Here is a 112,427-nt window from a genome sequence, read left to right as displayed (position 1 = left end):
ACAAGCATGAGCATTTTACACATTCCAGTCTGTACTGAATGGTCAGCTGCTGTCATGACAACCGAGGCTCACAAGACCAGCTCTGTCCAAACCTCTAGATGGACTGGATGAGATTCTTGGGAAGCCTGGAGTCGGTCTGCCTTCTGAGAGGGGCTAAAACAAAGGTAGACTGAAGGGAGGCTCTGTATTGGCAGACAAAGGTCAAGCTTGATTGAGCTGGTGGTGTGGAGACTAAATTATGATGCGAATCAAAGTGCAAAGTTGACCAATGCTGATGAAATTGAAGAGTTGTTCAATCCACTTGTAAAGTAAGCCCTTAACAAAAAAAACCAAAGGTGTGATGTGCATGTTAAAATTAATGCATGGCTAAAATGAACTCTTTGAGGGAGGGGTGTATGCATTTTTCCAGAACCATAGAGCCATTTTATAGTAATCAAATAATTGTTGCCTTCAGTCCAACAAATGCTGCATATATAAAAAATTAAATACTAGGGGCTCTACAAAACTTAGTGGCTTTCCTTTGGTTGTTTTGCAAAAAAATGTATTTACATATATTGGGATTTTTGGAGCTTTCACCTGATCAGATCTGCCTATTTTGAGTTCCTTTCAGAATGAGGATCTTTTGTGACTTTAAATCCAAATAAACTTGGGGTTTGGCCCAAGTTTTACACTCTCGCTTCATACGCCTGAAAATGGCACAAACAGACGCATTACTGTTCAACAGTCCATCTTTGACCCTGAGTCAGACCCAGAAGTGGAGCCTCCCGCGCAATTCAAGAACACAGCCAGCGATTTCTGAATATCAAGTCAACAATAAAACACTTGCTATTTCCAGATGCCATTGTACAGCTAGGGCTGGCCGTAACTATGTGCCAATACTATTGATGCCAAGGTGAATATATGATCAATACTTGCGTGATGAGATCAGTACGTCAGTTTGCAGTTTCTCCACATAATGTCTACTTGAATTTCATGCCAGCGAGTATGCAGGAAAACACTAAATATCAGAAGCTTACATTTTGAATTTGAGAGCAGGATTTTATACATTTGGTAAAGTTTGCACTGAACTTCTGCTTTCTTTCAAATACAGTTTAGTTCCCCCACAAGCACAGCTTCACCGCTTCACAAACATTGTGCAAATGGTGCATCTCTCAGCTCTCTCACTGAGCAATCTGTGATCAGAGGTGCAATTTTAGCATACCAACTAAACTGTCCATTCAGCCACCTGAAAAGATAGCTGAAAATATGCACTTTTGTAAAGAAGCACATACCTCAAACCTGACATATTGACATGCTGGATATAATGGCCTGTTTGTGTGAACTGTTAAAGGGGGAATTGTATTCCTATATAGGTCACCTGCAGATTACAATTACAGACTCAGTTATCCTAATAAATTAGCCAGATATTAGCAAATACCTGATGGAACCGCAAGTCTCTTGGGCTCATCATACAAACTACTCAGAACGTTTGTAAACGGCATAATGAGAAGCATTGTTGTGATGACATGCAGAAGGCGGAGTGTCGCTAAGAGCAAGAGCTTCTTAAAGACACGGGCCAGTCTCAAAGAGTCAAAATACAAAGTCAATTTTAAGTCATGTTTGATATGAAATTAATTTTTATAACTGAAGGTAGCACAGTGTCTGAGAAAATGTACCAGAAAATACATAATACTGCCCCTTTAATAATCAGGAGGTTTTTGAAATGTCTGCTTTTTTAGATACTGAAAAACATTATTGATAGAAGACGGCTTTTTGCTTTTTTTAAGCGCTAGGACTGTTAGAAGCGGAAGACATCCAAGTGGAAGTACAAAAACATGCAAAAAGTGAACTTTTTCAAAATAGGTCCCCATTAAAAAGTTTAGTCTTTTCTACAGTCGTCCTCCTGTATGTCATCACAACAATGCTCCTTCGTTTTTCTGCTTACAGTTTTTTCGGAGCATTGATCTGAGAAGTACTTTGCATGATGAGCTCAGCAGTTTCACAGTTGACTATTCATTGTGAGCTTGAACTATAATAACCACTATGGCTTACGAGAAGTCTCACGTCTGTTTTTCAAACACACCTCTGAAGTCTCTTATGCATCAGGCAGCAGTTGTCTCTCTCATGTCCACCTTGATTTAGCCCTAATTCATCAAAGGTAGGTTGCTGAATGAATGGCAGCCAAGAAAGCATGGCAGGAATCTTCTTTGATCTCATGCACTTTGCCGTGCATCAGCGAGCTCTTTGTTTTGCTGCTGTCTGTGGTGTGACATTTTTGAAGTACATTTTAAGTCTGATGAAATACATGAAGATCTGTTGTTTGAGAAGAAGACAGAAGAAATTCATGCTGCTGTATGTTGTTTTTTTTAAAACGGAGCTTTACAGTAATAGTTCTCAGGACGCTCACAGGACCCAGCTTATGGTGGCGTTCACTTTCAGAAGTTAAATATTAAAATCAACCTTTGGATTTCTGCATTCTTGTCTTGGCATATGCTGCTTAGCGTCAGCACCTCGTTTTTTAAGGACTTTGCCTGTTGGATGCTGACCATCCAAAGGTCTCCATCTCACTGTACAGACAAAAACACTAATTGTTGCACATTGCTGGAGGTATCCTATACCTCAGCTGAATCCATTTGATTAGACAGGCACTTTCTTGACCTTATGCACTTTGAATTGCCCTTCACAGAAATCTAACCTCTCTCCTTGAAGCAGCTAAATGTTTGATCATTTGTTGGTTTGATCTTTTTTTCTGTTTACGTTTATTTTTTTTGTCAAAGTAATTTATCAAAGTTTCCTAATACATGTTGGCAATATAGATGTGTGCAAACTTGTGTCGCTCTTATTGGAATTATTTTACCAATTTCACTCTTATTGGGCCACTGTGCCAAAACAATGGCATGATGCGCATTCACCCTGCTGCTCAACAACGCAAGGCAAGTGTTTGTGCAAAGCCCAAATCACACACAAATTGTTTCTGTTACAAGGAAATAAAAGAGCAAGGGTGAGGAACGTTGCATGAAAATGTAAAAATAAATTAAATAGTAGCATTTAAGTATCGCAAAAAGTGTAGAAATACAATCTAAATAAAATGCCAAAACATGATAAAGATTAACTAATAAAATAGACTTTGATCTTCATGACTTTCACTAATCACCATTTATGCAAATGCATTTCCCATCACACTACTATTGCAATTTGATCTCTGTATTTTCTTGTTGGTAAAATCATTTCAAATTATTTCCAACCCAGTGGAGATGGTTTTCCCTGTAGTTTATATCTATTGATGTTCAGCTGTTTTTATCTTCGCACAAAGAATATAGTTTTTGTTCAACATTAATGTTTCTCCCAGTTTTTGTCACTCGCAGACTTAAACTAACATTGAAGGGGTTAAACATTCAAATACGTCACAAATATCAGTTTTGTAAGAAAATAGATTTAAGCTTTATGGATAGCATGGATAGGTGAAAATTGGGGGTAAAATATGTTTATGCATAAAAGTTCTAAGGTAATGTTTAAAATAGCTTTTTACTGTCGAGGAAAGAGAGGCAGTGGAGTTTGTGGAAAATGTGCTAAAGCGATTCGCCACGAATGACGTTCACTGGAGGTTTCAATTGTGCACTTTCCAGGTTTGTCCACACGGTGGAGTCATTGGACCGCAGCAGCGTCTCTGCTTGGCGAAGGCTTTGGTCAGCCTGGAGACGGCAACAGGCTGACGCGATTGTTGCTCTCCTTCTGGTTTAATGTATAGTTTAGACAGCCTGGATGAGAATGACTGGCATTGTTATCTGTGGTTACATGATCTATTGATCGAATGTCGTAGTTTCTCAAATTAACAGCAAAATAAGCAGAACTTTGTTTTTGAGCCCTTTTTTGTCACCTTTAACCTGCTTTACTAAAACCAACAGAGAAGATAACTTGGCATGTAATCATGTTAAGTTACTACTGCTTTTTATTTATTTTTGGAGTTGTTCTCCCTTCTTTCGGTGAGATGGCGCCTGGGTGTGGTTAATGTTTTTGCAGAAGCTACCTGCGTGTGTTTGTTTCCCAAGGCTGACAGTCTTGTCATCATCTTTCGGTCTTTATTGCAGACATATAATAAAACAGCTGACAGTGTGCAGCCATAGTAACGCCACGCCGCTCGTTCCCCGAAGTGATGTGAATGGAAAGTGGAGAGCTGCTGCTGCTGCTCCTCCTCCTCCTCTCTCCAGGTTCAAGGTATAAAGGGAGTCTCCTCCTGCCGGTGTGATGGACGAGGAGGAGCCCAGATTCCAGCAGCCTCTGGCGCCTCCAGTATCTGCCAGACTGAGCGGATGCGCGGATGATGGGAGCGGCTGGGGGACCGAGATGAAGAGATTCACGCTTGGAGGCGGGGCTGCGCGCAAAAGCTCCAGCAACAACAACGAGCTGTGGCTCCTGCAGGACGAGGACTCCTTTAAGGAACCTCTGGGAACCGCTGACAGCGCCGACTCTGCTTTGTTATGCCCCGGGGAGGCTGCCGGTGGCCGGGGCGGCTCAGCGTCAGAGCACCACAGAGGGGACACAGTTTCGGAGGCAAGCGTGACAGGAGCGGGGCCCGTCGGAATGATATGCAACAAGAACGGAGACTGTAGAAGGGACCCGACGAGTTCAGGGAGCCTGTCTTCTCTCATCTCCAGACAAGAGAAGCAGGCGGATGGAGCCGTAGGGAGTGAGGACGGAAGGGGGCAGGCCGGGGGGATGGACGCCTCTGTCACTTCCGCGGGGTCTTTAATTCAGGGGCCCGTCGGGACTGAGGTCAAGACCAGCGCAGCGACGGAGAAGAAGGACTCTAGAGTTTCCTTCTCCAACGCCCCTACTAGTAAAGGTCAGATGCCGCCGGGCGTGGAGTCAAGAAACTCTGTCACTTTCACTAAAGCGGAGGACAGTTCTCAGATAGTTCCGGACGATGGGGACTCCAGGGGGAACCAGACGTACATGCAGCGGCAGTTCAGCTCCATGCTCCAGCCTGGAGTTAACAAATTCTCCCTGCGCATGTTCGGGAGCCAGAAGGCGGTGGAGAAGGAGCAGGAGCGCGTAAAGTCTGCGGGGAACTGGATTATCCACCCATACAGCGACTTCAGGTACGGGACGGTCTGCAAGGGGTTCACGAATAGTTCATCCTGTTAAAGTTTTATGTGAATGGAAGTAAAAAAATAAAAAAAATAAAAAAACAGGACACAAAAATAAATATTTATCATTAAGCATACTTAGTTCTTTTTATCTTTCTCATTTGAAAGGACACATATTGAGATTTATTGAGGCCGCTGGCCAATGTTTTTCATTGTCCATTTGATAAAACGCTGCGTTCACAGCAGTACTTTTTAATCATCTGGGCTCAGGCAAGCCGTGTCAGTTCTGCACAAGTTTCTTCGGAATGTGCGGAAAAAGTCGATTTCAGCACCATGGATAGTTCGAGCTATGGTCCATTTGCTTTACTAAACGCCCTTCTCTCATACAGGAATGTATCAATAAATTGGAGTAACACTAAAAAGTTCATTTATTTCAGTAATTCAGTCAGAAAACCCTGCACACAGCGATGTTCCAAGATATTATTTGTGTTTATTTAATTGTTAGAACGTAAGCATAGTTCTTGGCACTGATTAAGTGATTTTGTTTAATATAAAGAAGTTTTGTTATAGTCAGGTTATGAGCCACTGTCAGGGTGGAGAATGCAGACTTCTCATTTGTCCAGGAAACAGTCGTTGACAGCTTTAGCCATAAAAGCTACCACCTAATTAAGCTAATTGCTAACAGGTAGTTAGCTTAAATACTAAGCTATCTGTTGGCTTAGTAACAGGTAGTTACTATGTTGAAGACAACATAAGCAACTAAGGAAGACAACATTCCTATATTGTCTCCAACCTTGGAATGTTTCGTGAAATGAAACAGTGTGGCACCAGAAGGTGACAAGCAACTAGAGTAACAACAACCTTATTGGGTTTGTGAAGCAGCCCAGAAATTTTAGAACACTGTTTCCCTCCTGCTGGCATATTTGATGGAGATGCTGGTTTCATTTTCTAAGAGGACTACCAAGTATCAATACCCGATTGAATAACCATGCTACCACTGTGCTGCTGGGTTGAACACACCTGATATAAACCCAATTCAGAATCTATGGACTGCACATCAGAGCCAACAATGTAAAATGGCTGAAGGCTGTTATAAACGCATGGTTAACCATGCCATGCTGCACTGATACAGTAACACAAAAAGAACCACAGTGGAGTATTGAGTCGATAATTTAATGGACATATTCTTCAATGGGCCTGTGTTTCAGTATTTCAGTTCTTAGAGCATTTTAATGTTGCATAAAATTATAATTTTTTCACTAGCAATAAGCCACAACCATCAAAATTGATAGAAATACATGTGTAAAGGTTATCACTCTGCGTGTAAGGAAACTACACAATAAATAAGTTGCACCTTTTGAATAATCTAGTAAAATAAAACAAACTTTTCAATGATTTCTGAATCAAAAGTTGGTGGTGAAAATGCTGAAAATGAATCAAGTGAGAAAATGAAAGTAATCTCTACCAGCTTATATCTCTGTTGTAAATGTCAGCACTGTTTTCTAAGCATGTCCCCATCAAGGGTGATTTGCTTCATGCTGTCCCAGTAAAAGTTATGAATGCTGCTGAACGGTATCTTTGCAGGCGTGTGATATCAGCTGCTAATAGCAGCACTGTGTCCAGGCAGTTCAGATTTTACTGTGCCCTTAATTCTTTTTCACAGCCATGATAAACATTTGTAAACATCCTTGAAATAAAATTTATCTTCACAACACTGAAGCAATTAGAAATGGTGGGCTTGTAATTTGAATACCTTCCTTTAGAATATATAAAAAAGTCCACTTTATGAGTTTTTTTTGTTTGTCTGTTTCTGTTTTGTTTGACAAAATCACTGTCACTGCATATTTTATATTATTTATTTATCCATTATTTTACCAGGAAGTTCCATTAGATAAAGTCTTACCTGGCCAAGTGGCACACCGGTGTATATTATACAAAACTTTATCTGTAGCTGTAACTACATTAACACTGAATTAGATTTTTAAAGAAAAAGTCCCTGTTTTCCAATGAGTTCATGATGCAATGCCCTCTAACAGCATTCGTTGGGACTTTGATAAATAATCCTAAGATTATCCTTAGTTCTATCTGATGGAAGAACACTATGCCAGTTACAGTCCCAGAGTTTTTGGCAACTTCCAATTATTTATTGCAACGCCTTGACAGAAAAAGTTTTTTAATGCCATGCTTCTCTAAAAAGGCCTGCTGTGTTACATCTACCAGTTTTTATGGCCATTTTGAGTTCCCAAGATGCCACTTTTTTGCAGCAGTAATAATGAACTTTGAATGTTTCTTTCACTTCCCTTACCTTCCTGCTCACTATTCACTATTGTTTTTCTCCCAACTACCCTTATTTCTCACACCTGTTGTAATGGCAAAGTAACAAGATTTTTAAAAAAGTTGAGTTAATCATAATCAATATCACCAACTTAAATTTTCATATTAATTTTATTTTATCTCTTCCCTTTTTAAGGGATCTTAGAGAAACAGGCCTCTGTGTCTCATGCTGTAATAACTCAAGTGTCTTATTCGAGCAAAAATAAAAGACTCAAACATATTCTTCACTGCATATATTTTATTGGGAGGCCAAACAAAGACAGTTATTTCTAAATATTGATTTTATTTTCCACACAGAATAAATGTACTGAAATCAAAGAAACAGCTAACAGATTTTTAAGCTACTGCAATTAAAGACGGATATATTTGAAGGATTTTTACCACAAATCCTGGTAGCTGCTCTAGATGGCTTTAGTCAGAGCAAACACAGAAATACATATTTATAATGTTTCATGTTGAAAACTTCAGCATTGGGCCTGGCACGGATAAATCTTTGCTTGAATCATCTTCTGCTCAGGTTCTATTGGGACTTCACCATGCTGATGTTCATGGTCGGCAACCTGATCATCATCCCGGTTGGCATCACCTTCTTCAAAGACGAGACGACAACGCCCTGGATCATCTTCAACGTGGTCTCGGACACCTTCTTCCTCATGGACCTGGTGCTCAACTTCAGGACGGGCATCGTGTTCGAAGATAACACCGAGATCATCCTGGATCCCAAGAAGATCAAGAAGAAGTACCTGAAGAGCTGGTTTATCGTGGACTTTGTTTCCTCCATACCTGTGGATTATATCTTCCTCATTGTGGAGAAGGGCATCGACTCAGAGGTGTACAAAACGGCCCGGGCGTTGCGCATCGTTCGGTTCACGAAGATCCTCAGCCTGCTGCGCCTCCTCAGGCTGTCCAGACTCATCCGTTACATCCACCAGTGGGAGGAGGTACGCTAATATTTATGTTTTGTCCTTTAAGTAAAGGAAAAGGAAGATGGTTTGGTACTGATCACCAGTGGGTAAACAGTCACTGATGAAAGCATCGAGGTTTTGTTTCACTTTACTATCTAACTGCAACAGCATGCAGATTTCAGCTAGCAAAGTGCTTTATTTGTTTAAGTGTTATAATTAAAATTACAAAATAAGTTTAGTTTTTCAGTTGTAGGAGTAAACAACTTTGAAATTGAAACTTTTTTCCAAAAAAAACTGGGAATAAACAAACAAGTTCTGATTTCAGAAATATGCCAAAATCCTACAAATTTTCTCTTGTATTTCTTTGTTACAGTTTTTAGGATGCTTTTTAACAAATGAATAGTTCAACTAAACTACCCATAGGAACGAAAGGTTGTCACACCAAAATCCAAACAGAACGAGTGACTTGACTCCTACTTTTTTTATTCCCACGTGCCGCCTGTGCAGACAACGTCAGAATGTGCAGGATGTAGCAAAGTTTTCACGTAATCAGACATTTTTCAACCTCCATTCCTCCACCACTTGCGCTTTACAGCACAGGCGCTCGTCGCTCTTACATCAAAAGCTGCTAGAAATGTTCAGTTTAATCAACATAATCATAATAAAGAGGTATCGGCCTCTCCCAAAAGCGAATGCATTCTGACCGTGCTTTAATAATGAGAAATTGGATTTCTCTGTAGTAGCTCATGCAATTAAACAAGTGATTGTGTTATGCATATCTCGACCGTGCATCCGTTCATAATGGCTTTCCAACAGGTGGATAAATGAGGTTTTACAATGCAGTATCAGAATAAACCCGGTGGCTGGATTATAGATCACTGTAACCCAGTTTACTGATGCAGTTAATTAAAGCGTAGTGTGTGCTTGTCGGTAAGAAAGTGAAAAGGCAGTGTCATGGGAATGTGAACAAACATTTCAGTGAAATTAACTGCATTTTCTTTTCTCTTAACACAGATTTTATCTTTACAGTTTTATGAGACATGACAGACAAACAAGGCATGAAAAGGAGCTGAAAGACTAACTGAACGAGAAAAAAAACAAACAAGCAAGCAGCCTATATGCATCTAATAATGCCCAGAATTTTTAATTCCCCTGTATTAGCTTGATCTAAAACAGATTTCACCAACATGTTGGGTCTGAGTGGAAGTAATATTAATGCTTTGAAATGGCCCAAACAGAAACCCAAGTTCAATCTGATTGAGATTTGTGAAAAGAGCTAAAGATTAGCATGATGGTTAAAGACTAGTACAATGATTTATCACCAAGGAAACATGCAAAAAGCTGGTTACTGTTTGTAAGAAAGGGTTGGATTTTTCCATTTATATATATATATATATATACATATATATATATATATATATATATATATATATATATATATATATATATATATATATGTATATATATATATATATATACACTGCTCAAAAAAATAAAGGGAACACTTAAACAACACAATATAACTCCAAGTAAATCAAACTTCTGTGAAATCAAACTGTCCACTTAGGAAGCAACACTGATATATATATATATATATATATATATATATATATATATATATATATATATATATATATATATATATATATATATATATATATATATAATACTGAACTTCTTTACCTTTTACCAGAGCCCCATGTAATGCTGTAAAGAATAAGTGACTGACTAAGCAGTTTCTTTTGAAAGACACACACACATAGATATACAGTATATATATATATATATATATATATATATATATATATATATTTTGTGTGTGTGTGTGTGTGACTAGGACATGTCTATTAAATCCTATATTAAACAGGTTTCCAGGACTTTCATTTTTCATCTCAGGAATATTACTGAAATTAAAATTATTGTTATTTTAAGGGTAGGTTCTTAAAATAACAACCAAGAAGTCCAAAAAGTATTAGTGAACATCTTTCAGCTGACCCAAAACCTTGCAGCAAGAGTTCTGATGAAAAAAAAAAAAAGACAATAATATTTTTCCTACTTCTGCTTCTCTTCATTTATTCCTTGTTAAAACAAATTGCTTTAGTTTCTTTTCAGTTCTTTCATTTGTTCTTATTTATTAAACACTTAGCACATTACTATTTATTGTGAAACTTGTCTTTTAATAATCAGTTAAGCTGGATAAGTGGAGGACAAATAGAAATGAGTCGGGCCTATAATAAAAGTCCAAGCAGATTAACAGCATCTAACACAAGACCTACAAGATCCATTAACCTTTAGTTGCCCTGTCTATGCAAAACAACATTTGAGATGTTACTTTATTTTGATTTAACACTGGTTAACCTTTGGGTTTTTTACATTCAGCTTAAAATGGCCAAAAAAAGAAAAAGAAAAATGAATGAGATATTTGAAAAGTCACAGAAAATCTTAAAATAATGCAAGAAAGCAAAAATAAAAACAACTTATGGATGACTCATCCTTTTGCAGAGAAAATAAGCTTCATCAATGGACAGATGCATTATCATCCGTAATATGCCCCGTCCTGGCTGCACAAACTACAGTTACTGCCTGGTTTACCGGCCTCATGTGCTTTTATTAATTTGCGCACAAACAGATCAGTCTGACAAACCAAACATCTACCATCCTCTCGCTCTGAAGAAGCCGCTGCTCCTCTGATTACAGAGTGGTAATTTAAGTTCAGTGAGAGGCACAATTACCGATTCAAACACAGCAGCAAAAATAATGGCTCTGGCCTGAACTGCTTAGTTCAGCCAAGCTCTGCTCTGCTCAGCTCTGCTCAGCTCGATCCAGACTTGGACCCACCCCCAGTGTTCAGCTTACTTATCTGCAGGTGGGCTCTCTAGAAGATCACCTGGGCGTTGTAATGAGGACTCAAACAGTTTTTTTTTTTTTTACATGGTTAGAAATTTGAACCAGCACTAAGGAAGTCATGAGCATCAGTGAGAACATAGGGGGTAATTTCCTGGTGCAGGAACCACATGATGCTGCTGTTTTGCTTTCAGGATAATGAGAGTCTGAGTCTACAGCCAGCATTCACACAGTATGAAGGAATGGATTCTTTTTTATATACCTCCTTCCAGTTGTGGTCATGGAGAAGTGCTCTGATCCAGATTGTGGTGTGACAGTGACACATAGCCAGGCGCTGTTATGGTGTCAGGAGGAGTATTAGTCCTGGAGACTCATTAATCACGATGTGAATGGCGCCTAATCAAAGGATGAGCTCCACATCTTGTCCATCTTGCTTCTCCTTAACCAACCCAAGTCATCAAGTCAATGGACATTTTTCAAACACAGATGCTAAACAACAAAACAAAAGGTAGAAAAAGCACCGGCTTTGGTGGTGAATTATGCATTTTTATACGTACAACAGAAGAAGAACTTTGTTCATTGGAGATATTTGCAGAATCTAAAAGCGTTTCTGATTTAAATAATTTATTCTTCTGATCTGGTAAGAGAAGCCCGCATTACTTTGGAGCCAAACTTACAATGCACTTTACTTGGGCATGACTATGGCAACACAAAACATGTGGTTTTAGTGCAGGTTCCTGAGGGCCATTTATTCAAAAACCAGTGGATTTTATGTATATATTTGAGACCGTGAGTATAATTTCCAGCCTAAGTGGATAGGAGTAAATTCAAAATAAAATCCAACTTGTGCACTTATTTTTAGTAGTTACAGAGAATGTGTTTTGTGTAATTGTTGCTTCCTGGAAAAGAAAAATGACTCCAGTGCATCATTAGCAGCTAAGATCATGCCCAAGATAGGTCTGTGTCTGAACGTCACAGCATGCATATCGCGAATGGAGTATAATATGATTTTCAGTTTTAATGTTCCAGCGACCTCCCAGTTGCTGTCGGCAGGGTCTCTGATCCTGGAGGAATTACAGAATATCCCGACCTCGCTGCTCCCCAGCTGTAAAATTCCTGACAGTGCCTGACCCTTTACATCTCCAGACACTTTCGGCCTAGTTCATGTGTATCTTGCAAGAAATTAGCATGCTCTGGAATAAGAAGCCATCAGCTGGGCTCTCAGAGCTGGGGCTCTCAGCCACACATAAATATATAAACTTATAGAGCAGACATGCAGTGTCTGGCCTACTTCGCCTGCCTGTTGGACACTACTCCTGTCCCTTTTGGGGAAATACACTTTTACTTATGATTTAGTGAGGCCTCCAGTTGGCCCAGTTAAATAAGGATTTCACACCATGTAAAATATTACCCCCCGCCACACCTCCCCTCACACACAGACACACGCACACAGTGGCAACCCAACCTGGCTGACTGCCAAGGAGACTGCAGTGATTAGTGTTTACCAGGCTGAGACCAGACTCTTACCTTAAGCAGAGAAACAGCACCAGCAAATCACCCAGATGTTCATTTTATCAAAATTTCTTCTTTGAACGTTCACAACATTTCACCTGCGACTTGACTCTAAACCTGTTGTATTAGACCTTTGAATATACCGAAGCTACTGTCCCTATTCGCAGATGAGTGTGCCATGTTAAATGTGACATGTAGAAAAAAGTACTAGATACGCATTTGTTTGTTGAAAGCACATTCTTATAAGCCTAGATCTAATTCCCTGCACCAATCCTGGTTGATTTTTAGAAGATGTGAATGTCTGGTAATGTGTAAAATCAACTTAGAAATGATGCAACTGAATTGGAACATAATATTTTTATCTGGTTTCTGACAAATAATTGTTTGCTTTTATTTTGCTCTGTTATTACACATCTTTAAATGGATAGTCCTCCACTGATGAGGGATGGATGAGTGGATGGATGGAAGAAAATAAAAAAAGGGAGAAAGAGAGAAAGAAAGAATAAATACAGATATTTTGTCTTGTTTATTCAGACATGTAAAATACCTCAATCAAACTTTTCCAGACATTGTTGGTACTTTGTAAGAAACTCTACTGTTATTTATAATTGTACCTTTGGTTGACTAAATCTACAAACAAGACACAATTCATAGATTTTGCATCTTATTTTTGTGTCAGCAGCCCATATTAGTTGAACTCCGGTGGTCTAAGTCATCAGCTACAGATTTTTGCATGTGATTTGTTTGACATGAAGAGTATTCAAAACTTTTCTATGAGTCAAAGACAATTCATTATTGTACCTCACCTTATATTTCACTTGTTCCCCCCCTCAAAAAAAAACAACAACAAAAAAATCACCCTTAGGGCTTCACAATTAGCTGCTGTCTGAAAAGCTTTCCGGTTAATGAAGACCTAGTCTGTAGAGTAGATTGGTCAAATAAAAGCCACATCTTCCAAAACAAAGCTTGAAAATCTGTTGCCGATGAATGTGTTACACCATTCTGGATGGGCAGTGAAAGCAGATCTGACTGTGTTTGCCATTCGCCGAACTGTGACTGTGCTTGTTTAAACAATGATTGTTAATTCAAATCACACGTATAGCGCCGCTTTATCCTTCCCAACTCTCCGGTTGTGTAACCTCTCTTCCCATCTCTGCTCCTACTGACAGATCTTCCACATGACCTATGACCTGGCCAGTGCTGTGATGAGAATATTCAACCTGATCGGGATGATGCTGCTGCTGTGCCACTGGGACGGCTGTCTGCAGTTTCTCGTTCCCATGCTGCAGGACTTCCCGTCTGACTGCTGGGTGTCACTTAACAAGATGGTGGTGAGCAGAGCGCCCTGTTTCTATGGTGCTTCTTAATGAGCTCGTGCCGGAAATTGCAGACGACAAACGTTGGGCAACAAATCAGCGACAATCAAAACATGGAACACATTCTCCGCTGGAACAAAGTGGAGAGTTAAAGGCAGTCACATTAGGAAAATGAGCTTCACTCAAAGAGGAGCTTTCACACACACGTGTGTGCACACCTGCTCTCGCTAAAAACATGGAGAAAAGGAGATGCTGAAGAAGAGCTTTTCTTGAAGCTGTCTGTTTGGCCATGTGTCCACAAGGCTTTCCTTCAGAAGTATTACACAGAGATAGATAGATAAACCTTTTAGTTACTTGAAAAGCTATTAGCTAAAGCTGTAACTGATGAAAAACCTTATTAAAAACATTAATATGAGAGTTAGTGGCACTAATTAATCTCTTAAACAGGCAGTTTCTCAGTTAACATTTCTTGTCATCATAGTTAATTTCTGCAAAGCAGTCTGTTTTTGTCCGTCTCATCAAAAACTAAATAAGCTTCAGTTAACCAGTAGAACGTCACCATAGACTCCCCATATGTCCTGCTTCACCTTATAAGCCACTGGACACATAAAAACACACAAATTGCAAATGTTAACGCAAATGAAAACGAGAGTGCAAAGCCTCCGGAGTTGTTTCTGACTTCAACATTTGTGACTTAAACAGAACTCAATCAGATTTGTCATTCTGCCTTGGTAACAGATTGGAAGCTGATGGCTGACGTGGCTGGAGGCCAGCTTAACATCGGGACGTGTGAACCGTACACACCTGCATGGCGTGCCGATGGGTTTGTAGCATTAAGAGTTTATTATGGAACAAAAAAGCTACGAGGGCAGAAAATAGAAATCATTATATCTTTAGAGCTGAGAGAGTACGAACCTAATATTTCTTCTTGGTAAAATCCAGTGCACCTCCCTAATTAATAACTGGATTCAATTGTTTCATTATCACCATGAATACAGGCAATGCCAGCATTATGCTGTGGAAATGATTTGTTTTTTTCTACAAGGAACAGGGAATCAGTCAGAAGTGATGACTAGACACAGGGAAAACCTTGGAAAAACTTTAGTTAAGATAATATTAACGACAGAGTGCACATGCTGGAAATAAATTATCAAAAGAGAAATCTCAGGACTTTAATTGGCAATAGTTACTTTAAGCTTCATCTAGAGTAGAATAATGGCCCTTCTCTGTTCATTTCTGCAACTAGAATCGTCCTATAATTGAAGTGAATCAGACAGGATAATTCCTCCTCTGTAGCTTTTGTCAGATCCAGGCTCTTTTCACAGGTGCCTGACTCCGTTATCCCAATGTCCTACAGTATTTGCTAAGGCACAGTCTCCTTATTTTGGCACACAGATTCAACACAATCAGGTTGTTTAATCCTATGACATAAAAATCCTTATATGGATAGGTGTGTTGTCACAGTTTGTGTAAAAGAAAATGAGAGACTTCCTGTGATGTACCACATGTCTGCATCCTCGCTGACCTTGAAGAATATCATCATTGCATCTCTGTCGATCCATCTGTTTTTTTTTCTCCTCCGTGTGTGTGGCAAAACAGAGTACATCGCTTCCAACTCTGTACAATACCTTTGTCAGGTTATAGACTTTGGCTCTTGGTTTGTCTGGAAAACCAAATTTAGAATAGATTTCATGCCACTTTCTTCTTCCCTGTGTTGTCCTTTTACAAGCCTCGTGCTTTAGAATCTGACGATGTTGTCTCTGTTCATGTGGCTGTGTTCGTATTTGATTTCGATTGGTATTCAACTCCACTTTCAGTATTATGTTTTGCTGATGTGGCGGTTTCCCAGTATCAGAGAAGGGTCAGCTTCCACATGGCTCGGTGACATTTGCGTGCCAAATGTCACTAAATGGTGCAAACACTTTTATCTGCAACAGCGCCTATAGATCCTTACAAAAATACTTATAACCACTGAAACTTTTTTCCACATTTTATGACTTCAAACATCAAGGTTTTTATTGGGATTTTATGTAACAGACCAACAGAATTCAGTGTAGGAAAAATCGCCAACGGTTTTCTACTTCTTTTTCCTGTCTCCCTGTGGTCCTCATGGTTCAACTCAGGCCGATCGTCTGCCTGCCTCTGCTGGACATTTGCTGGACTTAAACCTGCGTCTCCTTTCTTAAGCTCTCTCCGCAGCGTCATGGTGGCTTGCTTGGCACGTCTTTTTTGCTACGTGCAACTTTGGAGCTTTCTGTAATGTGTGAACATCGGCCTCTTCACACTTTAAGAAGCAACTGTTGACTTGTAAACAGTATATGAACATGCAGGATTCAACAGCTCAGTCATCACAACAAAGCAGATCTCCATGGTCTGTTACATAAGTGACTCTGTATTATGTGCATGATGACAGGTGGGTTTTCCCCCCACCCCGAGTCAACATTACCTCAGGCTTATTGGCTGCTCAGTCAGTGACATTAGAATAAAGCTGCTGCCTCCCCCCTCCTCCTGTCTGTACGCTCCACTTAGAATTCAACTTATTTTACTGCATTGGAAGACGAGTTGTTGTAACAGCTAATTTGTTTATGCATTAATGTTTTATTCAGTCACCCAGAGAAGCACTTTAAAAACACTCTCAGGCTTTCAAAGTTGGTAAGAATATCCTCGTTTCATTCAGTTACTGAGGTGATCTGACGGCCTGGGAGGCCTGTCAGGGTTTGTGTGAACAAGTAGAAAGTGCAAGATCAGTTTGTGGAGGTCTTCCTGTGTGTTTGTGCAGATGACCACCGTAGTTATCTGGCCAGGATCCACCAGATAACAATGATACTATAGTTTAAGACAGACTTCTGAAATGCTGGATGCTTTCCCTGATGTAAGCTGCAGCAGTGCAACCCAGCGAGCCAAACTAAATAATTGGACCCTAAATGTGTTTAGATAAGTCATGAATTATATAAATGATAATTAATTAGGAGCTTATCTGCTGTTCTGTAAGGACTGATTGAGACTTGACTTTATTTATTTATTTATTTACTTATTTATTTATTTATTTATCACTAAGGACGCCACTCCAAGTTTGTTGTGCTCTAGAAACTACAATGCCTGTCTTTGCCTATAGAAAGTAAATTTTACGTTAAGGGTGTGACGTGTCCTTAAAGATATTCTGAATCTACAGAGAACACAGGAGAAGGCAATGATCTATTCAGCAGAACTGATGACTCAATGAAAGGTTTTTCCATCTGGTCAACATCCTGCATGCCACATGGTCAGGCGCTATAGCAGATTATGTTTGTCTGCAATGGTAAAAAATGATTATTCGTGGCTTTTTCGGATCAGATACTTTATTGTCCCACAGTGAAATTTGTCTATCAGTTTATCAACCTTTTCATCTCTGGAGAGACTTTCCATAGTTGAAAATGAAAGGTCTTCTTCATTCTTGGCACAACCAGATTTGAAAAGATGCTTTGAGCTTAAATCATATGATTGCAGCTTACTTCATCAAAAAAGAAAAAAAAATGGAGATGGTTGCACTTCAGCTAACTATTTTCCACTTCTGTGTTTGGTATTTAACCCTTTATAAGGCAGAAGTTATGGCCAATAGAACCTGAGAACACATATTAACCAGTTTACTTTATAGAAAAACCTCTCTTTGTGCAAGATTAAACCTTTGAAGCAGTTTTTTTTTTATATCTGGACTACAAATAGTCCTACTTGCATGGGTGGAACTACATTTTGCTTAAAGCTCACAAAATGACAGCTGTGATGTGCCCTGCTGGGTTATTTGCCAGACTTGAACCCTTTAGGGCTTAAACAGATGTGAAGCTGTAAAATGCAGCAAGCTAAGCAATATAAAAAAGTCTGTTTTTAAATGGGATCAAACCTCACCAAGCACAATAAATGTGAGCATGTATATCAGATCATTTCAGTTTAGGCTGTTACCATTTTGGTATCTATACAATAAGAATTTAATGTTTCACAACATTTAGAATCTTTTAGGTTGAATTTTTTGTTTGTTTGTATTACTGGTTACACGTATTACCACATTTCCAACAGAAAATACTTTTCTCACGGGTTTATTAGAGAACTTTAGTGAACAATCAGCATTACGAGGAACCAGGAACACAGCAGAAAGGTAGACAATGGTGAAGTTATAATCACGGTTAAGTTATAAAACAATATGCGTCTCACATAACACTGGATTTCAAGCCTCCTGCTCTAAATGCATCATTCAGATCGGGTATTTAAATGCGTGACCACATGGATCCTTGATTAGAAGAACTATTCTGCTGCTATATTGTTTACTGAATGTAGGCATGTTGTACCCTGGCAACATGTTGATACTGAAATCTGATTGGACAGCACACCAATAACCCACATGCCCGCCAATCGTTTCTAGAAAGTAATGACACAAGTTAGAACAGATGCATGCAATGGATTTCAGCTTTCATATTCACAAAATGAATAATGAAAATTATGTATACCATTCCTTCCACGTCACAATTAAGCACAACTTTGTGTTGGTTTACTTACAAAATATGCATATATATACAAAATGTATTCAAAGTCAAGGCTTATAAATACTTTTAAAATGCACTATATCACAATATCATTGTGTTTTTCTCATTAATTTAATGTTTAGGTTTGACACTGAAAGTGACACCAAGTTATTACTGTGATGCTTAAATCAAAGTCTTTTTTTTTGTTCTGTGCAACCTTGTTAATTTTCAACACACTCCAGCAGACAGCAAGCTATCTTAAGATGCTGTTCCCATTTAGTTTTGAATTATAAACTCAAACATGGACCCCGTGGCTCTAAATTATGAATCTAAACAAGCTATTTTTATGGATGTTTACATATTAAAATTCTAAATGTGTGTCCTTTGAAGTAAAACAAACTCCTCGTGTCGGTTTTAGACATTCAGAGTGAAAAGCTGCCCACCTTAACTCGGAGCAAGCACACAGTCGCCTACCGACATGAGCAGACAGATCCAGAGAGTCGAACAGCCGCCACCCAGACGCGAGCTGGCGTGCACGTACAGTCACTACCCGACTGCACCATGCATTATCCATGTCCCAAAGTCCCTTTGTGTTCCTCCCTAAATGTATTATGTACAATTAGCTATCATCTGTGCAGCTCAGTGAAGACCGATAGCAAATAAAATGGAACACAAGAACTAATTTCATTTGTTTTTTTCTGCCTCCTGGCTCCCCCCCCCAGCCTTCACACAAGGTAGTATCTCTGTAGAATTAGTTTATTGTGTTACTCTGAAGATTGTAATTTCCTACAGTAAGAGACAGCTGTGCAATCTGTCGGTTTTAATCAGCTGTTAACTCAAACTTAGACACTAAGGGACTCTTCAGCTGTTCTCTCTTGCTAGGAGAGTTTCTCCCGTATAGAGTTTTATAATCAAACTGCTACAGGTAAATGAAGACTTCAGTAAAATCTACATATGCATATTTGTCGTGATGCTGAGAATTAATAAGGTACTGCTTTCCAGAAGGCAAATCATTAGACATCAATTAAATTGTTCACAATTGCGACTATAGTGCTTGACAGTGAAAAATATTTCAAACGATCTGATCTTTGCTGTGTTTTCAACAAGGTAACCTTGGAAGGAAGGCCACATCGGAGTACATTTTTGTGTTCATGCGACGCTGTTCTACAAAACTGAGAAAGAAATCTTAAAATTTTCGAAATGCCTATTTGGCCGTAAAAAAACGTTTAATAGGAACGCAAAAAAACGACAAGAGGAATTAACATTTGAACTGTCAGCGGTACGTTTGTGGAAGTAGAAGCTTGGTGGAAATTAAAATTTTTCTGGAATCTTTTTCAACTGCTTTAATTTACAGAAGAAAAAGTAAAAAATCCCTGCTGGGGTGTAAAGATTTACAGTAGTAGTTCACCATCCTCCCCAATTAGCAGTACTGCTTCCAAAGATGTGCAAAAGTGTATTTATTATCACAGTAGCATAATCACACAGTGAAACATTTAATTGTAATCTTTCACTCTGCAATGGTGAGCTTTGTAGATATTTTTGCCTCCCTACTAAGCTCTATGCAAAAATAAACTCAGTTCCTCCTCTAGATGTTTTAAGCTTATAGGGTTGACTTTAGGCATACCAAATTTAGCCCTGCAGTTATTTTCAAGGAGGTATTTTCCCAGTGTTGAAGATCACTTACTTTGTTTACAGGTTCTCAGTCTTTCCCATTTTGAACAATAACTTAAAAAATTGGCCTTAGTGTCATGCCAGGGCTGCAGTAATTCAGGTTGTGAGGCCTTCTCATTTAGCAAGTATTTAATAAGCAATTTTTTTATTTTATTTTTTCAGAAAAGTGAAGTAGCTCATAATTGTAAATTGGAAGCAAATTTCATGGCTCTGAACTTTTCTTTCAACCAAAACTCTGAGAAGTTGTGCAATTTTATTCAGTTCCAGAGCCAATACCTTGTAGAACTCTACTCTTGACGTACAGTACAGACCAAAAATTTGGACACACAGATGTGTCCAAACCGTTGGTCTGTACTGTATGTCTCTACCAGCTTTGTATGCATTTTACAGCATTTCTTCTGCGTCTCGACTTTGTCTGGGCCAGGTGTAACAAATGAATAAACTTTGCTTTATATTATTCCACTGTAACTCTGGCTGTGTTTGCTCTGGAGCCTGATCCTCGGCCTCCAACTCTGACAAACTTTTATTTACTTTCAAAACAACAACAACACAAGAAAATCCCTACAAGTTGATGCTGCCTCCAACATGGGTCACTTTGGAGATGGTGTTTTAAAGTGTTGGATTTTATCCACATGTGGCATTCCTGCTACTTTGTGTTGGTTTGCCACTTTAAGTTTGTGGTTGACACAAGACACGGTATGAAAAAGCTCCAGGAGGCGGGACATTTTTTGCTAAAAGTTGCATCATTCTGCAACACTCTCTTTCATTTAGGTTGCGTGCCATGTTTGGTAAATTTAAATCAGATCCCAGTGGAACAAAAACATTCAATGAATTACTGTGCACTTATTTGTGACTGCACCTTACTCCTAAATTCAGTGCCGGACAGTAAAATCACAGTCAGAAACAGAGACAGACAGATTTAGCCGATTGAATCAGGAAGCACATTTCTGTGACTTCTCTATGTGTAAAAGGTTCCTAATCCTGACATTTATCCACCTGCAGTGTTGCAGCATGCTGATAGCAGTTTTACATCTTTTCCCAACCTGTGTTAGTCTAAGTGAGCCTCAGTCTGGTGCAGGATGCCTAAAATACGTCTGAAAATAGCAGCACTGTAAAACAAAATAAATGTACAGATAGAGCAACTAAAACTAATATGTTGTTTATTATGCTTTTAATTCTAACTTTCTATTTTCTAATAACAGGATGACTCAGCTTCAAGGCACAAAACATACCACTATGGGTTTTTTGTTGTTGTTGTTTTACAGAAATCTAAATTGTTTTTATTTTATTTCCTCACTTCATCTCAGATCGCTTTACTAAATGGTAATTTTCAACCATTTGCACTTCTGCAAACATATTTTCCTCCTCCCTCTTCAAAACCGAGCCCATTTGAATTTCAAATTCAATGCAAATTAGGCTGGAGAAACACAAATCAGATAAGAATCTATCCGATCAAATAGTGCCTTCAGGGCTTGTGAGTTTTTGAGGAAGCACCCTTCATGCACATAGGTAACCTTGAGGCGGTTTGCCCACAGCAGCTGTTTAAGGAGGGAAAGTGGGGTGCCGGTGAAGGGCCGTCTAATGAGTCCAACATGAGAGAATTAGGGCCAGCTGAGTGTTCGAGCACCAATCAAAAGAGAAACGGAGAAGGCAGTTCAGACTCCTCATTAACAACTCTCTCCTCATTAACAACTCTCTTTTTACGTCCTCTTTCTCGGCCGGGACGAGGCAATTCTGCTTAGTGACGATGATTAGACCCTCTACGAAACCTGAACCACTCAGCAGACACAGAGCTACAGACTTCGCTACAGGAATTTCTCACCCATAAAACATCTCATTTCCTAATACATCCTCTTTCACCACTTCAGTCACACTTGTACATGCTGCTGCTGCTGCTTCCTAGAGAATAAACGTATGACGCCTCACCAGATTGGCTCTCTTGACATAAAACCAAAAACCGCACCTACTTGCCTCTAACCAGCTTCTTCCGCTCTCCAACAGAACGACTCATGGAGCGAGCTCTACTCCTTCGCCCTCTTCAAGGCCATGAGTCACATGCTGTGCATTGGATACGGCAGGCAAGCCCCAGAGAGCATGTCGGACATCTGGCTGACCATGCTCAGTATGATCGTGGGAGCGACCTGCTACGCCATGTTTATTGGCCACGCAACCGCCCTCATCCAGTCTCTGGATTCATCAAGGCGGCAGTACCAGGAAAAGGTAGGGATGTTGTTGCAAATCAGTTAACTAACATCTCAAGCAACCCATGTGTTTGTGTTTAGGTTTACACTTAAGAGCAAAGATTCAGCACAGAGCCTCACTATTAGAAACTGAAAGAGATATTACTTAAAAAAAAAAAAAGCACCAGATCTGCCTAGGTTGCTTTGATATTGGTAATTAAAGCAGATGTAACTTTATTTCATCTTCAGGGTTTGTTGTCTAGTTTCCCATTTGTTTGTCAAATGAAGAAAGCAGGAAGCGAATTATATCACGAGTATTCTGGGTAAATATAGCCTAAAAAAGAGCAAGTATAAGGGTGCTCATGTTTTTTTTTTTTTTTTTTTTTTTTTACTAAAGACTAAAGAGAAATTCTACAACCAGTAAAATCTGACAACACTCCAATTTTTTTTACAGTTAGCAAAGAAGTTAGTTGCGCTCATGTCTTCTTCGGAGGGTTTCGTGTTGCTTCCTTCTGTAGTTCTCACCAGGAGCACTGAAGTAGGCAGGCTTTTCAAAGGGTTTGACACAGTGCAGCGTGATAGCAAATGTTGCAATTTTGGTCCCCAGTCGAACCGAGTCTGGAACTATCAAACGTGAAAATTCCCTTTGTGTATCATTGCATTATCTCTGCTTGTTGTTCTCTGACTGATCAGTAACACCTAAAACATACTTAATATCAGGGGCTGTTAATTTTTTCCCCTTCCGCATTTCATATATATGTACCATTTGTCGTCTCTAGCTGTCTTCGACATTGTATATCAACCAGGTGGGACATTTTGTTCCTGCTTGGACAATTTAAAGCGATTTCTCTGTTTTCTCATAGTTTCCTGTAAGAAATGTGACTAAATAACTCCAACAAGTAATGTCTTTTGGCTTGATCAGACATCATGATCTGTCTTATAAGAACAATCTGACCCAAACAGGGATTAGAATGAACAAAAATTGAAAAAGGGACTCGTATACCAAGAAATTAAGAATGTTATTCTCCAGCCATTTGCTGTTGGGATTGTTTTATCAAATTATTCATTCGCTCAAGGTGAAGATATTTCTCAAAACCGGCCAATGTCTGAGCTAATACTATGTTGTAATTAGTTTCTTTGTGAGAAATAAAAACAACTGTTTACTGCAGTCTGTGTGTAAAGGACTTAAGATGCAGATCAGGCTGTAACCCCCCAGTACTGCCCCCGTTTGCCTCTATGAAGACATTACTTTCTGTTCATTTGCCCAACAGTGTAAATAAAGTTGTGGCATTTGATATGAATAGAAAGAATAGTTTATCTGATACTTTGATGGAAACAGCATCTGCTCCATTAGTCCGATATTCATGGCTGTATCGTGCCGGACCAGCGCACATCTGGCCTCTTTGTACAGCAGAAGATCAAAGCTTGTGGAGTCTGCAGGCTGGAAAAGGGGGCCGTGCTTTTGCTTTATAACCCTGCTGTGTCAGGGGTGTCCTGTGACTTGTTAGCTCCCTCAGATCCTGGGTGATGTGGAGATCCTGCAGTCTGTCCCGTCTGCACGTCACTGTAGAGTCCCAAGCAAACACATCAGAACAACAGGTCCTTTACTCTGAACCCTAAAAAGCTCAATTATGTCTTTTCTCTCTGAATTGTAATCATGTTGTAGATTTATTCTCCTCATTTTGTTGTTCTCGATTGATGGTGCATCACGTTCAAGACAGTCTGTGGCGATCCCGTTTTGCTTTTTAAGGTTATGATATCACCCCGCATCCACAGTAACTTTTAAATGTAGTGCTGACTCTAGTGGCTGGACTGGTTTTTAAAATGAAACAGATTACCAATGTTTACATTATATAACATTTACAAGCATAATATAGGTGTGATCAGAAGGATGGCATGAAATTTACGCTCATCAACTCTTAAAATTAAGAATCATTTACATATCCAAGTATTTATATACACCTCCAGTTTTATCTGGTTAATTTGCTGAAGTATGCTGTGAAAAACTGGCGCTTTTTGTAGCGATGAATGAAGTTCTGTTACAATTCTGGACAAACGTTTGAAGTCTTGGCAAAAAATAAACGACACAGTTGATTTTAATTGGCTGTTTTCCTGGCGTGGATCCATCTTTTAAACACAACTCACCATATTTTAACAGGACTGAGATCAAGGATTTTCCAAAAGGTTAATTTTCAGTTTCAAAGGTATTTTTGATGTTTGTCTGACTGTGTCCAAGTTACAACTATCTACCTGCTGATTTGAAGTGAAGTCTAATACTGTGAATGTAGCCATCCACCGTCACCATTCCATCAACAGCACCTCCACCAAATAATCCCGCATTATGCCACTTCCCCCACCGTGCTTGACAGCTGATACAGTTTAGCCTCATCTTTAAAAACTTCTTCCCAAGTCTTGTTTTGAGATAATAAACCTCAAAATATCTCACTCTTTGTTTCCTCTGACCACTCCAGAAGTAACTTGTCTTTTTCCTTTCTTCTGTGGCAGGGATGGGGGTAGGGGGAGGGTTAATAAATTTAATGCAGTCTAACAGGACAAAAAATAATTTCAACTGGCTTTGGAATGAAAAATAGACAAACCTAGCACTTCTCCAACCCTCTTCCTACCTTAATCCTGTTGAAAATGTAAGGACTATGATTAAAAGATGAGTAAACATGGGAACCAACCTATTTAACAGATCCTTTTCATGTGTTAGAGAGGTGATGTGAAATGAATTTCAACTAATTCACCAAATTTTCCTCCATGTTTGTACATTTTTTTTTACTATTTTACCCTGAAGACATAATGGCTCAAATTAATAATAAAAACACCCCAAAATGAATAAGACAGCCATTCCCAGGATGAGTGTATGTAAACGTCTGAGCAGTACTCTAGAAGACGCAGGTCAAAGGCAAAGCACATTTATAAAAACTTAATTAACAATTATCACTAATTGTCTCCAATCCTCCTTTCGGTTTGAGTCAAAGACAAGCATTAAATTCCCACAGTTCAATTCACAGAAAAGCATGAAATAAAATCATTTTTAAAAAGATGCCACCTGCAAACCTGGAGGCAGTTTTTGGTTTGTTTACCACCAGCTTCTCAACTGTGACTTTCAGGAAAGAAATGCGAGCCACAAATTTATCATGACTTCTCAAAACAGTCTTAGTCTCTGCTTTTAACCTTACTATGCTTGCTTGCGCTATTTTTAAACCAACCTAACTTTCCCTTTCATCTTGCCCTTTATTTTTACATTTTCACTTTACCCACTTGTAATATAGTATTGTATATTTTACATATTTATTAGAACTAATTAGCTCTATAAACTTTGTGTGGTCAAGGGTTATTTTAAAAGTCCCTCACTATATTTTTCATATTCTCTTTGTACGTCACATACAGCATTTCTAAACGGCAGATTTGTTTTAGATTTAGAATCGCAGTACCTAAAACTGCTCTTGAAGAATGCTCACTGTTTCTTTAATTTCATAGCTTTTCTGTCACTATGCCAGTTAATCCATTTTTGAAACCTTTCCTTGGCTTCATTGTGTGAGCGAGGACAAAAAAAAAAACAATCTTACTGTACAATAGCAGTATAATTGCTTTCCAGTTGAACACTTTGACATTAGGGCTGTGAGCTTAATAGGAGGTCCTCCTGCTGTAGGCAAAGTTCTGTGTTTAATAAAGACTCGAGAGAAAATGGAAAGGAGGGGCGAAAGAGCTGCTGACTCCGAGCTGGTGTCTGTTTTCTGTCAGTTTCTCGAGGCTCTCCTCTGCCAGCGCTGCGGCGTACGCAGCCGTCGGTTCCTGTCGTCCATCCTGTTTCCTGTTCTCTTGTGGTGCGCCGCAGAAAAATAATGAACAGAGATGCAACACCCTGCAAGGATGAACCGGCACAAGTCATTCTCGAACCTATTGATTCCTGATGCCCCGCGGCTGTTTTCGTCCATCGTTAACCGACGAGGAACAGACTGCGGATCTGGATTGGAACTGGACTTTGTGGGGAAACAGATTATTTATATACAGTAGTGTAAATGCTAATGGCAGCGCGGACGTGTGTTGACTCAACACAAAGTAAACAGTCAGCGTTGTGAGCCATGTTAAGACAGAAATGTAATAACAGCTGTGATAGTTACCATCATCTCAGGCTCAGAGCCTCCGGATGAAAGAATGAGAGGATTTATGAGGTTTCCTGCAGAGCTGCTTTAGACAAACAAGCCCATAAGTTTCCTGTTTTTTCAGAGTCAGACGCCTGATTTACATGGTTAGTTTGTGATCAGAACAGAACAGAAAGAGGAACGGTGGCAGGGAGAGTATTACTAAGAAGGTCAAAGATTTTCAACCAATATTTATTTATTTTTTATTCTTTGACTACTTTCACAACTTTTTTTTATCAATAGCTGCCATATTGGATTCCTTGGGTTTCTCTCTGATGTGATGGAGACATTTCATTAGTTTTAAACTAAATGTCTTTATTTATTTTTTTCTTTTATGAAACTTAGCTTTAATGCTTATCTTCCTAACTTTTGTAACTGTTAAAATTATTAACAACTCATTTCAGTAACTTCCTCTGATTCCTTAATAGGTTTAGATTTTGGTCTGAATTAAAAGCTAATCTCTTAAGCTTATTACATAATTTAGAGCACTGGTTTTCTGTCAGTCTTTTCACTTTTTCCTTGGTATTGAGGTTTAAGTTTTGTGTTCTGTGCTGGGTTTAGGCATGAGCTAGTTTCCCTAACCATATAATCAACGTTTTCAATTATTTAGTTTTTGTTCAAATTTTGTCTAACAGAAAAGATAGCCCTAGTAAATAACCACTAAATATCAGGTCTAGTAGTACAGATGACTCTTAACTTTTCATAATTCATCTTATGGCCTTTGTTCACTGCCCTTCCTTCAGTGATGGTTTCCCAGCTGGTTTCCACCCATGAAGCACTAATTAGTTCATTTTGCTGCATATGATATGAACTAAAAGCACAGCTCCAGATGGTCAGGATCTTCCTTGAGTTCTGTAAACATGTTATTTTGTGAATTACATTTTTTGTCTCAGAGCTTTACCTTTTAACAATTTTCACAATAAATCCTTGGCTGGGAAAATTATTTATAAAAATTCTACTTAATAACAGGTTCTGTTGATTCTTTTCGGCTGTCTTATCTAAAGACCTTTTTGGATATGTAAATTGTCTGGTGTATTTTGTTGAGCTGACAATATGGCATTGATTGTTTTTTTTTTTTGACAAAGTAAAGATTTGTTTTTGTTCAGTAACAATTATGGGACATATACTGCAAGGGTTGTTATAAAGTTTGCAGGTAATAGTACTTATCTTTTATCACCTTGTATTTGTTTGTGTTAAAGTAACATTCTGAAGTAGTGCTACAGAAAGAATAGTGCTACAATTAGCACACCTTATTGTCCCTCTGTCGTCCCCTCCTTCTTGTACTGGAGACCAGTTTCCTCCCTGATAAATTTCTCCACAACCCTTGTTCCATCTCCAAGCCACCAGCCCTTTCCCGTTTCATCTGTCACTTTGCCCTTGCGCTGTTGGGCAGTACACCAGCTGCCAGGAACACCACACATGTACAGGGGGCATTAGCCGTTACATAACTGCACTCCTGCTTCCACTCCTCCATCACTCTCTCCCCTTCATAGTTGAGAGACGGGAGACTCGGTCCCCCGGGGCCTTCCTTGATTAAGATGAACACTGTTTCACTTTTCCTGGACGCATAAAATTGGAATTTAGAAATTGTATCTTTATTTTTTTCCAGAAGCCCGAAACCTCAAAGGGATCTGGGTTAGGTTTTATTGATTGCTGTGTTATCTCCCCTTTTGATCAAAGGTTCACTGATTTTAGCTTGCAGCTGAACTCTTCACTAAAAACTGCTCCAAAACAATTATTTGGAAGTCGTTCAAATGTTTACTTTCCACTGAGTTTAAGTGAAGGATGTTCTAAATAATCAGTAAAAGTAAAATTTTAAAAACTGAATCACATAACTTTAACAAAATTAGCATTTCTCATGACAGAAGCAGTGATCTTGAAAAATAAGTTCTACTTTAGTTCAGCAAAAAAAAAAAAAAGTTTTTACTATTTTTAGTGTTCACCAATCCCAAATTACACATAAGCAAAATGTATTATTGTCTTAAGAACCTTAAAATTAATTTGTGCAAAACTATTTTAATATAAGAAAAAAAAGTTTTAGAATTTTTTTTTTACACTACATGACTCTTTGGAGTGAAAAAACATCTCTACAATTGAAAAAATTTCAAAACATGTTTTTATTTATTTTTTACAGTATGTCCTTTGGAGAGGACATTGGGACTCTCTTGTGGCAAATATGAACACATTTTGAGGCCCAGGATGTCCTCTCTAATGACCAACAGGATTTAACACAGTGGCATGTATGGTTTCAGAGTTATGAACAAAAAACCTATGTCCTCCACAGAGGACAAAAATGTATTGCTGGGTCTCAGGAGGATATGTTAGAATTTTATTGGCGAAATCAAAAATAAAATCACTTTATATATGAAGGTTTTAAAACTGTGACTTACCTTGACACTAATAATCAGCATCAGCTTATTGTCTGACTCCTGTAACGCTTGGGTTGTGTTTAATTAAGGGAGGAGAGGAGGCGTCGGACTCATCAGGACGGTCAAAAACTCACAACCACACTGGTACTGGGAATTCCACAGTGTTGTCCTTTAATAAACACACTCTTCGCCAACCTTACAAAGCCCGGTTGCACAGCCGCTATATTTTCAAACATGAAAATGAGCAGAGTCCAAACGAACCGTAACGTTACTAAAAGTTAGGGAGCTAACACGTCCGTCTCAGTCCATGTGTCCATCTGTAGCACGTTTCTCCCACGCTCTCTACAGAGAAGCAGTGGCGCATACTTGTGACATCATTAATTATACTAGAGTATTAAAGAGACACAATTACGGCTGTTACACTCCCTCTAGAAAAACGTACTTTACGCAAATGTTTCTCCCTTGCAGCATTTATGACACCACACTCTGTATGAAATCTCCAAATCTTTCTGACAGTTGCACCTTTTTATCATGTATTTGATCATGTTTTCTTCCCAGAGTTATTTTCGTGGGAAAAACATTCCCAGGGGATCACACTTCCACCATCATGCTTCGGTAGGGTTAGTACTTTTCCAATCACATAAAGTTCACACATAAACCTCAACCCCATAAACTCTGTTACTAAATCATCTTAATATTGCCTTGAAAACGTAATATGAATAGGAATTTCCTGTCAAAACTGAAGAAGAGAAACTGGTGCATGCTTTCGTTTTCAATAGGTTGGATTAATGTAATTGTGTCTTCACTGGTCTCAGTAAAAAATAAATCAGGCAGTTGCAGCTCATCCAGGAAAGTGGATCCTCCCACTTTGTGTTTTGTGTAGATTTCTTTGAAAGAAACTCTGTTTTGTGTGAATTTATCAATACGGTTCATCCTAAATTATTCAATCAATTAGACAATTCAGTTAAAATTCCAGGAAATGTCCTCACAAACTAACACACAAACACGTTATATACAGTATATATATATATATATATATATATATATATATATATATATATATATCACTTCCTGAGCCATGATGCTCAGAAGCATGGACCGTTAATAAAATTCCCAATTCAATTTATACTTCTCCCCTCTGTGGCAGCTCACACTGACAGCCATGCATCATACTTACAATCCACCGACTCAGGGGTGTATGTCCCATAAAAAACCCTCTTTGCTGCATCTGCCTCCTGCTAAGCCCACAGGCTGAGAGGGTCTGATTTAATTTCCCAAATATATTAAATTGGTTGGTTTCATACAGCGACTGCGAAAAGCTTCAAGTTCACTTCATGTTCATTTTGGGCCACAAAGTTATATTTCATAAGACGTAAACTGCGTTGCTCACAATAATCTCCTGGATGATTTGAACTCTGCCATTTACTATATTTATAAAAATGCTTAAAATGTGAGGTCATATGAGTCTCAGCCTCATCCCCTTTGCTTTGAGTGACATGGCCACTAATCTGAGCCTCACGCTGAGAAACCCAGCGGATTGCCTCTACTCCACCAGCCACTGAGATGTCAGTCCAGTTTAATTGAGACTGTCACACTCTGAATCCTGTGACCGGAAACACTTAATAGAAGTCTTCCAGCTTATCCCCATTTTTAACTAAATGAGGTGGATGCTCTGCAAACTTGGCCGCATCATTATTGTTACTGACACACAGCAAGTAGGAAGGACTTTGTTGAATATCTGAAATTTTAAGGTCCATGTAAATTCAGCGTCCCCAAACATAGCAGACTGAACAAGGTGCAGCTAAACAAGATCCACCTCTCAGTGTAACAAAATGTCAGGCGTGCTTTCAAATGTGATACGGTTGAGTTTATCAAATGGACCAACAAAGCCAAATAAATGAAGCCCATTTGAAAATCATAAGAAACGGAAAATCTGCAAAGCTTTTAAAAGTTCATGGCAGACGCAGTTTCAGTTACATTTTCAGCATGTGGTTAATAAAGAATTAAAAAGTGTTTAAAATAAAAGGAAAATTATAAGATTTTTTTTAAGCGGTTCAAACACTTCATTAACTTTATTTTTTCATCTGCACTTTGAATGTGCAAGTTATTTTTGTGCACAACAACTAAAACTCAAATTATAATCAAATCTTGCTGTTAATGCATTAGTTGTGAGCCAGTGATAATTTAATGATGGTTATGAAAACTTCCTTCTGCCTTGACTACAGTTTTTGCCTGAAAATACTTCAAATGATATTAAGGATTCAAACCCATATTTAATTGGCTATGTTTTGGGTAATAAGAGCAATTAAAGTATTTAATTGCCCTTGCAAAAATAATTATATTATCTAAAGTTACATGGCTTTAGCTATATGTGGATAAAATGTAATATTATGAATCCCAAGGCTTCAGAGTTAAATATATGTGACCCAGAACTAGTTACTCAAGTCAAATTAGATTTTTTTTTTACTTTATATTTTATATGAAGTAAAAAAAAAGCCACTGAATGATCAACCAAATGTTGCACAAGTTGTGTAATAGAAATATTAACATATATTTCTACTACACAAGTTATTTCATATATTTCCGTTACACAAGACATCTTTTGTATGTCTCTTCTATCATACAAAAAGAGACAACAATTAGAGTAACAGACCAAAATTTGACCAAGTAAATCATACTTTATTCAAAATATTTGTTCTTTTTTTTCATTTTTAAATTGCAAAAAATAATCCATGGTAATTGAAGCTGGTCCTACAGAGAAAGAAAATCAATGTCTTTCTGAGTCGGTGCTATAATAAGGATATTGTGATTTGAACACAGGGATCAAGTCTCCATTTGATTCTCTAAATCATATGTCACCTTGCAGTGTGGATAAATTTAATTTTCTAGTCAGGGAAGGTTCAAGACTGAGTGCATGTGTCAATGATTGTTGCATTTAAGGGGAAAGGAGCCCACCACCACCTCATACACAAACACACACTCACACACCGAGACCACTGTAATTCTCCTCTGTTTTTATAATGTTATCTTTTCTAAAATAATTTTAAAAAACATAAGATTTTTTTAAATATCTTGTTATTGTGATTTTTGGCAAATCTGGTGGACTCACATTGCTTCACACACCAGACACAGAGAGAGAGATAAACTTTATGTAACATTTAAAACAACTCACACTTTAGGGTCACATGAATCTGTTGTACAGATTGTCACCTCATTTCAGCTAATAGTTTCTCTAATATTCTCAAACAGAGGTTCTGGCAAGAAGAATGTAAATCTTGACTTTTGCTTCTATGTGTGAGGCATTTTTATGAATATTCAGCTAGAGAGTTTTCTATAATGCACTGTAAAAAAAAAGTATCTACTTTATGGTAAAATACCAGCAGAATTTTACCATATAAATATGGATTTTACTGTATTTATACGGTAACATTTCTGCAACCACAGCTGCTGATATTTTACCTTAAATTAGAGTTGTTGTTTTTTTTCTTTACAGTGTAGCACAGCTGAACATGTTCCAGCCAGCTTCAGTTGTTGCTGTTGTATATCAGGCAGTCACATTTCATAAACACACATTTTTGTGATATGTGAACCACAATCATATTTCATGCTTTCTTGCATTTACTAGAAGGTGGAACACATAAAACCGCAAGGACAACACACACACACACTCCTGCTATAAATAAAGCATATCTTGGAGCCATTTGTATGCCAAGAACAAGCAGGAATGGCACAATTCTTCCCCCCAAATGACACCAAGCAGTTTTCCCCTGATGTAGGAAGCCTCAGAGTAGATTAAGCAGCAGGCCATTTCCAGAAAGTATTCAGGCTTGAAATGTGATATGGTCAGTTAGGAGAGCTAGACATTAAGGTACCGTTTGATGCGGATGAAAGTAACAGTGGTCAGTATGTGATCCATTGGGTTTAATTTGACCCTCCACTGAGATTTGTTCACTGCAGGGTCCTGGAGCCAGCTGCTGAGTTCAAGTGAAATTAATACTTTTGCATATATATATATATATATATATATGCAAAAGTATATGATGTATTTTTCAAGTCCAGCATAAATAAGACATATCTTTATTTTCATATGGACATCAATATGTCCATATTCAGGTACCGTTATTATTTAGGATAATAACTTTCTGTTCATCCATCCATCCAACCATGATTATTCTTGCAAAGTCTCAGGTTCTGGGTCCTATCTCCAGCAGCCATTGGGCGAGGGGCACCCTTGTGACACACATAGGAAAAGCAACCTTACCAATAACGATTAAATCATAGATTGTTTGCATGTATGAAAAGAAGGATTGTCATTATATTTTAATTTGCATTTGTTCTGTAAAAAAGAACTTTTGCATGTCACCGCCAACCAGAGAAATTGTGAGGTTGTCTGTGATTACCATGTACAGTCACAGCTCACAGCTGATTGCTCTAAACACAAGCTAGCAGAATAAATTCTCAGGGGCTTCACAGCGCTGTCGTGATTCCTTAACACTTTTATTATAGCTTCTCTCCATAACACAGCTGGGTCACGCGGCCCTCATGTGAGCAGGAAATTGTACTCATCAATAAGGGAAAAGTATCGTTTACAGTTTTTTTTTTTAAGGGGAGAGGAATCTATTTCATGATCTACTCAATTTTCGGTAAATGTCTGTGACATGCTTTTGGTAAAATGCCACAAACTGATCATACGGTGACAATGGTTCAGTCCATTGGAAATTCAGATTTCCCAGTTCTAAATCAGAAAATAAAACATAACATTAGGACATTTCTATCTTATGTTCAAAAAATTATGTCATTTCTGATGCTGACGTTGGTAAACGCAAAGCAAGAGCTGATGAGTGTAGATGTATAATGTTGTGTTTCAGCACAGGCTGCATGGTTTGAAGTTGAAGTTGCGTAGAGATAATTGCATGAAGGCTGATTAGCTAATTAACCAACTTGACCATGAACCCGCAAATCATAACAAGTTGATTTGGAAATCAAAACCTCAACAAAATTGCCAAGGTTTATTTACTTATTTATTTTTATGTATTTGTTTACTTCATTCATTTTCAGCTTAAAGTGATCATGTTAGCATAAACAAAAGTACTGTATTAAAATAAGTAGTTTGAAAAAAAAACAACTCCTTTTTATTTAGTTTAATTGATTGGTAGTCAACAGAACCCATGTTTATTCTTCCAAACAATGATAAGTAATCTTTAAGCAAATGAAGGTAATAAGTCCTCGTACTTATTGAGGCAAAATGGCCGTAATGCCAGATAAACCTCTCAAACTGTTAACAGTTGTGCCTCTAATTCCTGTTCACATTGATCCAACCATCTGTTTTTCCTCTTTTCAATCTCCCCCGACTCTCACCATCTTCTAGTACAAGCAAGTGGAGCAGTACATGTCCTTCCACAAACTGCCGGCTGACTTCCGACAGAAAATCCATGATTACTACGAGCACAGATACCAAGGGAAGATGTTCGACGAGGAGAGCATCCTGGAGGAGCTAAATGAGCCTCTGAGAGAAGTATGAGAATACTCCAATTCATCTCTATATCTACAATTATTACACACCTTCCTCCTTTCTGATTACTGGACTACTGGGATTGTTTTATTTGTAGCCTTCTGTCATATGTGAATGAATTTCCACAGTAACTAATCTTTAAATAAATACCTGTCAGTAACTTAATCATGTATTCGTATGATTAAGTTATCATACTGTATCATACTATCATCAGACATTTTTTAGATGTCTGTTCCCAGATATCCAAAAAAAATGTTTTTCAGCCACAAGACCAGAATAGCTCAAACAAACTTTAAATCTCTATAGATGAAAGATAATAAGCTGAATATTCATTGCTATTGTCTTAGAAGGTAATGAAACCAAAAGTGTTTGGATTTCAGCAGTTATTCGGCCGCAGTTTCCAGGCATTTAATTAAAACTAAATCAGGTTTACTTTTTTCACCAAAAGAGAAGTTTGTATAACTTGCTTCACACTGGCATAATGTTTGGCATTAAATATGTAAGGTTTACAGAAGGAGTTGGCAATATGCCCGACATCAACCCTAGTCAACCAGAAATGGCCCAATTATGCTTCCTGGTATAAACTTTGATAAATGTGGAACTAATACAGGTTGTTTTTATCTGTGAGACAATCTGTCATTCTTGTTTTTATTTTGTTTTTTGTTTTTTTCAAAACCCCATTCAAAGATCAAGTTGATCTGAGACAAAATAAAAATGCAGAACAGGATGTGATTTCTTTCATTTCAAAATAAAAGCTTGTAAGCAGCTTCTAGGTCTTTTAAGCCAGCTGGTAAGCAGTGCACAGCAACAGGTGGAGCACCATACAGCTATAGAAAGCTGCCCACTTCTCTGGCAACTGTATTAAAAAGACTAAGCTGGAGACTAAGACTAAGCCAAGATATATTTTTCTGTTTGTGTAAGTCTGCAAATATTCCTCTTTTTATGTATACAAAGGCATGCAGAAGGCATGTGTGACTTGAATTTTCATAAAAGGAATAGGATTTTTTTTCTGCTTAGCTGAAATGAATGTTGGAGACAGTTGAAATGTACCAGGTAGATCTAATTTGGATCAATTGTGGTTTAACGTATTAGAGAATTAATTGTTATTCAATAAAGGCACCGTTTAGGTTTTGCTGCACTTTTAGACATGCCTTGTGGTCTCAGTTTCTCCGTCTTCACCTTTTAGGAAATTGTCAACTTCAATTGCCGTAAGCTGGTGGCCTCCATGCCGCTGTTTGCCAACGCCGACCCAAACTTTGTGACAGCCATGCTGACCAAGCTGAGGTTTGAAGTCTTCCAGCCAGGAGACTACATCATCAGAGAAGGCACCATTGGCAAGAAGATGTACTTCATTCAGCACGGAGTGGTGAGCGTCCTGACCAAAGGAAGCATCGGCATGAAGCTCATGGACGGCTCCTACTTTGGCGGTACGTCACTTTATCGCATCGTTGTTGCTGTGACATGCTTTCTGAATTCTCTGCACCTAAAATTGATACTTCCATACTTTGTTATGAAACAAAACAATACCCTGTAATTTTGAAATGCTAGTACATTAGCCTTCTCCAGCTGATTTCTTACTAAGTAATTCTTCCCTAACTTTACCCAACATGCACATGCTTTAAACCGATGGTCACATGTACTTTTTTTTAACACACTGTAGTTAAACTCTGTGTGCTGAATTGTTAACATTGGATCCTTACTGCAGCAGATCAGAGTTCACTGATGTGAAAGATGCCCTTAGCACTGTTGCATTAACCCAAGTGCACAGCATGCTCTTGTGCACACACATCCAATTAATAACTAATTAGCTTAGAAGAACTGTGTCTATGGAGCCATGTGTAAAGTCTGATAAAAGGAGCTTAAGCTGTGCCTGTCAACAAAGAAGACGTCACATTTATCCGTGGATTGGAGGGACAGCAGGATCACCATGTACTATGTAGAGTTAAATCACTTTGTGGAAGTGTGCATAAATGGTGAATTTAATGCTACAATGTAACCTGTGTCCTCTATTACCAGTAGATACCAGTAGATTATGGGAAGTAGGTGGGAGAGTTAGTTAAGTCTAAATTCAGTCAAATCTCCAGATTTAGATTTAAGTAATTTTATAAGCTTACTAAGAAGTTTCTTATGACAAAATATTACTTAATTATATTGATGTTTTAGAGTTGCCGCCTTTTAATCCAAGTCTTTTGCTAAGTACTGAATTTTTTGCAGAAACACCTTAGCAAAATGACTGAAGCTCAACCAGATTGGATGTAGAGTGTCTGTACAGCTCCATCTTTAAATCTTAGCAGATTCTAGATTTGGACTTTGACTTGGGCGCAGTGCACAGTGGCGCAGTAGGTAGCACTGTTGCCTTGCAGCAAGAAGGTCCTGGGCTCAATTCCCGGCCCGGGGTCTTTCTGGCATGCATGTGTTCTCTCCGTGTCCGGCTTCCTCCCAAAAACATGACTGTCAGGTTAATTGGGCTCTCTAAATTCTCCCTAGGTGTGAGTGTGTATGCGTGGTTGTTTGTCCTGTTTGTTTCTGCGTTGCCCTGCGACAGACTGGTCACCTTGTCTTGGTCATCCTAACACTTCAATAAGATTGGATCAAGGAGGTTGCTCTGTTCTGGACAGAATGAGCCACAACAACAATACCTTCGTATTAACAACTCTTCAAACTCTACACATACTAAAAAGCAATAGAAAATGTGTGCAGGTGAAGTTGTATTATTTTGTACCACCCACCCCACCACCACCCTTTGTTTCTAATGCCTCCCTGTTCAACGGCCCATATGGGCCATATCAAAATCTGCAACCACTAATTGGACATCTCCTTATGCTACAAATAACTCCAGCTATAAATCCTTTACACTAAAAGGGCCCAAAATAGCTGCTGCAATTGTTCTGCAAAATATCAGAGCTACCCATTAACTCTGGATTCAAGTATCTTTAGTAGAACTTTTGCTTTCTTAGTTCCCAGTATGCAATATATTATGTTTACCTGTCATGACTACATAAAGATAATGCATTGTTGAGGGTTGGGGTTAGGCTTTAATGTACATATCATACATTTTGCTTTTCTATATATAAATAATAAAAAAAAAAAAATATATATATATATATAATATTGTTTTCTGAATGCTTTGGTCTACAAAACAAAAACAAAACAAAACCCATAGCCTCTTGTAAAGGAATAAAGGTAATGGGTCCAAGATGTGCTCATGAAAATTCATGTTCCTGCTAACGTCCACTATGAATTTCCAATATTTCTCTGCATTCATTGTCATCTTTAAGGATGGCACCATGAACTACAACTGGCCAGCTGGTGGTATGAACAATTTATTCAGCCCTCGTGGTTTCATTAGCGTTATTATCCTTTCAATGCACTGCCCACTGGCCACTAATGATGCTGGTAATATGCAAATGTGTGCGTTATGAGAAACCACAAAGATCCCAGGTGAGGGTTTATGAAATGATGTCTTGGTCAGTTTGCGAACAGTAACTCGCACAGAAAGTGGAGCGCCAAAACGTTCTCACTATTGTGTCCCTGAAATCTTCAAAAGGTTCTTATTAGCGCATGTCATGCAAAATATAGCAAATGGGGCAAATCAGCAACCTAACTGAAAATATGCTGAGATTTATCTGTAGCCATTGTGCTACAATATAACCTGGGTAACATCCAAAGTGATCTTTCTGCATCTTTATTGAGTAGAGTAAATTGTACACATTTATTCCCACTAAATATGGCTCAATTTATACACAGGCATATCACATGAGGAGTACATGTTTAGAACATTGTTACTCTGCATTTCGGAGGTGGTCTGTCTAGCTTAATCTTCAGACATTCAGTTTGGTTTGCTCCTGGCTGTTGACGTGACGGGGAACACTATGGTGAAATTGAAAAAGCTCTCTGAGGCCCTTGGGCACCAGATTTCAACAGCTTGTCGGTGTGGGATAGATTTTAAACAGCTCTCAAGAGAATATTTGGAAAAAACATTCCACCAATGGATGGCATTCAAATCAATTGCCAACACATCTGGATGTGGCCAAGTTCAGAGACAGGTAGATTGTCACAGGAAGCGTCTCATTAAAGTAATTTCAACCAAAGCGCTACCACACTAGCAAGTAAGGGGCAGGGTGTCCTACTTTTTCTCATTTGACAAACTTGTTGTATAAGTATATTTTGTTTCACATCAAAACACTGTTACATTTTGGTATTAAAGTGCAGATAAATCACTTTTGTTTCAAAAGATAAAAAAAGAAGATTAGGTACGTGACCATTTCTTAAAAATACAAAATATTTAAATAAGGTATCGTGTTGTTTTTTTTAAAATGATAGTAAATGAGAACAGACACTTGTGTAAACTCTATCACATATAAAAAGTGTATTTATTTGCATTATACATGTCATTTATGTGAAAATTCACTCTTATAAGACAATCTAAGATCAAACATTTTTGATTGCAATTTTAAATTAACGTTTTTTATCATTTTATCAATTGAATGAAATGAGCCATAATGATTATGTTTTTAATTACATGTGCTTTCTGTGGATAGAAAAATGTTAAACTATTTTGAATAGTTAGCTGAGCTTCCTGTACTGATTGATAACTAAGATAAATTTCAAATGTATGTATGAGTGCACTGAAATAATTTTTTTGTAAAGTGCCTCGTTGTTGTGGATTAGTACTATATAAACAAACTGAATTAAATTTAATTTTATACATTTTGCATAACAACCTGAGATTAAATGACTGTGAATTTACTAATTGTTGTCAGGTTGAATTGGGCTGATATTTTTTCCAAGGTTATCAGTTCAGATTTTTCTGGTAGCTCAAAAAGTTTGAGCTCCATGAAGCAAAGGACTGAACGCTTATAGCCAGCAAAAGTTCTCAAATTTTAATTTAACTTTGCTTTAACCAACCAAACTCATGAGCTAGCTGTGCATCTGACTGATTTTGAAGAAACTCATTTGCTCCCATCAGAGAAATGCGTCACCCTGTGTGCTATAATTTGTAAAGTTTGATCAGTTGGTCGGTCTGCAGAGAATTCATTTGATTTATTCAGCAATAAGTGAATCTAAAATGTAGTTTTTCTCAGCAGAAGATGGAGGAGTTACGCACAAATAAATAATATTAGATTATTGCTCAGTGTTTTGGCCTTACTAGGGTGACTGTGGCTCAGTGGGAAGAGTAGTGTTTGAGAGCTGTGGGTTTGATTCCAGCCTGCTCCTGAGTTCTGCCACATGTCAACGTGTCCCACTAGGCAAAGTACTTAACCTCAAGTTTCCTAATGACCTGTGTATTGGTTCATAAATATGCAGGCATGTTTGTAAGTGTGATTAATTTGGTAAAAAATGCTGGATCAGTTAGAGACATTTTTAAACTTGGCCGACATTTGTCAGTCAACCTCTCAGCGTCTCAGAGCGGAGGCCATGTTGGTATGAATTTGGTGCTGTTTTTCTCAGACATAGTTATTGTTAAATGTTTTACTAAAACACTTTACTGTAATATGAAACTTTCTCAAACTCCTCATCTGTTGAGAGACAACACACGTTTTCCAAAAGAACAAACAAACCTCTAAGAGACAGATTATTGTTAGAATAATCACCCGATTGCTTATGGTGAGTAGGGTTGTGTTTATAAAATGATGTCAAAATTCCTCAGGCACTCACAGTTTATTTTAGTGCAGAACCTTTATTTAGTTTCTTAATGGAGTATTCTTCTGATTTGTTATTCTCTCCCTTTTCCGCTGAGAGTCAGAGGAGGTCGACCTTTAAAGGCGAGGGAAAAGGAGGGCATGTGGTTGTCAAGACAACAGTCAGCCCCAGCCCTCAAAAAAAGTAGAGCTACGGGTAAAAAAGAAATACTGAAGGAAAGGAGGAGGAACAAGTGAAGTAATGAAGCTTAGCTGCACATCTCTAAATATAGTGCATCCTTAACACAGCTGTCAGTGCAGTGCAAACACACATTTTTGTTAGTTGGTCAAACTAATTATGCATAATTCCTGCAACGGAAAATCACTGCGATTTGGATCACATATTTATGCACTCCCTTCATTCTTCTTCAGCGGGGAAAAAAGGTTAGCATTTGTTTCAATGCGGCGCTTCACTTTTGGAGCCCTTCTCACTTCCTGACGGCCTAAAGTCTGTCAGTCTGCAATTTTCTGGTTTCTAGTCATGCCTTTATACTTCCTTTTTCTCCCCTCCAGAGATCTGTCTGCTGACCCGAGGCAGAAGGACAGCCAGTGTTCGAGCTGACACCTACTGCCGCTTGTACTCTCTCTCAGTGGACAATTTCAATGAAGTGCTGGAAGAGTATCCCATGATGAGGAGGGCCTTTGAGACAGTTGCCATCGACCGACTGGACAGGATAGGTAAGACCATCATGTTGTTGGACGAACAGAAGCAGTGGAAGACTTTAGCATTCATTTTGGTCAGCAGTAATTACAATACATAAGGTTGTTTAGTAAAGAAGTGTGAGTTCAAGGCTTTAAAACTATTTTTAAAAATATATGATTATGCACCTCATATTGACAATGCTAAAATGTATGTAATGAAAAAACAACTCTACAATAATCTAATGGGAAAATAAAAGTGAGTAGCAGTTTTTCTGTCTCTTCCTTTGACAAGAAATGCTTTACTTTGGAACCAATTTTAAAATGATACTAGGCTGATTTGGTGAGTTTACATTAATATTTAGATCTGAGTCCATGATACCAGCTATTTTTTGGTAGTTGTTAGATGAATTAAGTCTAGTTGTGTCTGAATGTGTCTGCTCAAACAAACCTTTGGTCAACAATTCTTTTACACAAATATAAAAAAAACAAGTAAGTTGATCTCATAAGATTGATTCATAAACTGCAGTGATGGGGAAAAAAAAGATATTTTTTATTTATGAGATGTCTGTTTCAAAAACACTGGTCTGTCTGACAACTGTGACAGCATTGCTGTCATGAAGTGTGGTGCGGGTTGGTGGTGAGGCAGACGCAGCGGACCCAGGTATGATGAATTTGCGGATTTAATGATGGAAACCAGTCAAAACAACGGACAGCAGGCACAGGGAAACACTGACGACACTGAAGCTAACATAGACGAAACATAGACGAGGACCCGACGAGGAACAAGGAACACAGGTGGAGTTAAATACACGGGAGGGTAATCACAGAGACGAGACACACCTGGGAACAATCAAGGGGAGGACAGGACAACGAAGAGACTTAAGGACACAAAAAACTCTAAATGAATACAGAAAACACAGATCCTGACAGTACCCCCCCCTCAAGGGCGGCTACCAGACGCCCAAAAAAAAAAAACACAACAAGGGTGGGCGGAGGGGCGCCGGATGGGGGGCCAGAGTCCAGAAAAAACAAAAACACAACAAGGGTGGGCGGAGGGGCGCTGGACGGGGGGCCAGAGTCCAGAAAAACAAAAAACAACCCACCATCGTGGGCGGAAACACAAGAAGGGCCAAGAGTCCAAAAACAAACAAAAAACTACCCACAGGGTGGGCGGAGGCGCGCCGGATGGGGGGCCAGAGTCCAGAAAAACAAAAAACAACCCACCATCGTGGGCGGAAACACAAGAAGGGCCAAGAGTCCAAAAACAAACAAAAAACTACCCACAGGGTGGGCGGAGGCAAAGGAGGCAGGAACCACGGAGGTGGTCCGGCGGTCGTCCGCGGCGGCGGGAACCACGGAGGCGGTCCGGCGGTCGTCCGCGGCGGCGGGAACCACGGAGGCGGTCCGGCGGCCGTCCGCGGCGCTGGAGGCGGGAACCACGGAGGCGGTCCGGCGGCCGTCCGCGGCGCTGGAGGCGGGAACCACGGAGGCGGTCCGGCGGCCGTCCGCGGCGCTGGAGGCGGGAACCACGGAGGCGGTCCGGCGGCCGTCCGCGGCGCTGGAGGCGGGAACCACGGAGGCGGTCCGGCGGCCGTCCGCGGCGCTGAAGGCGGGAACCACGGAGGCGGTCCGGCGGCCGTCCGCGGCGCTGGAGGCGGCGATGATGAGTCCCGGGGGCCGCCCACAGACGGCGACGACGAGCCCCCCGAGGCAGGGTCTCGGTCGGAGCACAGGGGGTCTCGGTCTCAGGTGGAACACTGGGGGTCTCGGTCTCGGGTGGAACACTGGGGGTCTCGGTCTCGGGTGGAACACTGGGGGTCTCGGTCAGAACGGATAGGGACTGGGTCTCGGTCGGAACACTGGGGGTCTCGGTCTCTGGAGGAACGCTGGGGGTCAGAGTCTCTGGAGGAACACTGGGGGTCTCTGGAGGAACGCAGAAGGTCAGGGTCTCTGGAGGAACGCAGAAGGTCAGGGTCTCAGGAGGAACGCAGGAGGTCAGGGTCTCAGGAGGAACGCAGGAGGTCAGGGTCTCAGGAGGAACGCAGGAGGTCAGGGTCTCAGGAGGAACGCAGAGGGTCTCGGGAGTCGGGGTCTCGGAGGGAACGTAGAGGGTCTCGGGAGTCGGGGTCTCGGAAGGAACGTAGAGGGTCTGGGTCTCGGTAGGAACACAGGGAGTCTCTGGAGGAACACAGGGAGTCTGAGTCGGAGCGCTGGGGGTCTGGGTCTCGGAAGGAACACTGGGAGTCTCGGAAGGAACACTGGGAGTCTCGGAAGGAACGCCGGCTGGAACGCCGGCTGATTCGGCCTCGGGTGCGCCGGCTGGAACGCCGGCTGATTCGGCCTCGGGTGCGCCGGCTGGAACGCCGGCTGATTCGGCCTCGGGTGCGCCGGCTGGAACGCCGGCTGACTCGGCCTCGGGTGCGCCGGAGCGAAGCCTTGGAACCGGCCGCGGAGGCGAGCCGCAGCGAAGCCTTGGAACCGGCCGCGGAGGCGAGCCGCAGCGAAGCCTTGGAACCGGCCGCGGAGGCGAGCCGCAGCGAAGCCTTGGAACCGGCCGCGGAGGCGAGCCGCAGCGAAGCCTTGGAACCGGCCGCGGGGGCGAGCCGCAGCGAAGCCTTGGAACCGGCCGCGGGGGCGAGCCGCAGCGAAGCCTTGGAACCGGCCGCGGGGGCGAGCCGCAGCGAAGCCTTGGAACCGGCCGCGGAGGCGAGCCGCAGCGAAGCCTTGGAACCGGCCGCGGAGGCGAGCCGCAGCGAAGCCTTGGAACCGGCCGCGGGGGCGAGCCGCAGCGAAGCCTTGGAACCGGCCGCGGGGGCGAGCCGCAGCGAAGCCTTGGAAACGGCTGCGGAGGTGAGCCGGAGCGAAGCCTGGGAAACGGCTGCGGGTCCGGAAAGCGACGAGGGGCCGGGTGCACCGGCGGCTCACGTCGTTGTCTCCGAGCGGGCAGCGGAGGTGGCGGCTCCGGAAAGCGACGAGGGGCCGGGTGCACCGGCGGCTCACGTCGCTGTCTCCGATATGGCAGCGGAGGTGACGGATCCGGAAGGCGACGAGGGGCCGGGTCCACCGGCGGCTCACGTCGCTGTCTCCGGGCTGACCGTGGAGGTGGCGGCTCCGGAAAGCGACGAGGGACCGGGTCTGCCGGCGGCTCACGTCGCTGTCTCCGAGCGGGCAGCGGAGGTGGCGGCTCCGGAAAGCGACGAGGGGCCGGCTCCACCGGCGGCTCAGGTCGCTGGCTTCCCGGACGGAGGTATCGACGGGGGCCGTATCCGGGGGGTGCCAACACCAGTCTTGTCCCCCGGAAAAGCTCCCGCTGCAGGTCGGCGAGGGCTTCCGCTAGCTCCCTCTCCTCCCTGCCGGATCTCCGCCTCCTTCCGCTCTGCTCTTTTGGAGGGAACCTCCTGAATGCAGCTGGGTCCATCATGAGCAGCCTCACCGTTCGGTCTGGTCGGGTCCTACTGTCATGAAGTGTGGTGCGGGTTGGTGGTGAGGCAGACGCAGCGGACCCAGGTATGATGAATTTGCGGATTTAATGATGGAAACCAGTCAAAACAACGGACAGCAGGCACAGGGAAACACTGACGACACTGAAGCTAACATAGACGAAACATAGACGAGGACCCGACGAGGAACAAGGAACACAGGTGGAGTTAAATACACGGGAGGGTAATCACAGAGACGAGACACACCTGGGAACAATCAAGGGGAGGACAGGACAACGAAGAGACTTAAGGACACAAAAAACTCTAAGTGAACACAGAAAACACAGATCCTGACAATTGCGGGAAGTGACACGTAAACATTCTTTGTTTATGTTGTCATGTCTCAATGCTTTCAGGGAATATTGCCCTCTAAAGTTAAAACACACACACGCCTACCCGCACACACACCCACACACACACACTCTGACACTCTGTTGTTATTTTTCTTCACAATGTGAACAACGTCTGCCCACGACCTTCTGGAGGTCAGCTGTGCTGCTGTTTGTCGCATGACCACATTTGACATGTGTACCAAAAGCTCCGCAGCCACCACCTGTCAGGTGTTGCCATAGCAGCCAAATTTTGTGCATGAGTACCCCATCAGTTTGACAGCTCACTTATTTGTGGAAAGACTGTTTCAAGGCATAACCAGCAGACAAACAGCTCTTCTAGGCTCCACACATGCATTTTGCGAGTTAATCAGTAGTCACACATGCTTTTCTTTTTTGTTTCATCAACAGTATCTTTAAATAAAGATAAATTAAGGGTTTGTCTAAAGGGGTGACTGTCTGATATATTGCTGATGCAATATGTGTCCTTCTATTTTAATGGTTACCAGAAACACTCACTCATAAGCTGCAGGCTGAGCCGAAGAAACTATTTTACAGTGGCGGAAAACTTGACGAGAAAGTGTTGTTGCGAAAGCAGTGGTTCAAAGATTGGGTTACACTGTAGGTTTCCATTAAATTCTAGAAATGAGGCAGCTTTGTCGAACCAACTCATTCAAAAGAGTCATAATCCTAGTTTTAATCAATTGTGGCATGAAAGAGTGCTTTATTTATAGAGCGCTTTTCACAGTCATACTCACAAAGCACTGTGTATCTAATTGTATTTCATCACTCCTCAGCAGAGGGCCTTTGCAGGCAAAGGACTACATTTTCTTTTTAATTTTAGTTTTCTAGGGTGTATGAACAGACATACTATCACAATAGCCTGGAGAAAAGCTGCTTTTTTATCACACCTTTGCACATCAACCTTGCATTTCAATGGCATATAGTGATACACAGCATTAACCAAGTAACACTTCAGCATAACCTCTTCATCTTTTACTATAGCTTACATAATTTGACCTCCAGCTATAAGGCAGGCTGCCAGAAACCTTTTAAAATATTAAGAAAATGTGGCATGAGTGCTGTTACTCGGATGCAACATATATATTTCACATATGATTTGCAGATTTTACTCAAGTTCAACAGAATTGTCACAGTGATGACCTAATGACGAGCTTACACAATTAAACAGGGATATCACCACATGCAGTAGCACCTATACATTTACATGACTGTATGGTGTAAGATTAAAAATGTATTGGTCTGACAGCAGGATTCGCACTGTAGCCAATTTTCTATAGGTGACAGTACACTATGTATGGATTCCTTTAGCTTTCGCTCCATATTTTAGAGAAGTCTGTAGCACTAAGGTTACATTTCATCACCTTCTTAAAGTAATGGCCTAAGAAAATTTTTTGCTAAAAGCTATTCTCTTGCCCAAGTTATCTTGAGGCAGTAAAAAAAGGGGGTGATTTGTTTTGCCAAAACGACTTTTAGCAAAAATTACATAGCCCATTATTTTAGGAAGATGACGATTTGTAAGCCATGAATTTTCAGTTTTCAGTCCATGCAATATGCCAGGCCGAAGAATTAAAATCATCATCTATCTTGCAGTGTTTTTTTCTCACAAAAAACATTTAGATCAGAGAAGAACAAAGCGTATTGACCTTGATGTTGTGCTAATATCTAACCTTTCTATTCAGTTTTCTAACACATTTTCTGCAAAGAGATCCAAGCTGACAGCCACCGACAACACATCATATGTGCTGCTGAAGCTCAACAACAAAACTCAATTCAAGTCTAGCTGATGTATGTTCTTATAGTAAATAAAATATGACAAATTTTAAATCATTGGGATGCAGCTAAGAAGGCTAACAAGTCAAAATGTACAAATCCCACCCTTTGTCCCAGCCATTCATCCCTCCCTCCTTCTTTCCACATTTTACAAGAAAGAAACGGATGAGGAAAAGATGGGTATGGGAATTGTTAGATGGATTAGTGTGGTGTCTGCAGTTATGCAAGTGCTGTGCAGTCCTGTTGTGGTGAAGAAAGAGCTAAGCCAAAAGGTGAAGCACTTAATTCACAGGCCAATCTACATCCCCTCCTTCATCTATGGTTACAAGTTCTGGGTAGTGACAGAAAGAGTGAGACCATGGATACAAGTGGCTTCCTCCGCATGGTGTCCAGGCTCTCCCTTAAAGACAGGGTGGGGAGCTTGGATATTTGAAGGGGACTTAGAGTAGAGACACCAAGAAGAGCCAGTAGAGGCGGCTCGAGTTTCTGGTCCCCTCCTGATGAGGGGCTCCAGCCACCTCCCACCAGGAGGACATCCTCAGGAAGACCTAGGGTACTATGTTTCTCGACTGACCTGGGAAGGCCTTGGGATTTTCCTGGAGGAGCTTCCCCAAATTACTTGGGACAGTGAAGTCTGGACTTTTCTGCTTAGGCTGCTGCCCCTCGGACCCAATCCTGGATTAAGTGAAACATAATAGATGGATGGATGGAAAATCTTCCTTTCATCTGAACCTGATTCTCCGTCTTAAGCAGCCAGCATGTTTAGTTTGAGTGCTTCGTCTCACCACCTTTCCTCAGTTCTAAAAGCATCATTTTCACTAAGCACCTGGCCTTCTTGTTAAGAAGAGAGTGAAAGCTCTTTTTTCATCTCCATCACACTTTGTACTTGTTAATTGACAGGAAACTCAGACACATTCATCTCTAACACACATCTCAGTAAATTGGCAGTGTCTTGGTTAGTTCCTATTATCCTTTTATCTTAATTGCCACAGCTGCGGCTTGACCCTGTCGGAACCTCTGCTCGAACTCACACCTGCTTTCACGAATTTAATTGGTAGAGCTTTGTAGGCAGCTCAGCAAGGAACTCATTCCACAATCACCTGCTTTCATTTTGATCAAAACCAAACTTAAATTTGACATTTATTGAGGCCCCAGTTGGGTTGTTGAAGGTTCATGACCGACTCTTGTGTGTTTAGTGGAAGCCTAAATTAGTGGTTCCCAAATGTGCCGTTCTGCTTCTGTTCCACAAATGACAGTAGAAAATACTAGTTACCCCCACTCTTTGTTGACTCTGTAATTAGTAAGTAAATGGTACAATTTCTATATAAGAAAGCATTAACAGCCTAGGTATTGGTTACTTTTATCTATTGTGGGATAATTTTAGTTAAAAATATAATCTACAGACAAGTTAACATTTACCAATAACAATTTTTTAAATGTAATTTAATGTAATTTCTGAAGAGGATCTTTAGATCCAATACTCATTCATTTGTGATCCCAAACTTTGCGTGCCTAGGTTGCTTCAAGATAAAAGACTTCTTGGTGTCTTTTGTTTTGAGTTTTCTCCACCCCCTCTATAAATACTTCATGCTTTGTTTATTTATTACTGTTTCAGAGGACATTTTTAACATCCCCCTGTTGGCAATGCTACTGTACCTATCTGTTACACAGCATCGCATGTCTTGAATTTTATAGTGATGCTATAAATATCTGCTACTGTTAGGCCATCTACTATAACAGTTGCCAAAGGTTGACTTAAGGAATGAAATCTGCTGTCCATCTGCCTCAAAATTCATGCCTTTGCACCCAACTGTATGACTAATTTTGTATCTGTTGCCCTGTGCATAATTATCTTGGTCCTTTAAATTTTCCTGTGCATCAGGCCACCTCAGGAATCTAGAAGCTGATCAACACCATGTCCAAAGGGGTTGGACTTAGTTTCTATTTCAGTAGGCTCCAGTTTGCATAGAAACATGAAACAGGCTTTAGATATGAAGATTTCAAGGTTAAATTCACATATCTTCCCATCCTGGCCCTATAAAAATACTTTTAGAATGGCAACTGCTTTGTATCATGGACTTTACTTTGGTGTTGCACCTTCATGACACTCCTACAATGTATTTCCATGCTACAATGATGTAGGCTAATGTTCTCTTCTGTTGCAACACAAAATAAATTTCAACTACACATAAATATTCTGTGTTCATGTCTTGCAGGCAAGAAGAACTCGATCCTGATGCACAAAGTTCAGCATGATCTCAACTCTGGTGTTTTCAACAACCATGAGAATGAGATGATTCAGGAGATAGTCAAATATGATCGGGAGATGGTTCAGCAAGTGGATGTACCACGGCCACGGGCAATGTCCTTGACCCCTCCGCTCCCCGGCGGGATCTTTTCTCCTCCTGGTTCCTCCACTCAGCCTCGAGACTCGGCAATCGCCACCCTGCAGCAAGCTGTGGCGATGAATTTTTGTAACCCCATGCAAGGAAACTCAGTGGGAGCAGGGCCCTTGCAGTCTCCTAGGATGGTGAGGAGATTCCAGGTGATGCAGAGTGTATCCAGCCCAGTCTCTGCTTCTCCACTCCAGTCACAACTCCTTGCCTCCGGTGCCTTTGCTCCAGTCTTGGCCAGTCCCCCTATTCAGAGTCCACTGGCTGCTGGAGGACGATCATTCCAGTACGGATCCAGTGCGCTGACTGGTCCGATATCAGGCTCCCAGCTATCTCTAGTTCAGCAGCACATATCCAGTCCTGCACACCGGCCCAACATGCATAAGAGCACCCATTCTTTGCACCTGGGCAGCCTGAGCCAAGATGTCAGGGCCCTGTCAGCATCTCAGCCCTCACTGCCTCATGAGGGGGTGCAACCAGCTGTCCCCAGTCCACCCCAGTCAATACAAGTTTCTTCCACTTCTATTGGACCCCCTCAGACGCCAATAGGCCCCTCAAGCATTCGGAGTGCAGTACCTCATAGGGTAGTACTCCCCCACCAAATGTCAGTGGGGGCCTTCCCTGTAGCATCTTTGCCTGGTTCTGCGCATGGTTTTGCAGCAGGGGTGGCAGTGGGTAGCATGGGAACAGGTCAGGGGGACACACTACCACCTAAAAAGGACTCAATAGCAAGCCTTCCAGAGACAGACCACATGAAGGTGAGATCTAGGCTATCCTCAAACTTGTGATCTTAATCAAACTGTTCTAGGGGGAGTGACTGAACGAGGAACACGATCACAGGAACACGTTCCTCTTTTTCCAAGTTTGACTATCTGAATGTATGAATGTTGAGCGAGCAGGCAGCATCCAAAATATATGAATCTAATGACATTTGATTCTACAACACTGAGATGTTTCTACTCACAGGTGTAGTTGCACAGATAAGTAAAAGTAAAGTAGCATATTTCACATCATAGCTAACAATATATTCTTCAGTGTCCTCCCATTCTTCTCATACAATGTAAGTCAGATGGTTTAAAACTGTTATTCAGGGAACTGCTTTAGATATCAGACGTTGGAACTTAATTTGTGATTATTTACTGTAACTTCGTAATGTGCCAGAGCTCCTTTTAAACTGTTAAACTTTTTTGCTTCATTGTCCCTTTCAAGATATCTTATCGACTTATTGGGAAGCAAAAATAACAAAAAAAAGAGACAGTTTTTGACTACCTTACGACAACGGTAAAAGCCATACTTCAGGTAAAATATTATGATTGGACTGCTGACAGTATTAAGAAAATTATAATTTTACCGGCATTTCTACTAGCAGAGAAACTGTAATACACAAAACCCCCAAGACTCTTAAAAGCATAGTTTGGTTTTCAGTAGATGGCTATCAGAGAAAATTTAGATTGAAGAAGTAACCATACACAGGAAGAACTGTTCCTTAGGCTCCATTCACACCAGATTGAGACTGACTTATGGCCTCCAGACCCTCTATGACTATTAGAAGGTTGCTGAGTCGGGTAAAATCTCAATTTCAGTAGGCAGTGGTAATCCTGCTGTGCATTTAGTACTCATCAATAATTCTCATCAAATATGATTTTTGTTTTCTTGCAAACCTACAGCCACAGGTGTCACATCTTCTCTAAGGAGTTTCTTATCAGTCTATAAAATTAGTGCGTAAATATTTGACACCATCAGTTTCAATCGTACTATGGTTTTCTGAATCCTTTGTACTGCTGGCATCCCGAGTAATAATGCTAACTGGGTGCAACGCTGTACATACTGGTAACTCTCTTTAATGTTATGGTGTGGGCTTAATCTGGAGTGATATGATGTCATCATATCAATTATAACATGGTATAATCGTTTTGATAAGGTAAAGACTACTCTTAAACTCTTCATGTAACCCCACTATGACAGAACCAAACTATTCAGTTAAGATCACGGGGGTGTCATAATCCATACTGAAATTACAGTGGTGGGATGAATGTGGGTTTTTTTCCCCAAATAATTGATTTGTGCTCTAGTTATCCCCATGTTTGTTCACTTTATGGTTCATAAATCTAACGAGGGTGAGTTTTCAACCCTACATCACTATGCACCTCTGTTTTGTTTTTAAAGAAACATTTAATGGTTCAACAACACCTTTTCAACCACATGGAAATTCCTACTAGTAGCCAAAAATGTAAATTATGCAAAGTTCAACAACTGGCTGATCTTTTTTTTTTTTAAATAAAAAAAATATATATGTTAAACTGTAACTTACTAGCCATGGTGAGAAAAGAATTATTGACAACAAAGAAACATGCTTATATCTGCTGGATGTATCCAAAACGTTAAACAAACAAAGTTTGCTTTGGGCCTCTGCACCGACTAATCAGACTCAAATGCATCCCAGGAAGCAGTTCTTATTGCCCAGACTTGAACTGTGATTCACTGCCATTTACAAACTAGAAACTTATTACAAGTTCAATTGTAAACTCAGGCCCCTATTATTGCAATGTAAATTCATTCTTTTCTAATACTGAGTTTTCACTTGCCTTTAGTGGCCGTTTAGGCGATGCATCTCTATGCCAAAGTCAATTCTGACAAATAATGAATCTCCTGTTACCGCCACAATTTAGATAAACAGCCAAGGACAGCGCCGATCCTTCGCAGGACGTATATTGCAGTGTGCCTCTGTCATTGATGCCTCGGTAAGAAATCATCGAATGCCACTGATTTGTGTCCAAAAGCATTAGGAAGAAGACCCTTTTCTCCTGGACCTGACATTCTATTCACCTCAGCTCACGATTGGCTGAATCATTACAGGGTAATGAGAGTGGAAAATGGAATCCCTCAGGCCTGTTTGGGTCCGTTATTATCATCCTTCAGCTGGATTTTATTATACTGTGCCAATGATGAGTTCCTCTCCTATGATCATTTTTGCATTTGCGTCCTGTTTAGTCTGTGTTCTTGCACAGTCATCCACCTTGGGAGTTTCAAATTGGACAAAAAAAGTAGACGGTTTTAAAGTTTTTTTTTTTAAGATCTATTGTGTTTTTTTGTCTTGTGATTAAATTATGCCCACAGGAACTCATTTGGGTACTCCAAAGTAATTAATACAGGCTTGTTATGAGAATTGTGCTTATTTTACACTGTGTCCAGGGGCCATGGTCCTGGGATAGAAGACGCAGTTAGTGACCAAATTAGTTTTGGACCCATAACCAAGACAAGAGCAATGGTGCAGGAAAAAAAAAAAAAAAACTAAAACAGGACTTACCATATAGCAATAGTAGTTCATGTATACATTCACTGAGCACCTTTTTGGGCACATCTGTTCATTTGCTTTCTTCCATAAATAAGTCAGGCAAAGACTTGGCAGCATTTCAATGCAATTAGAAATCTAGTTGGCTTCAATACGACTTGAGTTCAAACCAATAACTTGCAAAGGGGGAGATGGTTTAAATAACTTTGGATTTACCATAGATGTTGGTGCCAGATGGGCCAGAAACTGATGATCTACAGGGACTCACAACTATCTTTGGGATTTCCAGTGACTAGTCTAGTTGTGTAGAAGAAACTCAACCTTTAAGGTTGAAACTGGTGCGTATGTTTTCTTGGCACATTTTGGACAACTTAGTGCCAATTGAGCATTGTAGAACACCACAATCCCCCTGAGTAGTGTCACTAACCACCTCTTTCCCTTATGGTGGCAGTGTAGCCATCTTCTGTACCATGTCATAAAGCTCAATCTCAAACTCATTTTTTAGACACTGTTCACTGCGGTGAACACATTTGAGATGTAGTGGATTGAGATATTTTAACTAAATGTTCAGCCAACAAATCTGCAGCAACTTTTGATCTGTCATTCCAAAAGGTACCAAGACCTTGGAGAGATGTTCCTGACACCTGGTTGAATCTATGCTACTAAAGAATTAAGACAGATCTGAGGGCGAAAACAGGGCTGGAACTAGAACTAGCCTGGTGTACCTAATAAAGTGGCCAGTGAATGTAACTTCAGAGAACCATCACAGAGCTCCGGATATTGTACGTATTTTTTGACCAATAAAAACACAATAATTTTCATGAAACCCATCAGTTTAGAATTAAAGCAAAGCTACAAATGATGCAGCGTTTGTACACAAAACTCGCCTGACAGATCAGATATCAGAACATTAAATGAATCCAGTCAATTCCTATGAATGTGACATTTGTGACAACAAGCAATAATAAAGACTGAGTGGTAATCTTATGCAGATGATACTCAATTCTACTTTAGTCTGTGGAGATGTAACATTTTTAACCTTACACTGGTTTTTGAAACTTTACTGAACATTTTGTGTTCGCTGTTTCTTTTTGTAAGCAGATAACTCAGTTTAGACCACCATCCTTACTATGAATAACTTGACTAATATGGTTATTCCTATGTGTAAACATAGCTTGCATCATGTAAACGAGACTATTTATTTATGTAACCTGGTTCACTATTATTGTAGACCTATTAAAAAAGGACATGTTGAAATAATTATTGTTTTACTCTGACAGAAAGCATATTATGATCTGGACGAACTGACCAATCTTAAAAATTAAAGCAAAAGGAAATGAGTTGACATGACAAAAGATGTATGACTTTGTTTTCTATACTTGTTTGCATTCCCACCAGGAGTTTGTGTAAAAGTTGTTTATCTGTCTGGTTTTCGTACCTCAGTTCAGTTTAGAAACTTCTTTGGCACACTGACTCTCGGATTTCCCCCAAAATTTTGGAAATGTTTTGTTCAATATCTTTTTTCTCTTTTTGCAACTTTGCAAACATATTTAGTGTTATATAAATGTTAACAGAAACTCAGCTGTTCGACCCACAGGGCATCAGTACAGATAACATCTGTGTTATGCACACTTTCACACATGGCTGCAGTAGCATTTTGACATCTGCATTTGCAAAGCTGTGGACTTTGTTGCATGATTCTGAGTATTTCTACTTTTTTTAAAATCATAAATTCCAACTTTCACCTTTAAAATATTAATATAAACCTTTCCATCCATTTAGATTTTTTATGATCAGTGAACACTGAATTCCTCATATTGACCAATAACATCGGTCAAAAAAATACATAATGCAATTTTGTACTTATTCAAAATCAAACTTTATGTACCTATATCTCCTCTGTGACATCCCTGCTTTCTTTATGCATTTGCAGAGCAGAGTTGTAACTCTCCTCAAATGAAATTGCAACACCTCTCAGCAAAATATTGATCCACCTATTATAAATCCATAAATAAACCCAATCAATATTGCATTGCTACAAACAAACAAAAGCCTTGGTGAAATAAGTCATTAGCAGGGAATATTTTTGACTTTAACCCCAGCTTTTCTTTTTTCCATATTTTTTTTAAATTCTGTCAATCACAGAAATGTAAACAAATGAGTTACATTTTAATATTTTACTTTCCTTTTCAGTTATTACTTTTTGGCTATCATGTATTAAATAAAAGCACTGAAGCTTAAGTTGGCTTTCCTAATGGAAGCAAAATTTCCAGTGAGAGCATTTCATGGTGAATGCCTCTGCTTTTTGACAGTCATGATGTTATTGCTTTACTTTCACAGCCAGAATTTAATATCTGCTTCTTCAATCTTTGAGACCAGCACTTCATCGTGTTAGAATAGCATCTGTTATGGTGAAATACCGCCTTTATTACATTTTAAGTTTTAAATGTCATACAAAAAAGAATAATGATATGTTTGTCCATCCATTTAGGCCATTTTACATCATCTGTCTTGGCCCCATCCTGCTACTTGGAAATATCAATAATTTACGAGGAACCTATTCTGCCTTCCTGACAGCGACGGTTGTATCGACTACACTCTCTTCTGCCTCTCTGGTTACACATTAGTCTTAATATGCAACTTTGCATGAATCTATGTTTGGGCAGAGGTTTAGCAGAGTCATCTCAAAAACAATTAAATGCACGGGGACGTTGAAGGGATGTTCAATATTTTGGTGGATGGTATGCAGTTCAGAGTTTTTTAGTAGACAAATTCTCTCTGAATCATCTTCTTGTGGTAACACAGGTTTTGATATGATGCTAAAGTCGGTTGTTTGTTGGGCCAAGACAAAATGCACAGCATTGTCTTAAGATTTCCCCTCTTGGTCCGTGATCCGTAACAAAAAAAACAACAACTTTTCACTTGAATAATGCAATGAATAAGTTTAACAGCTGCAGCTACTTGTAACTTATCAGAATCAGCATTACAAGGTCTCGGCTTTGATTTGTTTAGTTGACAAAGTCGATAGTGTGAGAAAGGTAAAACCTGGTGTCGGTTTAAGTCACTGAAGCGTCGCTCTACCAGCTGTGCGTTGGATGGCTGTTAATCAAGGCATCACTACCTGTCAGTCAGAATAAAGGTCAGAGCAGCTCACACTGATGTGCACGCGCACACACCTGCCAACACTGCATCACCTGTCTCTGTTTCCCCCACTGCGTTGCCTCCTGCTTCCTCTCCCCTGCCGTCGGAGAGCTCTGGCCCAGTTCTCCCCCCCTCCAGGTCTGTCTGTACACTCCGCTCCCGCCTGCAAGTGCTGCTGAGTGCAGGGCTCTCTCGACACCACCGGGGCAGCAGATAGGCCGGGAGAGCCCAGGAGCCTGGCAGGAGAATCAAAGTCCTCTCGGTGAGAGTGAGTGGTGCAGCTATCGCAGAGTGGCTTCCATCTCTGGCATGTCTGGCAGATAGCGGCTAACACTTGCGTTCACTTTCTGATGGTGCTGCCGCTGGAATAAAGAGCTTCCCGAAAGCCCCACACACGCTGCTTTGTGCTGCGAGACAATACCTCTGCAGTGGAGGCAGGCAGCGCTGACTGAGTGACACAAGAGTGCTGGTAAAAAGTGTTTGGTCTCTTAAGGGTGAGTTATTGTCGCGCTTTCGAAAGTTTGTGTCGAGCGCGCGTGAGCCAGCAAGAGGCGTGGTGTTTAATAGTTGACGCGAACTTTGGTGCCGTTGTTCTGAAAATGAGCCTCCATAGAGGGATTATATGAAGTCTGGGTGAAAGGTGGGTCGCACAATCTTGGCTGAATTATAAAGATTCAGATTCGCACAATTAGGCGCCGTGACTGCGCGAGGCAAACGCGTTTGGCGCGCGCCCCCTTCGCGCCTGCCTCTATGCGTCAAACTATAAAACCTGATGAGGGGTTTTGTTCTGTTTTTGTTTCAGTCACACATATGCTACTATAGGACACAGACAACTTGGGTGAATATGAAATACTGTTTTCAAATGATCACTTCATATATTGAGGGGAAAGCCTGTCCCAACAAACCAGGCCTATTGTGGAAAAAAAGGTATAAATATTTTCTCCTAAATCTAAACTGCATGTGTATGGCATCGGTAAATGCCATCGAGCATTAATTTGAAATAACTACGAATGACTTTTAGATTACGGTTAAGCAATTTTGACCCAATTTTATTGCAGAATTGTTTTAATTCAGTCACATTGAAGGGCTTCCACGCCTGAACGGCCTTTTTAAGGTCATGCCACATGAGCTAAGCCACTTTAAAATCCTCACTTAGATTTTTTTGAGTTATTCAGAGGTGGACTTGCTGGTGTGGTTTTGAGCACAGTATCGCTGCAAAGCCCAAGTGTTCTTGAGAATAAGTCCATGAAGTGATTGCAAGTGAGTCACCGCCAGGATTTTCTCGCAAAGAGGAGAATTCGTCGTTCCATCGGGTCGTCTCGGTCCAGTAAAGCACGCCAGACCATCACACCATCTTTTCTGACAGTGTGTTTGACACCAAATGTGACCAGGATCACAGCTTCCAAAAGGGTTCTCTTTTGTCTTATCTGTCCACAGAATATTTTACCTAAGGTCTTGAGAGTCATAAAGATTTTTTTTTTTTTTTTTTTCAAAGATTGAGATGTAAGATGTTTCGAGTTTCTTTCGGCCAGCATTGATTTTTGCCTTGAAATTCACCCGTGGATACCCAGTCTCTTTCTAATTATTGAATCATGAACACGAACATTAACTGGAGTGAGGCCTGGATTGTTTTACATGTCCTTCCTGGATGAAATATCTCTTGGAGATATTTTGACAGGTTAGGAAGGTACAGCACTTCTCCATGTTTTCTCTATTTGTTGTTAACTCTCACCATGGTTCCCTGTATCCTCAAAGCTTTAGAAATGGCTTTGTTGCCATTTTCAGACTTCTAGATGCCAATGACTTAGTTTCTTATCTGTTCCTTTCTATGATCAAGGTATGATGTGTTGCTCTTGAGACCGTTTTAGTCTGCTTCATGTCAGAAAGTTCTATTTGATGGGTTTGTTGATTCTACTCAACCAAAAGGAAAAAGAAAACAAAGTAAAGGTGTTTTTCTAAGTTGTAACTTAGTTATTTCTCTCATCTAGTATTTCTTTTTGTGGTCATAGTTGGCAGTAGATTATCGCTGCATGCTTTGAGTGTGAGACAGGGAAACACCATCATCACGTTCTTACTTTATCACCAACGCAGACCCTCACACTCCTGACCAATTTAGAGTCCTCCACTTGACTCACATCCAGCTTCATGCCAGCAGAAAGTCAAGCAGTCAAGCATAGTAACTTCAAACAGCCTGGCAGCTCTTTTCCTATAGAAAGACAGGCTACAGGTAAAAAAAAAAACCAACAAAAAAAGCATCCACTATTTTAAAGAGTGTAAGGGCATCAGAAATAAGTTGTTACATGGTGTCTGAGTCAAACAGTGGTATGAAATAACCATTAAACCTTAATAAGCAATTAAAATAGCTGCCATTTTTTTCTTTTTAAAGTACAGAAAAAATAATCTGGTATCTTGGAGGTGAATCTCCTTAACTGGAGATATTTTGACAGACCAAAGTTCTGGCCAGAAAGTCCAGCATTTACAGTATAAATAGCAAAACAAGGCACATTTACTCTTAATAGGTTTGTTATGTGTATTGATAATAGTTAAACATGTCTAAATGTGGAATTAATTTGTCGCCAAATAAGAGTATTAAAATTAAAGGATGGAATTTGTGTTAAATTTTCAGAATAAAATTGCCACTACAATAAAACAAACGTAAAGTATGCATTGAATAAGTTATTCATGGAGCTGTTGTGTGCAAGCCTCATAATACTTTCAGTTGGTCATTCAAAGCCCTAAACTTTAAATCAGTTAATATAATTAAAACAAAAAGCTCACATTTCAGTCATAAAAATTGACATATATTTTTTAAAATACTGTTATTTGAGGAAAGATCATTAGGCTGCATTCTCCTGAAGTCTCATGACCCGTCAAGCTAAATCGTAGCTGCACTTTGCGCCAGAGATTCCCTCAGCCGATCAGCTGCAGGCTAAACCAAACACCATCGACTCCCAACAAAAACCAGATGTGCTGCTTTCACACCTGACCTCTTCTTTCGCACCAACCTGCTCCTGGTTCGGCTATTTCAAGTACTGCAGCAGGTTTTTCAGCTGATCGACAGTCACCAGTTAACTTTCCGTCACGTGTGAGCCACAATAAGACCCCAGCATCTCTGCGTCCGTCCAGGAGCGAGGTTGGAGTGTTGAGGTCGGGTCACGGTATGAAATGTGATGCATGTTGAGCGCGTGTGGTACAAGAGAGAGGTCAGACCTTGAAAGCTAGCTGAGAAAAGAGGCGTGCATAGCAGAAGGAGACCTTGGCTTACAATAGCATGAAAATAATTAATTTGTTCATGAAGGCAAAAAAGAAGGGAAGTAAAAAAACAACAAACTGAGGATACAAATTGATTGACTCTCCTTTTAAGATATCGAGGTAGCTGCGGTCTTTTTTGTGAGGTTATTGTTCATGTAATTAATATCTAAACTTTTCAGATTAATACTGTGACATGACATGTAAATCAATGCAGTACGTTGTAACAGTATTCCCCCATGTTGAACTTTTCCCCACTTCGTCACTCTACAACGCAATTGTAATTAACTGTTAGTGGTGGTGCTACCACCTTATTTGCCTAAAGTGATGATGATTGTTTTCTGCCACACAGCATTTTGCAACTCGTCGCAATCGATTTTAGTGGGGTTTAGTGAGGGCGGCTGAATCAAAATGAAAGGCACACTTTTCTAGATTTTTATTTATAAATAATTTGGAACCTATGTCACAGAAAGTCCTAATGAAATTGAAGCTTGTGGTCATAAGGTGGCAAAACGTAAAAGAAAGTTTAGAGGTTATGAAATGGACTTTGTGTTACATCTGACTGAATGAAAGACTAAATTCAATCTTATTGACTGAATTGTTGCTTTCAAAGCATATTAAGAATAGAGCTCTATTAAATAGCCTCTTTGAACCTGTAGGTCTGTTTTTAACTTAGGAAAAAAAAATCTTGCATCTCTTGTTACAATTGTCTGAGACTCCTTAAAAACAAAACAAATATCTGCATTCAAGTTTAGTGTGGAATTTAAATAAGGGGAGGACCGATTTATCGGCTCAGATTTTCTTCATTTTGAGAGGTTGGTGATCCAATCTAATCCACAGATCTCATCTACCTTGGCAGGTTAAATAAGATCTACCTTGGCAGACTTCCAAGGTAATCAACCACTCTCGTCTTTTGCTCTGCTGTGAGAGAGGTTTGACCGACAGACCAATCGGCATCGACGCTACTTCTAGTTCCAGTCTTACTTCTTCCAGACGAACCTAAAATAGTACGGTGCTTGAAGTTACTAAGACCTATCAAACACCAGCATCAGCCAAAAGAAAAGGCAGCTCAGGGCATCTATCACTGTTGACTCAATCCAGCAGGTGAGGTGACAGATAATTTGGACCAGAATAAAAAAAACAACTAATCAAAGTCAAATATCCCATGTGCATCATAAAATATGAAGAGCCTCTCCGTAAGCACGCCAGCATGCAAATATGACAAAAAAAAACAAACAAAAAAAACCTCCACAGCGTAATCAACACACTACAAGATCATTTCCATTTCATTACATTGTCACAGGAGCCGGCTTTCTTTGGCGGCGCGGCTGCCTTCGCCTTTGAACGCCGGCAGCACCTTTTGTCTGAAAGTGCTGTAACGTTTGCAGTAATAATCAGATAAGCACTCATGCTATTTTTACATCCAGATATGGTTCTGGCCCAGAGAAATAACATCTGAGTTGATTAGTGATGCCTTGAAAGCCTTTGTGGCACATCAAAAAGGGGAGGCCTTCATCTCTCACAGTGATATTTAAATATATCACTAAATATCTCTCATTCATCCTGCTTAAGGACAGTACAAACATCAGCCTTCTTTTGAGTCAAATAAATGACAGGAGATTTTAGAAAACACATTTATTTAAAAGCTCAGTTCTCCAAGGCAAGAACCAAGAACACGTTAACCTTAAAAAAAAGATCATCATTTTTTTCTGCTGGTTAGAGCTCACTGGTGGTCTTTACAGCATCTCGCACACATACAAACTCATAGACCACTAATCGGCTCCCAATGCAGTCAGTAAGAAAGTTTCTTGTCAGTGTGATTGAGCAACAGAAGTGTTTCTGACTTGCGGACGAAAAGACACAGCTCACATTCGATTCAAGTTTTGCAAATAAACACAAATACGTACCTAAATATACATCGGACAAACGAGGTATGTTTCTTTCGTTGCTCAATGTTCACTACCGATGCAGATCCCCTCATTTGTTTCACCTTGACGTGCATCCCGCCCACCTTCGCCAGCAGTCTGAAAGCCAGTTAATCAGATGAGTTCACTGGGTGTGTGTGTGTGTGTCTGTGATCGCCTCCAGTGGCAGTTTGTGGGCCAGGAAGGCAGGCAGGGCGCGGCTAGATCAATGTCCTCATGTCTGCGAGAGAGACACAGCCTGTTGAGACTCCCGGGCCAACAGCAGCCTCCCTGCTGCACTCTGTCAATTCCACTCATCTCTTTAAGCCTGCTTCGCCCTCGCGGGCCTCTCAGCTGAAGAAGTAAGTGGACTCTTTCACCCGCTGCAGATCAAAATCACCTGGAGAGACAAGACGCCGTGTCAAAGCAGGTTCGAGTCAGCGGGCAGATGTTGCAGACCATAAATTATGTACGCAGTGCCATATTCCTCCTACTAACAAATAATCGCTCAGGTTAAGACTAGAAACCTGACGGTATGAATAACGTCATGTTTTACTGTGACCTTGTCCTGTGACTCATTCGGACATGGAAAGTGTCTAAAAGCCAAGGAATGCATCAGTACTTTGTGTCTACAGAACCAATCAGAAATTGTGTTCAAAAGCGGTCTAAAATAAAAACAAAATATGTTCCAATTTTCTTGTTGAATCAGTAAAATTACCAAAGGTCAGACAACAAAAAACAAAGTATTGTTCTATCAAAGGGACTCCCACTGAGCTAATCACCTGAAGGAAGACTCTCAGATCACAGGCCTTATAACGCTTGATTTATCTTCAACATTCCTTATAATTTAACACACACCTGCCCAGACCATTCCATAAGGAATGGACTGAAAATCTGCAAAAGAATCCAAGGTCAAAGAAAAAACTTGATCAAGTTCACTTTAAGAACCTGCCAAGCTCTTTAGAACCAACGTATATAAAACTAACAGCTGGCTTAAAGAACTTTGCAAACAATGCATTTATGATGTTGTTGTTAAATATTGCAATTATACTAACCCATATTTCTGCACTGTTTCTTTTCCATCATCACAGTGTTTGTGAACTTCAGCCAATAAAATAAACATCAGTTGCAGGAATCAAAGGCGGTTAGAGTCCATTCAACTCGCCAAACAGATTATCAGACAGTAGAGTTTGAAATGCAAGGAACTAAAAATACAATTGGCAATTAAATACTGAATCCCTTCATTGTGTATGCTGCTATATACTGTGGAGTCTTTAGTAATCATATTAAATAGAATGAGCAACCATCAATCCATTATTTACACGACACAACATGACTGACACTGATTAGAGAAACAAAACATCTGTCAAAAAAGTTGTGGCTTTTTTGTCACATGCGAAACAACTTTAATTAAAACATTAGTTTCAGGTCTTGGTGAAAAGCTGAACTTTTCCTATGAACTCTGATAAAGCATCCAAATGCTAATTTTAGCTCCACATGAGCGCCTGTCCTGCTCTGTGTGCTTTGCCTGGTTTGCTCTCTGACAGCTGTGTTCACCACCGGGAGCTGCAGCGTGAATTATTGAGGAACGAACATTAAAAAGTGAAGACTGAAATGACTAAACGGAACAGTGACATGGGTGCTTTAAAGCATAAACTCACCTATGACCTGTGTGTGTTGCTGCAGCCATGGTACGCTGTACTGATATTCTATAAACCAGAAAACTGCTTCTGTTTAGTAACACGAGGCTGCATAATTTACCTTCCCAACAGGGAAATCCAAACAACGGTCGACCACACAAAGTGTTTTTGTAATTGCTTTCGATCTTATGTTGTGCCATCGTTGAGGACTCGCCATCGCCGTATAATTTCCGGCGATTAAATCAAACAACACTGTTGTGCTTAGACTGAGAGGAGAACGTTCAAAGCAAACTGAGCTAATTACGAAAAACATATTTGGTCATCAGCCTTCTGCTAATAGTATTCACAAAAAAACATTTTAAAAAAAAATTTCATCACATTACTACAACAAACGTTAATGTATCGTATTAGTTATTCGGGAGATATACTGATAAAAAGCAACGATTAAGCAAAAGACAAAGGGACCTCGACTCTAAATATTTTCCAAATAAAAATCTGAAAAGTGTTATGGTGGTGGCAGCATAATGCTGTGGGATGCATTCTTCAGGAGAGACAGTTAAGTTGGTTTGGTAGAAATTCAGGGGAAAATATGTCATTCTATACTTATACTCCACTTTGTGTTGGTGGATCACATAAAATCCAATAAAATCCACATTAGTCTGAGGTTGCAATGTGACAAAACATGAAGAAGTTGAAAGGATTTAATAGTTTTACAGGAACTGTCAATCCACCCACCAATCTGATCTTCTAGATTCCTCACAGAAACCAAGTTGCTCCCTCGTTCTAACAAATTCAGATGCCTAAATATGATAATAAATTTCAGTTTTCACTGACTCTGTTGTGGCAGAGACACACACAAACACAACCGCGCGATGAGGGAAACACCTGACCCGTCTCGGCAACATAAGCTGATTATGCAAGAGAGGGACACAATTAACAATAATCGATTTATACAACCCCGCTGTCAGTGCCAAGCAAACAGTGAAGGTACAGATGGAGACAGAGAGATGGGGGTTGTGTAACAGGAAAAGCCTGAATCCACCTCAATGACAGGAAGGTGCTGTCCTAGACAAAACCCAGCGGCATCAAAGGAGAAAAAAAAAATATGGATGCGTCTGCCATCAAACCAAATTTGGCTGTATTTGCTATAAAGAGGAAAACAAATCTCATTGAGAACAATGATAAGAAAAAACTGTTTAGAGAAATAGCCCCAGATTGAATTGCAGTTCAACTCACAAACATCTTCAGAGGAAAAATATGCAGCCATCTTTTTACCATACAAGTAAGAGGAAAAAAGTAAAAGATAGGATGCTGTTTATTTCGGATCCCCTTTAAAGACAACCTGATCCTTTGAGGAGCCAGTTGTTTCTCCGACACTGACCTGTCTGGGGCACTTTGGCCAGCAGCAACATCAACCTCCTGTACTCCTGGTACTTCTTGTTCTTGGCTTCCCTCCTGTCAGGAAAGAAGGAGAAGAAGAAGAAGAGAAAAAATGAGACTTGAAAACAAACAGACAAATGAGTTTGTGTATTAAAGGAAGTTTGAGGCCCATGTCAGATGTTATCAGTGCTGCTGTTTGATAGTGAGAAACTCCATGTCTGGGTGAAACATTTACAGCTGCCAGCAAAATACAAGCCGTATGCATTTTCTATTAAAAACAAAACATTGTTTCTCTAAAGTTAAACTGCTTACATACTGCTACAACCTTTAAGCGTACAAGTGCATCTGTAATTTGCAGTACCATCAAAAAGCAGATTTATTTAAATATTTACATTCAAAAAGTGAAACTCACAGACTCCAGCTGCAGCCCACACCTTTCCATTCACCAACAAATCTCTTAAATGGGCTTCGCTTCACAATCCTCTCAAGGCTGTAATCTCCCCTATTGATATTTCTTTTTTTTTTCTTGCAGCAGTTTTTCCTTCCACTCAACTATCCACTAATAAGCCAGCTTCTACAGGAATGACATTTCGTGGCTCATGCTCCTTGTGGAGGTTGTCAGTCTGTTATAGTAAACTATAAAAGAACATTTCTTTGTTAAAACATTTTCTAAGGTCTTATGTAACTTTCAAAAATCAGAAATTGTTTTGTTTTATTAGTTGTAAATCTTAAACATCAAAATGAACAGAAATGAAGACTAAAAAAATGCTAGTTCCACTTTCTAAACTGAATAACAAGAAAAAAAGATTTCTGGATTTTATCTGGATCCCCAAAACACTTTAATGTAATTTTATAAGGAGTGCTGGAAGGATTTTGTCTTCTGCTAAAGGTGTACCTAATGTAACAAAAAACCCACAAACGCATTCATTTGGTGTCTGAAAAACATCAATTTTATGTTGAAAAAGCTGCAGAAGCTTTGTGTCCTTTTCCTCTGATGTCTTTCAAACTCTGTCTGTGTAGTTTGGAAACAGTGGTACTGACAGAGTTTAAAAGAAGGTGAGATTTGTTGTTGCTGATGTGGAGAAGGGCCCGATTACCCCAAGGAGAGAAAACACAGACAGTCGATGACTGTAACCCGGCCTGAGGCCAGTAAGGCTGGCACAAAGAGTGGAAATCGTTTTGGATCCAATGTCACAGACGACTGGAGGGAAAAAATAAAACTCGCTCTCGCCACCTTACATGTTCTGTTTTGTTTGTGCATGTTTGCGGTTCGTGACAGCCAATCATGAAAGAATAAAAAGATCCATGGCATTGACGGTCTCTTGTGTGGGGACAATCCAAAAAAAGGAGGAAAAGGCATAAAAACCTGTAAATATATTTTGGTTTTCTGCCTGAATGTTATTTCTTTGTACCAATCCATGGCCACATTGATCCTCAGGAGACTCACATCTCCTAAGCTTATAAATCAAATGTGCAAACTTACTGGATTGTGGAGCAGTATTTGAGCAGCAGGAAGTTGGACAGCCCTTGCAGAATCGGCTGGCTGTGCAGGGCGACAAACTGCTCCCGGCAGATCTGACAGGAAGGAAAGGGAGAGTGGGGGAGCGAAGCGAGGAGATGTTAGCTTTATCTAAGGACTTCATCAGAAAGAAACACAAACCAGCTGAGCAGATAACAGGTGGGCAGAGGTGAGACAGAGCAGAGTGGAAGTGACAACAGAAAAAGTACTGCTCTGTCAACAAAAATAACACACTTTTACTCTGTGCTGTCTCCACTACCTATTGCTTAAATGTTTTTTTTCCCTTCAGTTTTTGTACTGCAGACACTACATGGTCATGCCTGGAACAAAAATACTGCATTTTCAACAGGGTACTGACGGATTCTATGTTTTGAAATTTAACACTTTCCCAGAGGAAAATTTCAAAAGTTTTAAATCTCGAGAGAAACAGAAACTGTGAGGACATAGAAGGATGTGTGTGAAAACACTGACAGCCTATGATTATCACCAGTTATAACAGCCATAACTGTTATGTGGTATGTGGTTATGTGAATGAATGTAACCTTTAGACCAGGGGTCTCAAACTCGCGGCCCGCGGGCCAACTGCGGCCCTCGGGACGATAGTTTGTGGCCCCCGCCTTAATATGAAAGTTTAATGTTAGTGCGGACCGCGAGTTTGATATAATTGGCACTTTTCAGTGTTGTGTGCAGAGCTGAACGAACTTACCAATCACGGTGGAGTATATTGCTCTCGGGGGCGGGACATCGGCCGGGCCTATTTGCATTTTCTATTTGTCATTATTTGCATGCGGTACATGCGCAATTTCCGCGGCCGCTCCCGCTTCACATGCTTCAGCATCCAGTCTAGACCCGGAAGTTGCTGATCAGTGTAACGTAAGTAAGGTTAGGCGCTGTAACGCTTGGGTTGTGTTTAAGGGAGGAGAGGAGGCGGCAGATTCGTCAGGACGGTCAAAAACTCACAAGCACACTGGTACTGGGAATTCCACCGTGTTGTCCTTTAATAAATACGCTCTTCACCAACCTTACAGAGCCCGGTTGAACGGCTTCTATATTATCAGACATGAAGATTGAGCAGCGTCCAAACAACCCGTAACATTACTAAAAAGTTAGGGAGCTAACATGTCCGTTTAGCACGTTTCTCCCACGCTCTCTACAGAGAAGCCGTGGCGCATACTTCTGACATCATTAGCAATACTAGAGTATCTTAAAGAGACACTACACAATTACGGCTGTTACAGCGCCTGACTACGGCCAAATATGGTAATAGGCAATCAGAAAGGTTCGGCTGAGGAGACAGTGTGTGTGAATGTGGCCCAGCCTCACCCAGACTCCACCTCCAGCGGCCCCCGGGTAAATTGAGTTTGAGACCCCTGCTTTAGACAATGCGGACAGGAAATAACGTCTGGAAATGCAATTAGTTTTCCTGTTCTTATTTTCCAGATTGATCCTTTTCCATATAAAGCACTTTTATTCATTTTACTAATAGTGGAGATTGAATGGTACCCATTTCTAGCAGTCATTGGGAGAGACAGGGTGCACCCTGGACAGGTTAACAAAGAAGCAGAGAAAAACAAAAGACAAACAACCACACAAACACACGCCCACACACCCCCACACACACACCCCCACACACATAATGACAATTTAGAGACACCCATTAACCTAAGAATCATGCGGGAGGAAGCCGGACAAGGAGGACATGCAGAAAGACCCAGGCTGGGATTTGAACCCAGGACCTTCTAGCTGCTAGGAAACAGTGCTACCACCAACCATGCAGACCTTTAATAATAACAGAATCTAAAATACATCTGAATTTGTTAAAATCACCTGGATCATGGATAAAACTATGGCCAGAACATCCAACACTGTCTGACGTGTGAAACTTTTGTTCCAAGTCACGCACTGTTCCAAGTTTATGAAATCAACATTTATACACAGAATAAGGATTTGAATGACATGTCTTCAGTTAAGAAATATTTAGCTCATCAAACATAGTTCATATTTATTAAAAGGAGTGAAACAGCCCGCTTCAAATACGATGCTATCTTAGATTAAAAAAATAAAATAAAATGCATTTAAAGAGACACATGACAATCTGTGCAGTAGAGAGGAGGAGGTATAAACATTCCCATTACTGTGGATGTCTATAGTTCACCCCCGAATAGCCCCCCAACCTGCAATTCCAATTTAATCCCTGTTTATAACCATGCTAACCCCAAAGAAAAACAGACATTTGAGAAACTCTCATCGTACCTGAATGATTCATAAGTCAGAATTTCTGCACTCAGGTCAGATTAATAAGCAAACAGCAATATGAGGGCAAGGAAAACATTTACGTCATTCCTCAAAGAATAAAAACACAGCGTGAGTCGTCTCCTAACCATGCAAAGCCGCCCGCCACCCAATTAAAATCCACAGCTGTGCCCACATCTCCGGAGCCATCAGGGAGGTCTCAGGGAAAAAAAAAAAAAAAAATTCTATGCATTATTCGCATGATTTATGCAGCAAAAGTCAATTTCCTCATGAATTCTGAATTTTTCCGATTGGTCGGTCTATCATGCAGTAAATCCCGCTCTTGATTAGATCCTGGGCAGGCTGCTCACAGCCCCAAAGTGAGTAAAAGAGGATGGAGAACAGACTGGTTATCATTTAAACAATTGCTTTAGATGATGAAGATATTTGGTGCCCGTTTGCTCTCCGGCTGTGTTCAATTACCTGTGTAACGAGGAAGGCATACGCCCCTCCAATCAAAAGATGGAGAACAAATGCAGTGAGAGGAGCCCGCTTCATTGCCTTTAACTCCTTGGAGATCAGGCAAAGACATAAAACCGCGACTTTGCTCTGAAGGCGTCGCCACAGAAAATTGGGGCTTTGTGATAATTTGATCCGTTTTATTCCGCACCGTGTCTCAGTCTGGATCTGCTTTCGACATGCAGAGACAGGAAGGTGTTTATTCAGCTCGACAGGCTCGGTTTGCTCCCTGCAGCCTGAAAATGTATGAGCTGGCGACAACTGGAAGTCTGTATCAGTGGCATCACTTAGCTGAAGTGTCTGCAATAGCAAAAGTGCCAGTTGCAAAAATGGCACAAATTGATTCGATTGCCTGCAACCTCAGTGTCTTGGTACTTTAAAAAAAAAAAAAAAAAAAAGCTCTCATCTTTCCTCTAACATCAAAGACAAAGCTCTGAGTGTTGAGTCATTTTTCGCCATCTTCAGCTTCAATAAAGCCCCCCCAAAACATCCACAAATATATCATCAACACTGACGAATCGAGATCGGACAGGAGCAGCTGTGAACGGATGATAAGGTTGAGGAAACAGGAGGCGACTGTAACGTAATACCTTGTTCATGGTGTCCACGGTGAGGGCGTGGGTCCAGAAACAGTCATGAACCGAGACGAATGTCAGACCGGCACTGAGAGAGGATGAGAGCAGAGGCAGTGAGGCGTTAGAAAACGTCTAAAAACCAGCCATAAATGTCAAGACAAAGCCAACATCAGTTGTGACTAGAAAGATCTCATCTCTCACAAATCTCTAACATTAACAAGGTCTGTTTTATGTGCAGCCACTGCTCCGACATCATGTTTACGCAAAAGTAAAAAGCTGCATATGTGAAAAATGAGTTTTGTGAGTAATGCCAGGACTAGATCTTTGTTTTTCCATGTTATGTTTTGAACAGTAATACCTGTAGCAGTGAAGTGAAGTCAGCATCATGTGTGTGGAATCCAGAGAGTGGATGAAGTTGGGCGGGAATGCATTCTTCTGTTTTACTGTGTCGGGCCTCCTGAAAAGCCACAGGAAACCAAGAGAACATGAAAAACTATTTTGTAGTTCAAATCCTGCAGTTCTTACGACGTCTAAGGATATCTGAGCTTACTATTCATAAACATTTGTCAGCAAATCTTTTTTTTTGTTGTTTTGTTTTAAGAGGTCATGCAAGGACAGCGCTCAGTCTTACCCCATAACATTTTACAAGGCTGAGGCATACAGGGAGAGCATTTCTCATTCTCAGTTCCAGTCTAGTTTGACAAACTCCACATGCTTACTTTTAATTTCTCTCTTCATATGTTTATATTTTCAAGCAGAACCAAAGTCAAACTCCTTGATTGTGCGCACAAAGTTGGCGAATGAAGCCGATTCTGGTGTTTACAATTATGATGACAGGACAGAAAAGGCTTTTTTTCAGGAATCACTCCTAAACAACAGCTCAGCATGTTGTTTAGGGGTGTAATGTTATTGTTTCCATGGTGACCACACTATTTGCTACACTTCTCACAGTCACACGAGCTTTTTTCGTCCCGCTCACGCTGGGCGGTGGAAAGATAAATGTACGTCCTTGTCCACACTAGCAGCCAGTGGGTGGAAATGATGATGTTCTATTCGTGGTCCATGCAAACAAAAAAGTCGTAGGCTGATGACAAAAATAAGAAGCAAAGCATAAAGACGAAAAATGATTTGGTTGCAATTATTTTATTGAGGATTTTGGTACAAATAATTGGGATTTTGTAAAAAGATTTTTTTCTTAACAGGATTTTCAAAAAGTAAATGTGATTCAATTAATGGCTGTGCGCTTTCAATGTGGAACTATATGATCGTATTAAAAGATGGATATTTTATGGATTTTTACACATCTTTAACAAGGGCACAAACTTTTTTTCCATATTAGTATTTTTTTTTTTTTTTTTAAAGGTTTTATTGGCTCTACTGGCCTTTATTTGATAGTTAATTGACAGGAAAGTGGGTAATGAGAGAAGGGGGAAGACATGCGGCAAAGGTCGCCAGGCCGGGAATCGAACCTGCGACGGCCGCGTCGAGGACTAAGGCCTCCTTATGTGGGTTGTGCTTAACCTCTGCGCCACCACAGCACATCCCCATATTAGTATTTCATCCACAGTTACAAAGACATTAGAAATTAAAAGGTGGATTTAAGAGTGTCTTGGGTTTGGTGATACATTAAAAGTCGGGACTCACTTCTATCACCAATAACGTATTGTGTCTTGGTATTTTGTTACCAACTTTGTATTTCGATTAGCTTCCTTAGTCAAAGAGCTAAACCCTTCTCTTCAAATCTAGCTCTCTAGCAATGGAGAACACATTTTCCTCCAAAATGTGTTTGTAATCCAAACCAACACCCTCTGCTACATCCCTTGTGTCTCAGCAAATACTGATTCAGTCTTTGTCTGTCTCTCTTTTTTACTATACCGTTTCTCCCCTTGACATTTTCTGATGGAGCCCTACTTGCTTCAGTGTGCAGCGTCTGCTACAGTGTATGGTGCTTGTTTCAGGTCAGACTGAATGTCTCTCTGGTTCCTCCGTTTGTTTTGTTTGAGTGTGCGTCAACCTTTGGAGACGTCTCTCACTGCTTTTATAGTAAGGACACCTTCACGGACAAATATTTACCGATATTCACTGTAAAATGTACCCTCTGTTATTTTGGAAAAAACTTTTCTAAAGACTTTATTGAAAAGTTTTGAAATCCTGACCTCCAAGAGATGAGTTCAGATCGTCTTGCAAATCTGAACTCATCTACTTCATTTGAGTAGATTCTAGAAATATAGCTCATGTGTGCTCACATTGTTTTGTTTTTTTAAATGTATTTATTTATTTTAAATAAAAAATTTTATATCGCTGCTTCTGGTGATGAAACCGGCAGCAAAAACAGCAACGTGTCAATCTTTTCCTTCCTGTATTCCCATTACCCGAGCCTGAGCCATTCAAATCCTCTGGGCTGCCACAGACCAGAACATTCCTCTAATGGAAATGCAAAGAGAGCAGAGAGAGCCAAAACCCAAAGCTGAAACACAAACACACAGGCAGGAACACACCACGGCAGTCTGTCACTCTCGTTTTTCGTCTGAGCAGGGTTTTTTTTTTTTTTTTTTCTTCTGGCCTGGAAATGTTAGCCTTCTGTCAGAGTGCTTTTAGTCCTGCTGTTCAGGGATCGAGTTGTGCGAAAAAACAAGACACCTGGATATTCATTTAAGAGCACGCTCTGCTGTGAAAACATGAGAAGCTTTGTCTGTTTTTCCTGATCCTTGGTTTGAGAGACACAATGCAAAGACACAAGCGTAATCATGGACGGTTAAGAGATTTTCACTGTTTGATTGTTTTCTCAGTCTCAGCGCATATTAACACAAATATGTAAAACAAAAATGCATCAAATGAGAAGCTAATTTTATTTCTGCTGGGGCTAAAATAATGTAAAACTTCATTATTCCATTTACAATAATGTGATGCCAAACTATACAGCATTTTAGCCTAAGCTAATTTGTGATCAGAGTCCTGAGTTGGGCTTATGAATACATACAAACAAACAACATAATGTAGAGGTTTAAACTTTAGACTTAAAGCCATGAATAATTCTCAAATGAAGCTTTTATCAAGATTTTAATCTTTATCTATTGCAGGCTTTTCTCTTCCAATCATGCTGCATTTACTCCACCAAAGATCTACCAGTAGAAATACCTAATAACACTTTGCTTTGCTGTTTACTGTAAAAAAAACAACACAATGCATTTACTTCAGGCAAAATCTACCGCATGTTGCTCCGTCAGTACTTAATCTAATGTTCTGCACACATTATTCATTACAAGAAGAAGAAAACCAATGAAAGGAGTCTTTATGTACGTCGGTTATGGAAAGTCTAATGAAATTGGCTCATGAAGCAAAGAATTTATGAGGCTAATATTTTCCAGAGAAATTACAACAGCAACACGCCGCTTTCATGAGCTGGAAAAGTCTCCTACATGACAGGACTGATGAATAAAAGATTACTTCTACCATCTACTATAATAACTGCCAACGAGTTGAACCAGCAGATTAATAACTTTTAGTTTAGCTGATTAAACACTCCTTATGACACAGACAATTTTCCATTTCAAAATATGTTTTGCTAACTTAATTTTCTTGGTATTTTCATCAATTTGTGGGACATCATGGGAATTTAAGTCCAGACATTCCACAAGTCGCATTCCCCCCCCCACACAAATCATGAAACAGCCCTGAAGGTTGCTCCTGATTCAGTGTTTGTGCTGTTATTTTGAACTCTTGACAAGCTAAAAATTGTTAAAATCTGGATCATCTTGATGATACCTTCATTTCACTAAATGGCCACAAAAAATGAAATTTCAATGCATTGTTTGGCATTTATAGGAAACCCAATTCAAGAGCCATGCTTGATCCAGGTTTAAACCCAGAAGTACAAGGAAAAACTGCAGCTGCACAAGAACAATCATGAGGCAAATATGAATAAAATTTAAAACTCACAGTTTTATTTCTAAATGTACGCAAGAAGTACATTCATAAAACTTTGTTTTCCAGACTTCAGACATGGAAATTGATAAAAAATCAATCCCCAGGAACCCTGCACACCATGCGGTCTTAACTCAGCAGCTAAATAGATGATTTGATACCCTGAGCTTTAGTAAGCTCTCATAATATTATGGTGGTTTGTAAAGACCAGAAGATACGTTTTTAATGCGAGACCAAAGCAAGTTGTAATGATGTTGTCAAGTTCCACTCAGACAGTGATGGTTTTGCTGACAGCAGATCTTCAATTTTAGTTAAAAAAGGCAGAGCTGTCTCCTTCCTCTCAACTCTTGACTCCCACCGCCCTCCTGCTCTCCCTCCACTCTGCCTGTTGTTTCATATTCACAAGGCAGGATCGGCAGAGTGGTGGATGTCAGAGTGAAGAGGACAGCTGTCAGTCTTTCTGGGCCATGTCTCCATTGCTCTGCCTCTGTCATTACTTCATTTACCATTCCTGTCTCTCAGTCTGTCTCTCTTTGTTGTGTTTTGCTCCTCTCACCTCTTATGACTCCAGCTTGTTTCAAACTTTCCCCTCAACACTTAAGACATTTAATGCTCATCAAAGAGGAAGTAGACTTCATTTAGAAGCTTCGTCTTTAAAACTTATCTGAATCAATGCGGTTTAATTCATATAATTGTTTTTGTTAAACTTATTAATGTCTAGAGCAGCTGGTAGCTTTAGCAGCTTTAAGCCAACAAAGATTGGAAGTTTAACAGAGCAGGCAACACGTTAACATTCCCTTGTGATTACCAGAACAGATCTCTTTTAACATCGATGTGAATTAATTTGTGTTGCCGCTACAGAGCTTTTGCTTTTAACCCAATTATTTACTAAAACTGTGCGTAGCAATCACTAATGCAAAATGCAAATGTTTGTACCATGTCAATGCTATCTGGAAGACAAGTTGGAAATTATAGCCTGGTTTATTTTTTCCGAGTTTATCTGATTCGTACATAAAGTGAAGCTCTTTTTTCCACAAAAACGGTAATATTGATCCCAACATAACATAAGTGTGGTACTGAACCAGTGTGCTACTGTTTAGGGTTAGTCCACCAATAAAACTGTTGTGGGCGCCACATTGGAAACTGCAAAGTTTAGTTTAATTTTTTTGGTCCAAGACGACAATGATTTACCAATCATAAAAAACTGTCAGCTCATCCAGCAGATTGCACGAGAACCCAGAACAGCAACAAAAACACTGCAGGCCTCACTTGCCTCAGTTAATGTGGGTCTTCACAATTTAAAAATAAGAGCAGGACAAAGCAAAAATGAACATCTTGATGATGATGATCCCCGAGACTTGCTCTGTAGACTGTCAAGACTAAAATCGACCTTTTAGGAAGGTGGTCAATTCTGTAATGAATGGTGCAAAACATCATCATAACAATCAAACATGGTGATCTGAGGTTGATTTAATTCTTTCAGCGCTGGAGAACTGAACTGATTGAACCATGACTTCTGCAGCACAATGATCCAAATTATACTGGTAAGTTAATGTCTGAATAATAAAACGTAAATTACGATTTTGGAGCGGTCAAGTCAAAAACTGGGCATACATCTGATTCAGATGCTGTCATACGATCTTTCTGCTTAAACCCCCCAACTGACTGTTAGGTATAATAATCACTTGATAGTAGTTATTGTTGGCAAGGGCAGCTTAATGTTTAGGGGGCAATTACATTTTCTACATGGTTCTCCACTGGTTTGGATTGTCTTTCCCTTGAAATATTCTGTCTCTATTTACCCATTTTTGTCAGAAAAACTTGTTAGACGACCAGAAACATGTCAGGGTCCCCAAAAGATTAAAAAAAATAAATAAAAAATTGATGGAATCAGTGAGAGCCAAAACCTTTTCCATGGGACAGAAACCAAAGTGTGTCCTGGAACCTGGAAGCTTATTCAAGCTGCATTTTGAAAACTTGTAGCGACAAATTCTACATGAAATCAGAAATCAATGCGGTAAACACCACGTCTTTCTCTGCTCCTGTTCCAGGTCACTACGATCAAACTTACTGGTGACATTTTAGTGACAAATGTCACAAAGTGCTACAAGAGAGGAATGTGATCTCCCTGTATCTGCTGGGTCAGTGTTTATATAAGATCAGACAAACTGAAATAAATCTACAGAGGGACTTACTCTTTAGTGTCGTGGCTGATTTGGAGGTTTATATGTTGCATGGTACTCTTCAGCTGGAAAACAAAAACAGTGAAATTAATTTGGTGGAACAGTTGGTTAACATGGCCAAAGACGTAATAAGTAAAGAATAGGAGAAATAAGGCCAGAATGTATTTATAACTACAATAGAAGCTCATAGCACCAAAGCCAACCCCACCCCCCAAAAACCCATATTTTTAAACATCCCAAACAAAACATAAGAAGTGAAAAAAGATAGATTTTGTTTTCACTGACATATGCAATTTTTGTAGAGCTCAAAATGTGGTAAATAAATGTTTCTTAATTAAAGTACTATTTGATATTTTGTAAAAATAAAACATGAACATGCATTACATTGGCAGCATTTCGTTCAGGACATCATGGAGAAAATAACTTCCTGCTGCCGTAAAGACAGCAGTCTTTTGAGTCAATCATTTTGCACACATTGATGCTTGTTGTTCTCCACAGGTCACACCCTCCTTTATTACACACATCACCTGATACGCCTAAATCTAATACATATTCCACTTTATACAGCTTGAATTGGAGAGTTTATAGTATACAATATAATGATGATATAGTCAAAATCCTCTCATACCATTCCTGATAATAGTGTAAAAAGTGGTGTTTTCTACTCTAGGCAATACGTTAGCACATTTATTGACAATGCAGTTCCATATTAGCGTAGCACTCCTGAGAGAAGAAGTACGGGAAGAAGCGAAGAGTGCGCTATTATCCACTTGATCCCTGTAACAAACCATCAGTAGAAGAGAGAGGAAAATTGACCAGAGCAGGCCATTTGCTAGTACATGCACATCGAGCTGGCTTCAAATAAACACAATTTAAATTCTGCTGTTCGTCTTCATTATACTGTGTTTCCCTTCTTCGTTTCCAAACGACAGAGGGCTCCCCTCGTACCTGTACCAAGAATGAGTTTAGCCTAAACTCGGCAACGCTGCGACTCTCATCTCTCATCTTTTAGGCGACTCTCAACCCATAGATAAAACTGGCAACAGATAGCATACCTCCTGTCAATATACGCTCATGCTATTATTGTGTTTACCCTGCGCCGGGCCAATGGTAATGGATCCCAGTGTTTCCCTCTCCATTACCCCGCCTGGGCACATTTTAGTGATTTCACTGACGAAATGGAGCTTCGGCACTGAAAGGTCCAATTAAACTATATTCAGGGTGCCGCAAACACAGTTATCTGCACTGTAAATAATCAAAGTGCTTTTAGACATCGGTAGCAGGCTTCAGAGCTAAATTAGCCACAGTAAATTGAATGAACAGAAAATGTGTTTGTTTGTTTGTTCCCAGTGATTAATGAGGACTAATTTGCATCCATTTCCTTGATTTTGAGGTCAAGTACAAGTAGCTGCATCACAGACAGCCAAGTGATGATAATTAATCCATGTTAAGCAGCATGCTGGATCCCCAGTAAGTTACTGCGTTGGGTTCCTCTGTTTGTTCCTCTGAGGGGAAATTGATTGATAAACTCAAATTATTTACTAAGTGGCTACAAATCTTAACTGTTGTGGAGGAGAGATTTTATTTTTTTTTTAAATTCTAGCTCCTTTTAAACATAATCCAGTATTGGAAAAAAAACTACTGCCATTATGACTTAATGAAAAGAAAAAAGTAATTTAAATACATAAACTCAGTCGTGATCCAGATTGCTTGCTTGTTGGATAAATCTTATTTCCACTTTCACATTTATTCTGGATCTAAAACGACGTCCCAGTAAAAAAGAAACCAAACATTTCCTGTTGTAAGCTCTCTTTTGTGTTGTAAAGCTTTTTAAACGCATCCCTGTCACCTGAAGAGGACATTTAAGGGGAGAACTAGACCCTTCGTCAGAAGTACACTCAGTGATCCTAAACATCGATTGTAGCCAAGTAAGCATCGAAAAAAAGGGTTGAAACTGCAGGATCAATACCTCTGGTTATAATAACATCTGATGAGGCTTCTGTAAACTGGTCACCCTCACACAAGCTTTGTTTGAGGAATTATTTCTTGATGAGTCTGTATTAGGTGTGAGAATTAACCACGAACGAGAACCATGCTGTTTTTGGACTTTTCACATTCAATGACAGTTTCAAGGCCCATAATGGAAATTTTTAACAGAGAATCGTACAATAAGAAACATTTAGGCATAAGCTAAATGACAGAAAAGACTTTTCTACATATGCGTTTGTTGCTTTGGGCTCCTTTTGTTTTCACAGAGCCTAGAAAAAAAACAACTAAGTTTTAAAGTATTTCTAAGGGATAGACCAAAGGAAAGAACTGGGGTATAACTCTTACCACATTTGTAGATGTAAAGATTGATAATTGTACTCATTATTCATTATGAAATGAATCCCAGTGTTGATCCCAGTTGGGCTGAATGGAGACTGGATTTATGTCCAGATTTTGAACTGGTTGTCCTTCAGAACTGGAGAGCTCCTTCAGTAGCAGACTGAAGGTTTTTGACAAAGTAGGGATGTATACACAATTATTTTATGACATATACTCCAACATTAGAGATGGTTATAATATAGTATTTTTTTTTTTAGACAAATACACATGAGCAGACTATACTATATAATAAGCCATGCAGCTGAAAGTGTGTGCAGAGAGCATTAAAAAGGGAAACGCCATACAACATTGCCACTAGTGATGCTTGTCTAACACTAAATTACATTTTTCTTTTCATTATTTTTCATTTTTTATCTGCCATCATATACATTCTTGTCCAGATTATCCATTTCCTCTGACACCAGAAACCACTGAAACAGAGGTACATACTTAAGGGTTTCTACAGGGTTTACTGCTAACAACTTTCTTTATCTTTTTTTTCTATGAAAGAAAAGACCACCTGAATACATTAAAGAGGGAAAGATGAACATAGAGGAAGAGAGGTGGGAGCAGCTGCACAAATGAAAGACCATTGAGCCTAGCTTTAGGGGGTCATAGCGCTTCTCGCTTTGGTGGTTCTAGTCAATTGGTTAAAGGGGGCTGTGTGTTGATTGACAGATTCACACAATCAGAGAAAGTTTTAAGAACAGAAGCAAAGGAAGAAGGATAAATCCCATCACTTAGTGACATGGCTGCCATCTTAACAATCATGGATGTAGATGGACTGATGATGAGGCAATCTGCCTTTTTCCGTTTAACATCCAATCTCCGGATGGACTTGCATGAGAGGTATAAGGAGAAGCTTTGACTTTAAACATGGAACAGGTAAAAAAAAGTGATTCCTTTTTTTAATGCGAGTTATCATCTGCCATACTGTAAATCAAATCCCTACCTTGTATTATAATGTATGAACAGAGCGTATGATCTGTGTAGGGAGTTGATTGAATCCATGCCGCTAAGACAGATGGAGACCTTGGATTGCCCTACAGTCAGATATGGGTTTCTAAAGTCAAAATCACTGTTAAGCTCCGGACGGTACAGATGCTCACAAGGTAACCGGGTAAAAGAGAATTATTTCCACTCATCAGAGGAAGGTGAGCATCACATATCAATTATATATTACAGCAATATTTTTCTCTTTTCCATCATCTTTGTTTCACCTAGCCACACCTCCGCTGGCCTATAGCTGTTCGTATCCCCACTAAACATAACTTTTCTAGGGTGATACCATTACAACGCAAACCGCATATTTAGTTCGGCCCAAAATGCCACAAGATTCTGAAAAAGTCAGAAAAAACCCATGTAGGGCAACCGAATGGAATCACATTGACATTTACAGATACATTTCATGAATTTCAATGGAAAGCCACACGAAGAAAAAGCGCCATAAGGATGGAAGGAGAAGCATCCATCCTCTTAGCCTCTTAGTTAAGAGGCTAAATCCAAACGCACCACTCTACAATCTAAAATGTGGTTGTAGCATAATAAAATTTGAAAAGGTCTAAGGGATTTGAATACTTTTGTGAAGGAACTGTAAGCGATAGCAGCTTTTACATATGTGTCATAAAATCCATCCAAGGCTGGTGAAAGAGTCCGTTCAACTTTTGCGACCTCAGTGGGCTTGTGACACCAATCAGGCAAATTATTTCTTGACATCACATTAGTTTCAAACTGTTACAGGCCACCAGCAGCTATCGTGTATTTAATAAAAACTTTTCCACTAGAGAGGCCAGATCAGTGAAACCCAGAGGAGACTAATTCTTCTCACACAGAGGACATTAGATCACGAGCCTTTAGTCACACTATAAACCCACAAATCCGGTCAAATCCAGCCAATCCATCTGACGATTCCCTCGAGTTAGCATCCGCTGAGAAAGATTATACTACAGCTACCCTGGGTGGAGGGGACAGTATATATATATTTATAAAAAAAACATGAGCCAAAGTGACCTCTGATTGGATTAGTGTCTTCTAGTCTAGTAAGGGGCCCTCTCCAAAGTCTGTTCATGGCCTTTTTCATCTTTTTCTAATTTTCCTACATTTCCCCTCAGATGTACACAAACAATTCTCCTGCGACAAAACACCCGCTACTTTCACCTTATTTTCAGTTTTTTTCATTTTTTTCCACACAGCATTAATCTCCACCCTAGCCTTCTATCTACAGTGTAATTACTGATAACCCACAGGAACGCAGCGGCCCTGGATTTCAGATGCAGCAAGGAGACTGAGAGATTAAATTTAATCCAGCTATACTTTGCAAAGGTGACCTTTCTACAAGATGGTCTCATTTTTGTTGCCCAGTGATGCAACTGGAATAGAGAATTATTGAAGCAGATCAAGAAAATTATCAGTAAAATCTCATTTAACCTATTTGTTTGTTTTCTATTTTGTTTATTTTTAGGCCTTGAAGGGAAAAGGAGCATCTTTCTGGTCCCTTTTGTAAATCAAAAGAAGGAGGTCAGATCAGGGAAAGAAAATCACTACCAACAGCGAGAGAGAGAGAAGCTCTCTCAGGGGATTTACCATCTGTCACTCTAAGTCATTTGCACCTGCTACCGCGGTGGCATTTCCTGTCTAAGACAACCTTATGCTTGAAGTCAGACTAAAAGAGCAGTTTGTATGCTGAGCAAGCTCATGAGTTACTTATCTGATCGGCAACATGTCCGCCTCCGCCCTTCACGTCATTAACAATTAAGAAGTTAAGAGGTTACCGTTTTTCCCTATTCATACAGACAGGAACACTTCCCGGTTTGTATAACACACACGAAGCTGTGTTATCTGCAGACACGCTGGCACACAGTCATCATGTTATATCTCCAAGATGTGTTACTGTCAGGATCTCCATAGCGACAAACAAAACAGGTCATGTTGCTGAGGTCTATTAAAGTTGCACCACTTAAAATAATCGCAATACACCATCGGTGGCGCACTCCGGCAGCAAACCCAGAGAGATTCGGAAAGCCCAAGACGAACACGGCATCTACAAAAACACAGCTTAAAATCACGGATGAGACATTGATGCAATGGGAAGATTAAAACTTGTATTGATTGAATAATTTTGTGAGTCTTATTTCCTCTGGAAAGAAAGCTGCAAAGGATATAAAATAAACAATTGTATTTCTTTTGCTTGTTTTAGTTTTGGTTATGGTGTACAGCCCTTTGGTCAACTGTGCTGTTTTTGAAGTACTTCATAATAAAGCTGGAATGGAATGGACAAAGCAAAAGGATTTTGCTCTGACAAGACAGTCAGCACAAATTTAGACTTTCAATAAAGGTTTAGTTGAACAGGTTGAAAGTGTAGAAATACTTTAACAAGAAGCAGCACCTGACTGACTACTTTCAAATATCTGTTAAATCAATTCTCTGCAGTGGAAAGTCAGTCCTATGGTGAGACTTACCACTAAATTGCGTGTGCGGTGATAAGGCTGAATGATCGGTAAACCCAGGGGTGTCACCCACTCCACAGTGTGGCCACACTTGGAGATGAGCCTGGCACTTTCTGTCAGCCAGTCCTGCAACAGAAGGACACCAGCAGTGGTAAAAACAACAACAACAACAAAAAAATAGAGGATACATACTGATGAGTAAACTCAGAGGACTTTCAGAACCCGGGATCCGCTAAATATTTGCTATGCGCATATGGTCGTATCCATGCTTGCATGTGCGTGTTTGTGTATGTAGACGTGTTCAAATCACTGAGTTCACTGAGATAAAGCTGTCATGGTCTGCTGGATCAAAATTTAATAAATCAGACCCATAAATAGATCCTCTGGTACATTTTCAACCACAGAACACAGAAACTTCAGCCAGCTACTGCGTCAAGAAGCGATCTTTGGATTTCAGCCCTAAATCTGCTGTTCTGCTTTAAAGACAGGCCAACAACTGTGGTGGGGTTGTTGTGGAACAGGTCAGAAGCTGTCGCTAGCTATAAAACCTGCAATCCTGCCTGCACAAGTGTCTGAAACCATTTTCCAAAAAAGGAAGCTTTACTGCCTCACCACACAGATGCACACAAAAATGAAAAAGTAACACCTTAGGAAAAAATGCCTCGTAATACAGCTAGGTGCTTTTTGCAGTTTATGTAAAACAATCTTCTCAAGAATTAATTAAGCAATGAGTAAGAACAAAGTTGAAAAACGAAGATTTTAAACCAGGTCAATCAACAGTGGACCCTGATTGTAACGTCTCCCCTAGCAACACATTATGCGTCGACAATGTCTTCTCAGGAAAACCCCTGTTTACAAAATCCTCATGTCAATCTCATTGAGCAGCCGGAGGATGTGCTACATCAAGCCTCATCCACATGGGATTTAACTTGTAGCCTTCAGGACCTTCGAGATCCACTGCAACTACGTGACTTAGAAAGGTGGACGGTGGATTTATTTGGAACCGTTTCTCTTTTGTCTTTTTCAGTGAGGGAAAAGTGGAGAAACAGACGGAGGCGCAATGTCTAACAACTGTTAGACTATTGGAGTAAAATACCAGTTAAATGTTTGCATGGTTGAAACTGGCTCACCTGAATCTCTCTGGTTCCCGTAAACATCTCCTTCAGGCCACTGAACACCAGGCGCACAAGGTAATGTGACGCATCCCATACGTGCTCCTGAAACGCAAAAAAATAATAACCTCTTATTCAAGCTATATCTAAATAATTCATGAAATTAAAATTCTTTTCTTTTTGGCTCATAGTTACTATTATTGTTGAACTTAATGTAGCAAATCCAAAGTGTAATGGAAGTAATGGATATAAATTGCAGGACATTGGATTGCATTTATCCTCATATTACAGCAACATGATCTCCACAGTAGGTGCTACCTCCTGCTCAAAGCACATCCCCACCGTAATCAGTCACAATTATAGGCCCACCCAATTCCCTGTTAGAACCAATACAGGATATTAAGCAGAAGTCATTTAGAACACTGCTGTGAGGCTTATGTGCTGAGAGGCGTTCTGCTGATGCCCTCTATGTGAAATGTGTCATTTCCTTCAAGTATTTTTAAGATTAAGTTAACTGTAGGACAGATAATAAGCATTGAATGTTCGAAAGACAACCATTCCCCTACCCAGGTAGCAATTATTCACATGAAATCCTTTTATGTCCAAAGAATAGTGATCCTGGACTAAAAATAGATTTAACGTAAATATATAGACACAATATCAAGCAGAAGAATTGTTGGATGAAAATCTTAAACAGCCGAAGTGCATAAATGTTGAAAACAACACGTCTGACTCATTTTGGCAAGATTTGATTTGTTCATTTCTGGCCTCAAAACAACAGTAAACAGCAGGCGCAACGTGCTTGCTGTTTAGTTTCTTAAACAGCAATTTACTGCACTGTTCAGATTACCCTTTGTCTTACTACAAACTCAAGCTTCAATGGAGTTAATTGGGAGGGAGAATCACTCTGTATAACCAGGTGAATATACTTTTCCATGTCAGAATGAGCGGACGGATGGAAAAACCTGGAACCAAATGTTTTTTTCTACTCTTATTTCATACATTTCCATATTTTCCAGACTATACAGAAACATCAGAAATTCAAAGCAATTATCAAAAATACAAAATAACCAAACTATTGCTAATTATAGGACCTGATTAAAACAAGATCATTTGCTTGTTTTCTTTGTTTAATTTGTTGAACATGAACCATATACAGTATGTAGGAGTATAAATCTCAATCGGAAAATGTGCTTTATAACAGATTCTAACTTCTACAGCACAAAAAAACTATACAGAGCCGCTCGTTTTCAATAGAGATATTGTACACATGATAGCGTGACATAAAAAAATGCTCAAGATATTGTGCAGCATCAAAGTAAACGTCAGATTTTTGGTCCATGCATCCAAGTCTTTTAAATGTTCCTTGGTTATAATTAGTGCAGGTGCTTCAACTATTTAATTCAGATTAATTGATTAACTAATTACAGAAAAAAAATGTTACAAAACAAACGCTTCTAATCTCCTCGTGCAATGTAAGATTACATGCCATTTGAACTGGTGTTTAAATTAGTGAATATTAGTTGTCCTTGTTAAAATATTTGACTTTTTTCTCCCGACATAATTACATGAGTTTAGAATTACATGAAGCACAAAGCTTCTGGTTTCTCAGTGAATATGAATATGTGTGTTTGAACGAACTACAGCATGAAGGCACAGCATTTTTCTGATTTAATCACTAATGAAATTTTAAAGAAATTACAAAACTTTGATTGTTGTGTTAAATACAATTCAGTTAATTAATTGCAAAGCATCAAAGTAATTAAATGGATTTACGGTAATTAAATTGAGTCCCACATCTAATTTTATGGCAGGTCAGATCACAATGACAAAAATGACTCAAGTTGCAATAATACTCCCTGTGTAAGTAAAAAAAACCTGGGAGGAAAAAGTAAGAGACCCTCATCGTCACATCACATTGACTAAAGGCTAAAAATACAAGTGAACAGTGTGTTCACTCATCACCAGCTCAACCACTGCTGTACCTTGGGAAACTCCTCAATCTCCTTTAGCCTCTTCTCTATCTGCAGGCGCCCTCCGTAACGAGTGACTCCGTACACCACAGTCATCACCGTCTGTTTGACCACCTTCCTGCTGATGAAGCCCTCCAGAACCTGGGCGATCTTCAGGCCTTTTGCAGCATCCCGAGTTCGCAGCTCTTCGACCTGAAACACATTTTTTGGAGATAGAAAAATGTCTTCTATGTCAGTCAAGCTATTAAAGGGAATTTGAGAATATCGTGCTTTGCACATAGCATTGTAATGCTTTTGCAATTTTAACCCTTTGTCTTACTACAAACTCAAGCTTCAATGGAGTTAATTGGGATTTTATTATAGACATAGTGGATGCATTAGATGCATCTTAATCCCCTGATAATCCACATATTTGCACATCTACATTGCAAGAGAACACCAGATAATGATATTTACAGAGATCACACTAAAATCCTGCTCAATGCCTCACGTTTTATTTATGTTTGGTATCTAGTCAACTCTAAAATATTTCATATATTCAAAATATTTCACAAACATATCCTACCATCTGAGATGCATAGCACTGAAAAATTGATTAATGGATTTAGAACCCCATGCATAAAACTGCTACATCTCAAGTCCACAAAGTAGTACTATAGCAGATCCTTCCTTCCAGCAGCTGTAAAACTATAGCATAGCTCCAAACTCAAGAAGTTCTTATATTCCTGTTGTTTTTTTCACTTCTTGTATGTAGTATGTTCTTTTTCAATGCACAAATATGTAAGAATATTTTGTTATTTCTTCAAATAATCAAACTCAGTTTCACATTTTTTAAAATCTTGGTATGCTTAATAATAATTGTACAGTATATTTCTCCTATGTTGTAAATTTGTCCTCACTGTACAGTCTCTAGTTCTTATTTTTATGTACTTTTTAAATTTGTATGACTATGTATGCTTCTACTTACCTTTCACTTGCTGCTGGTACATCTGAATTTCCACACGTTAAAGAATATTTCTATTCTATTCCATTCTAGAAACTGAATGCATTTGAGACATGCAGCTCTCACTGTATGTCTCAAATTACGTGGCTATTACCAGAGAGAGACACAAACTTGCCCTCATGAATAAGAAAGATTTTTTTTTATTCCAGTATGGTCGTTTAATGCTTGATGTCATAAACGGTATAATCTAATAATAACTGCAAAGCCCAGATGAAGACAAAGCCCACCAAAACAGAGTTCTGCAGATTTCAAATGTATAGAGTTCAGACTGAAGTTACAGTCACTGCCCTTAGAGAAGCAGAGGCTTGGCCTTGGTTCAGTTCAAATCCTGTTGTTCTGAAATGCCAGAAAGTCACAACTGGGACCAATTTAAGTGTTTCTGCAACCTGGGTGCTTTCATGCATAAACATACATAAACTTTAAAACTTTAAAAGAATAACAAAGTGTCTTCTCTCTCCCTCAACTTTGATGCAGAGCAAGAGAAACTAAGCACTTTTAAATGCAAGACCTAAACTTAGAAACTTAAAAAATATTCTCCATGCTCAGCTTGTCACTCACTTTGGGACTTAGTGAGTCATCTGAATAATAACCACTTAGCAACTTCAGCGTGCCTCGTGAAATCCAGTGTCCTGTTGTGTAACGTCAATTTTTTGCAGTGTAAAAACTGGAACTAAATGCTGGTAAATTACACAAAAAGCCCACCACTGCTCACCTGCTGTGCTACGCCGCTGTATACATCCTGGGGCACCTCGCAGGGCATGAGGTTGACTGAAGTCGCACCGATAACATCTCTGCCAAGAGCAGCATAGTGCTGGAGACCGTTGCAGGAGCCGTCCTGAAAGAGTAAAGGCTCGTTGATGAACAAGGCAGTGAAGGACTGAGTATTCATTCATCCACTCATTCAACCTTTACTTAACCAGGTGGAGTATTAAGAATGAGTTCTTATTTACAATAATGACCCGACAGGGAAGGAAACATATAGTGAAGACAAATAACAATATTAAACAATTTCACAGTCAGCAGTCACATGCATTTTTAACCCTATTTATGCCTCAAGCAATAACCAACACGACCACACCAAGTAGAGCTGTCAAAATAAAATAATAGGAAGATTTGGTAAAGATAATATTTCCTCCTTTGAGACACCTGTTGGAATTTCTGCAAGTATTTTTTATTTTTTTATTTTTTTTTCTCAGTACCTGGTGAACAGGAAAGTGAGAGACAAACTTAGTTGGATCGGGTGACCTGACTGCGTTGGCTATCTCCATGCAGCAGGCCAGTGCCTGCCATGGCTCATCGGCCTCCATCCACCATTTTTTACCCTAAACAGAGACAAAAAAAAGACACACACATAACAGATTGCTTAGATAAACATATGCAGAAAATATCGGTTACTGTTTGTTGTACACAATTTGTGTATTTAGTCATTTTAAAGAAATTTCTACCAGCAGGATTTCTGCATTTTTCACCAACTCGTATTTAAGACCACTATGAATTAAATTTAAGACCTACTGTATATCTCCAAAGAAACGTATGAACTTTGTCCAGCCAAGTGGCAACAAATTTGCCAGTTCGGACCCATAAGAGACCCCAAAAGTCAACTTTTGGGTTTATCCCATGACAGTTACCCATAATAAATCTAAAAAAAAAAGGTAGCTAGCCAGCAAGGGTATGTTGGCAGTGAGTTAGCAGTAGCCTCAACCATTTTGAGTCACAGAACTTAACGAAGATGTCCGAGTGTGACTCAGGCTTTTGTTTGACAGAAAAGTTCCACGAGAAAAAAAAAAAAGATAAAATATACGAGACTAAATAGACCTGTCAAGACAAAATGTAAGAAATGTGATAAACATATTAAGGGCCAACATTTTTTCAAATTAATATAAAGTATTTTAAAGACTTAAATTCATTTCAAAAGTAAGTTGGCCTTTAATATGTTAATCACAGCTCTTAAATGTTGTCTTTGCATTACTGTTTAATCTTGTGTATTATGTATCTAATACTAAGACATTTTAAAGACTTAATTTTACATGCATTAGTTTAAAACTTTGTGAAGATGCACAGACACCCTCTACCAAGCCAATTATAATTTAACACACTTTCTGGTAATAGTGATCAAAAAATGAAGGTGAACTAACGTTCAGAGGGTCGTCTGCAGAGTCCAGGATGTCCTCCATGATGCTGTCGGCGTATTCCAGACGTCCCTGCAGTGAGCTCCTCTTCTTCAACCCCGTCAAGTTGACCAAGTGAATCTTCAGCCAGTCCAAACCTTTGGGACCAAGAGGCTTCCCCTCAGCGAACATGAGCGTCGCCCGAGTCACATCACTTCCCAAGTGATTGAAATACGGAGGACATGGGTAGGTGCGCCCCCTGAAGTCCATGTTGTGGGGAAACCAGAACAGCTTGTCCCGCATGTGGTGGGCAATGGAGAGTTTATAAAGAGCGTCCATTCGCAGGCTGTGCATCTCGCTACACTTCTTCTTAGCATTGATCACCTCTCGTTTCATGTGTGCCTTCTCGCTGGCTGTGTAAGCGGGGTCTTGAGGGTTGAAGTGGGGTATTTTAGGGGCTTCTGACAGAGGCGGAGGGATGTCCAGCTTATCACTGCCCCGGTCGTTAAAGATCGAGATGATTATGTCCAGAATGGGTTTGTTGATCCTCCAGGTACAATTACTCAACTGGTTGAGCGAGTCAAAAACTGGGTGGAGATTCGGACACTTTTCCAGCAGTTCCTCGTGCTGCGTGGCCCCATGTGTGGTGCGCATCAGTTTAGCCGGGGTGAGCAGGTAGGCTCCAAACTTCTCCGATGTCCACGGCACCGGAGGGCATAGCATCGGCATCACTGAGGAATCAAAGGTCAGCGTGGTCTCCATGGCTTCCTGTTGCATCTGTGTCAAGATGGGGTGCGGCTTGATGAAGCCAACCTGATGGGAAAACCAGGTGAAATGCAAATGAAGTCTGAACTGATATGTTTGGATCAGGAATATTTGAGTTGTTTATAGAAAAAAAAAACTGTAAATAATAAAACATTTTAAAAAAGAGCTTGGGACTTTATTGCTTCTCAAAAGTTTAGCAAATTGTTGTTGACACCAATCAGTTTATCTTTTCCATATCTATCCAGTCCTGGGAAATACCTACACTTTTATCAGACTTTCCAAGAATGCATAACACCCTTTTTTAAAATTATGTTACTCATATAAATATTCCCTTAAAGTTTAATGTAAAGTACCTGTCAGAGGTTGGAGCAGATAGCTCAAGTAAGTTTGCTGTTATGCATATTGTGTCTAATTTTACTTAACATGCATGAAGCAGTGAATAAAAAGAGCTCCATTTGTTGACTGTAACCTGACAGAAACACCTCAGCATCACTCCAATGAGTCAAACCTTCATGCTGTGCAGTAAAATCATTAGGATCCCCCCTGATGGGTTAATCACTATGGAGAAAGGGGTTTGAAACTACAAGAATTAAACTTGACTAGAGTATGTCTCACTGTCACAGCGCATCAAGCTCAACAACCCACACATCTGCCCGTTTCTCCGAGTGTGGTCACCTCAGCCTGCTGCAGGCTCCCACTGCAGTAAATCAGTGAGCCAATTAAGGGGACACTGAAAAAAAAGGGATTAGGCTGGGCCCTATTCATCTTACTCAGCTGCTACCACCACCATTCCCCACCAGGGGAAAGTGGTTTTTATAAATCACCCTCCTAGGAGCTTCATGCTGGATAGAAGGGCCCTCAAGTGTTCAAGGTAACAGGCTTTCTGAACAATCTTTGCGACAAAAGTGAAGGTCAAGTCCTTAAAGGTTGTTCTAATTGTTTCTACTCCTTTTTTCTTTGTAAATGAAAAGGTCAGCTGTAAAGCTAGTTCACCAATAACTTTCTCAATTATTTAATGTAATTGTGTATAGTGACATTATCCCTAATTTAGGACCTAATTTGACAAATTGGGAGGGCTAAAAATTTGTTCCTTTATTTTTAATCCTTTGGAGAGTTTTTTCAGATACGTTTTCAAAAGCTTCTTTAACTTTTACTCTGAGCCACTAAAATGTAAGACTAAAAGAATCCCAGCAGATGCAAACATCTGCTCCTAAACAGTAGTGATTTTTTTTTTTTTTTAAAGGGTCATATGGTTCTATGCAGCATGGAAATGAGGGTGATGCAAACCCTTAAGAATTAACCTATACATTTTTTGATCAATTTCCAACTAATAACAACTAGTAGAGTGTAAATCAAGAAAGTTGTCAGCATACAAATTAAAATGTTTGACACTGTGAATGTATGAATCCAAACAGATTTCCTTTATATTTCTCATTATCTATCACAACATAGTGACATCTATGAGTATCACAATTGTTTTTTTATAAACGTTACATACTGCAGCTTGAAAAATTGATAAACCTAGGCAGATATTTCCACTGTCAGGGACTGGCTCAGGATCAACTGGCACAGTCCTGATCAGTTTTTGGCATCCTGCTAAAAAGCTGAGTGTGTGTCCAGCAGCTTTATAGTTACAGCTCCTTGCAGCACCGCACTGCAAGACAGGATGTGGTTCTCAGCATAATTTCAACATGATTCCTTTGGAAATCTAAAATCATCATAATGGGTCAGTAAATGCTGTTGGTCTATAAAAAAAAATGTTCTTCACACTGCCACATTTGCAGTATCTTCTAATAACAAACACAATTCCTAGTTTAACCACTAAGGGTCACCGATAACTGTTGGAGTCGGGCTGTGCACATTTCCACAGTCCCTTAGGCATTCATCTAAAGTTTTGTGTGGAAAACAACCAACATGTTTTGAATCCAGTGGTGTTCTGCTTTGCGTAAGACTGACTCATTTTCCCCCCAACCTCACAAATCAAGATGATGTTCTCCATTTTGTTTGGTTTTCAAAAGTCAAAATTGCATTACAAACATCAATGCTTTGCTTTTATCAAACGTAATTGAAGACAGTGGTGAAGCGTTCTGTATTTTTCGTCCTTTAAACTTAGCCCTCGTGAGTTGAAGAACAAGTAATTGTCTCTAAATGCAGATTATGCAGAAAGTTTGAAGCTACAAGACAGTTCTCTTTTTGTGAACAGAGTGGAGTTGATGCTTTGTGAAGCTTGCCCAAGTAAATTTCAAGTAAGGTACAATTTTGCTAACAGCTGCAGGGAATTCTACATCAGAGAGGCTGCACATAAAAACGTGGGTCTGTACCTGTCTGGTGCTGCGGAAGGTATACATGTGGTAGAGGATGGGGATGCGCTTTCTGTCATAGGCGGGGTTCAGGATGTCACTGTTAATTTTAAGATTCTTCACCATTATGTCCACAATGAAGGTTCCCAGCTCCAGCATTAGAACATATGGCCAACTTGTCTCTGCACCCTGGAGCGTGGGTCCTGAACTCTGCTCCATCTCCAGTTTACACCACTGCTCCCTTGGAAGGACATTGCACACCTGAAGGAAAACACCAGAACCTTTGTAAAGCTTTTATTTAAGTAATCTACATGAAGATTGCTAGCTTTGTTACACATCTACTGGCCTCAAAATTGGTGCATGAAAAAATAAACGTGAACTAATAGCAGAGACAAGCGAGCAACACTTTTAGATGAGCTGCCCTAAAAAAATTATAATTGGCATTGTTTTAAACAACAAAGTCTGCATATAAATGACCTCCAATGGAAAAACAAGCACCTTAACAAACTTCCTGTCTTGCTAACAGCTGGAGTTAAACAAGCATCCGGCTTGTTATAATTGTGCTAATTTTAGCATCTTCCCAAGGGTGTATGAAGCCATCAAAATACAGAGTTAGGGACAAAGAGTGCAAACTCACATCTACACTATAAGAAGATTGTAACAAAAGCTGATTTTTTTAAAGTTAAGCCTTGTCCCAATGAACCATTAACAACAAACATTCAGCAGCAGCATGTTGGGTTCCTGATTCAAATTTACTTTGAATTTACCACATGTACTAAATTTACTAAAAGGAAAAGTCGACAAATAATTTAATTAACCTAAAAACTTTGCCAACATAGGTTAGACAATTTTATTTATGCATTTAAAGCTAAGCGCTGTAAAGCACAGTGATATTCAACATTAGTGTCTAGTTTAAAAATATTGTTTTTGAAAACAAGAACTCCAGCTACTCCTGTTATCTATAGATAACAGGAAATATTATCTGTCACAGCTGGAAGCGAATAGAAAATTCTGGAGACATTCACCAGTAAAAACTGATTAGCACCATCTTCAATGGTTGCACATTCCTGGACAAAACCTATCCATAATCCAGGATAGATCTTGAAGCACTACCATACTGGAATATGTCTACCCTGTTAATCTGATTTAGAACTGGTTGCTACAGTGGAAATTATATGGGTTAAAGGAAAATAACTAGTTTTCTCTGAAAGATTAACAGTATAAAAATACATCTAATTCCTAATTTATATATAATTTGCATAACAAACTAGTCTTCTCAGGATTTAGGATGTATTTGGGACAAATGAAGAAAAAAAACCTGTAATATAAAATTATTGTTTCTTTTTTTTTTTTTACCTTGGTATCTTTGGCCAGCAGTTCTGTGTAGGCATCATAAATACTTCCCAGCTTTTCTACAATGCCATTCTGGTGCTTCTGTCTCACACAGTACTTGGTATAGATCCTGTTGCCCAGATCATGAGCTAAAATCTTCAGGGACTCCCCACTAGGAGGCAGGTTAGAAACACTCTGCAGAAAAATACAGCACAGTTCAAAGCATAAGAAACACCGAAAATTAAGTGAGTATTTAAAACACACATTGTAATAAATATAAATTGGAAACTTTTATTATTATCTGGTACAATACAATGAAAGAAAAGGCCTTTTTTTCACTTTAAGTTTATACTACAAAAATGACATTTTTCTCTGCATGTATGACATCTATTTCAAACCCAGAGAAGTCTTTGGAACATTTTGGGCTTGAGACATTTTGTTATGCAGTAGGTACAACGGGCTTTTATTACCTGTATCATAATGTCAACGTACTCCTTATCCTCCAGCAGACAGAGATATGGATAAAGGTTAAGCTTGTAGTCCCTGGTGTTGGTTTTGGTCAGGATCATCTTGTTCTCCCTCAGTGCCTGGAGGAGAACCATCTGCCACTGTGCCCGCTGTTCTGCCAGCAGTTCCCTCTGAAAGATGACACAACTGGAAGTCATCCATCGGAGAGAGCAAAAATAAAATGAACCCAACGCAAGAGACAAAAACACACAACAGGTATACTCTACCGGAGTCACTGTGTAGGTGGGATTTTTTTTGAGGTGGTTTGGCATAAAAATTGTACTGATGAAAGTGGGAAAAACACAGTATGCATCTTTACAAAATATCGGGAAAAAAACAAAAACAAAACTGGGATGGGCTTATTCCACACAGACTCATGAATAAACAGACAATGCAAATGAGGATAGATTCATTTTCCTGGATATCCGACTCTGGACAGAGGCGATATAATACAAACAAACATATTTGTATCCATCGGTTTGGAAAAACAAAAAAAAAGACTAACAGACAGTAAAGCCTTCCATTTTATTAAGCTATGGTACAGTTAAGATATTGGATTTACTTATGTAGCAGCTTTTAAAAATCTTAGACTAATGCAGCTTAATATCTCATCTAAATGATGCACAAAAAATAAATGTTAAAACTATTTGATTTGGTCTTGAATACATCTAAGGATGGAAAGTATATGAAAAGTGAGGGAAACCGATTGTATGGGAGTGGCAAACAGATGAATGCAAATGCAACATGATTAATTTACGGATGTGCTAATTAACCTGTAGCAGCTTTTCTGTCAGATAAAATATCTAGTATGACTATTAACAGCCAGTCAACAGCCTGTGGACATGGCAGAGACACAAAAAAATTAAATGATGTTATTTTCAATTTATATATACACAATATAGACAACTGTGCAAAACTACTAAAACACTAGAATGACCTTTTTGTCAAATTAAAGAGCAGTGTGTTTTAAATTAGACTTTATAGGTAGACCATTACAAAGTAGTGCATAATTGCAAAGAGGATGGTAAACTGAACGTAAAAGAAATCATGAATTCATCTGGATAACGATTTTAAGTCTTGCCAAATTAAATTTAGGTCTGGTCATTTGAAGACATTCATAAACTTTAAATTAAACAACTACATTGACTTTTATGTTTCTTGACTAATATTCCCCAACAAACTTTTGACAGAAGAGCTCTGTATGAGTTCATGCAGAGTTTAAGATACAAGTGGAATCCACTTTACATTCATGTGTACATGTCGTGTTGTATGATATGAAATCCTGATAAAACACCCAGACGTTTGCAGTTGTAGCAAATTGCTGAAGAGCTGAAGGGGTTTACAAGCTGCACCCTTCGTAAGTCAGAAAAAGTAAAACCTTCTTTATCAGGTTTATTCCAGATGTAGTGGTAATGCTATGGCAAGTTTGTTAATACAAAGTTAACTTTTTTTTTCACCAAACTCAATTTGTGTAAATTGGCTAAACAAAATTATCTAAGCATTTTAATTGAGGGAATAAAAGTGTCCCACTTAAGCGGTTCTTTCTGGCACAGGTTTAAGTATCACAGAAGTTTGAATGAAGCAGAAACACTGGTTCAGATTTTGGAGCAAGAGGTGACTGCACGTTCTCTCCAGAGGGCTCCATTACAATGCATAATTATTCAGCGCTGGCAGTCTGTAAATGCTGCCAGACCACCAGAGACTCTCTGCCTGCTCGCTTCCCACATAGCCCATCTGCAGAGTCAGGCAAGCCAGGCCTGGCTGCAAATGCCAGAGTTGAAGAAAAGGCTGAGCACAAGAATAGGACACGAGACACCAAAAGGCATCAAGTCTGGATATAAATTATTACAAGGATGACCCAAGAAAACTTTAACCCTAGGAGTTTAAGCTGTCACTACTACATATGGGGGGGGGTTTAGGTTGAAAACATGCAGCTGGGGAGTATAGTTACCATTTTAACCATGTTCTCAGTGACGGGCTTCATCGCCTCAACAGAGTCGATGGTGATGGTGCAGGCCTGCTCCACACTGAGCTGACATTGAAAACACCTCTGGAGCTCCTCCTGAGTGAAGTCAAGTTTGGGATAAATGTGATGCTCCCTCTAAAACAGAAACAAAATCCAGACAGACACACAAAATAATAATTAAAAAAAAGTTTTATTGGATAATATTACCAAGCCTAATTCCACAGAAGTAGAATCTTGATGGTTCTGAAGTAAAAGCTTCACTGCTAAATAATTTTTAAAGTCCATTGAAATGGAAAACACACTCCCAGCTAACCTGTGCTTGTTTGTGAACCAACTGGTCCGTTCATAAGGCTCAGCTGAGTGTTATACAACAGAGTAGGGAAACCAGCATCTTGGATGAAATGTTTGCCAGCAGACGATTGGAGGCTACCTCATTTAAACTCGCAGGTGCATAAAAACTGAGCCTTTACAGCAGCTTCACACCAGCTGTGTGGTGCTGCGTGCTGCTTGAGTACATATTGCACAATCAACATATCTGACGCACAGCTGCTGTGTCTCAGCTATTCTCTGTGCAATGTTTCATGATTGCTGAAAATAGGATTTTCCCAATCCATGCTTGTAAGATTAAAAGTTTAACAGTGCACACTTGACCTAGTGAAACCGAAGAGAGTCACAAAAATGTTAAGCCCAGTCTCCTCCATAATGGGGAAATTGTGAATTCTGACCAGTAATTTTGGTAGTCATAATCCAAGCTTTCTCTACGGCTCTCAATGTGGTTCACTAGAGTTTTAAAGCCCAATGTCTTCGGAAACCTATTCTGATCTTGGTTTCTCATTTGTTCTTGAAATTGAAGGAGTTTGGATGTCTTGATTTCTGAGGCCATCGTTGGTCAATGCTCACTGATGCACACAAGGACAAAAAACTGGCTTATGTGGTCCGATCTAATATATGAGCAACAGAAGCTCAAACTGCTGAAGAGGTTACTGCTGGCTTTGAGAGAAAAGCTTCAGAATACATATTGCATTTACATCACAGCTGCGTTGGCCAAGCTGACCCTTTGCAAGCGCTGAATGGGACAACAATAGTCACAAAAGCATCTACCATGGAGCAATTGCAGAACCATGGAGCGGCTGTGATGTGTTCACATGGATAGGCCAGTCTTACCTGGGGAACACATGGCATCAAGAAAGAAGACAGAAAGAAAGACAAGTGTATAGAAAGAAGAAATAAGACAAGTCTGTGGAGGCAATGTCCTAAGTATCATATAGTATGAATTGTTCCAGACAACTATTTTAGTAAAACCATCAACCAACCTTTGAGAGCTTTAGAAAGCAGAGAAAATGGGTATTTAAGCAAAAGAATTTGGTATTTAACTCTAAAAGTAATTTTTCCTTATCCAGCAAAGCAGACTCAAGTTATTTAACCGAGTGAAATAAAGTTTGAATAGGGAAGTAAGCACTATTTAGTTCTTGCATGGTTAGCGTGATTAACAGCAATGAAGGCCAAAATAAATCAATGAGAAAAAACACATCAGTCTCTGAAGACACGTTGAAACTAGATCAAACTGCATTTTGTACGATCTACAGCTTCATCAAAATTCATTTTCACACCAACAAACAATGTTCTAATTAGACCGAGCTTCTGCTGCAAACAGCGAATCAAAACTCTCCAGAGGCCGTCCGGGCTGCTCCTCTCTTATCTAGTTATTTGGACAGCCTTTAAGCTTTTGTGGCCTGCCAAAAAGTCAGAGTCGTGGTTGGATCATTTACCTGTACGAAGGCTATCAAAGTCACCATTAAAGAAACAGGCACATTTAAACTGTTCTCATATTTCAGAAGAAGGCAGGGTCTCACATAAAAACCCAAAAATACCCATAACCCTAGTAGATTCAAGTTTAAAATAATGTGTTAATTTGACCAATAGGTTTCTTCTGACTGGTAGTAACATGAATATACTGCTTGTTATCAGAAAAAACATCCTTACTTGAATGTAAATATCTTTTAATTTTGCTAAGTTTATGAATAAATAATTTTGGTTTAGCTATACTGTACATGTTTTTTTATGGTAATAGATCAAAAGATGCCCCTCTTTCAATTTTAACATCTTATAAGTTTAGGACAAAAAAAATTAACCAGCTTCAGTGGTAAACTGTTCGCCAAGATTTTCATGTTGACAATAAAGATTTTTCTTTTTCTTTGTTTTTTTGTCAAAGTATGATTGACAGCACCAGACCCTCCTCATGGCTCTGACTGATTTTTCCTAATCAGTGTATTCCTGCACAGATTCCCTGTTATACTGTTAGGAAATAGTGAAAGTTTCAATAAATATGTAAAAAAACATACTGTATGTAAAATTTACATGCTACCGCTTTAAACCCTTTAAAAGTTTAAACAAGTAAACATTCTGTGAAATTAGTCTGAGCTTCTGTTTTAGTTTAAAATTTTGTTGAGTCATCTTAAATAGATTGAGCTAGTACAAATTTGCTTTAAAGTATAAGCCTCAAATCAAACCCAATCACAAATGAAAATGAATATGAGTGATGACATTGTGGACTTCATGAGCTGAATCCGTTTTAAGAAGGCAAGACACAACTCCCTACAACAACAATGTAAGAGGTCATATAGAAGTGGATTACCATCCTGTTTTTGCTTATAGAGGTCAAGTGAGATTAGATTAGATGGTCTGTATTGATCCCAGGGGAAATTTATGAAGCTAATAAATCACATACTGATGCAGCATTTTGGCAATATTTTTCTTTAAATAAATAATGACTGGGTATAATACATCATGTCTTGCTGTTCATTTGTGGTTGGATATACCAGCAGTAGCTTTAGCTCCAGGTAAAGACAAGAGGAGTTTTATTAAACACATAAGAGAGGGCCTACTTTCTTTGTACCATCACTGCATGACCTCAGGATTACAAAAAAAAAAAAACACATCACATGCTGTTAGCAGCAATCTAATACAATCAGGCCAAAAATATGACAATCAGTCGGAAGACAAGTAAAGATGGTAAAAATGGTGCATGGACACAAGCTAAAAATACAACAATTGTTCAAAAGGCTGTTGATGAGTCACGTGACATGCCTAAGAAGAAAGGGAGGTGATAATAATGTAGGAGAGGTGAGAGGAAAAGAGGCAACACAAGCAGAGAAGCCATTAGACAGCAGAGCTGGGCAACTATAAATAGGTCTGTGCTTTTCTGGTTGTTAAGCGGTGAAAATCAAATCTATCGTAGTCACACTGGAGTCTTCTGACAGCTTACCGCACTCTCTGGTGCTTCACCTGACAAAGCATATTGGACAAACTGCCACAAAATAATATACATCCCAGTTAGCTACCTAAATTTTAAAAAGCTAGATGCACTGATTAACTTTAACGAAGGCATCAATGTTTGTTCTGTTTTTCCATTTGGATACTCACTGAACTCAAATCAGCAAAGTTGAAAGTGAAATATCAGAGTTTGTGGAAAATGTGCCTGCAAAATAACGCCGCCTCTACTGGCGAATGATCAGCCCCTGAAACACCATCCGACTTACATTTGTGTAGAAGTCCTGTACAAGTGGTGAGGAACACTGGCTTGCGTTCAGGGTGAGGCTGGGCTCGTAGTCTGGTTTTACAGTCTGAACTGCCTTCAGCAGCATGTCCCTTTCATCTTGTTGGAAAACACACTCCCTGAACAGATCATCCACACACAGCCCATCCTTCTTCATTTGATTCAGACACCTGGACAATGAGACACAGCCAAAGGGCAGGCGGTTATTTTTTACCTGCAATTTGTGATTCATAGAGTCGTGTTTTTTTTTGTTTTTTTTTAGAGGCTGAACTGATTTTCAGTTTTATCTAAGGGTTTTAAAGTCTCTTTTAGAAATTGTAACACAGGCAAACTTATATGAATAAACTTAGCTTTAATTCAGCAGTTAACTTTAACAAACTTTCACCATGAATCCAAATATTTATCAGATTTTTAGTACATCAAAGAACATGACAGCTGCCAAAGCTTTTGCAAACTGAAAAAGTAGAGTTTGTTGCATTACATTAATCTGAAACAAGAAATAAAATTTCCACATTTCACCAGCGAGAGCTGATCTTAACCCCTGGGTTACTGATGTGTTCTGTAACTCAAATTCCTGTTGAGCTTCACTGCAAACAATCAGAAAATGTATGCAAAATAATGTATTCAAATAAAAGGTTTGACCTGGAAGTTAGGAAAAATATTGTAAAAGACAAAGGATTCAAATAATTAAAATACATATTTCTTCTTAAAAATAGACCATATTACAACCTCTGGAAGTACAGGTTTAATGTTTTGTTAGTTTCTTTTGTGTGAGGGCGTGGGCATGTGTGTGTGTCACAATATCACAATATAACTATTCAGCACTATCGTGTTTGCTATGTTTCATACATTGGAGAACAATATACAGGATGGCTATTTATTTTTTAACACAGTTCTAGAGAAAAAATAAAATAAAACAAAATAAATAAAAAAAAATAATAATAATAGGTACACCACACACCAAGATCCAATACTTGACATTTTCTTCATGACAGTATAAAACTATATGCAGGTTTATGTGAGGCATTTCTGTAGCAATGTAAAAACTCAAGAAATACAGTTAAATTAAACAACTGCTTCCAGATATAGTTGCACAAAATAAATCATCAGTGGTAATGGTGCTGGTTATATATGAATTTCCTTTAGAATATAGACTGATGTTTAAGTTTTTTTTCCCCAATTCCTTTCTTACAATCACAACAGCATTTCATGAAACAAAACATTTTTAACTGTATAGTAGACATCACATACTTCTACTTTAGGGCATTTTCACCAGAATACAGCCCATTAAAACATGTGATGTAGATTTTCAGAAGTGTGCCACTTTATGGTTGTTACGTCAGATCACAATTTGAAAGTTCATGACATCTGACCTCCCTGCGGATGCTGGAATAATAATGACCTGCCAACTATCTGATTAATTCAGATTTAAAAAGGAACAAAAAAAAAAAAAAAAACAAGGCAAAGTGCTACAGAATATAAATTTGGGCATTTGCATTGACAATCCTTCTGTCAGGCTGATCAGTTTGATCCAGGCCCAGATGGCTCCTGACAACATCAGTGAAATTTATATTTGAATAGAATCACCAGGAGATCTCCGCGAGGGAGAAAAAGTCTCCATTACTGAATCCAGATTATACCAATGAGCAAACGCTTTGTTGAATATAGATGAAATGTTTAATAAAATCTTCCTATAATTGCAGTGCCTTACGAACGTATTTGTACCACTAACTTCTCCACATTTTGTCACGTTACAACCACAAACTTCAAATGGGATTTTATGTCTTAGACCCATACAAAGTAGAGAATACATCTAAAGCAAACAGTGAAAACATGTGGCTTTGAAAATATTCCTTTTTACACATTAAAGACTGAAAAGTCCATTTGTACTGAAATAAAGGCATCCTCCAACGCATGAACTGAAAACCGGACCTTACGGTGTGCTTTTTATGATTCTGTTTGCTCTCCAATTTTCTTACAGAAGAGATGTATTGATACTACTCAGATAAAGTTACAGGCAGTTCTATTTACTGCTGACCTTTGAAGGTATCCATTTGTATTTTACCCTTAGATTTCATTTAAGGGTAGCAGAGTGAAGGGGTGGAATAAGAATACCTGCAAAACTGTATTTCGTAAACATTCAGAAAATCTTTATATTTAACTTCACAATCATGCACTACTTTGACTTGCTATACCACATAATATCCCACAAAAATACCTTAAACTCTATAGTTTGAATGAGACAAACATTCATAGATCATCAATATCCTTGCAAGGCACTGCAAATTAAATATTTGTTCTTCAAAGATAAAATGGTTTAGCTGCTCAAAAGATTTTGCTATTTTTTTAATAAATTGTTTTACTGCCCTGCAAACATCTTTAATTTAAACATTTTACTCTGACTGCATCATATTTATCATGCTCACCCATTAGGTTTTCAACTAGCTGTATTTCACCCAATAGTTTAAAAATTAATGTTTGAAAAAGTTTCAGACGAGATACATACATAGATACCTTAAGTATGTTTGCTTGCAGTGCCCCCTAGAGGCCACCAAAACAACAACACCACAAAGCCGAGAGAAAGGAGCGAGAAGAAACCCATTTATCACCAGTCACAGAGGACAGCAGAGCTCTGCTTCAGCCTGCACACACCTTTTACTCCAGACAATTATAAATAACAGTGAGCTAATTAACATCAGGAGAAAACCCTGGCTCAGCAGCTTCCACCTATTAAAAACTAATCAGAAGAGAGCTGGGATCTGTTTGTCACAGGCAAAAACAAAAGCACTCCACAGCTCAAGATAGCCGCACAGCGATGCAAAGGGGGTCACGGTATTTTCCTTCCCGCCTTGGAGACACTCGTGTTGAAACGTGCAATTTTGGTCTGGGCAAATGAGAAAGCCTCGAACAAAGGCAGAATTAGTCTGGGAGCTGGCAGTGTGGTCCAGAGGAACAAAGAGGGCAGAGAGGTTGACAGATAGAGCATAATCAGCCTGGTGACTGCTCTGCTGCACCCTGGGGAACGCAGAGCTCTGGAGGACACAGCACTTTCAAAAGGAAATCTTAAAGGGATGAGTGCGTATGTCTCTGTGAGAGAGTCGCAAACTATAAAAGGGTACATTCAGGGCGAGGATGTGGTGGAAGTGACTTAATAGGAGAGAAGAATTTGAGTGTGTGAGGGGGGGGGCAGAACAGTGATGTCAAAAATAAATAAATAAAAATGACTAGACTCAGGATGATAATGAGGAAGTTAAAATAAAGGAAAGACTGGGGAGAAAATGCAACGCTGCAGAACCACAATGTCATGTTTGGATCAGCTTACACTGATCGATGGACCAACCCAATCATACTGCCAACCTTATCGGCCTGCCACATGGCCTGCTATTGGACCGCACAGCATAGGGCGATGTTCCCAGTGTGTGTGTTCATAGGTTCCTGCGTGTGCGGTTACTGAAACAGGAAACATATGAGGATGTGAATAGGACACAGTTTTGCATTACCAATGCAACTGCATCAGTGCATGGGACCCTGAATGGAACAAAATGTCCCATAAATCAGTCATTGATCAGGTTTTACATGTTAAAGATTGTCAATCTGGGTAAAAAAGGAAAGCAGGTTTTATGTTTTACTGAAATGTAGGAATTAATGTCTAATTAATCACATTTCAAGAGTTAAACAAGAAACTATCTAAAATAATACACGTGGCCCATGTTAATCTACACCACGGTCAGTTTCCCTTTATAATTCAGAGAGAACAAAGATCACAGATGCAACATTTACTGCTACCAATTTCTGCTTTTTTTTAAGTTCAGCATCTTTAATAGAGGTAGCCATTTTAAACTCAATCGAAAATATGGAAATTATAATATTATATCTTTCAATAAGCAGATTTCTTCTGAACTTCAAGTAAAGTGTATAGAAGTTACTTAGGTGTTCTTGGACTGAAATGCTTGGAGTTATAGACTTGATCGATCTTACGAACAGGCAAAGAAAACTTACTGGAATAATGTATTGGTTTCGATTGCTAATTTTAGTTAGCAAGTTGTAAACAACTAGTGATAAACCGATCAGGCTTTGATTTGCCAACACCAATGTCTAATTTTCTTAACATTTGAAAGACCTGTCCAGGATTTCCTGTATCTCTCCTCAGTCCTCTGTGCCACTTTCTAAGTGATTTCCATTTCCATAAAACCTGACCTTTGTTCAAGTCACAGAGAGATGACTCCCTCTGAATTCCTATTAGTCATGTTGAAATTGTCTATGGAAAAAAAACTCTACTTTTCCAATGCTGTCTCATTCCGATGACCCACTTTTTATGTCTTTTGTATTATATTTTCAATCTGTTCCCTTTGTTTACCTCATTTTGTTTGTGTCGTTATCTCTGTGCAGACATAATAAATAACCAGAGTCTAAGTAGCAATATGCATTGAGATAAATTAAAGAGGAAACCCACTACACCCTGCAACTACAATAACTCCAGACTAATCTTACGTGCAGCATAAAATACAAATAAAATCTAATACTGGGCAGCAGACTGGCTGATAAATGGCAACTGGAGCAAAATGCAAACAGAGCAATTTTGCTGCATGGACTTTTCTCTCTTGAAGCCACGAGTCATGTCTCGCAGATATCATTAAAGCCAATGTAAAAAAAAATTTAAAATGCTCAACACATGTAATAATTAATAGACAGTCTGGCAGATATTTGTATCACTTGCTTTTCTAAATTTGCAACAAAAACAAGATTAAAATAAGAAATGGATAGTAAATATGCACTTGTCCAAAAGATAATATTAAACAAATGCAATTTAATTAAATAAGTCAGCATTTAAGGTAATGATGAAGTTGATGAGAGTACCAAACAGCAACTGTATCTTCCCCCAAAAAATACACTACCAGACACAAACAGCCACAGTATGACCCCTGGTGGCAAAACTCTGTTATTGTTACTACAGTTCTTTGAAACGTTGAACAGCCTAGAGATATTTTTCTTACCCAGTTAATGTCAACATTTCTAAATAAATCTATTAAAAAAATACAAAATACTACAATAATAAACCAATTTCTTCATAATCTTGGTTTGCATAGTCATGTGTACATTCGCAAACGTACCTCGAAATTACTTTTGGGGGGCAGTTTGGATTTCGGCCCATACACTCCAGTGCAGCCGAGTAGGAGCCCACGTTTGGCTTCAGATCAGCTTCTTCCATCAGAATAAAGATACGACCAATCTGATTCAACGTGCCCTGAAGAAAAGAGAACCACGATTATGTGTTTGAGAAAAAGGTTTTCCTCGCTTTATGCTTGATAACACAAAAACAGAAAGGAAATTAAACCTAAAAAAAATAATAACACGGTATAAGCATTTTTCCTATTTCTGAAAGCCATACATAAACGTGTAAAAACATAGTTGGCTGAAACTGTAATATAAATACATGAAAGATGCTAATCTCCTTGTGACTTTATAACAACTGTAATATGCTTTCAAAGATGTTAATTCCCCCATGAATAATTTTAGACCAACACATATTACTGCATCACTGTAAAGTCTAATAAAAATGGTGAAATACTTATAAAATTTAGTCCAAGTTAAAATCTAAAAATGTGGCATAGGTTTGGATCCATTGTCCCGTACTCTGGTAGTCGTAAATAAACTCCAGTGTAACCAATAAATGTAGAGATTAAACTAGTGGAATTTAATGAAAAGTCAGCAACACATCAAGGATGCAAAACGATGCAACCTTGAAACCTTAAAGAAGAGTTAGGCTACAAAACAATATGGACTTTGAACAACTCTCAGAAAATTGTTCAACCTATAATTTGGAAATGGAAAAAAGATATGAATAGAAATAGGATATGGTCAAGGAAAGTGGTGAAACCAGTAATCTTTTTCCTTCCACTTAACATCTACACTCTAGTCTGTGTAAGTTTCATTATATAAAATCCAAATAAAACCTATAGAACTTTGCTGTTGTCAAGGAAACTGCAGCATATTAACCCTCTAAAATGGGATGTGGGACACTTACCTTTTTGGCCCACACCCTCATCATAATGTTGTAAACATCTGTGGTAAGATGTTTACGTCGACTCATAACTCTGTGCTGACTGACCAGGAAATTTTGCGAGCGCTCAATGTCCCCAATAAACACGCACGCCTCCAGGTAGGAGCGGATGCTGAGCTGGATGTCCCCGCATGAACTTCCTGTGCTGCTCTCCTGGAAGCTCTCCGTCGTACTCAAACGTATGCGTTGCTGTACTTGCTCATCAAGTCGTTTTTCAAGCTTCTCAATCTCAGCCAGGTCTCCGTCCTTTGTCTTTTTTGTTGCGTCCTTGTCAGAAACTTTACTTTTTGAGTCCCTCCGCTTCTGTTTAGATGTTTTAACTGCCTCGGCTGCTTTTGATGAGGTGGCGGCTGTTACAGTGGCTGCTGAAGAAACCGAGGAGCGGATTTCATCTGACAGCTTCGTGCCACCTCTCCTCTTCTTTGCGGCAGAAGACATAGTTTTATGTGTTGTACCTGTGGGCATTAAGCTACTTTTGCTAGCTTTAGATTTCCCCGGTAGCTTTTCTTTAGCGTTTCTCTGTACTTTCTGCTGGAGGATCTGCTGTTTCTTAAGTTTATTTATGTTCTCCTCAGATAATTTTTTCATCCAGCGGCTCGGCTGAGACTTGGAGGCCCCTTTTGTAACCACCTGCCCAGATTTAGGAATGTCGCTTTTGTCTTTAGAGGATCCTTTGACAGTCCTTCCAGATGAAACACCTCCCCCAAAAGAAGGAGATTTAACAAACTGGACTTTTGCATGTTGGACATCTAAAACGACGTCAGATTGGAGTTGCTGGATCCTGGCTTTAAGGACTATGAATAGGAAGGGGAACAGAAATATCACATTATATTGAAATGATGCAAAACACAACACAACTTCAGAAGGAAACTTAAAATATGGTTTGCTACTTGTCTGGTAAAACATGTATCAAAACTGGAGCTTGCCTTGCAACATGCATTGTGTGTATAAGTCCTCTAAAAACCGATTCTCCTGTTTTTGTGTGTGAATTAAAAATGATAACTGCAATCTAAGTCAACGTACCGTCTAACAACTGAGACTGTTCATGCACACGTTTCTTTGCATCCTCTGATTTCAGGATTACAGACGAAATATTTCTTCTTTGTAGGCAGAAAGGTGTTTCTGGAAAAAAAAAAAAAACAAACACATACTGGTTCATTTGTCTGACATAAATTCCAATTCTCAAAAACTAACATTTTGTCTTTCACTCTTGATCTCAAAGAAATATTCAAAAGACATGCATTTATTTGCACATTTTCTTTCTCAATCTTCTCGCTATTTTCCATTTTCATAACGTCACTACGTTTCTCATTGAGCTTTTCATCTAGTCCAGTAATATGCATATAAAATATGAAAGCATAGAGACAATTCAACTGAAAGAGTACACTTGATACTGTATCCGTGCACATCCTTGAGGTTGCAATGCTGCATAACTATTATACTGACACTGAAACTCTAAGGTTACATGTATGTTTTAAAGTATAAATTCAAAATGTCCCACAGAGACATATAACAGAGAAAACCTCGTGCCGTAAACATGGATCTGGAACTTCAGTCTCTGGCTCAAGGACGAAGAGACAAGAAATTTTAAACCATCGACCATCAAGATACAGCAGTAGTAGTCATCCTCGAGAACAATAGTTGGTGATGAACTTTGTGTATTCGTTTGGAAACATGTGATTTTATCACTTTGTTTGCCTACATCAAGGTAAGAACGTGGAGGAACGACGAAGCTAACAAAGCTACTCATTGAAGGACGAATAATTGAGGTTTTGAGCAAAACCAGAGTATTAGTGGAATGAAAGCCAGAAAGTATTTTAAGGGTCAGACGAGAAGACATGAGTAAACTTTTCATGGAGGATAAACTGATATTAGTCAGGAACAGAGTTCCCTTCTGCGGCTTACCTGATATCCGTCTGACTGCGGTGCTTCTCACCGAGACACACAGCTGGCAGCGCTCCGCAAAACACCTGCGAGCGTCCGCTAAACTGCGCCGACCGAGGCATTTGGCGAGCGAGCAAGCTCGGAGAAGAGACATGTTGACATGTAACAGCCGCGTTACTCCAAGAGCACTACGCTGCCATATTGGAATAGACGTAGCTAATCGGCAGCCGAGATATTGTCGCCTTCGTCAGGCCTGATGAGAGGAGTTCAGATAACATCGAACAGCGACTCGAGTAATATGGATGGAGATATGCTAAAACATACCTCCATAGAGGAATCGGCGATACTTTTCTTTGCCAAGGTTCTATTTATGAATTAACAAGACAGCAGATTGCCTAAAACAGTTGCCCCACTTTAAAAGGACATAAGATAATTAGCAGCTAGATTTCTAACAGAGGCAATCATCATCACATAATGAAAAACAATACAACATAACAAATACAAGTTATTATTATTATTATTATAGTAATTTTTACTTTATTAGTAGTATTATTCACATTTTGTTATCCCAGTTGATGATTACTGTTGCTGCTGCTAGAAATATATTAATTATTATTATTATTACTATTAGTCATTGTGGTAGTACAAGTAGTGATATAAATTAATTAATTCATATAGCTGCAATATTAAGGATTGACGTAATATACAGCGAATAATGACATGGATATGTTAAGATATAGCACAAGAAATACCAATATAAGGGTGCTTTTATTACCATTGTCCACTGCTAAGATAGTCGATCCCAGGACAGTTATTCTCAGGAGCAAGAATGCGGTGGCCCACACACCACAGCATGAATACCAAAAAGTCTCTAACATTTATCAAAGTGTCAATCTTTCATTACTACTAGTAAAACTTAACTAGGATCCCAATACTTTAAATACTTGGTATCACGTGTGCACACTCATCGCTTTCAAATAAAACTTTCATGTTTGACCTACAGATGGCAGTATCCACATTCATTTGAACTTGCCGGAGGGTGAATCTGTCGTAAAGGTATGACAAATTTCATGTATTGTTTTAATTTGTTTAATTAACTCATGTCTAAGACTTGTATGTATACAGAAATATACACAGAGTGCATTGATGTACACATCAAACATATTCATTTGCTTTGTTAAAGCAAAAGTTTCCAACCTTTTATGACCCTGAGTTTTGGGTGAGGTTTTACAAACATTTTCTGGAAAAATCAATGACAGTGGTGGTCTAATTTGGTCTTTCTTTTTTAAGGCATCGTATTTTATCTGTCATAATCATAGCACAAATATGCTTTAAAAGTATGGTATCTGAAGAAGACCTCAAAACCCTATACTTATTGATTGGCCAAGCCGATGCCATGAAAGCATTTTTTTTTATCATAGCAATGACTACGCTTTGATTGGAAGGATAATACAGTAGTTGCCACAATTTTGATTTTGATTCATTTTGTAAAATGTTTTATTATTGTTAATGTTAAATACTAGAGGAATCTTACAATGCCTGATATCATTTTTCTGAAGACAGAAACATCTTTTTAACCCTGTTAAAAAACTAACTTTAAGTGTCAATTATCACTACAAAGCTAACAAACGTTGTAGGTAATCCAGGAAAGAGTATTTGTCGCAACCTGTTGAAATATATTACCTCCTTTCACCCTGTGACTTTTAAAGTCACCACCCAAAAACGTTAAAATCAAGTGTGACTCTGGTTCAAATTGAGAGTAAAACTGTATTATGTTGTTCACATCCTGAACACTTTCTGACCTCCAGCAGCACCAGTCTTCCCTTCACATGGACTCATAAAACCCACTTTAGTAAGCCTTTGTGTGTCAGCAGACGGGAGGTTAGCACAAGCACTACTTGACAGAGAGGGGGGGGGGGAGGGGGGAGACAAGGGAAGGTGGTGGTAGCTGGAAGGGGTGCAGTGGAGAAGGAAATGAGGTCCGGACAGAACATCTTTTCTCAGCGGAGGCAGTGGCTGGAAGCACAGCAGTGGGTGTCTGTTCTTGAGCTGTAGGTGAGGATCAGGAGGTGTTTGTTGCCACAGTTCACAAGCAGGGCCCCCTGACAGCTTCGTTTGATGTGGTCGGCCCCTGTCGACGGCTGGCTCTTTGCGCCGACGTGACAGTCATTGCCTGGTGAGTGACTGTCAATGCCCCTACCAACAAAAGAGAAGACAGGCTTTCATGGGGCCTGATAATACCCAGGCCGCGATGAGGCCGCCGTTCTCACATACTTTGATCATGAGGATTCTTTTGCACACCTTTGTAGGGGCTGCCTATTTGTTCAACAGATGGAGAGTAGGCTGTTGTTGAAACAGCTTCACCTGGCCAGGGAGATATTATGGAGATGCTTCTCTATGAGATTTGTGCACAGCTAACATGCCTTTTGACACAAGTCTGTCAGTTTGTCTGAACCTGCTGAGTGTACATGCAGAGGTGAACCCATTACCCCTGGTGATGATGTACTGAATAAATTAATGCTTTGATGACGTAACCAGTCTCACAGTAAAACGTTTAGAAATATCTCCCTTTTTGTTTTTAATAAAATCTGTTACTACCCCAGCTGTCAATTTGCAGAGTGAAAAAAAATGCCAAGTCAGCATTTTTAAATAGTTCACCCAACAACCTTCCCTGTCTGTCTCTGCTTCCTTGTGCTTTATATAGACCAGATTGTGTGTCCACACAGGTGTAAATCGTTTTTCATCTCTTTCTATCAGATGCTTGGACCTTTGCTTGTTATCTTGCTAAAAGCTGCACTACATCTCTCAAAACTCCGTTAGCATCTGAACGATAATTCGCTTATCACAACGCTGCTAACAATGAACAATGATCGTGAAGCAGGACATGCAAATGTCATCAGTAGATCCAAACTGTGGTGGTCTTGTCAGTTCCTTCAACTACATCCGTTTGTTTAGCAGCCAACCACAACTAGAGATATCTATCACACCTGTGCTTTGGTCTGAACTGAACTACCTGGTACTGTTAAGATCAGAAAACAATAACTGCATAATCACTGACTTTACATAAAATAGACTGTTTCTTGAATTATATGACTTTGGCATATTGTCTGCATAGGCACTTGCCTTGAACAATGTATGTATGTAGAAAAGTGATTATCTGAAAAAGGAAAGTTTTTGTTAAAAACTGGTGAGATCCAAGAAGCTACGTTAAAAGGCAGCAGTCCAAGGATACAAAGTTAGAAAAAGAGCAAGAAGAAAGCAAGACAAGCATTTAGCAGGGACAGAAAACAATTAATAATAGGGAGCTTTTACTGAGGGATTGTCCGTGCTAGGAAGGAGGTCAGGTTTCAGATCCTTTTGAAGACTTTGATAGTACAAAACAGGCCTCATTATAGAGATATTATCTCTATTCAGATACTTACAGAGCTGCTTCGATCCCTGCTGGGAAAGATTAGGTTCCTCGACTCGAGAACATCCTCCTTAGGGTGCCTGGCTCTCTGCGTGCCTTTCTCTGTTCACGACACACCCACATTACACAGGTCAACACAAATCAGTTCAAAGCAGCAAAGCTCAACAAAACTCACTTAATACAGATTTCTCATATTCCAATTATTCTTGTAAGAGTGGGAAAAAGGGTCAAAAGGTTGGTCAATTAACCAGACATTACTAACAAACCAATAGTTATTTTGTCTTTTGCCGATGTAAGACCATTGTCCACAAAACGAAAATTTGTCCGGGTTTTAAAATATTTTGGACAGTATATAATATTTTAATCTTTCATTTATTGCGTTGGTATTTGTGTCGCTTTAAGAATCAATAGGATTTCAGTTCAGTCCAGTTTACTGGGGCCTCCACGACTATTTGCACCTCCAGTAAAGAGATATGTTCTTGAGTGGATAGCTTCAGTAGAGGATTCAACATGGTAGCTATGGCAAGCATTTGGGACAGAACTGTGAAAACTGTTAAAAACAGCAAGACTATTTTGCAGTGTGATTTTATTGACAACCATTTGTAATATTAACATGCCTATCAAAGTAACTATTGTGCTACTTTAAAGAATAGGGTATAAATACACATTGCAGTTCAGACACTGGTAAGGTAATAACTAAGAAATATTTGTATATCAAATGTAATCTTGTATTTATGCTTTTATAGTTTTGCTTTTATGTCACGTAGCTGTATGTTCACAAATCTCAAAAGATTACTCAATCTTTCAATATAAGACACTTGCTTTTGAGTTATAAACTAAAGATTGTGACATACATTTCTTACAGATTGCAAATGTGCACTTTAGGTGATGGGAACTTGACAAGACAGTTATGTGCCACATGTCTTGATCACGAAAGTAAACGAAAGGCTGTTATTTACAACATCAAAGCATAGCACTGTAAAACAGCAGGTTGTTGCATGTTAGGACATTGATAGAAAAGGGACACATAAGACACTTGTCTATGGTCTGGCACTGAGCTCAGAGCCCAAACATTTGCTTCTAAGACACCACAATCCAATCTGCTGCCACATCTGACATTCACATGAGGCCCAAACTTCGTTGATGACCTCAGAAAGCTCTTTAATTTTTCAAAGAGATTTTAAGTACATAGAAGGATATATGATTTTAATTACAATAAACTTTTATCAAGGAAGAAACAGCTGTGTCTTCTTCAGCTCAATTTTCCTCTGTTTCTTTTGTTCCTACTCTATGTGTTGTTTTTCTACAATTACAATTTTTGCAATTAAAGCACAAAGCAACAAGTGATTTTATACCTTTTAATCTTTTTATTATTAAAATTTGACCAACAAACTTGGTTTACCAGGCTAACCAATAAAATTGAGCACTTTTGAAATATCCAGGTTGGATAAGATGTTGCTTGTCAATTGGACCATGATAATATTTAGATGAGCTTCATTCAAAATTCAAAAAACGTGGGCATAAATGGCCTTAAAAGATTGCATCAAGCACTACCATTATATACTATTATATGAAGTGACTGAAGTTATAGCTGTCTGAAATACACACCATGTTTATCATGTTTATGAAGTCATGTTGTCATAATTTGAGCTTAAGATCATAAACTAATTTTTGGAACATTCCCATTTGGGAGCATCAAGTCATTCAGATTTCAAAGCAGCAAAAGCAGCCTCAGACCATTTGACTGCAGTATGATGCTCTTTTTCTGAAATTCTGGGTTTGTTTTATGTCAGATGTGATGGAACATGTGAAGTCTTGATAATCGTCCAGATGTTTTTTTTTTGTTTGTTTGTTCTGAATGTGATGTATGAATTCTTGGTATTTGTGTTATTTTTGGTTTGCAGGGTTTGGGGCCTTGAGGCTCCAATTCTCGCTTAATTTCTGTCTTGTTGTTGAGTCATGAACACTAACCACCTTTTGTCCTTATTCAGAATCATTACTGTATCAGATCAAAAACAATGATGTCATCTTCAAAATTCAGGAGTTTCACGCTGAGATGAAGAGCTATAATTTGTGTACAGAGAACGAGGAGAGAACATGCCTGGAGGGGCAATGGTGCTGATGGTGCTTCTGTGCTGAAGAAGGTGCTTCCTGGTCCAATCTGCTTATGCCGGTCACTCTGGAAGCTGGTGAGCCACTGATAGGTGAACCTTGGTCCTATTAGCAAGGTTAGCTTCTGGTGGATGATGACTGGGTTGATGGTGTTAAAAGCTGAGCTGAAGTCCACAAACAGGAGGCTGTTTGCGGGATGAAGTGCGGCCCCAAAATGACTGCATTGTCTGCTAACCTCTTTGCTCAGTAAACAAACAGCAGGGGGTCTGTGATGTCCTTCAAACTTTTCAATACCAGTCACTCAAAGGATTTCATGGCCACAGGCGTAAGAGTGATAGGGCTCTAGTCATTTAACCCTGTGATGGTGTGTTTCTCGGGGACCCAATGAACTGACTTGATAAGCCGCTTTTTTTTTTTTTTAACCTGGTAAATACAACCTGTCAACAGAGAAAGGAATGCTAGAAGATCTCGCAAAACAAAACATTTTGTCCTGATAAAAAGAAATTCAAGGTAAGAAACAGAATCACTGACATCAGTCACTCTGGAAAGGAATACAAAGCAATTTTAAGGGCTTAGGACAAACTATATTGAGAGCCTTTATCTACAAATTGAGAAAACATTAATCAGTATTAAAGAGCCTATTGAAAATACCACAATCGCTTATCAATGACCCACCCACAAGGATCTACTGGTCCACTGGTGAGGTGAAAACTGCTTGGAGATTAAACGTATTTATTAACACAGTGGAAATGGCAGTGGGCTCCCACATCTTCTCCCCTCACCATCTTTAGCAACACTGTGTCTACTGTGGATCACTTCCTGTTGCTAGAAGCCACTTTCTCAGAGTCTAATTGTCCTCGTTAATAGACACCGTTTAGGAAAATGCCCAGCAAAGACTGTCCCTGCAGTATCAACTAAGGCTGGTTCTGGTCATCTTCGACAACGCCTTTATTCAGTTTGTCTTGTGTACCTCCATCACTGTGTGGTTTGGCTAATCCACAAAACGAGGCAGGTCTAAACTACATCAAACAGTAAGGTCTGCAGAGAAAATCATTGGTGTTGACCTTCATTCCATCCAGGACTTGTGCAGGTCTAGAGTCAGGAAAAGGGCAGTTGCCATCTCTGCACACCCCACACATCCTGGACACAAACTGTTAAGACTTTTACCTTAATGTCAACGCCATAGAGCAATGTTTGCAAAAACCAGGAGCTCGAGAGACAGCTACTTCTGTGAGGCTGTCTCTCTAATGAATACTTAAAAGTACCCAAATCATTACCAAAAATTTCCACTAAATGTTGTTTTCTCTTTTGTAAAAACACTGTATATTTACATATAAACTAAAAATGTTTGATTTTTACTTCCCTTCTATATTTATATTTAACATCTCTTCATTGAAAGCAATTTGGAACTGATATAAAAATTGCTTCTTTTACTTTGTTTGATGATCTAAAATTTTCAAATGTGACCGAAAAGCAAAACCAGAATACATCCATAAAGGGACAACCACCACTGTAAATAAGGGTAACGAATTTTTAGTTAAAAACATACAAAACAAGTGACTGGTCTCGTTCTCGTCCTCTTTTCTTCATCTGAATGGTTAAAGGTTAGATATAACATAGATGGAACAGCAGGTCTAAAGAAGTGGTTAAAATGCTTAAACAGTATAAAGCTGCTTTCACACTTACTAAGTACGAAATTCTCAAAAGCTCTTCTAGTGCTGGACAAACAGGACCCAAAAGTGGTACTTGCAAGTCAAGGAAGCCCCCCTCTAAAGAAAAGATGAAAAGATGATTTATAAAGCTCACAAATGAATTTTTGCAGCTCTTGTTTTGTGTTTTACAAAAATATGCATGTGAAAGAAATTAAGGTATATGACTAGTTAAATTAGAAACGAAATGAAATAAGGCAATCTGAATTTCTTTGTTTAGCCTATGGGTAATTTGTTTTGCTACATTTTCTTGAAAGATGACATAAGGCTTAACAGGATTAAACAGGCCGGCTGTACATCACTGCCTCAACCTAATCAGGATTATTAAACAGCTTGTAAAAAACAGACAAGAGTGTGGGAAGTCACAAAAAATGTGTTTTTCATTTCCATTCCGCTCTGCTAAATTAAATGGTAAAGATCAGAGGGGGTGTTTCACTGAAATATTAACACAGGTGATCAAAACGTCTCTCTGGCATCCTCTGGAATAGCTCTGCTAACACTTCTTCAACCTGCAACAGGGAACCTGCTCTGTGTCTCTGACTGCTTGATGATTTAAACCAGAAGCCGTGAAAAAAAAAAAAAGCAAAG

The 112,427-nt window shown here is 39.4% G+C and overlaps 2 protein-coding genes across 2 annotated transcripts; one reads left to right on the top strand and one right to left on the bottom strand.

The window, feature by feature from the left end:
* The first annotated feature begins 4,207 nt into the window (after positions 1-4,207).
* Positions 4,208-59,595, top strand: hcn2b (hyperpolarization activated cyclic nucleotide-gated potassium channel 2b). Its single transcript, XM_032572491.1, has 8 exons — positions 4,208-5,078; positions 7,918-8,341; positions 13,831-13,992; positions 22,143-22,361; positions 34,210-34,356; positions 35,540-35,780; positions 40,548-40,712; positions 48,495-59,595. The coding sequence occupies exons 1-8, from the start codon at positions 4,225-4,227 to the stop codon at positions 49,457-49,459; spliced, it is 3,177 nt and encodes a 1,058-aa protein (XP_032428382.1). The 5' UTR covers positions 4,208-4,224; the 3' UTR covers positions 49,460-59,595.
* A 378-nt stretch (positions 59,596-59,973) lies between these two features.
* Positions 59,974-104,825, bottom strand: polrmt (polymerase (RNA) mitochondrial (DNA directed)). Its single transcript, XM_032572490.1, has 21 exons — positions 104,631-104,825; positions 103,749-103,847; positions 102,690-103,519; positions 101,776-101,909; positions 96,648-96,834; positions 93,094-93,243; positions 91,106-91,273; positions 90,660-90,830; positions 89,325-89,564; positions 86,266-87,051; positions 85,330-85,452; positions 84,843-84,965; positions 83,140-83,319; positions 81,173-81,259; positions 80,055-80,168; positions 74,242-74,294; positions 68,481-68,579; positions 68,138-68,210; positions 64,761-64,852; positions 63,279-63,352; positions 59,974-60,657 (listed from the first exon to the last, which is right to left on the bottom strand). Exons 1-21 carry the CDS (start codon positions 104,761-104,763, stop codon positions 60,608-60,610), a joined length of 3,966 nt encoding a protein of 1,321 aa, XP_032428381.1. The 5' UTR covers positions 104,764-104,825; the 3' UTR covers positions 59,974-60,607.
* Positions 104,826-112,427: the final 7,602 nt, after the last annotated feature.

This window comes from Xiphophorus hellerii, chromosome 9, assembly GCF_003331165.1.
Source record: "Xiphophorus hellerii strain 12219 chromosome 9, Xiphophorus_hellerii-4.1, whole genome shotgun sequence".
Classification (NCBI taxonomy): Eukaryota; Metazoa; Chordata; class Actinopteri; order Cyprinodontiformes; family Poeciliidae; genus Xiphophorus; species Xiphophorus hellerii.
Note: the sequence above shows the minus strand (reverse complement) of the source record. Positions and strands in the feature narration are given on the sequence as shown.

Coding starts and splice junctions, on each gene's coding strand:
- hcn2b (XM_032572491.1), top strand. CDS start 4,225: ATGGACGAGGAGGAGCCCAGATTCCAGCAGCCTCTGGCGCCTCCAGTA. Junction 22,362..34,209: donor GGCGGCAGTACCAGGAAAAG/GTAGGGATGTTG, acceptor ACCATCTTCTAG/TACAAGCAAGTGGAGCAGTA. Junction 35,781..40,547: donor GGACGGCTCCTACTTTGGCG/GTACGTCACTTT, acceptor TCTCCCCTCCAG/AGATCTGTCTGCTGACCCGA.
- polrmt (XM_032572490.1), bottom strand. CDS start 104,763: ATGTCTCTTCTCCGAGCTTGCTCGCTCGCCAAATGCCTCGGTCGGCGC. Junction 103,520..103,748: donor ACAGTCTCAGTTGTTAGACG/GTACGTTGACTT, acceptor TCCTATTCATAG/TCCTTAAAGCCAGGATCCAG. Junction 101,910..102,689: donor TGAGGGTGTGGGCCAAAAAG/GTAAGTGTCCCA, acceptor TCTTTTCTTCAG/GGCACGTTGAATCAGATTGG.